This window comes from Mytilus galloprovincialis, chromosome 9 (genome assembly GCF_965363235.1).
Source record: "Mytilus galloprovincialis chromosome 9, xbMytGall1.hap1.1, whole genome shotgun sequence".
In the NCBI taxonomy this organism is placed as follows: Eukaryota; Metazoa; Mollusca; class Bivalvia; order Mytilida; family Mytilidae; genus Mytilus; species Mytilus galloprovincialis.
In genome coordinates this window covers 10405623-10527518 of record NC_134846.1, presented here as the reverse complement: position 1 = coordinate 10527518, position 121896 = coordinate 10405623, and the positions used below count along the sequence as shown (strand labels likewise).

The window sequence follows — 121896 nt, the reverse complement described above, 5'->3', positions numbered from 1 at the left end:
ATTCTTTTGTTCTATTTCAACTGGGTTTCCGCCTGCATGGACTCGATTATGTTAGAAATTTAAACCTTATGTACCGGTCAGTCAGTTAATTCCACAGCATGCTTTTTTTTTTATCCTCACAGAATTATCGACTGTAGCTTCATTTTGTAAAAGAGGGGCGAAAGATATCAGAGGGACATTCAAAAAAAATAAATCGAAAATAAACTGACAACGCCATGGATAAAAAATGAAAAGACAAACAGAAAAATAATAGTACACAAGACACAACATACATGATATAGAAAACTGAAGACTAAGCAACACGAGCCCCACCAAAAACTAGGGGTGATCTCAAGTGTTCCGGAAGGGTAAGCAGATCCTGCTCCACATGTGGCACCCGTCGCGTAAATCTCAACATTCGGTTTAAAAATTAAGAATATTCATATTTGTACGACACAGTAGATAAAGTCGGACAGAGTTCTGATAACTTTCTATAAGTACAAGTAAGTCATAGACAAAATGATCTACAACTGTACCAACAATACAAGTTATGGTAATACACAAATTAGGCGGACCAGAAAAATAAACAATATTATTCTAATTCCAATCTAATTTCATGAAAACAAATACAATACAAATTATGTCTGTATTTAGGTTAATCATTCACAATAAATGTTAATTTCCAAGTATCTTTATTTGAACTAAAAAATGTGACTGTATATTTGTAATATAAACTTGATCACTATTGAGATAATAAAAAATATTAATCGTCAATCAAGTTATAATGCAATTGTTTTGATAAAAGGAAAACATAAAGACAACTGAACAGGATTGTTTCACATTAAAAACAACGAATCAGGAGCAGTAACAGTTATTAAGTGTCAAAATGATAATCGACACTTGTGTTACTATTGTCAGTTCATTTTAATTTTCCAATGAAGGCTGAATACAACTATGAATTAAACACAACTGCTATTAGGGTGTGGGGTTGACGCCCACAAACATGTTTCACTCTCAGACTGTCATTTCACGTAGGTGCATGTCTCTAAGTCAGAAGCCTGTAATTCATGCAGTGATTGTCGTTTGTTGTTGTGTATTATATTTGTTTTTAATTTATTTCTTAAAGCATAAATCATGCAGGCTGTTAATTTTCTCGTTTGAATGTTTATCATTTCGGAGCCTTTAATATATTTTGTTGTGCGATTTGGGTTTTGCTCATTATTGAAAGCCGTTGGAACATATAGTTGCTTACTTCGACGTAATTTGTTATCTGGTTAAGAATTGTCTCATTGCCAATCGTAACACATGTTCTTAATTTTATCATATGAAAAAAAGTTCCAGAAAGTTTGAAATGGATTATCGTACAGACGACTTGACAAATGTGTACGTCAAGTAAAATTGATTCCGATGGCCATAAAATCTCTCTTCAAGAAGACAGTTAACGCGCCAGCTTTATAAAGTCTTCATTTTTCAATTTTAAGACAATTTCACACATCATTTCCGTTTAAGTCTCTTATCAGTGAATCAAATACAAAACAGTGATGCAACTTTCTATTATAGAAATGCCATTGGAAAATTTTATATGTTTAAGAAATTAAATTGGATTTTCTAAAGTTAACCCTCACCTGAACTTTTATAACGTATAAGATGATGATCTGTCATAGCAGGATCGATTTACATTAAAATAAAACTGTTACAAAGAAAAGGGAATAATGATAAGTCGGAGTGATTTCAAAGCATACGAATGAATAATATCATCTAATCCTGCAAGAAGAAATAAAGAATCACATTTATAGTAAGGTATTAAAATTATTAATTGATTTTCGAAGTAATTAGGAAATATATATTTTGTTTCCATGGTTACAGGTTTATCACTGTTACGTATCACCATTGAAATCATGGACAAACATATAAAAAATGGTAGTCAAATATGTTTGAAAATAAAAAGTAAAATAATATGTTTTTTTTTTGTTTTTTTTTCGTACTAGTGTTATATATCCTATTTTGCAAATTCGGAATTTCAAAATATATCTATAACACTAGTGTATTTGTTGCTGTTAACTATACGACGCTGGCAAGTGACAACAACACTTTTACACCACCTTAATTGGTAAACAAAAATAAATTGAAAATTATTTTCCTCTGACGGTTCTTATAAAATTCTCTTGAATAATACCGGACTTGTCTTGTAACTGACATTTACAAGTAAGTTCAAACTTACATTTGTTTTGCTTTAAAGTGATATGATTAAAAGGTAACAGTTTGGACAGTAAAGCGAATTTGACGCGCATTGTAATTCGAATTAGAAAGACGTTAGGACGTAAAACGTTTTGAATGCGAATTAAACTAATTCGAATTAGTTAATGCGAATCGAATTCGAGTTAAGTGTGAACTCAGCATTACTTGAATGACTACATACTTCCTTTCTTTCATTTTTATCAAAATCTCCAGAAATGCAGTATAAAATAGATAACAATTGTCTTGCACTCTAATTGGCCGACACCTTTAACATATTCAGCATGTTAACCGGTCGATGTTAAAAGAAAACAATCAATATACATCGAATCATTTAACTACTTTTATGAAAAAGTTTAAATTTACAAATAGAAACGACTGTAAATATGTTGAAACAAACTATAAACTTCAATCTATAATCTAATTTTTTCACGTGCCCTATGATTCAATGTGTGTCTTTATCAAGGTTACTATCGTTTAACCTCTATACCAATACCCGAAAGACTAAGTAGCAAACAGAGAGTTAGACCAACAATCAGTAAATAAGTGTGTATGTCACAGAAGACTTTAGTTAATAAAATTGAGAATGGAAATGGGGAATGTGTCAAAGGGACAACAGAAATGGGGAATGTGTCAAAGAGACAACAGAAATGCGAAATGTGTCAAAGAGACAACAGAAATGGGGAATGTGTCAAAGGGACAACAACGCTACCAAAGAGCAGAATACAGTCTAAGGCCACCGATGGGTCTTCAACACTGCGAGAAAATACTGCATCCGGAGGCGTGCTTCAGGACAGCTGGCACCTAAACAAACATGTGAACTAGTCCAGTGATAATGGACGTCATCCTAAACTCTGAAATATATATTAAACGGGATAATTCGTGAATTTTTACTTATCGGCTAATTATGTTCATAATACCATAAAAAACATATTCACCAAGTTTTATCTGGATATGAACAGCAATAAAGAAGAAAACTGAGAATTATTAATTTTAACTAAAATTAAAACTCATACAATACTTACAAAGGCTAGAGGCCTATATGCAAGCAATAGCAATATACATGTATTGAACAGAAGATTTGGTATGATTGCCAATGAGACAACTCTCCACATGAGACCAAATGACACAGAAGATATGGAATGATTGTCATTGAGACAACTCTCCACATGAGACCAAATGACACAGAAGATGTGGTATGATTGCCAATGAGACAACTCTTCACATGCGACCAAATGACACAGAAGATGTGGTATGATTGCCAAAGAGACAACTCTCCACATGAGACCAAATGACACAGAAGATGTGGTATGATTGCCAATGAGACAACTCTTCACATGAGACCAAATGACACAGAAGATGTGGTATGATTGCCAGTGAGACAACTCTCCACATGAGACCAAATGACACAGAAGATATGATATGATTGCCAATGAGACAACTCTCCACATGAGACCAAATGACACAGAAGATATGATATGATTGCCAATGAGACAACTCTCCACATAGGCCAAATGCCACAGAAATTAATTACTATATAGGTCATTGTATGACTGTCAACCCTGTTTTATAAAAATATCAAAAAGGTAATATTTACTCAATATTCATTTTGTATTGTCTCATTAGGTATGCATTGCATTTACTCTCCCTGCAGAAGTAATTCGTGTATATTTTTTTTCGATTTGTCAAACAAAAAAAATAATGCAATTTTCATGTAAACTTCATAGCAGTAGATGCTTTTCCGTTGATGGACCTGGGATCCTGAAGATTACTTCTATAATAAAGACTGCTAGGTTGAAAATGTTTTATTATTTTTCCCTCTCAATCAAATGACTTTCTTTTACATTACACTCTGGTCTATATAATATTCGGTGGCTCTAATCAAATATTACATGGCCAAGAAATAATTCAATTTTGGAAATTCATGATAAAGTAGTTCCCTGGCCTAAAGTGTTGCGAACTTTACCACAAATTCAGTTAACCCCCAGATGAACTATGATAAATAAAATTAACTGAAAACGACTTAAGCGCTTGAAGTGTGTCACAGATTATGTAACAAAGAAGTGGCTGTTATAAGTCTATCTAATTTGTTTAGGTTAACTAGTAGTTCCGATCCCTTGAAATAAGAATATTTGTGGAGGTCTATACAGGCCTTCGTTGAAAGTATAATAAACGTCCCCCCCCCCCCAAAAAAAAAAAAAAAAAAAAAAATTCGATTAGAAAGCCGATAGCAAGCGTGATCTTTTTCGGTTCAAAAACTATCAAATCGTTGCATGGGTTGTTTACGCGCCAGCTGTCTCATTTTAATTGTTTAACAAATAAACCATAACTTTTTAAATGTGATTATTGACTTTTTTAACGTATATAATTAGACGGAGAGGAGATCAATGTTGATGTGTTATCTCTTTTTATATCGTGTTTGCTTAAATTTTTAAGACCAAATATGATTACTATTTTCAAAAATATCCTTTTTCATAACGTTGAAGACACGTGCTATTTTACGACATCCAGATGTACGATATTGATTTCCATGGCATCATATTTCAGTGCTTTGTTAAAAAAGCAACATTATATCGTTAAGAGGGTTAGAGGCCTTTTTTAATTTTTGTAGCGGATTCAGTGTAACTTTTATCATTGGATAAAATATAAATTGATGGCTTAATTTCTGCTATTTAATAATCATGATCTGATTACGGGCTTAAAGCAGAATTTATTACAGCAACTCATCATTCGATAGTTGGAAATTAACATACCGTAAGATTACTTTGTTTGCATTGATAAAAATCAGCTGCTGTGAAATGTACAATTTGAAATAAAGCCAAACAATGTTTGTTTTCAATCAAACCTCTCGATACTAATGTAGTATTGTAACCACTATCCAAAAACATGCGATGATAATAGCTTATCGAATCGAGGACAACAGTGCTGCAAAAACTTTCGATGATTTAGAAAACAATAGGCAGACTTGGTAGTAGGAGAAATCTTAGTGAACCGTATGATAATTCTGAGATAAACTATTCCACTATCAGTGTATCATTTAACACGTGTAACTATTCAATCAGAATGTATTATAGTGCTTATTTTCTACTAATACAATGTTAAAAAAAATTCCCAGAGGATTAAGTGTGCTTATTAATCGTCATACCAGTCGCTGAATAATTAAAGAAAATAGACAGTGCGTGTGTTAATTATGGTTGATTTGTGTGAATAATTGTATTGTGTGTAGACATAGCTAGCTATGTAGTGTTACTCGCTGTAGACAAACACACACGTGCATTCAATTTACATTTCGCGTGCATTATCATTTCTGCAACACAGTCACAAATCAGTTCGCGACGTCAAGGATTCCTCACCAAAAAAAATCATGGCCGTTCAATTAGAATGGGAAAAGAAACTTTTACTTGGGACTACCGCAGGGACAGTATTTGCTTTTTTGATTCAAGTTGTGGCTTTAGGAACAAATCATTGGCTTACATTCGAGATTCCAAATGGACTATATGTGAATAAAACTGGAAAATACTTATATGAATCATACAGTGGACTTTGGAGAATATGCATTACAGAATTCACGAAAAATAACAAAGGGGAAAGAATTTATCGTAAGTATTATCGCATGGGTTACTTCACGTGTAATCATTAAAAGATGAAAGATTGCGTGGGAGTTTGAAAGATATAGATATTCTGCACTCTTAATCATGTTAAATGATCTTATTTTTTGGCTCAGCAAAGGTGAGAATAAACAAAGAACTATGAATAATGATCACTAGGCGATATGAAGTATAAAAGTACAAGTTAAAAGATTCACTAGATCAAGAATGCAAACAATCAATTACTTCGTTATAAATTAATAATTAGCTTGCCATTGTTTTGGAACGAAAAGCATCTATGACCTATCTCGTAGTCATGGAAAAATCAGTCTATCTTAATCTTACCGCGCCACAATATGACCTTTACTCAAGACTGACTTTGCGTAACAATACGTTTACTGCACAACATCAATCGTTTTCTAAGACATCTTTAAGGGTTCTTTTTTCTCTCACATACATAACATATGATTATACGATAACTGTTTAAAGAATTAAAAAGATAGAAGAATGTTTTATTCCAGTCAAAGGCACCGAAGGGCCTTGACATTTGAGGTGACAATAACAGTCAGTATAAATAGAAATTAAATAATAATAATCGTAATTGTCGTAAATAAACTCATCATAGAGAGGTACCAGAATTAAAATTTTATATTTACGCCAGACGCCCATTTCGTCTACAAAAGACTCATTAGTGTCGGTCGAATCAGTAACAAATGGTATTTAAAGCATATAAAATAAAGCTTGTGACAAATAAAATACAGATTACAACATATAATTTACAACAAATCTTATAACAATTAGATAATCAAGAGTACGTTGTCACCAGTTTCATTGACCGTCTTAGAAAAGAACATAGAACAAACAAATAACATTTAATAAAAAATCAAGTGATATGCAACTTTCTAAACAAAACATTTAAGCAGCTTAAGGCGGTACATTACACTACAGGGAGATAACTCTGTAAAAATTACATGAACGTTTATAATTACGTTCAGTTGTGTTGGAAATATTAAGCTTCTCAATGAGCAAAATTAGTGTTTGTCAAACTGCTATATATCGAATTATTATTTTTCGATAAAGTGTGTTGTCTGTTTTTATTTTGAAAGTTTTGCATTTTTGTCACAGAAAATATTTGTCAAAATCTTGTGAGAATTAAGCGAGCCAATAAATTTTTGTCAATGTGTTTGGTACCACCTTAAGTTTTTCTAATACACAGTTCAAATGTGGCTGACATAACTACATATTGAAAATAAGAAGTAATACAAAGTTGTATAAAGGATATATATCAGAGTTGTCTAGCCCAAAAGGTTCGGTTCCATGGGGACAGAAAAATCAATTATTGTCATGGAGTGCATACCATTAGTTGTTATAGTTTAAGTCTCATTAGCAATTAATCGACAATTTATTCAAAATATTTCTATATGGTATCATGAATTTTGACACAATTTAACTTTTAATCATGCATTTGTTTCATGTCATTGGATGCAAGCCATTTGCACTTGGACCAACTGTTTGTAACTTTATAAATCAATCACTAGTAGGGTCCGGACCCAACGAAGCCAATCCCAGTGGGAATCCCAGTGGGAGTACAAATGTCCCGTTTTTGTTCTTAACGACCATATTGCCGTACTGCCTGCATATTTTCTGTTTTGTTTACACTTGTTCTTATCTTCTCAACATGCTCAATGAATGAAATATTTGCCAATATAAGTTACTCAAAATACACTAACAATGTTCATTATATGAGGATTTAGTATTTGACGTTTATGTTATGAGTTCGTTGTATAATGCGCTCACTTGTATTTTACCTTGACCCACAAGAGTGTAATTTTGAATATAATCTCGAAACCAGAAGAAAGAACAATGAACAAAAACAATCAGATAAATAAATGAATTAATAACAACATCTATAAAGTATGACCCGACAATTGTTCGTTCAAAGTTCACATTTAGAATTTTGTATTTTTTTTAATATTAAATAGCTTTTTATTATTATTCCGAGTCCTTATTGCGTTTTAATAATTTATTAGTTTATTGTATTTTACGCTATTCAAAAGTTACTTGTATTTTACACTTAAGGTGGCTCGTGGGTAAAAAAATTTCAGCAAAAAATTGTTCATTACACATTTTATTCATTACACTATTAGTTATTACTTTATGATATGGTTAAAAAATCAACCCAAAAAATCGATTGAATTTGGCCCCAGATGACTTTTTAAATGTTTATATCATTGAAAAAGCTCCAAATTATCTCCCTTTGGTGCAAAAAATGCTATTTTTTGGCATTAAATTTGAAATATCTTTTTTAACTCATCGGTGACCTATATTTTTTATTATTGTTTTCAAATAGGCTGTATATAAACTAAATAATTGTAAAATTTAAGCGATTTCTGTAATTAGGTTATTTTTTTTATTTTGATATTACCTCTATTTCTCCTATTAGTTCAACAGAAAAAAAGGACATTAACAAAAATGTATGCTTCTTCCGGAGGCAGATTGTGAGCTTAAATGAACGGTGACCCCATTTTTTTTAATTTCATTTTTCTTTTAAGTATATAATAAAGTTCGTTTATAAAAAAAATATAGCGAAATATTAGAAAAAAAATTTGATTTATACCCAGGAGCCCCCTTAACTATAAACTTTTCATTTAGATTAATTATCAAAGATTTATATCCGTCTTTAAGAAAAAAGGTTCTGTAACAAAGAACATAGATAAATTGACACTAAGGAATAACTTTCGAAAGCCATACTTGACAAACTTATACGAAGCATGTTTTGAATCCGTAACCCCCGCTTTCGGCAAAACACACCTTAATATTATTTAATAAAAAGATATTGGTTCATTTTCCGCATGTCAATCAGTCTTTTGAATTTGAATTTTATATTTGTTTCAGTTATTTTTTAATGTTTGAATTATATGGATGCGAAATAAATATGAAAACTTTCCAGCGACTTGGACTTTATCTGAGCTACCGCTTGTTCCCCCCGAAACTAATTATTATGACAGAGGTGACCAATAACCCGGTCATATAAGTATAAGAAAATTATGGAAGTTCACTATGATTGCTTGATATACAAGTGATAATTCAATGTTATCGTCTTTCTTTCTTAAGTAAATTATGCTGATTCGAGCAAAGGTTAATCTTTCATCAATTACAGTTCAAAGCTCGTTCTGTCCATCCTCTTGATTAATCTCATAAAGCCAATATTTATTTAGAATTTGCTTCACACGAAGATTGTATCTGCGATGCTCTAATTCTTTCTTCAGGTGACCATGTGTCGATATCCTGGAACGTATCGCGTATCGGCAATCATATCCGGTTAGGATCAGGTTAGGTAATTAGGTGATTATCTACGGGAAACGCAATTGGGAAACGCAATTGATATATAACAGTAGTCTTGGCTATAAGCGGGACGTTCTCAGAAATTAACTTGTGAGAATTTATTTTATGTTGAACATTGTTGTCGTTTCCGTCATCGTTTATGTATTTTTCGTTATGGAAATATTCAAACATGGTACTAAAAAGAACGGAGCGCAGTAAACTTCGTATGTCTATTATATTCTTGCAAATTATTGTACACTTTGCATAACACGAGAAATAGCTATAATTGTTTAACTCTTTTCTCAGGTTTATTCTTTACCTTAAATGTTACTTTGGTCTATAATTGATTTTCTTTTATAAATTGTGATTTGATAGAGAGTTGTGTCATTGGCATTTATACCACATCTTTTTATATCTATTTATATAAGAAAGAAAAAAACATTATTATGAAAACCACTGGATGTTATATCTAGTTCATTAAGTGCCTATTGGTAACCTGTTTAAACAAGTATTCAAAAGTGTCAGTTTGAATATCAAGCCTTTAAAAATATCTCCGTTTCACGTTCTGTCAATGTCAGCATTGACAAGTTGTCGAGACAAACAAAAGTCTCCTCCATATCCGAATAAAAAAAAAAAAAAAAAAAAGTTGCGTAAAACACGTGGGTGAAACATAGTCATTTAAACGATACCATATGACAAGAGAAACCCATATTTTCAATGTTTATATATTAAATCAATTCTTTATTTAACGCAGGAAATTGAATATAGTAGTTAATTTCCAATATTTACCATTTAAATTCATTTTGATTATATTTATAGAGAAGGTTGTAGTAAAATGACATCGCCATTAATATTACATTATCATATATTGTTTTTAAGAGCTTTTCATCGGATTTCACTTGGTTGTTTCTAACGTGTAACTGTTACCGAATTATCTTGTTCATACACAAGTCATCGATATATTTGTAATTGTTGAACCAGTTGTTAAATTAAGGATCATTAAGTACACAAATAATTTAGGTCAATACTAGAAAACAACAAACTTTCAACGAATTACACAGATATCTAGTAAGTGTTTCCCGCGTAACCATCCTCAAGTCAGACTGAGTACCAAACATTTAATTTTTTTAAGGAAAACTACACTTACACTCGAAACATCATGTCGCATAAACAATTGCAATTTTTTTAAACAACGACTGACATTAATTGAAATCATAGAAAAAGTGGGTCTGAATATTTTGGACGTGATTGAAATGCAGGTTGAACTATCTACCATCAGAAATAAATAACATATCCCTTGATTTGTTGATGAGTTGCACTCTCTTCACGTTAAAAACCCTTGTAACAACTCTTTGATTAAGGGAGTTTATAGGTGGCCTGTTGCGGGACAACATTAATGTCCCTATCCAGTATACCATCATTTTACATTGGCAGTCTAAATTTCCACGTTAAGCAACCAACAATATATCAATCAATCAATTAATTGAAATATGTGGAGTTACAAAGTGTCACTCAGTCAGCAATCCTAAAACCATAACAATTGAGCAGTGGCGGATCCAAAAGGGGGGGGGGGGCGGGGGTTCCGGGAGTTGGAACCCCCCTTTTTTTTGGCCGAACAATGCATTTGAATGGGAGCATATAGTTCGAACCCCCCCTTTACTCTGTGTTGGGACCCCCCTTTTTTAAAATGGCTGGATCCGCCACTGTTGAGTCTCTTTTCAACTGAACAAATACTTGTTTTTGCCTGATACCATTGTTTTATAAAAATCTAATAATAGGAACATTTCATCGCAAAACATACTATTTTTTCACTATTCAAAAATTGAGTTTGGGCTTATTAGGGTCTGTGTCATTAATATGAATAAAAACCAATGACATCTATCATGTCTATTTTCTATATTTGCCTACATTCACTTCGAATCTGTTTTCCATTAAGATCATTTACTCCGGGACTGTAAAACAAATTAAGTGGTTATATGAAATCGGAAATGAAATTGTAGCAACGTACAGCAACCACATTAGGGGTAGGATATTCAATCTCATAAATTATCTTGACACAAGTGGAATTTTTAGCCGATATCCTTTCTTTTATACTAACATTCATTTGTTATATTTCGATTCTTTTCAGATGGGAAAAATGAAATCAGTTGTATTTTCACCCTGTGACTATAGTAAACATTTTTTTCTTGGTCCCATTTGTACCAAAGATATATTTGTGTTCATTGTTCTGTCAAAAGTGATTAAAATAAAAAGAAATAAATTAGAACAGGAACAAGCGTTTATGTTGATGGAAAGTTAAGCAATGATTTTTCATATAGCGATATTTTTTACCTAACACTTTCATTATAGCATATATTTTAAAACAAATAAAAATGTAATTCAGTATAGATATTCGACCTTATTCGTGTTCTCATGGGGAAAACCGGTACATCCATATCAAAATACTAATATATTGACAATATTTATTAGATTCGAATTAAAGGAATGCACGCTTTTTGAAAAATGTACGCATATTTAGTTAAGGGCTACTTTCTGCAAAACAAACAGATGACGTCATTACATTTAATCCGTTCGATGTGTACTGATACATGTCGATACTTTAGTCTGGTAGAACATGATCTATTTTTTTAACTGGCTTTGAACTAGCTTTCATTATTGCTGTAAGAGCGAGTACTCTTATTTTGGTGTTGTGTGTCTATTATGTTCATGTTAGTGGTTATTGTGCCTCGTACCAATCTTTTGAGTTTAATTACTTGTAACTGATTTTTAGTTAGTTCTGCTGTTGTGCTGTTACACCACTGACCAAGTTCAAGGGGAGTGTTAATAATTTTTGCATGGCAAATATAAAAAAAAAAGATGTGGTATGATTGCCAATGAGACAACTGTCCATAAGAGATCAAAATGACACAAAAATTAACAACTATAGGTCACCGTACGGCCTTCAACAATGAGAAAAAGCCCATACTGCATAGTCAAAGCTTTTTCTAGCCGATATTGCGGTATTGTTTTTCACACTTACAACCCATTCCAATGTAATTTAGCTCTGTTTGGTGGTTTGTCTCATTAGCAATCATACTACATCTCCCTGATTTTTTCTGTTTTCTTGATAAAAGCCTACATATACTCATAATGAAACTCTATTTGTATTATCAGATGTATGTCATATGTTCATGCATAGGCTAACGAATTCGGAAGATGGGTCCTAACTCGGCTAAGTCAAACAAGTGACTAAACATCTTGGTCAAACACTAAGAATTTAAAAGTAGGTACATGCATAATCAACCCCACATCTCACAGTCAAATTAAAAATACAGTTTCCTTTATAAGACAGTCATTAGAACTGAGGACGGGAGACCCAAAACAATAATTTGAAGTGCTATTTTGTTTGTTTTTGTATATGTTATGTTTGTCACAGATCATGTTTTTGATTTATACGGAAATAAAAGTATTTGACTTGATTTGATTTTATAACAAAGATTGGTAGATTAGCGGTCAGAATAATGGTCCGGGCATCGGGTGTAGTGACATGTCTTTTTGACTTTAATGACTTCAGTTGGCGTTAGCATATATATATACAAACTAACTTTTAGCGGTTTATTTTGATATGACATTGAGCAGCGGTTTCCCTTCTTGAATATATAAATATGAAATGATTAAATATTTTACGGTTCATAAACGTTAAGTAACCGTCTATTCATCCAAAAAAAAAAAAAAAAAAAACCATGATGTACATACAATGATCAAATTAATACGTCTACATTGTATATTACAGACTTACATATGTTTGTTCACATAATATTGCATACAATAAGTGATTTAACCTGAACAGACTTTATCATGTTGGACTGATAATACACCGTACACCCCATGGTAAATAAAGACAGTACATACTGTTTGCTTAATGATAAGTTGTATGCTAGTGAACCGAGGTTTCGGAGTACGACAAACAATAGATATAGAACACAACGACAGTTTAATCATTGGCCACTTGATGGAGAATATGTCAATATTTCCTTTTTACTTCAAATATAACATGTTATTTAATGAATCAGAACGTTTAATGTTTCCCTTTTATGTCAATAAATGGCAATTACATTTATTTTCCATCACTTTGTCTATGATTCAATTGCTTACCAATTAATAGTATTGACTGCAGGACTGTTTTGGGATTCTGTTTTCCCTATTGACATATCACCACAGTTCAAGTGAAGATCTAGTATTTTGACAAGGGATATATTGCCTTTCAGTATGAAAAGTATTCTTACTTATGCTTTATTTAAGAACTTTGACTGGCTACAAAGCCCTAGCACGGACTAATATTTTTCCAAAAGCTTATAAGAAAACGCTGTGATTGGTTAAAATGCGTCTTCAATGAAAAAGGTGTGGATTTATAGTTGAAGGTATTATGTTAAATTGCGTAACAAATTGTTCAGACACTTGGCGAAGGTGTTTCTTTCTAAAAGTCCTTATACTGACCATAATTATAATAAATCTATTTAATATTTTATTGTGCTGATTCATTGTTCTGCACATTTACATCTACATTTATCAATGTCAATATATTATGCGCTTGCCTACTCTTTATGCCTGTATGCTACTACTTTTACGAGCCAATTGTGTATGTGTAATCTATTGTATGTCCAATCTAATTAAAATATAGATCTCCGATTTCGTTATACTACGTTACTACATATGAGATCTAACAACTATGGCATTCTCTTTCACTTTTGTGACCTTATATTTTGTAATATTTGACCCCAGAAAGTATTTATATCGACCAATCAGAATCATTCTAAGGAACGCTATCTCGGGGGATAATTTGAAGATGGCGACGCAAAAATGGAAAGACGACTTAGAAAATGCTTTAACAGAAGTCTTGCCTCAATACAAAGTAAAAGAACTTAAAAGTGAACAGAAACTGATTTTACAAAATATTCTGGAACACAACGACTGCATGGTCACGCTTCCAACGGGGTATGGGAAGAGTTTACCCTACCAGATACTGCTACCTGTTGCAAGGAAGATGAAGGAACTAGGTTCAGACACTAGGACCGATGGTAAAATTGTAGTTTGCGGTCCATTAGTATCTTTGTTTGAAGACCAAGTTTCTAAACTCCAGTCTGTGCCCATGATCAAGTCAGCGTTTAAAGGTAAATTCTTTAAATATAGACTAAGGTTAACATTTTACAAATAATTTATATTTAGGAAAGAAAACATGTATTTCTGCCATGTAGCAGGTTCATCATTGGTCGTTTCGGCCAAGAACCACAGTAAGAACCACATCAGCCTTGTAAAAACAGTAGTATCAGTCAAACCTTTATTGATTATTAAAATATATTTTGTCATGCATGTATTTGTATATACTTTAATTAATTTACCTTTATCGGTTTGCTACATGTTTAACTTTAAAGTTGCAATTGATCCTTTATTTAAAAATATGAGTTCCAATGAAACAACTCTCAACAAAGTACCAAATGACATAAAGAAGTTAACATATATATATGTCTTCATGTATTGTAGACAAGAAAGTGATGTAAGACTTACGAGGTAGACAAAATATATATATGTAAAAAAAATATTACACATAAAATAGATTGATTGTTCGCTTTTAAGGTTTGTATACATGTACATGTAAGTGGGTAACATCAATTGATCTAAATTTATATACCTAGTCTTTCAATGTTTTTGAAAAAGTGCTGTGGAAAACTTTATTTCAGTATGTTCAGTCATGCCTAAGGCCCTTTGACTGCTTATTAAACATGTTGAATGGTAGATGATAAACATAAATATTTTTCAGGAGCAAGTAAAGAAGTAGATGAAATGATAGCAAAGGGAGATGTTGACATTGTATTTGCTTCTCCAGAAGCATTGGTAGGAGATAAAGACTGGAGGAGTATTATCCAAGAATTTGCTGTATCTCTCATTGTCATAGATGAGTTCCACACAGTTGCTACTTGGTATGTTGCTTCAATGTTATCAAAATTCTTATGTGACCATATAAGGAATAGAATTTTCTGTTTAGGAGTGAAATTACAGTTAAGACCAACATAACCAGAAAGAGATTGAAGTTAATTTGGCATTGAAGTCACCAGCTTAAGTTTTGGTATTACATGTTTTATAACAAACTTAAACAGTTCTATACAACAGTAACAGGTTTTTTTTTGGTAGCTCACACCAAATTTTATGGGCAGAAGTTTCCATCATTGCTTTATTGTCTCCCACATGTACACAATACCTTGCCATGAGCATAAAATAAAGACTGTCCGCAGCTGCTGTCCGCTTATCCTCTGTTAAGAGACCACATGAACAATTCTTGCAAGATTTTCATAAAACATATATGTTGATTTTAACGATTTATTTCAGCGTTGTTTGGATGTCAGAGTTTGAAAATAAGAGCTGATCATGCAGTTACAATGTATATTAATGTATATTAAAAAAAAAAGTTATGCCCTAGAAGACATTTACATATTACATACTATAGAAAACTGCCCCATCAGCTTTCTCATTTGTTCAATTTTTATACCACCGCCAAAATGCGGTCGTATATTGGTATCACATAGTCAGCGTCGTACAATAATTAAGGTTGGGATTCATTATGGACTCAACAGCAATGTTCAAATTAGAAGCCAAAAAGGGGCCCAAATAAGCATTTTTCTAGTTAAGATAATAACTTGTGTACATTAATTTTTAGAAGTTACTACATGTATTTTAAAATTGCTGATTAAGGTACTGTAAATTCAGAAATTATTGCGTGCATTTATTATTGCGATTTTGTCATTTTACACTTGAATGCGATTTTAATTTTTACGATTTTGAGAAAAGTCATGCTTAATTCAGTTAGAATATTACAAAATGCGAGTTTTAATTATTGCGTTTACAACTCAGTCGCATTATTCGCAATAATAAAAACCTCGCAATAATTTCTGAATTTACAGTAATTTAATTTTAGCCAGGATTACATGTACAAACTGAAAGTATTTTGAAGGTTTGGCTCTTTATATTTAATTGTACTACAAATTTCTCTATAAATACATAGTCATAGGAAAACTGGGATTGAGTTTGATGGAATTAAAAAAGTTGGGGGGTTTGAATTTTTTTTAAGGGGCTCATATTTATTTTTGATTTACAACACATGAGATTTGTGTCCGAAACTTAATATATTGTGTCCAAAATTTATCACAATTCAAACTCGGGTAAGACAAATCAAGCTTGGATATTGTGTCCAAATTTGTTGAACTGTAAATATTAAACTTCTGTATTTGTATCAGACTGTGCTCATTACAGCATTCTAACCTGATTGCTATGACACTGATATTTATATGAGCAATGTCTTGGGACGAGTTTGAAAATCAGTTCCTGGAACTTTCTATGAGTTTTTTTAAAGAGTTATGCCCCTTGAAAAAAAACCATAGTAATGTGGAAAATGGCACCCTTAGCAGTGTCAATTGTTCATTTCCTGCTAGTTAAGTTCTTTTACTTATGAATTAACTTTAGTTTAGAAAAATATCTGAATTTTGTTGAGTCTGCTATTTTTTTGGCATAAAAAGTGAGAAAGGGATAGTGATATATTTGATTGCACCCTGAGTATTGTGCAATTTCACGAATTTGTATTGCGCAATAGAAAGAAATCTTCAATTGCAAAATAACAAATATTCCATCCCATTTCAAGATCTTTAGCCACATTCATTTTGTGTCATTCATGTCAATAACCTAATTTATGTCAAAACTTGATTACAATTTAAATTAAGACTATATCAAGCTTACATATTGTGTCCAAACTTCCCCACCTGTTCAAGGTTTGACCTCTGCAGTTGTATCAGGCTGTGGTCTGCAAATCATTTTATTCCCAAATAATACATGTTTTACATATAGGATATCTATATTTGGCATGTGCGTACCTCCCAAGGTCGTCTTGCCTGTCAGGCATTTTCACCTGACCTCAACCACATTTCTGATTTCATTATTCAAAGATTGATTTTTTATGTCAAATCCTTATAGATCTCAGATAATATAAGCTATAGCTCTATATTTTTGGTTTATGGGAGGACTAAGGTGTACATGTTCAAACGGTTGGGAGCCCCACCCATAAACCATACATATACATGAACAATGTATGAGACAATAAAATAAAATCATTTGAAATATTCCCTATTTGGGTCACCCCTCCTGTTTGAGAACTAACTTGTAACCAGTTGGTCGTCCTGAATATGCATGAAATATTTGCCACTGGACGTTAAGCAACCATCAATCAATCAATGTAACCAGTTGAGATCCCCTACCCTTAACCATATATGTTCATATATTGGCCAGTAAAACAAATCCAATGAAATGTAAGGGGAGTCCCTGGGGGTCACCACAACCCCTCCTGTTTGAGAATTTGTAAACAGTAGATATCCCTACCTCAAAACCATATATATTCATGTATAACATGTGTAAGACTATAAAAAAAATCAATTGAAAAATATAGATGGGAGTCCTTGGAGATCACCCCCTCTTAATTGAGAACTTGTAATTAGTCAAAATCTAATACCCTAAACCATATATTCATTTATTGGTGAGTAAAACAAATCATATAATATACCCTATCTCCTCATGTTTTGCAAACTTTGAAATGGTCGATATCCCCACCACGAAACCATGTATATTCCTGTTTGTCATTTCTAAAAGATTTGAATTACAAACAGGGTCAATCCCAAGGCATAATTAATTTATAACACTTTACTCGACCAACCACTTTGTTCTTTACTTTTCTCAATATCAGGTGACATTTGGGAATGACAAATTATGGGAGCTTTGTTTTTGGGAAACTTCATAACAGCTTTCTGTTACAATTATTTCTTGTTCCTTATTGAAGTTTGTGTCATTTATTTTCTTTAAGGGGTGGACTGGAAGAACCAAATGAAGAAAAAGCCTTCAGAAAATGGTTTAAATACATAGGAGAGTTGAGGTCCTTATTTCCTGATGCCTCGCTATTGGCTCTAAGCGCAACCTGCACCAAAAAAATACGAAAACTTGTGATGGAGGCACTTTGCTTACAAACAGAAAACTTGTACGTGGTTACAAGATCACCTAATAAAACAAACATTAAAATAGTTGTGAACAAAGTTGAAAGCCAGATTGAGTCATCCATGTGCTGGTTGATTGATACCATCAAGGTGAAGAAAATGGACATTGAACCAATGCTTTTATATGCTAATTCCATTAAAGATGTTTCAAACTTATACAAATTTATCACAACTGAAATACAAGATTTCAAACCATATGTTCAGATGTACCATTCTGAAACTACTGACCAGATCAAAAGCCTCGTACTATCAGATCTGCAGAAATGTAACCATGACCTCAAAATTGTTATTGCAACCAGTGCATTGGGAATGGGAGTGGATATTGTTAACATTAACACAGTTTTATTCTACGGTCCACCAAGAAGCATTGTTGACCTAGTTCAAGAAGTTGGAAGAGTTGGGAGAGATGGGAGTGTTTCTGTCGCTTTTATCCTTTACAACCACAATCATATGAAATTCTTAGATGTAGAAGTGAAAGATCTCGTGAAATTAAATGACGGATGCAGACGACAGAACTTGCTCAGGAATTTTATATCGGAGAAAGAAGTTTCAGAAGTTGCTAAGAAGGAATCGGATAAACATTCATGTTGTGACCTTTGTGAAAAGGTGTGCAAGTGTGGTAACTGTATGAAATTAAACGTAGAATTGTATTTTGGACCATCAGGAGCATTTGCAAGTGACTTACAACTTTCAAGTGACAGTGAAACAATAAGTTATGACAAATCATTGTACCTGCACATGTATGAATCAGATACAGACATTGAAGATCTGACAGACCATGATTAAAAATTCAATACCAGTTACAATGTTTAATTATGTGTACCTCACATTCTTTAAGACTGATCAAATTTGTTTCTTTTAATTTATATTTCTACGTCTGTCAAAATTATGGTATACAAATGTCCATCTGTCTGTTCTGCGTCCACATGTTGCACAGAAACTTGAGAACCACTTATCCAAATTTCATGTAACTTAATATTGTTGATAAAAATACATTGTACATGTAGAATTTAAAATTATGAGTTAAGGGACTTTTTAACTAAAACAGCGTGTGTATTTTTCAAATCGTATTGTATCTCAAAAAAGATTATTGATCATGTTGATTATTGATTTAAACTTCACACCCTTTATAATTGCATAAATCCAAAGATCTGTATACTTTTTGGTGATGATTCAAAATTTTATTCTAGAGTAATCATGGTAATTTTAAGTTTTTTGTAAAAAAGGAGGGGGGTCACATGTTGTGCAATATCTCGTAAACAATTTATGATTATTGCAAAAAACTTTACACACTTCTTCGTAATATTAATCTAAAGATCTGTATACTTTTTGATGATCATTAAACATTTCATTTTAGAGTTATTGAGTTTTTTTTGTAAAAAAGGGGGGTGGGTTTTCACATGTCACTCAATATCTCATAAAAGATTTTTGATTATTGCTTAAAACTGTACACAAACTACTGGATTTATTTTTTTAATGCAAACAAAAGTCATATACTTTATCAATCATGATAGTTTTATTTCATATACATGTATGTACATGTACTATATAAAACTTTTATTAATTTATTATTATAAATTAAATTTGTAACTCCCTATATACATTTTACCATATATAGACATATTATTTTATTGTATAGTATTATTGTGTTTTTCCATTCAGTCATCCGAACAGTCAACACTTCGTAACATAACTGTTTTATTGAATACTTGTGTCCGTCCATCCAGTCATCCAATCAGTCAACACTTGTACTTTTTTGGTCTCTGGTGGAGAGTTTTCTCATTGGCAATCAAACCACATCTCAATATTATATTATTTCTGCATTTATTCATTTTATTTACTTTTTGGCTGGAACACCCTTTCTAGGAGAAAGGTGTTCCAGTCATATGTTCCCATTAAAATGCAATGATGTTCCAAAAAAAACAAAGGTGTTCAAAGCCCCACTGGATTGTAAATTAAAAACATGTCCAAATGTATACATGTATATTTCTAAAAAAGAATTGGGTAGAATACACCTGACCTGAACCTAAATTTTGGTTGGGTACGATGAAAATCGAAATTCATTTCATTGCTCCTTGGTAACAAATTAATAAGGTAGCGCCAGTTTTTGTCGAGCCTGCAACTTTTGTTGCAAAAAGCTCGACATAGGGATAGGGATCCCACGGCGGGGTTAGCTAACTTCTTAAAATCGTTATATTTTAGAAGGTGGAATACCTGGATTCTTCATACTTTGTATATAGATGCCTCATGTTACGAACTTTGTCAGTCACATGTCCAATGTCCTTGACCTCATTTTCTTGTTCAGATTTTTTGTAAAGTTAAATTCTCTCTGATTACAGGATAACTATATTTGGTATGTGCGTACCTTGTAAGGTCCTCATTCCCTTCAGACAGTTTTCACTTGACCTGGACCTCATTTCATGGATCAGTGAATAAGCTTAAGTGTTGTCGGTCAAGTCCATATCTCATATTCTATAAGCAATAGGTCTAGTATATTCAGTGTATGGAAGGACTGTAATGTGTACATGTCAAACTGACAGGTGTCATCCGACCTTGACCTCATTTTCATGGTTCAGTGGTTATAGTTAAGTTTTTGAGTTTTGATCTATATATCTAATACTATATACCATAGGTCAACTATATTTGGTGTATGGAAATATTTTATGATCTTTATGTCAGTGGCCTAGGTTTTATTTGACCTTGACCTCATTTTCAGGGTTCATTGCTCAGTGATAAGTTTTTGTGTTTTGTTCTGTTTTTTGTCCAGCCTGCAACTTTCGTTGCAGACAGCTTGACATAGGGATAGTAATCAGGCGGCGGTGTTAGCTAACTTTTTAAAAGCTTTATATTTTAGAAGGCGGAAGACCTGGATGCTTCATACTTTGTATATAGATGCCTTATGTTATGAAGTTCAGTCAGTCACATGTCAAATGTCCTTGACCTTATTTTTATGGTTCAGTGACCACTTGAAAAAAAGGTTAAGATTTTTTGTAATGTTGAATTCTCTCTTATTATAAGTAATAGGATAATTATATTTGGTATGCGAGTACCTTGCAAGGTCCTCATGTCCGTCAGACAGTTTTCACTTGACCTCGACCTCATTTCAGGGATCAGTGAGCAAGTTTTGGTGGTCAAGTCCATATCTCAGATACTATAAGCAATAGGGCTAGTATATTCGATGTATGGAAAGACTGTAAAGTGTACATGTCCAACTGGCAGGTGTCATCTGATCTTGACCTCATTTTCATGGTTCAGTGGTTATAGTTAGGTTTTGTGTTTTGGTCTGTTTTTCTCATACTTTATGCAATATATCTATATTTGTTCTATGGAATGATTGTAAGGTGTACATGTCTAGCGGGCAGATGTCATCTGACCTTGCCCTCATTTTCATGGGTGATTGGTCTGAGTTAAGTTTTTGAGTTTTGGTCTTTTTATCTAATACAAATGCCATAGCTCAACTCTATTTGGTGTATGGAAATATTTTATGAACTATATGTCAGTCGTGCAGGTTTAATTTGACCTCAACCTCAATTTCACGGTTCATTGCTCAGTGTTAAGTTTTTGTGTTTTGGTCTATTTTTCTTAAACTATAAGTAATAGGTCTACTGTATTTGTTATATGTAAGCATTGTTAGCTGTACATGTGTGCCTGGCATGGTTTATCTGACCTTGACCTCATTTTCATGGTTCATTGGTCTTTGTTCAGTTATCTTGGTTAATAAAGCTTTATACTTGGGACTATCGACATCATATCAAGGATTAGTAAAGAAGGCGAGACATTTCAGCATGTGCACTCTTGTCTTGAACTATAAGCAATAGGGCAACTATATTTGGTGTACATTTGTATGGAAGAATTGTTAAAATGTCTGCCTGGCATGGTTCATCTGACCTTGACCTCATTTTCATGGTTCATTGGTCTTTGTTCAGTTATATTGGTTAATAAAGCTTTATACTTGGGACTATCAACATTATATCAAGGATTAGTAAAGAAGGCGAGACATTTCAGCGTGTGCACTCTTGTCTTGAACTATAAGCAATAGGGCAACTATATTTGGTGTACATTTGTATGGAAGAATTGTTAAAATGTCTGCCTGGCATGGTTCATCTGACCTTGACCTCATTTTCATGGTTCATTGGTCTTTGTTCAGTTATCTTGGTTAATAAAGCTTTATACTTGGGACTATCAACATTATATCAAGGATTAGTAAAGAAGGCGAGACATTTCAGCGTGTGCACTCTTGTCTTGAACTATAAGCAATAGGGCAACTATATTTGGTGTACATTTGTATGGAAGAATTGTTAAAATGTCTGCCTGGCATGGTTCATCTGACCTTGACCTCATTTTCATGGTTTATTGGTCAATGTTTAGTTATCTTGGTTAATGAGTTTATGAGAAAGTTGTAATAAAGCTTTATATTTAGGACTATCAACATAATATCAATGATTAATTCAGCATGTGCACTCTTGTTCATAATACATATGCGTGTACTTAAGAAAACCCAATAGGTCAGCTGTGAGTGGATTTATTGTTTTGTGATCTGTTTGTGAGAATTCACAAAAACCACCTAAACATGAACCAATTCCATGGTCTGCTTTTCTGTGTCATTATCTAAGACTATTCCGACTACATATATATTAAGGTACAGGGGCTGATCCAACCCCCGGAACCCTCCCCTGGATCCGCCACTGAGGTGATTCAAAATGATTATATGTGTACATATTTCTGTTGTAAAGTTCATTTGTCAAGTTTTGGTTTATTGGTCAGTGACACCAAATGGTATTTTTTAGTTTAATGTGGTGTTAATGTATATGCAGGACCTACACAACTCTGGAGGTAAAAAGACTTTTTCATGTGGATTTTCCTCGTAAATGTGAACATGTTGAAATAAACTTAGACTTTTTTTTATTTTTGGCTTCATAGACTAGTTTATGCATCAATATATATATATAGTGACTACATATACAGATAAGAATTAGAAGTATTCATGTTTATTTGGTTATTTCAATGTACATTTTGATGCAATCATGGACAATAGAATATATATACATATATATAAAAATATTATAAGAGAAATATATACATGTATCAAGCTAAAAAATATTACAACCTTTGTGAACTGTCGTATCAAATAACTCTTGTTTTTCATACACATGATTTTTATACTTTTTTTAGTTCAACTGTTACAAGGTCTTATCAAATTGCATGCATGTATGGCAAGTTAAAATAATTTCAAAATGGGGAAACCATCAATAGAGATGCAAAATTAAAATTTGAATGTACTTTATACCCACAGAAAGGTATATGCCATCCTTACATGTACATTGTACTGTAGATCATCTGTCCCATGTATATTTTAATTGAACAGCCATATTTAAGTAAAATAAATTGAGTTAAGCTCACGGTTTTATGTAATGAATACATGTTCCTAAAGCAGTAAAAATATAATTTCAAATCATGAGGATGTAAAAATTAACTTAATGTAACTTAGTGACATTTATATTATGATGTAATAAACATGGTGAATTAATTGCATTCTCAATTCTTTTTTGTTTGTTTTTCCTTACTCGATTGCATTTGAATTTATCATAACTGAATGTGTCAGAACATTATGCGATTAGTCCCAATCCAAACAAAAAGAGACGAAAGATATTTGTGAAGCAGTCAAAGTATAAGTCAGTTAAAACTGACAACACCATGGGTGAAAAGTAATCCAATTAAAATATAGATCTCCGATTTCGGAAAAGATAAAGATAAGCACAGTCAAAAAAATACAATGTGGAACTTAAACTGAACATCAAAACACCACATGAAAAAAATATTGCCATTTCTAGTGTTCCAGAACAGTAATATTGGTCCATATGAAGCACCCCTTCTTACGTTGCACATCTAAGTTTGAACCTGCTTAATATTTGACATGTTTGATTAAGTAATTCACATTCCTGGTGGACAATTGGGTTAAAATTTACTACATTTACTAAAACAGACTAACAAAGTAAAACAAAATACAAACTTAATAGGCCGGGGTTTTAAAATCAATAAAAGCAAATTAGAAAATCAAATGTTGCCATATTTAAGTTATTTCAAAAATTTTCACAGGTGTTTTTAAAGACATCTCCCCCCTCCCAAATAAAAACAAACAAGATGAATGTTCCAGGTATGACAGATTTACAGTTCAAAAATGACGATCTCTCAGCCGTCTGAAAGGAACTCTAGGCCTATGGCGGAAAATAAGGGTTGACAAATCCTTTGCAGAGTTTTTGTATGGATTTCTGTCCATACATAGTTCTTCACATTTTATTGTCCTTCCAGGTGAATTGTTAAAGGCCTTTATGTCAATTAAATCTTTAGCTACCTTCTCTACATCTTTTTGGTAGGATGGAAGATGATGAAAACCCTTTCGTGTGCGCATTTCACTAATAACATCATAATGTTTAATCAAATTGATCAAATGAGGAAATTCTTTTGATTTGGAAAGAATGCTGTCTTTTGTTTGACACCCAGTTGCAGCAACTTTACTATCTCTATTCAGTAGTTCAACATACTCATCAAGAGCCATGTTGTTGTTCTTTCCTCCTTGTAGGTTAATGCACCTGTTTGCTACCAGTCTTTCTGTGATGTCAGCGGGCATTGTACCAGATGTCATTGTTATCAGATGTGTACAGCCTATGGTGTACTTGACTTTGCCAGTCTTATTAAAAATTGGAAGCTCATACTTTGCTGAACGAACAGATCTGAAACCATCACCCATATCTACTGCTGTATCTAAATTTTTATGTAGTGCTGTGAGTTTAAATATCAGCAAAAGATGATCAAGAAGGTTGTCTTGTTGTTCTTTTTTTTTCTTTTTGTCTTTTTTAACTGCTGGGGAATTATAGTTGTGTTCTTTTGCCTCATGTTTCTTTAATGTTCCTACAAAGGCATACGTGTTCAAACAAAAGTGGCAATGAAAACGCCCTTCGTACATATTCTGCACATAATAATTTTCGAGATGGTCACGGTCATTCAGGACATCCCTAACCTCTTGTACAATGTCCGTTGTTTTTTCAAAAAACCATTTGTCCACAACACTCTCAATAACGCTGTTGACCCATTCAATTTTTTCCACATTTTTTAATTCTGCAAACTTCGGGGGAAAAGGTATTGGATCCTCATAAGAAGTCAAATTAAATTGCTTCAGAAAGAATATACAACAGATAGCATCAAAGATTGTATAATATAGATGTTTATAAGCCCTGTATGAGTTTTTTACTTCATGTTTAACATTTCTTGCATTCAACAAATTCCTGTAGTAATAAGCTGTTCCTCGGTCTTGTGCTGATGAAGTACTGAATGTCAACTTACAAATAGCCTGAAAAATACAACATTTAGCATGCTTTAACTGAAAGCTGCAACATTTGCTTATTTGAAAAATGGTTGAGTTATTTCAATGATGCCAATTCCTACAGACTAACAATCAATTTGGCAAAACTGAACAAAGGCATTTTTCAATAAGGAAAATCTTAAGCACTAGTTCAAATATTGCTCAATGACCTAAATAATGAAAGTAACAGGTAACATACAATTATAGCTGTTGGATGAGGTGGATAACCAAAGAGAAGCATACTGAGTGAGGACTGTGCTCAAGGTTGATTTAACCTTTCAAAAAGGCTTAAATTGTGAATTTCTGGAAATTATTTTTAGTAACATGCTGTAAGCTTTGTGCAATATGCTGTTTTTGACCTTAGAAAAGCTGTTTGTATGTAAACGCAGAAAATACAAATGTACATGTGATAATGTTATTTATATCTGCTTATATATTATGTGTAGTGACAACTGCGAATTATGCAGGGGCAGATCCAGCCATTTGAAAAAAAAGGGGGGGGGGGGAGTTCCAACTGTATGCTCCCATTCAAATACATTGATCGGCCAAAAAAAAAGGGGGGTTCCAATCCCCTGAAATATGACATGTTGCATTCTGTCAGGTCTTTTCTTATGAGTGTCAATGTCATTGTGGAAGATTTAGTACTACATGTAGTAACCTTTATTCTGTACTATTTAGCTATTCTTACTCTTAAAATGCATTTTTTAATGGTAACTGTTTATACTTAATAAATATCATTAAATAGTGACCATTCCTTTAAAAAAAAATTGTATAACACATATATTTATCACAAACTACTCAATGGTATTGTACACAGGTTTTTTCAAAAGTCTAAAGCTATGAACATACCTCCAAAAAGTTCATTAAGCGATGCCAATCTTCAATCTTGGATATAAACCCTTCTAGTCTGTCAAAAGGATTATCAGCATTGGCCATTGCTTCTTGTGCACTCTGAACTCTTTCATCTGTTAGTCTGTCTCCTGAAATATGTAAGAGCTAAGAGATAACTTTTAAATGCTATTTTACAAAAAGGATCTGCCCCAGTGTCAACCTGATTGAAGTATAGATCTTTGATTTCATTATACTACAATGAAATCAGAGATCTAAATTTCCAATTGATGCTGTCAGTGATAAAGTGTTATGTTCTTTGAGAAATATGTTTATTCATCAGTTAAACACTGAAAAAAAGACTAAGTCCACATTTACAAACTGAAACATTACTCGAAGGTTTAAAAAAGTAGTATTAATGTATAAAACAAGAGTGCACACGCTGAAATGTCTCGCCTTCTATACTAATCATTGATATTATGTTGATAGTCTTAAGTATAAAGCTAAGCTTTATAACAATTGTCACATAAACTTAACATTAACCAAGATAACTAAACATAGACCAATGAACCTTGAAAATGAGGTCAAGGTCAGATGAACCATGCCAGGCAGACATGTACAGCTAACAATGCTTCTATACAACATATATAGTTGACCGATTACTTATAGTTTAAGAAAAATTAGACCAAAACACAAAACCTTAACACTGTGCAATGAACCGTGAAAATGAGGTCACGGTCAAATAAAACCTGTGCGACTAACATAAAGATCATAAAATATTTCCATACACCAAATACAGTTGACCTATGGCATATTGTATTAGATAATAAGACCAAAACTCAAAAACTTAACTTTGACCACTGAACCATGAAAATGAGGTCAAGGTCACATGACATCTGCCCGTTAGACATGTACACCTTACAATCGTTCAATACAACAAATATAGTAGACCTATTGCATATAGTATGAGAAAAACAGACCAAAACACAAAAATTTAACTTTGACCACTGAACCATGAAAATGAGGTCAAGGTCACATGACATCTGCCCGATAGACATGTACACCTTACAATCGTTCCATACAACAAATATAGTAGACCTATTGCATACAGTATGAGAAAAACAGACCAAAACGCAAAAATTTAACTATAACCACTGAACCATGAAAATGAGGTCAAGGTCAGATGACACCTGCCAGTTGGAGATGTACACCTTACAGTCCTTCCATACACTGAATATACTAGCCCTATTGCTTATAGTATCTGAGATATGGACTTGACCACCAAAACTTAACCTTGTTCACTGATCCATGAAATGAGGTCGAGGTCAAGTGAAAACTGTCTGACAGACATGAGGACCTTGCAAGGTACGCACATATCAAATATAGTTATCCTATTACTTATAATAAGAGAGAATTCAACATTACAAAAAAATTGAACTTTTTTTTCAAGTGGTCACTGAACCATGAAAATGAGGTCAAGGACATTGGACATGTGACTGACGGAAACTTCGTAACATGAGGCATCTATATACAAAGTATGAAGCATCCAGGTCTTCCACCTTCTAAAATATAAAGCTTTTAAGAAGTTAGCTAACACCGCCGCCGCCGCCGCCGCCGCCGCCGTAGCCGCCGCCGCCGGATCACTATCCCTATGTCGAGCTTTCTGCAACAAAAGTTGCAGGCTCGACAAAAATTAACCACAGGGTGAACCAAGATGTGTAAGCAGCTGATGCTGGAATCTATTATATTTGAGTTTTCAGACTGCATTCAGCATAGAAATATGATATATCAATTAAGTAACTCAAATTATTACACTAACCTCCAAGAAACACTTCTCCAGAAACTTCTCCATCACTGTATGGAACATACTTCTTAGATAGATCTTGTAACAACCTAATTACATCTTGTGTCTTTGTTTCGTTACAATCAAATAGTCCTAAGGGATACTGAAATTATGCATAAAACAATTTGATGTGAAATCGTAGACTAAACAGTCATTATTTTCTCATTCATTGTTGAAGGGCAATGCATACCTATAATGCTTCTGCGGACAGTTGTCTTACACCTTCCTTTTCTCATTGGCAATCAAACCACATCTTCTTACTTTTATAATTACTCATGATAAGAAACATGTCTACAAACTCCTGGAAACAATTTCATTTAGAACATTTTATTAATTGATTTACTTAGCAAGATAGAATTTATGTTGAAAGTCAGCAATGTCAAAGTTTGACAATAAGTATCACATTTGCTTAACATTATCAATGAAAATGAAGGCAAGTCTAGAGAACCCTTCCAGAAAGACATGTAGTCCTTACAACTTTCCATATACCATGTATACTGGTACCAAATATAGTGGTCCTATCACTTAATATTTAACTTAATAACTGAGAACTTACAACAAAACATTCCAGTAACTAATGAACCATAAAAATTGTGTCAAGTTGAGATAAAATTGAGAATAATGCCGGAACATTGCTGAAACTTTAATAAAGGAAGCAACAAAACTGAAGTTCAACGTACATGTATAACTAAAAAATGAATACCTGGTTAGTTCTTCTTCCCACTACATCTGAATATTTGTGTGGAAAATGCTTTGGATAAATCTTTGAAAACATATTCAACTGCGGTAGATTGGCTACAACTGCATTTCCAATAATGAATGTCAGTTCTTTACGAAGTAATAGTTGATCTTGTATAGAAGGGATAAAATCCTCTGTTGTCATATGATCTGGAGATTTAATTTCTGGTGGAATTTCAATTATGGGAGTTATCCGATCTTCAACTGCTATCACATTAAAAAGATGTATTGATACAGTTTTCTGCTGTGTTGTTCTATAAGAAGGTACAATATTTTTGTCCCAATTATCACCTACTAGTTGGTATTTAGGACCAGATTCGCCATTCTGCCATTTTTCTTTCAATTCTGTAATTGCACTGTCTAGATTTTCTTGCCAACTTGCTAATTTACTACGCAAAGTACTGGGATGAACACTTAAACCAATTTTTACCAGTCTTTCAATATCCTGAAAGATAAATCAGGATAGTTATCACTTACAAAATGTACCTAGTATTTATATTTGATATAAAGGTATATAGAATTTTTATCTGAGATGAGTGCCTGTGATGTGGTAGTATTATAGTCTATAGTACATGAGGTAGTGGGTTTGAAACCCAAGTGCAAGACAATATTTTTTTTACCAATTGCTTATAATACATATTGGCAGGTTGTCATGGTTGTAGTATTTCAGAAAAATATTATGTTGGGATCCTGCAGACATGTTTAACTCCATCACATTCTGCATACATGTACATGTATGTGTTTGTTCCAAGTCAGGCACCTGTATTATTCAGTGGTTGTAGTTTGTTGATATGTTACATACTTGTTTTTAATACTTTTTTGTACATAAAACATTGTAAAATAGGCTGTTTGTTTTCTCCTTTGAAATGTTTCATTTGTCATTTCGGTGCCTGTATAGATGATGTATGGTCTTTGCTCAGTGTTGAAGGCAGTATGGTGACATGTAGTTGTAAATTTCCATGTCATTTGGTTTCTGGTAGAGAGTTGTCGCATTGGCAATCATACCAAATCTTTTTTTTTTATAAAACCTGTTAAAACATAACATTGATCAACGAAACCAATGAAATGAGTTCAAGATCAGATGAACACAGTAAATTATGATTGTGGCCAAGTTTTATGAAATTTTATCAGGTAGTTTCAGTGGATATCCATGCAAATTTAACAGACAACACTGATGACTCTAAATGCTCTTCAACTATGAATTGTGGCTATAGCCTAGTTATGAAACTTTTTAATCCATTTTGATAAATTGAAAATACTTACCCTGTTAGTACATCCACCATGAGCCTGTATCATGCACACAATGTATTGAAGAGTTGACATTTCTCTACTCCTTCCATGAAAGGCAATAACAGCACTTTGAAGAACATGTCTTAATCTATTGTCAGTTAGTGATGATGGAATATCACTCACAATTGCTGAGATTATTTTCAGAATGCCAGGTGCTCTGATCACAAGTTCATTTTTGAGCTTATTCCAGGAAAATTCCATTATTTCATTGCACGAAGAGCCTTGGAGACATGATCCAGACTTCTTTTTACAAATCTGACTTGCTTCTTTTGATATAATTTTGGATGCACCTTTAATGACTGCATCACTATGGTCTGTTATCAAGGCATTTATGATGGTATCTGCATTTTCTGTATCAACAATTGCTCTACAGACTGTTCGAAAAGTTTCATTTTTTATGAATTTTGTTCTCTTTCCACTTGGGTAATAGATTGAAATCTAGAATGGTGGATGAAAATCATATTTAGTACATTGGTTTAAAATAAAGTGAAATATGTACAGACACCTACATGACCTATAAGTCAATGGTTGATCATTTTTTTGTTCATGAACATTAGTGAGGCTTTTTTTATAGTCAAATAAGGGTCTTTTAAAGTTTACTATACAATATTGGTTTTGCTGAGAGAAGAAAGTCATAGGGTAACCTGTATTTCTTTACTTTGACATCCTTTTGACGCAATAAGACTTGTCTCATTGGCTGTCATATCATTTATCTTTATACTTATATGTATAAAGGTTAATTGATATACAAATATCATGTAACATGAATAATATGTTACTTAAAAAAAAAATCTTTTGTACATTTTTTGGGCAGACATGGGGATGTTCTAATTATAAATCTTTCAATAAACCTATGACATGTAGGTGAATGTAATCTACTTCGGTCTTGAATATTCCTACTTCCAATTCACAAAACTTAACACTGTTCAATGAACCATGACAATGAGGTAAAGGTCAAATGAATCATGCAAGACTGACATGTTCATCATCACATATTTGCATGCACCAAACATAGTTGACCTATTGCATATACATGTATAGTATTAAAAAAAAAAACAACTTAAAGACTGATATCTTTTAAACTCTTAACCATGAAAATAAGGTCAAGGCCAGATGACAATGCCAGTTGGACATGTACACCTTACAATCCTTCTAAGCATCAAATATAGTAGACCTATTGCATACAATACAAGAAACAGACCAAAACACAAAAACTTAACTATAACTACTTAACCATGAAATTGAGGCCATGGTCAGATGTAATCTGCCAGTTAAACATGACATGTACACATTATAATCCTTCCATACACTAAATACAGTAGAACTACTGCTTATACATGTACATGTTAAAGTATCGGAGATGTGGACTTTCTCTGGCTGTTTATGACGTTCTATTAGTTGTTAGTGGCTTTGAACTAGCTGTCAGATAACCGTGAGTTCTCTCAAATCTGTTCATTGTGTCTTTTTGTGTCAGGATGTATAAGTACCTGGCCACAACCACTTGTATTTTTTGTCTATCTGATGAGTTAAGACTTTTTCAACGGATTTTTATAGTTCGTTCTTATGTTGTACTGTTATACCGCTGTCCCAGGTTAGGGGAGGGTTGGGATCCCCTTAACATGTTTAACCCCGCAACACTATTTATGTTTGTGCCTGTCCCAAGTCAGGAGCCTGTAATTCAGTGGTTGTCTTTGGTTTATGTGTTACATATTTGTTTTTCGTTCATTTTTTTACATAAATAAGTTAAGGCTGTTAGTTTTCTCGTTTGAATTGTTTTACATTGTCTTATCAGGGCCTTTTATAGGTGACTATGGGGCATAGGCTTTGCTCATTGATGAAGGCCATACGATGACCTATAGTTGTTAATGTTTGGTTCATTTGGTCTTTTGTGGACAGTTGTCTTATTGGCAATCATACCACATCTTCTTTTTTACATTGACCACAAAAATTAAACTTTGTTCAATGATCCATAAAATGAGGTTGAGGTCATTTGAAATAAGTGAATAAGGACCTTGCAAGGAATGCACATACCAAATAAAGTTATCCTATTACTCATAATAGGAGAGAAATTGACATTACAAAAAAAAATGTTACTTTTTTTTCAAGTAGAAACTGAACCATGAAAAGTGGGGTCAAAGACAATGGACAAATGATGGACATGTGACAAACGGAAATATTGTAACATAAGGCATCTTTATACAAGGTATATGAAGCATCTAGGTCTTCAACCTTTTAAAATATAAAGCTTAAATTGAGAAATTAAAGTTAACTCTGCCTCATAATTACTTTTCCTATGTAGAGCTTTCTGCGACAAAAGTCTATAGTTCAACAATAACAAAAACGTATCCAGAGTACACAGATGACCCACTGTCCCACTATCATTTTCTACGATTAGTGGACCTTGAAATTGGGGTCATCACTCTTAATATAGCATCAAAAGAAGAAAGATCATAACATAGGAAACATGTGTTCTAAGATTTAAGTTGATTGAACTTCATCAAACTCTAATTTATAATATGAAGTGGAACGGATGAATGATCAGACAATTGAACATACACACAAACTGAAAAAAATAATACCCCTAAGAGGGGCATAAAAATATTGGCAGTAACTGCATGGACCTATCAGTATTGTAGATGATAAAACATACCAAAGTTCTGATCAGTTAGCAAGCATGTGTGAAGTTTCAACTGGCTACAGATGATAAAGAATATTTAATCATTAGATTTCTGTCACTATAATAACATACCTTTTATCATGTTTATATTCAACTCATAACAGTCTTCACTTCTTTGGTAAAAGACAGAACAATCTATTGTGAACAAAATTCTATCTAATGTTAGAAACATCTGGAAAAAAACAAGAACAAACAGGCAAAAATAACTATTTGAATTTAATTGCCATGTGTCTTTTAAAAATATGTAAGGACAGTTGGTATTTTTTTATTTTTTTTTGTAAATCTTTGTATATGAACTGTATCATGAATGTTAATATATATTTATTTTATTGCAAATGAAATAAAATTTCTACATACATTGACAGAAGAAACTTTTTTCTGATCAGAGTCAAATGTTCAGTCAATTGTTCAAATTCTATTTAAAAAACATATGGCAATTTAAATTTGATAAACTTGATAGTCTATTTATAAGAGATTTAAAAACCAGTCACTTAAATAAGCAGGCATGTGATCATAAAACTGTATAGTACCATTATTAGATTCAGACACTGAATTCAAACAATCAATTGCATTGATCATTCAAAAATAGGGGCGTTAACTTTCTGTATCAAACAAAAAATTTCATTAGTTACTAGAATATTTCATTGTAGAGGGAGCCAGGAGAGGCAGTGTTTGAGACAATAAGTGATTTGACTGAAATAAATATTGAGGCCATGGTCATGATGGTTGGAGTGAAAATAAGAAATCCCCCTCCCTCCTTTAAGTTGCTGATAAACCTTTTGACCTCATCAAATTTGTGCCCCATTTCCTAACAATCAAATGTTTGTCCCCTAATTTAAGCAGAAATCAAGACCCATCCTTAGCAATCAATGTCTTCCTCACAATACACAATAGGATCAAGGTTCATAGGTTGGAAGGCCTGAAAATTACAATAATATGAGCTGGTTTATCAAACTCTGCTGTTCAAAATGTTAATATCAATAACTTTTATGCTGCAATCTTAGGTATATTGTAGACTATAAACCAGAGGTATATGAAGCTTTAAAAACAATTACCTATGCTGTTGAAATGCTGTTTAATACCAAAATATTCTGTCTTTCTTTCTTTCATAATTTTAGTCCTGCACTAGTTTATTATCCAGGCTATCAAAATTCAAGAATATTAGAATGAACAATTTACTTGCGAAATCAAAACGGTGGTTTTTAAAATACACCTTTTCAAATTGAAGAGTGCAGTTAAAGAGTTTGACTGAAAACCCTAAAATATTCAGTGGTACAATGTAGTGTAATGGCCTTCAAAGTCTGGTACATTTGGAATAATGATAGAAATTAAGTAAAAGATTCGAGATAAATATGGTTCATCTAGTGAATCCCTTTATTTTTTTTATTAGAATCAAAGTGATGTAGGGTAGGCATCAGTTTGACAGCAATCCAACAACAATTTGAACAAATATAGAAGATACCTCATATTGTGAATAAAAGTTATTGACATCAGAATAAAGAATAAAAACACTTATTAGAACATATTATGAACATATTATGAACTAATCAGGAAAATCATGCCCTTAAGCAGTAGCCATTCTATATTATTTATGTCTGGATTTAGTCATGTTAATTTTCGATAAAATGAATATTAAAAAAGCACTCAGTGCTTTCTTTATATGTGTACAAAAAACTACTTTTCTCTACCCTTTCAGTGGCAGATCAAGGGGAGGGTTCAGGGGGTTGGAACCCCCCTTTTTTTTTGCCGATCAATACATTTGAATGAGAGCCTAAGTTAGAACCTATCCACCCTTTTTACTCTGGATTAGGACCATCCCCTCATTTTTTTAAATGACTGGATCTGCCTCTTATTATCTTTCAGATCAAAAAAGTTTTTCAGGACCCCCCTCTTTTGTGGGAAAAATTTTACTGTTTTTATAGGGAACCAATGAAGCATGACTGGAAAGGGCCGCCTCATAGGCAGTCAGTGGGCCTCCTCTTATGAAAATTTCTGGATACACCACTTGAACAGGGCGGATCAAGCCATTTTAAAAAGGGGGGTTCCTAACCCAGGACAAAAGGGGGGTGTTCCAATTTCATGTCCCCATTCAAATGCATTGATTGTCCAAAAAAAAGGGGGGTTCCAACCCCGGAAACCCCCTCCCCCCCCCCCCCCCCCCACCTCTGTATTTGCGCCTGGGAAATGAATTACAAAATAAAATATGACAATCCAGATCTACTATGCTTACAAAAACATGGCTCCTGCTTATGGAAATAAGTCTGTTGATGGTGTTATTATGTACATCATGATGTGGAATCAGAAAGTTAAGAATATAATTAGTTTTATAACTAAAACATTACCATTTAATATTTTTTTACAAATCAATACTTGGCTTTTATTAAATTATTGAATACCATCATTGTTAATTTACTTAAATAAAGGATGCAAAATCATGTTGATATTTAACTCTGATATTGTGTCTTAATTTAAATGCAGTCCTTGTTACATATACTGTATTAATCACACCATTAAGTAACTATTTGCTTTGTCAATACATGGTTTCTCATGACAACTACAAAAGATATGAAAACTTTAATACTGAATTTAACCAACTATACTAAGGATAACTATCCAACATTTAGGGAGGAAAACAACAAAATTACAACCCTACAATTTTTATTTTTTATATTACTTGTAAATCATTCTGTTTAGCAATGTTTAGAAAATCAAGTAAGAATGGATTTGCAACTGTATTACTATTAAGGGATTATTTCGATCAATCATGAAAAACCATGTATGCATGTGTCAGGCAGCAACCATTTGATTTTCGAGGGGGGAGGGGTGCTATTGATTATTTTCCCAGACAATTTTTTCTTTTCGCCTTCAGTGAATAACAAACTATTCCTTTTGGCAACATGTTGAAAAACATTTTTTTCTTTCAATTTTTTTTCTCAGGTTCATAAACAAATTATATGTCTCAAAAACTGGAAACAAACTTTTAGTCCCACAAAAAATCCATGCCCCCCTCCTTCCCTACAAGATCAAATGGTTGCTGCCTAAATCTAAAGTTTGTAACAAATTTAAACAATGCAATTAAGAAACATGTAAAGTTTGAAACAAACAATGCAAGAAATATGCAAAATTCACCTTAATTTCTCCAGTTAAATCTGTATCTTTTAAATCGAGTCCTTCTTTGGTGAATTGCAGTGATCTCTTGGTTTTTGTCTGAGAAAGTCCCTCTGTTTGTTTTGGTTGTGGCATAAATTCAGGTGGTTTAGTTGCGTCTATTTCTGGCTGCTTTTGGTGAATGGGCTGTAGAATTTGCTGCTTTGCCAATTGGTTAAAGGGTTGCAGTTGTACCAATCGAATGGGTATCAAGGTTGAGAGTTGGGTTCTTTGTTGTTTTTCAGGGGGAATAAGTGGTGATCGCAACATTCTCTTTGTAACTGTAGCCCTTCGTGGCGATGGAATGTTTATTTGTGTATTCACAACATTCTGACGTTTTGTTACTAAGTCACCTCTTATATGTAATAGTTCTTCTTCAAGTTTTATAACCTTTTCAATAGTTCTGTTACATTTCAGGCAAATTCCATTTTTAGAAGAAGACGACGGAATAAAGTCTGGCAAAACTTTTACCACATTTTCTGTTTTTTGATCAGTCAATTTCAGTTTTTGAGTGTACTTTTTGTTAACAATTTTAAAACCATCAGGATCAACTATTGTTTGTACAAAAGAAAAGCCACATAGTTCACAGATATCTTCTGCAAAACTGTAAACTTTAACAGGTGTTGATTGTGCCATTTTATAGACTAACTATGAACTAAATGTTCCAAATTATGACGTAAATGGTCGTTCACATCCAAATTTGTGATTATGAGATACATATTAAAATTATTCATTGTTTCAATTCATTTCTTACCAATCGACAGTTTCTGAAGCGAGTGGAAAATTATCAAGATTTTAGCGCGGTTTCTTTCGATGTTCTCTGGACATATGCATGAGCCATTATTTAAATTTATGTATCGAATGAACTGCAAAGATTCGTTAAGATAAATTTTGATTGGTTTAAATAGTCACGTGTGAAATTTGTCAAAAGTGAAAGTAAAAGCTGTAGTTGTTAGATCTCATATGTAGTAACGTAGTATAACGAAATCGGAGATCTATATTTTATTATTATTCCGAGTCCTTATTGCGTTTTAATAATTTATTAGTTTATTGTATTTTACGCTATTCAAAAGTTACTTGTATTTTACACTTAAGGTGGCTCGTGGGTAAAAAAATTTCAGCAAAAAATTGTTCATTACACATTTTATTCATTACACTATTAGTTATTACTTTATGATATGGTTAAAAAATCAACCCAAAAAATCGATTGAATTTGGCCCCAGATGACTTTTTAAATGTTTATATCATTGAAAAAGCTCCAAATTATCTCCCTTTGGTGCAAAAAATGCTATTTTTTGGCATTAAATTTGAAATATCTTTTTTAACTCATCGGTGACCTATATTTTTTATTATTGTTTTCAAATAGGCTGTATATAAACTAAATAATTGTAAAATTTAAGCGATTTCTGTAATTAGGTTATTTTTTTTATTTTGATATTACCTCTATTTCTCCTATTAGTTCAACAGAAAAAAAGGACATTAACAAAAATGTATGCTTCTTCCGGAGGCAGATTGTGAGCTTAAATGAACGGTGACCCCATTTTTTTTAATTTCATTTTTCTTTTAAGTATATAATAAAGTTCGTTTATAAAAAAAATATAGCGAAATATTAGAAAAAAAATTTGATTTATACCCAGGAGCCCCCTTAACTATAAACTTTTCATTTAGATTAATTATCAAAGATTTATATCCGTCTTTAAGAAAAAAGGTTCTGTAACAAAGAACATAGATAAATTGACACTAAGGAATAACTTTCGAAAGCCATACTTGACAAACTTATACGAAGCATGTTTTGAATCCGTAACCCCCGCTTTCGGCAAAACGCACCTTAATATTATTTAATAAAAAGATATTGGTTCATTTTCCGCATGTCAATCAGTCTTTTGAATTTGAATTTTATATTTGTTTCAGTTATTTTTTAATGTTTGAATTATATGGATGCGAAATAAATATGAAAACTTTCCAGCGACTTGGACTTTATCTGAGCTACCGCTTGTTCCCCCCGAAACTAATTATTATGACAGAGGTGACCAATAACCCGGTCATATAAGTATAAGAAAATTATGGAAGTTCACTATGATTGCTTGATATACAAGTGATAATTCAATGTTATCGTCTTTCTTTCTTAAGTAAATTATGCTGATTCGAGCAAAGGTTAATCTTTCATCAATTACAGTTCAAAGCTCGTTCTGTCCATCCTCTTGATTAATCTCATAAAGCCAATATTTATTTAGAATTTGCTTCACACGAAGATTGTATCTGCGATGCTCTAATTCTTTCTTCAGGTGACCATGTGTCGATATCCTGGAACGTATCGCGTATCGGCAATCATATCCGGTTAGGATCAGGTTAGGTAATTAGGTGATTATCTACGGGAAACGCAATTGGGAAACGCAATTGATATATAACAGTAGTCTTGGCTATAAGCGGGACGTTCTCAGAAATTAACTTGTGAGAATTTATTTTATGTTGAACATTGTTGTCGTTTCCGTCATCGTTTATGTATTTTTCGTTATGGAAATATTCAAACATGGTACTAAAAAGAACGGAGCGCAGTAAACTTCGTATGTCTATTATATTCTTGCAAATTATTGTACACTTTGCATAACACGAGAAATAGCTATAATTGTTTAACTCTTTTCTCAGGTTTATTCTTTACCTTAAATGTTACTTTGGTCTATAATTGATTTTCTTTTATAAATTGTGATTTGATAGAGAGTTGTGTCATTGGCATTTATACCACATCTTTTTATATCTATTTATATAAGAAAGAAAAAAACATTATTATGAAAACCACTGGATGTTATATCTAGTTCATTAAGTGCCTATTGGTAACCTGTTTAAACAAGTATTCAAAAGTGTCAGTTTGAATATCAAGCCTTTAAAAATATCTCCGTTTCACGTTCTGTCAATGTCAGCATTGACAAGTTGTCGAGACAAACAAAAGTCTCCTCCATATCCGAATAAAAAAAAAAAAAAAAAAAAGTTGCGTAAAACACGTGGGTGAAACATAGTCATTTAAACGATACCATATGACAAGAGAAACCCATATTTTCAATGTTTATATATTAAATCAATTCTTTATTTAACGCAGGAAATTGAATATAGTAGTTAATTTCCAATATTTACCATTTAAATTCATTTTGATTATATTTATAGAGAAGGTTGTAGTAAAATGACATCGCCATTAATATTACATTATCATATATTGTTTTTAAGAGCTTTTCATCGGATTTCACTTGGTTGTTTCTAACGTGTAACTGTTACCGAATTATCTTGTTCATACACAAGTCATCGATATATTTGTAATTGTTGAACCAGTTGTTAAATTAAGGATCATTAAGTACACAAATAATTTAGGTCAATACTAGAAAACAACAAACTTTCAACGAATTACACAGATATCTAGTAAGTGTTTCCCGCGTAACCATCCTCAAGTCAGACTGAGTACCAAACATTTAATTTTTTTAAGGAAAACTACACTTACACTCGAAACATCATGTCGCATAAACAATTGCAATTTTTTTAAACAACGACTGACATTAATTGAAATCATAGAAAAAGTGGGTCTGAATATTTTGGACGTGATTGAAATGCAGGTTGAACTATCTACCATCAGAAATAAATAACATATCCCTTGATTTGTTGATGAGTTGCACTCTCTTCACGTTAAAAACCCTTGTAACAACTCTTTGATTAAGGGAGTTTATAGGTGGCCTGTTGCGGGACAACATTAATGTCCCTATCCAGTATACCATCATTTTACATTGGCAGTCTAAATTTCCACGTTAAGCAACCAACAATATATCAATCAATCAATTAATTGAAATATGTGGAGTTACAAAGTGTCACTCAGTCAGCAATCCTAAAACCATAACAATTGAGCAGTGGCGGATCCAAAAGGGGGGGGGGGCGGGGGTTCCGGGAGTTGGAACCCCCCTTTTTTTTGGCCGAACAATGCATTTGAATGGGAGCATATAGTTCGAACCCCCCCTTTACTCTGTGTTGGGACCCCCCTTTTTTAAAATGGCTGGATCCGCCACTGTTGAGTCTCTTTTCAACTGAACAAATACTTGTTTTTGCCTGATACCATTGTTTTATAAAAATCTAATAATAGGAACATTTCATCGCAAAACATACTATTTTTTCACTATTCAAAAATTGAGTTTGGGCTTATTAGGGTCTGTGTCATTAATATGAATAAAAACCAATGACATCTATCATGTCTATTTTCTATATTTGCCTACATTCACTTCGAATCTGTTTTCCATTAAGATCATTTACTCCGGGACTGTAAAACAAATTAAGTGGTTATATGAAATCGGAAATGAAATTGTAGCAACGTACAGCAACCACATTAGGGGTAGGATATTCAATCTCATAAATTATCTTGACACAAGTGGAATTTTTAGCCGATATCCTTTCTTTTATACTAACATTCATTTGTTATATTTCGATTCTTTTCAGATGGGAAAAATGAAATCAGTTGTATTTTCACCCTGTGACTATAGTAAACATTTTTTTCTTGGTCCCATTTGTACCAAAGATATATTTGTGTTCATTGTTCTGTCAAAAGTGATTAAAATAAAAAGAAATAAATTAGAACAGGAACAAGCGTTTATGTTGATGGAAAGTTAAGCAATGATTTTTCATATAGCGATATTTTTTACCTAACACTTTCATTATAGCATATATTTTAAAACAAATAAAAATGTAATTCAGTATAGATATTCGACCTTATTCGTGTTCTCATGGGGAAAACCGGTACATCCATATCAAAATACTAATATATTGACAATATTTATTAGATTCGAATTAAAGGAATGCACGCTTTTTGAAAAATGTACGCATATTTAGTTAAGGGCTACTTTCTGCAAAACAAACAGATGACGTCATTACATTTAATCCGTTCGATGTGTACTGATACATGTCGATACTTTAGTCTGGTAGAACATGATCTATTTTTTTAACTGGCTTTGAACTAGCTTTCATTATTGCTGTAAGAGCGAGTACTCTTATTTTGGTGTTGTGTGTCTATTATGTTCATGTTAGTGGTTATTGTGCCTCGTACCAATCTTTTGAGTTTAATTACTTGTAACTGATTTTTAGTTAGTTCTGCTGTTGTGCTGTTACACCACTGACCAAGTTCAAGGGGAGTGTTAATAATTTTTGCATGGCAAATATAAAAAAAAAAGATGTGGTATGATTGCCAATGAGACAACTGTCCATAAGAGATCAAAATGACACAAAAATTAACAACTATAGGTCACCGTACGGCCTTCAACAATGAGAAAAAGCCCATACTGCATAGTCAAAGCTTTTTCTAGCCGATATTGCGGTATTGTTTTTCACACTTACAACCCATTCCAATGTAATTTAGCTCTGTTTGGTGGTTTGTCTCATTAGCAATCATACTACATCTCCCTGATTTTTTCTGTTTTCTTGATAAAAGCCTACATATACTCATAATGAAACTCTATTTGTATTATCAGATGTATGTCATATGTTCATGCATAGGCTAACGAATTCGGAAGATGGGTCCTAACTCGGCTAAGTCAAACAAGTGACTAAACATCTTGGTCAAACACTAAGAATTTAAAAGTAGGTACATGCATAATCAACCCCACATCTCACAGTCAAATTAAAAATACAGTTTCCTTTATAAGACAGTCATTAGAACTGAGGACGGGAGACCCAAAACAATAATTTGAAGTGCTATTTTGTTTGTTTTTGTATATGTTATGTTTGTCACAGATCATGTTTTTGATTTATACGGAAATAAAAGTATTTGACTTGATTTGATTTTATAACAAAGATTGGTAGATTAGCGGTCAGAATAATGGTCCGGGCATCGGGTGTAGTGACATGTCTTTTTGACTTTAATGACTTCAGTTGGCGTTAGCATATATATATACAAACTAACTTTTAGCGGTTTATTTTGATATGACATTGAGCAGCGGTTTCCCTTCTTGAATATATAAATATGAAATGATTAAATATTTTACGGTTCATAAACGTTAAGTAACCGTCTATTCATCCAAAAAAAAAAAAAAAAAAAACCATGATGTACATACAATGATCAAATTAATACGTCTACATTGTATATTACAGACTTACATATGTTTGTTCACATAATATTGCATACAATAAGTGATTTAACCTGAACAGACTTTATCATGTTGGACTGATAATACACCGTACACCCCATGGTAAATAAAGACAGTACATACTGTTTGCTTAATGATAAGTTGTATGCTAGTGAACCGAGGTTTCGGAGTACGACAAACAATAGATATAGAACACAACGACAGTTTAATCATTGGCCACTTGATGGAGAATATGTCAATATTTCCTTTTTACTTCAAATATAACATGTTATTTAATGAATCAGAACGTTTAATGTTTCCCTTTTATGTCAATAAATGGCAATTACATTTATTTTCCATCACTTTGTCTATGATTCAATTGCTTACCAATTAATAGTATTGACTGCAGGACTGTTTTGGGATTCTGTTTTCCCTATTGACATATCACAACAGTTCAAGTGAAGATCTAGTATTTTGACAAGGGATATATTGCCTTTCAGTATGAAAAGTATTCTTACTTATGCTTTATTTAAGAACTTTGACTGGCTACAAAGCCCTAGCACGGACTAATATTTTTCCAAAAGCTTATAAGAAAACGCTGTGATTGGTTAAAATGCGTCTTCAATGAAAAAGGTGTGGATTTATAGTTGAAGGTATTATGTTAAATTGCGTAACAAATTGTTCAGACACTTGGCGAAGGTGTTTCTTTCTAAAAGTCCTTATACTGACCATAATTATAATAAATCTATTTAATATTTTATTGTGCTGATTCATTGTTCTGCACATTTACATCTACATTTATCAATGTCAATATATTATGCGCTTGCCTACTCTTTATGCCTGTATGCTACTACTTTTACGAGCCAATTGTGTATGTGTAATCTATTGTATGTCTTGCTTAAAGCTGAAAGTTTTGGGTACCTTCAGTGGCGGATCCAGGGGGGGGGGGTTCCGGGGGTGCACACCCCCCTTTATTTTTGCCGATCAATGCATTTGTATCGGGACATATGTTTTGCACCCCCCTGCACCCCCCTTTGCCCTGGGTTAGCACCCCCCTTTCGAAAATTCCTGCATCCGCCCCTGACCTTTACCATGTTTACATATTACAGTTTAGATGGGGTCCTTCTTTTCTGAATTCTTTAATTTTGTAGGTCAATTTTTTCTATTCTTTACATTTTTTATCCATTATTCTCTATTCCGTCATTGTTCGTAGAACCTCCCTCCACGCCCTCATATATACAATACTCATTATGTTTGATACAAAAGTTTGGACAGCCACAAGTATAAAAGTTCATTCTATACGCTTGTCTAAATTACCAGTTTATACCCCAAATCCCCATATGTTATGTTACTTATAAAACTTGAACATGTAGTATTGAACGTATTTCTCACTGCAAAAACTATTCACAGCAGATTTTTTCACTTAGCTTTTTTGCAGCGATAGTATGACTTTTTATACATAATTAACAGCTCTCACGCCGAGATATGATGTTTATCATTATCAGTATATTTCGTTTAACTACATAATCACAGTACTTGTTAAATAATGTTAAGCAATCGTAATTCGTTCAACTATATATCTGTAAATAATAGTGCATCGCTTAATCATATGCACTCAATTGTTTTCCCTTTACCAATTTTCGCTGAAGAGAAATATACCATTTTAACACTGTGATTTAGTAGATACGATCAAAAGATTGATGTTTTAGTTTAATGTTTTAATTTTGAGAGATACATTTGTAAAACAGTTTCAAGAAGAAATCCCCAAATGGACAGTATTGCGCAATAGATTTTTATGATCATTGACCACATTTATTTTGTGACAGAAACCTATATTATGTCAAAAATTTGACCACAATCCAAATTGAGATAGTATAAAACTTGAATATTGTGTGTCCAAATGTACCCCATCTGTTCTGTTTTCAACCTGCGGTCGTAATACGCTGCGCTCAGCGAAGCATTTTATTCTTGATTAGCTGAATAAAAAACGCTGGTGATACCCATCTGCAGAACTATTGGTAGTGATAACATAAACGGTACACATTTTACTGAACTAGAAAAATAAGTTTAAAATGAACATAAATTCCTTTTCTTCATTAAATTAAAAAAAAAAAAAAATGAAGAGATGTGGTCTGATTGGCAATGAGACAACTATCCACAAGAGTTTCAACTATAGTGGATGTAGGCAATTATAGACAACACTGCAGCCTTCAACAATGACAAAAACCCATACCGTATTATATAAACCCTTAGTATAGGAACAATTTACGTATTCTAAGAATTCATGGCTCCCTTGTAGTTTGAACTTGTTGCTAATCCGTTAAATGTTTACATTTTACTCGATCATAATTTTACATCTTAAAGTTCTTGCAGATTACAGGCCATCTCTTAAAATAAATTCATCTCAAAGCTTGTTTAAAGTGAAAAAAATAAAAATCCTTGACATAACTGATACCTCTATTAAGAATATGTTTATTACGAATATCCATTAAGTCGCCTAATTACAAATCAAACAGCCATGCTTCTTTAGAGGTTCCAATCAAGTTAAGTGTCTACACACTAATATAGCTATACTTATTCTTCAAACAAATCGAAGCTGTTGTAGATAGGATACAACGATAATGAGATAATTCAAAATGAAACACTCAAACGATTAAACGTTACTTCTATAGAAAAAATCACGCCATAGTTGAAACTTTTACCAAAAATTGCCATTTTACAGATATGTTTGTTGAATTGAATAAGAGCAACATCTAGCCTTATCCAAAAGATAGTCATCTTTGATAATACATTGCAATTTGCTGTTTCAGAATTTCATGCTTTCTGGTAACATTTTCAAAAGCGTTCACCAACACGTTGTGATTGCTTTAAAACGTTCTTAACAATGGAAATGCATCCAATGATGTGAAATTTTCCTTTTGGTGTACGAATAATGAGATTACCTTTAGTCCTTTAGATTCTGACGGCGAATTTAAGCTTTGCGACGAGTACATGACATGTTCTTCTTTAAAGGGCAATTAAGCAGTTTTTCATAGAAGGAAAGAAGTGTGAAAGACTAAGGCAAATATATAAAACATAATTGTTTATATCAAGATGTTTTTGGTCATACTTATGAGCAAAAAATTTAGTTTTGTTTTGGTCTTTGATCCGAAACTAAATTTCAATTGATTTTTTTCAAACGTGGGGTTCTCACTAGGTTAACGACACGACTTGGGTTGTATAGACGCCAAAGTGTTATTACTAGTGATCATAACATGATTTCATTGATCATAATACTATAAGTATGATCACTTTTGATGAGAAAGCATTATATGTATAATCAGGTACAGAAGTGATCAATCGAAACCTCTTATATATATGCAATTGCGTCCGCTTAAGAAATGTTCTTAGATGTCGACTTTACATTAACTCTACTTTCTTTAGAAGTGTCATTACTGAAATGATAAACATGTAATACCCATTACAATGAGTGACTATGCATGGCTTTGAACGAAATTATCAATATTTAAAATTCCAGTGGTTGCGAGTATATATGTTCGACTTTGGCATCAGCTATGTTTTTTTTTCTAAAGGAATCTTGGAAGTAAATAATTACAATATTGTAGTAATACTTAAATCGGTATGATACTTTTAAAAATGTTTTTTTAAATTCATGTTGAAAAATGAAATAAGCAACTTTAGAACAGGGCCTTTTAAAACAAAAATTCCTTATAGTTAGCTTTTAACTCTCCCCTCATTCAAAATGTGAAACAATTCAAACGAACAACAACGTCCGGCCAAATCAATAAATGATAAAAACAATTACAAGGTATGATGAACATTATGCAACGACAACCCCTGACTATATAATGTGGTGTAACAGACGAACAATTGTAAAAATCAGTTTGAAATGGCTTTAGTCAACAAGAACATACATACACGTAATTAGCATAAAGTAAAAAAAAAAAAAAAAAAAAAAAAAATGCCAATCTACGAGTTGTCGCAATTACTGGTGTATTTAACAGTAAATAATAAAAAAATTACATAAATTATAAAAATCTTTTACACTTATTTTTATAATGTACTGTTTGTTCAATAACCCAAAGGTCAAGGCCACTGAAGAAATCGATAAACTACATTTTGTACATATTTGACAAAAAATGTGGTTTCCAAATCTATTCTCTTAGACCATATTAATAGACTGAAGTTAGGACAGCAATTTGCCCGTATCCTACGGTTATGATTTAACTATTTTTCAAAGTTTTACAAAGCCTTGTTCGGTAATGCCAAACACGGTTAAGAAGAATGGCATTTATTTTGGACTATATATGTTAAAGGTCAAAGTCACATCAGATAAACTGAAATGTAGACACATATTTGTTTTGAACTTACATTTCGGTCCTTGGTGTTTTACTTATAATTTATCTTATTGGTAAGAAAACTGTTGATTTCGGATTCGGGTAGGGATTTGAATTTGTGCTTAAGAACTAGATAGTTATCAAAGATATCAGACTTATAATTAGATACGCCAGACGAGCGTCTCGTCTACATACAACTCATCAGTGACGCTCAGATCAAAATAGTCAGAAAGCCAAACAATATAAAGTTGAAGAGCATTGAGGATCCAAAATTCCAAAAAGTTGTGCCAATATTTCGAATAATTTATACTTTTACAAACAGTAAATTTATCAAAATGACAATATAATTGATATTAGTGCTGGCTACTTGACTGGTGAAACCTCCGGGAACGAAACGTCCACCAGCAGTGGCATCGACCCAGTGGTGTAAATAGTTATATCAAAGGTGCCATGGTTATAATAGAGCCATTGAATGTATTTTACTCCATGCAACGTTTGGACCTAATCCGGATTTTGCAACAATATTATTAGCTATAGAAACGTAGCTCATAAGGATCTTCTATTTGATATATGGACGCACAATTCACAACTAAGCACGTGACCATTGTTATCATGTGACAGTGATTTGTCCGTTACGTAAATGAATAAAGTACATACATGTATAATCATTAAATTTCTGACCTTTAAAAGTTAAATGAATATACGACAATGATATATACGTCAAAGACATTTATGGCACATTAGTGAAATTACTTCACACCCCCATTACATTATAATTGTACCTGTTAAAGACGTTACTGTTACAATTTGTGACGCTTGTAATTGTAGATATATGACGTTGTCGCATGTTTGGTTTGGTAACTTACTCTCAATTCCTTGAACATAAATTCCACTGGGTCGACTCCGGTATCAAAATTACGCACACCTGAACGAAATGTCATGATAATGGAGTGCGGCCGTTTGAATGAAAGGGATAAATAATTTCAATTCAACGGCCGGCCGAAATGAAAACTGTAAAACTGATGACCATTATGACGTGCGTATTGAAATGTTATGACCTCAGAATGTTAAATAGTAAGTCATAACAACACTTTGAGAGCAATCCGGCATTTTATTCCAGTCGGCCATTCGCTAAACAGAACTCTTTTAACGTTTTATTTTTTCACGTTTGATTTAGATGGCATATTTGTCATTGGACGTTAAGCAATTGAAATATATTACAACCAAGCAATCAATCAATCAATTACGACTTAATAATAAAATATTGAATATATGTATCCCATCAATTACATTGTATCCCACCAACCTAATCAAACATACCAATATTTCTTCAAAGGGCTACCGAATAAATACGTCTGTTTATCCATATCAAAGCAATTAAAGCGCTGTTCCTTTGCATTAGGTTTTTTTTGCATGTACTGATTTTGTGTCATGGATTAATAACCAATATCATTTGTCTTTGTAATGGCCTGACCACTAAGTATAACCGACGATTGGGCTCAAACAGAAAAGACTATCAGGTGCAGATACTTTAATCAAGATTCAATCTAACAAATGGTAAAAAGCTGAAAAACAAATAAAATACAATTTTACAATGTGTTGAATTAATGTTTCTAGTGTATGAAATGCCCAAATAATTGATGGCACAGTCCGTTGAATCCGAGAAAATGTTGTACTTTAAAGAACGGTTAAATTTCCAGTATTTCACGGAGAAAAGGTTCAATTATACGAAAGGCAATTTGAAGGCTGTAAATACAATGTTATATAATTCACCCACTCTCTGGTTAACCACAAATTGTGTCCAAGATGACGTCTCGACGAAATGTTCCTCGTGATGACAATGACCTTGCAGTTTTCCAGTAACGGATACGTGTGAAAGAGGGAAAGGTAGCAATGATACGATATTTTAACGTTCTTATAAGGTTAAAGATGAATAATCCTCCTAGACTGGAACAAACGCACAAACAGATTAAGAATATAATCAAACTATAATCAAACTAACTACATACATTGAGGAACGGCGTAACAGAATAGTCTTTCTATTATACTTCTAAAATTTAGATTACTTTAGCCGTATTTGGCACAACGTCTTTTGAATATTGGGTCCTCGCTCTTCAACTATGTACTAGTTTGGCTATATAACTATTTTGATCTGAGCGTCACTGATGAGTCTTTTGTAGACGAAACGCGCGTCTGGCGTATTAAATTGTAATCCTGGTACCTTTGATAACTATTTACGAACTATACTATCATTTTTGAAACTACATAGGTTATCCGATTGTTCTTTGGTGTTAACAATTAGGTAACATCTTTCTCAAAATAGCACTGTTTGGGACAGTGAACTAACTACCTTGCCTTACATTAAATTTTTTAAAATTTTAAGGTTTTTGTTATTTTGAATCCAGGCATATATTCATGTGCAAGGTTTTGTTAACTGTAAACAAATTAAACTGGTTGAAGAAATATATTTATTGATTCTAAATACTATGAAGATATAATGCAAAAAGCAAGATATACAACAAATAAGATTATTCATAGAAAGATGATGATTTTGTAGTCTCTATAGAACAGAAGTTTAGATTCCGATCATATTGCTTTTGAAAGGATAAAACCGTCTAAATGACGGCAGTATTCGATTAATTCAAAAGCTATTATTGGTTAAAATGCTGGATGGATCAACTATTCTGACGTTTCGATACATTCAGGAGTCAATTTACTAATTGTATATAAAGAATATAACGTTTTATGAAAAATCAATTGATAGGACAGTTTCTACATTTTCTTGACAGAAATGTATATGTTACATGCATAATTGATATAAATTAGATGAGTGGTATAACTGAAAAATCCGCTAGGCGATCAGAATAAATAAAGCCTTTAAGACATCTAAATAAACTCATCATAGATACCAGGATTACTATTTTATACGCTCTACATGATTTTTTCTATATAAGACGAACAAGGCATAGAGGCTCAAATAAAAAAGTTTAAAAAGACCAAATAAAGTATACGAAGTTGAAGAGTTGGGGATCGAAATGTGGAAAGGTTCTGTCCAGCACAGCTAAGGTAATCTATTCCGTAGGTAGAGAATCATTAGTAAAAGTAAAATTTGAGAAAAATTAAGGAGGTAGACCTAGGTTAAGGGAAATAACTCTTAAAATGATCAGTACGTTTGTGTCAGCCATTTTCATAAATATGTTCTAAGCTTCTTGAATACATAGATTATTTCCAATCTGTTTCAGGTAAATGCTTAAAATTCATTGACGAAACTTGACTTTTACAAACGCATAACTGATTTAAAGAGTTATCTCCCTGAACCAAGGTATACCCCCTTAATAGGACAAAAATTGCATATCAATTTTTTCTGCAAGCAAGTTTATTCTTTGATATTCCGGCGAAAATTATTTTTTTTTTCAATTTTTGTTTGGAGTTTTTGTCAAAGTTAAGGATTGAAAATTTTATCAATCATGAGTATATAGTTTCGATATAAACATACATAGTGTTTTTTTAGGATTCAGTGGAAACCGAACTCCCAGGAAAGTTCACAAACGTAAAGTCCGTAATCAAACGCCAAAATCAAAATCTCAAACACGTCAAACGAATGGATAACAACTGTCATATTTCTGACTTGGTAGAGACATTTTCTTATGTAGAAAATGGTGAATTTAATCTCGTTTAAAGGAAGTCTTTTGTGAAAAATCAAGTAAGAGTCTCATTGCTTACTCATCTTATTGATATAAAGATATTCCCTGTCCTTAATGTTTAAGTTCACTGTTCTATTTGATAAATGGACGTTCTACCAAGATGGTCTCTAAGGAAACCCTTCTATTCTGGAATACCACTTGTATCAAGGCTTAATTGTGATGGATGATTTAAAGTTATATTTGCATAATGTGTACCTGCAGACACTTTTATGATGTTTAATTTGCATAAACTGTACTAGCATGTAAATTTTGAAACTTTTAACTGTATTGATATTTTTTTGGAAAGATTTTTGTGTAACAAAAAGGCAAGTTTGTATACAAAGATCTTGCCACAGAAATGTGCAACTACCAACAGAAAAGTTCTTACAATGGGAGAAATTACTAGGTATTGAAATTGTAGATTGGCAGAATATTATATTATTTTAAGAAAATCATGTAAAGACACTTGTTTAAGAAACATTTCAATACAACTTTTACAAAGAATAATTGCAACTAATACTTTCTTGTATAAAGTTAAACTTTAAGATTCAAAGCTTTGTACTTTTTGTAAGGGTTCTGATGAAACCATGGAGAATTTATTCTATGAATGTCCAATAACATATTTTGTATGGCAATCTTTTTCACAAAAATTGAAACGATATTTTGTGAATCTTTACATTATTAAAGAAGCATATTTTTCATTGTCTTTACAATGCGAGTTTACTGTTGAATTTGATCATTATAATTGCAAGGAACTATATATACAAAAGTAAATTGTATGAAAAGAAACCAATTATTATAAGGCTATTAGCAAAAATAAGAAAAAATCAGGAAAATGAACATGATATAGCAAAAAAAAAAAAAAAATGGTACCACACCTTATTTTCAAAAATTCTGGGCCCACCATATTATATTTTTACTGATTAGTAACAATTCTTTTTGATTAAAATCATATTTAATAAAAAATGAAACTTACAGTTTATAAAGAGCAGATCTTTACAAAGATAACATTTTTCTTTGCAATGCACAAGTTGATATATGTTATGTTAATGCAAGTGCGAGAGAGTGTGTGTGTGTGTGTGTGTGTGTGTGTGTGTGTGTGTGATTGTTTCTTTTCACCTTTTTATTATAATGTTGATATTCAAATAATATATATTCACAGTAGAAGAAAAAACCTGACACATTGATATCTCTTACAAAATGTTCCCTGTTAATTGCAATTAATCTAAGAAATTTAACCAAGAAATTACTTTGGAATATATTGTACATCTTTTTATATCATCATGATCATAGATGATTCAAAACTTGAACTAATTGGTATACGTAATTGTGCTAAAGAGAATAACGTTTGATTTTTTTTTCGAAAAAGAATCAAGTTATCATCCATGATAAATATGTAACAATAGAGTTGGAAATATGTCATTTTGTGTAGCTGTATGCATGAAACATCAGTAGCAAAACTGTTGCCGCTAATTGTAAGGAACGTGAAGACGCACAAATCAGAACAGCACACGCACACCTGACGATCGACATGACAGTTCTGTAGCTGCGTCAACTGTTTTGCGACTTACATAGGGCATACGATACACGTGGGCACAAATTGTGATCTTTAAAAGCCAACTAAATAGTCAAATAAGCTAACTTACGTCAGAGACATATATGGCACATTTATTGAAGAAAAATCGTATAGTTTTCTTAGTTAAAAAATATCTAAATCTAATTTGAATAATTTGCACAAGCACAAAACTGTTAAATATGTTCCATTAACACCTTTGTGTAAGTAGAGTAATACAAAGTTTCCTCATATTTTCTTAACACGTGTCAGGAGTTTTGGTTTATTATAATGTGGACTAATTAAATTTACCAGTCTCAGGCGGAAACCCGGTTGAAATAGATTAAAAGAATCTAAGCTCTTTGTTAGAAAAGGCGATAAATGATTACTGTTATGTTTACTATAGTAACAGAAATTTTAAAAGTTAGTAGAAACAAATAAAACGACAATTTTACACCACTTGGTCGATGCCACTGCTGGTGGACGTTTCGTCCCGGAAGGGTATCACCAGCCCAGTAGTCAACACTTCGGTGTTGACAAGAATATCAATAATGTGGTCATTTTTATAAATTTACAAAACTTTGAATTTTTCGAAAAAATAAGGATTTTCTTATCCCAGGCATAGATTACCTTAGCCGTATTTGGCACATATCTTTTGGAATTTTGGATCCTCAATGCTCTTCAACTTTGTACTTGTTTGGCTTTATAAATATTTTGATATGAGCGTCACTGATGAGTCTTATGTAGACGAAACGCGCGTCTGGCGTACTAAATTATAATCCTGGTACCTTTGATAACTATTCTTCTCAATTATGAAGTGTTTTATTTTAAAAACACCATTTGCGCAAGTTTTCAATTTATCGTTAAGCAGAACAATTAGATATCAAGTCGACGACATAGGTATCTATCAAGTTGTATAAATAAAAAATAGAAAATGCATAAACTGCGATTTAAAGAAAAAAATTACCACGGGTTGAGAACATATCAATCTATTAGTTCAGTTATTTTCGTGTCTGTCCTTCCATTATGTGACTCAAGAAAAAAAATCCAAAAAATGTGTAACAATTATATCGAAAAGTGAAAATCGAGTGCACCTTTTTATGTTAGGGCGTGTTTGAGTTTAATGTTTTATCTTGAAATCGTACGAAGCAAGAATATTTGATACATCATCTCGCTTCAGATTCTATCATTTTTATTATCAAAGCTACAGGTTGACTTTATAACATAAAAAAAAAAATCACAGTACTAAAAGATGAAATACATGGGTCAAGTTAAATACCTATCTAATGAATCACAAAAACAGAGTAGGTGTGTTCGAATAGCTACTTTTTTACTAAAGGTATTTGACGACAGTCTTTCAAGTTGGATGATGAAAATGCATATCTTCGAAAAATAATGATTTTTTTAGGGTGCTAACTAGGGTTTATAGTCTTCAACCACTAAAAAAATATAGTCTGCCCTTCCACGTAATAACTATTTAGAATTGTTTTTAAATGTTTATGAATTTTCGAAAATTCCACCTGATAACCGATCAGACAATAGTTTTATGTTGACCTAATGCAGAAAATATCATTAACTGATGTTCATTTTCTAGTAGGTACATTTTGCAACTGACATTTAAGGATCGTAATGGTGCTATGTGGATAAATTTATTGATTTTTAAGAGCAAAATTGGCAGCGCATCATCCCTACAATGTCTTCTATTTTTACGATTGTGAAAATGAAGTGGCGTAATGGGGAGATAATTTTGACGAAGTAGAATCCTGACTGGTCTGTATAGAATATACGCATTAGCGATTAAGTCATTTATCAAATCAAACAGACCATGCTCCTTACATGCCTTAACATATATGAGTTTAACACTCTGTTAAAAATTATTATTATTTTATTAATGATAACATAGTATTACTAATTTGTACTATGCTTGTAAAGTAGAGTAGTAAAAATAGGAAACAATCGGTAGTATTATAGATCAGACGACTATTTTATAGATCGAAGACTTCGGAAAACTTGTTGCTAGTGCGTTGTGACACAGTGACATAATATCGGTCAACCAATTCGCGATGGTGGTATCGATTTCAGCCATTATTCCTTTAAATCTGTTGAAACAGTTTAAGTGAAAGAAGCAATGACGTAATAAGGAATAGTGTGAACATAAATGAGCTCAACGTATGACTTTAAAAATGTTAACGTCTTACAATAGGACATAAAGTTTGTTACCGATTAGAAATGGAAATTTGACATTCAGAAAGTTGAAATCATCACAGTTGTCATAGATTTTAGGATGAGGTCATCAATATCGCAAAAGATCAAAGAAATGAAGAAAAGGAAACGCGAATTATATTTTTTGTGAAGTGTGGTGTATATCGCGAACTGGAACTTTTCTGGTAACTACTATACTTGTAAATAAACCCTTGGCAACATAAACGTATTTATAGTTGTTCACACTGTTACGGGAAAACCTGAATTTAAAAACAAATTTTGTATAAGAATCGAAATAGGCGAAGAATTATATGAATAAGAGGTGACCTAAAATGATAGCCCATTTCGTCAGAGGTGAACCCTGTGTGAGCGAGTTGGAACCTTAGTTTCTAAATAACTTTTAAATTGTTTTGAAAGATATGTTGTAAATCGTGTCAGTATCGAAATACTTATCCCTGAGCTGTTTATACAACACAGATCTGCCGTCAAGACATAATTGTCAAAACAGAAATATATTTTATACTAAAATCCATACAACCGTCGATGAGTTTCATGACTTTAGACAAGTACGTGTGAAAATGAGGTAGTTTCATAAACATTCTGTTATCAAACATTTTTGTATATGGGCCAATCGGTCCGAAAAAAACCGTCATATAAATATTATCAATTGATAAAGGATTCAACACTTTAGCCTTTATCACTAAATATGAAATTTGAACTGAAAATGGTTGTTTTATCTGATATAATTAAATAACGCTTGTATAAAACTACAAAGAACATTTATTTCCATTAAACATATTTATCTGGAATAGTATTTATAGAGGGTTAAGGTCTAAATAACGTCGCCAGAGGTATTTGTGAATGTCATACGCTGTCAGCTGCCTGCTTTTTTCTATTAACATTCTAGACTTTCCTTTTAATTTCTGTCATTTTGATACTCTATCGAGATAACGTTTTGATTTCTGAAGGCGGAATGTCGTTTAAAATATTATGTAATGTTTATCAAAACATATGCTAGCCTACAGTAAAGAGAAAAAGCAATAATATTGCAGATTGTTGGTTTAGCAATAGTGACGCTTTCTTGGATAAGGATCTATTGATATTTGTTTGTAGTATGATGACGGCTTATCATAAGTTTGTTCGTTATACTATTGCTATACACTCTCTAAAATAAGCCAGTGAAACCTTGTCGTTTTGACTAGGCACCTTATCAGTATTTTTATCAGTTAACTGCATAATTTCAAATTAACATGTCATTTATATTAACCCATGCTGCTAGGTACACAGCTTCATTCGATGAAACATGATCAGAGATAAAAATAGATTTTAACTCTGAATCAGATATTTTCTTTACAATACAAAGGTTAACGTAGAAAAGAAAAGAAAAAAAAGGGGGGGGGGGGTAAAAGATCTCTAATTTTAAATACACTGTTGTAATCAGATTTAAAAAGTGAATGTGAAAAATAAACTTTATTAAATATGTATATTTCAGACAGTTTAACAGAAAACTATATATATGCATTTTTAAAAAGATTATATAGAAATATATCTTTCAAGAAAATATCATCAAGGCTTTACAAAAATATATTTACTGACAAACATACCATTTATTTGTGATAAAAAGTTGCTGAAAATCTTTACACTAAAGACATGAATCTTTAAGTGCAGGTATAAAAAACACAAACATACATAATAACTTCAGTGAAAACTGAAACACAGAAAACAAAAAGAGAAAAATGATAAAGAAAATGAAATAATTTATTTATTTTCTAATATCTGTTCGAATTTGCTGCTGATATTTTGTATAAAACTTGCACACGAATTAAACATTAACTTCGATAAAAAATGGTTTTGTCTAAAATATACACAAGAATGTTGCATTTACTTTTGTGAAATATGATTTTGTCCAAAATGTACACTAGATTTTTGCACGTCCTTCAAATTGGAAAAAAAATTCTTCATTACAAATAAGCATAGTATTTTAATAATGTCAGTTTCATAGAGTCAACAATTGTCATCATCATATGCATTTATTTAGATGAAGTATTAGCCTTAGATGGCGTTGATGTAAGCATTTTTTTCTTTCTCTTTCCTTTCTGTGGTGTTTCCTTCATTTGTCTTTTATGGTTTCCTAACAAATGTTCAATGTTTTCCCGGGCTAGAGGTCCAAAATGGTACTCAACTTCACCTGTTTCTGTCATTTTCAAACAGTCCTTTTCTAAAAAGTTTGGCAATTTTGCCATTGAATCTCCAGTAGTTTCCAAATATTCAATTTGCAAATTAACCAGCTCTGCCATTCTATCTAAACAAGATTCAGGGGGCAGCCACAGTTTTGCATTCCGAAGTAAGTTTGTGTCCATCTGGTTTTTGGTTTTCCGCTGTTTGCAAAACATTGAGTTGTGTCTTACTTCTTCAAAAGAATCTTGAATATTAGACATAGAAGAAAATAAGGTTTTGACAAAATCTTTGTACACTGTTTTATTAAGTTGGTGGATATTTTTCTCAGATTTCTCAAACAAGTTCAGGCGAAAATGTTCATTTGACATAAATAAACTTAGCATCTTCTTATGTGAAATATTATGGAATTTTGGGATAAAATCATTGCCTCCCATACAAAGGACGATGGATACTTTTTTCACAATATCATCCTCATTTTTAAAACTACTTTCTAAGATTTCCATCATGTCTGTAAGATTATATATGTCCATTTTTTTGTGTGGCTTTTGTAAAATCACAGAAACAGTGTGACTGTATCTTCCATTTACTTGTGGCCACTTCTTGGATAATGAATAAAGATGTATCGGAATTGCATCAATATCACCTGATGTTAGTATGCTACAAGCTGACATGGAGGGAGATAGTTTCGATTGTTCACCAAGAAGCCAATCTATCTGGGCCATTTCTGCCTCTCCCTTTCTTTGGGAGACAGTGATTAAATCCTGAACAGTTGGTTGTTGCTGTGATTTTTTTAAAGATACACCTTATTGGTGTTGTGTAATACTCACAGGTACAATGTTCCCCATGATGGCATTGTATTCTCTGTAGATTCAATTCGCTATCTATGTCGAGTATAACATTAGCATCTATTCGCAGGTCTACAGCATTTGCCGCCAAAAACTTACTTATCAGACTTTTCCCTTCTCTTGTGGTTATAATGTCATCTTTCCTGAAAGTTGCAGCATTTATGGCAGCATCTGGATCTCTAAGATGTGATATTGTTAGTTTCTCCTTAGCTTTTCTTTGTTGATGAGTAGCGGCTTTAAAATGGTCAGGTGTGAATGAATATTTTTCTTCGCATAAAACAACTCTTTCTAGATTTGGCAAGCTTTGTACTATATTCTTTAAAACAGCATTTTGGACATATCTGATGTACTGGATTCCTGTAGACACTTTAGCCTTAAACTTTACACCTGCAAATTCTACTGTTGCCATTTGAATTGAAGTTGATATGGTATTTGGTATTGTATTAGTACCAAGTGTTATCAAATCTTTCTTTTCGCTCTTTAGATCAGCAAGCATTGAAATTAATGCCTCTTGAATACCTTTAGACTTCATCACTTTTGGCTTTGAGCAGTCAGGTTTTACTAGTGACTGACACATATTCATCTCTGAACTCAGCAAGTCAGCCATTTGGTTTTCCTTCTTAAGAGTCTTACTTCTTTTCTTTTCTTTAAGTTCTCTTTCAGATTTTGTTATTGTTGTTGTTTTTTCTGATGTCCTTTTTAAGGTAATGCCTTTGCTCCTTTTGGCTTTTGATAAAAGAGTTGGTGGCCCCTTGAAATTTCTTATGTCAGGCATGTCATCTGTTTTCATCCCCAATAGCTGATTATTTACGAGAAATCTTTTTACAAGATACTTTCCAACATCAAATGTGATTTCATCTAAAATTGCAGGGGGCAGAAACAACTTTTTAGTATTGTAGACATTTTCAGGCATTGTGTTTTCTTCTAAGTTTAATCCTCCTCTACGTAATATCAATGAGGCTGTTGGTATGATGTAGTTTAGATCAACTTCTGTTAATTTCCATTCAACATCAGATTGATTGGTTTCATTGGGTCCATTATCAGAACTTTTCTCTCTGTCAATTGTTCTTCTTTGGTGTGTTTCATTTAATGAATCTATCAGAGACATTCTACTAGTTACAGCGGGAAGTGTAGAACCAGATCTAAATCCGCGTATAACATCTTGATGATCCATTTCCCTCTTTGAATCACTGGCAAAATTGGTTGAAGTATTTCCAATTGGTGTTGAATAAAGTGTTTTCTTCATACACTGGTGAAAATGACCTGCACTAAAATGCTCAAGTAGCAGTCGTACACAAAATGGACCATATGAAGATGCACCATTTAAAAACGAAAATAACAATGATGACTCTACGGCACCTAAAAGTAGATTGTATCCATCAAATCCTCCTAAACGTTCTGCCAAATAAACTGCAACCACTTCATCACAATGCTGCATCATTTCCATGTGCAATCTAAATATTGAATTTTTTGAACTCCCAGCGTCCATAAATTCACTAAGTTGTTTGAGCCAAGTCTCTGATGATATTTGACCACTTTCCAGCATATCTAAGACAGACTCAGCATCTTTATCATCAATGCATTGAAGGAAGCGACACAAAAATGCTACATGAAAGGAAAGTGACAAACGTCTAACAAATCTGGTAGCAACATCAATATGTTCCATTGATATAAGTTTTGTCCATTCCTTCTTTTCATCATCACACATGTACATGAGAAGCTGCAATAAACCAGCATCTTTATAGGCACTGAAAAGTGTATTTATTTTTGACTTGCGTAAATGAAGAAGGGGAAATTCAGGTAAAAAGTGACGATATTTGTTGTCTTGAGAGAGAAGCTGTAATAGGTTTGCCCCAATTTTGTTGTCTGGTCCAAACAAAATCTTATCCTTTCCTTCATATGACATGTTAATACGTCCAGTCTTTATTAACACATCATCCAAAATTTCTCTGAGCTTGAGAATGTCATCATCTCTTCCAGTTGCTGGTGGTGGATGTCTGCAAAGAAGAGGCGGGACATTGTACTTCTCAAATCCAAAGGTTTTTAAAACAGTTGAAGCTTGTGAATGACTTGGTGATGATATACAACTTGTACTGTCCAATGTAGGAATGGATGTTTCTGTGTCATCTGACTCAATATGCAGATGACTGAATGAGTCTTCCAAATCATTCTGTTGCAAATCCAATTCAAAAATTCCAGACATATTAATGTCATTAGACAGTAATTCTGAAGTTTGATACAAAAGATTTGCTGTTTGGACCAAAGAATCCAGGTTATCCTCATACTCTTCCTTTTCAAACTGATGTACTTCCTCTATTTCTGAAAGGTCATCATTAGTGTATTCTTGTTCAAATTCATCTACATTCAATAGAAGGTCAGACTGAAAAAGAAGAAATATGCTTAAAAAGGTGTAACTTACTTGATATATCATATATAATATAACTATTTTTTTTTAGGTTTAATCTGATATGTTTGAAACTTGTCCTGTTGAAAGGGGAAATAATGCACGATACCAATTTTAGTGCAAACTATATGTCTCATAGTAATTGCCATCATTACTATTAAACTTTATTTCATAATTGTCAATTAAAAATGTTCTTGTATATTGGTCTTTCTATCTTCAAATATATCTTAATAACTACCTACATTATCACCTTGTTAATATAATTATTAGAAGTGTTAAATAGAAACTTACCAAATCTGATAAACTGTCCTCTTCTGTCCAATTATGATTTGTACTTTGTTGAAGAGATACAAGATTTGCTGAAAAATGTAAAAAAAAAGTGCTATAATGATGATAAGAATTTAGTGAGAGAACAGTATTTGAGTGAACTTCACGGAATACCTATTTCAAAATAGTCAATTTTCCTAAATTAGAAAGCAAATAAGTGTTCATTTTTTTACATAAATAAGGCCGTTAGTTTTCTCGTTTGAATTGTTTTACATTGTCTTATCGGGTCCTTTTATAGCTGACTATGCGGTTTGGGCTTTGCTCATTGTTGAAGGCTGTACGGTGACCTGTAGTTGTTAATGTTTGTGTCATTTTGGTATTTTGTGGATAGTTGTCTCATTGGCAATCATACCACATCTTCTTTTTTGTATTAACTGCATCTCTAAAAAGTAATTGAAAATAACACCATTTATTCTTATTCTTTAATTTCTGTCCACTAGGATGTCTTGTGGCGGCTCTGTAATAGAGTAAGCACTTCAGTGTGTTTTTTGGTCAATTATTGGAAAACTAACTACAAAATATGTGTACTTTTATTTAACAAACTTACTTGTTCTTAGTTTTTTCCATAAGGGTACACTTCCCCATGTCAACAGCTTCTGAAATCTTTCCCAACAAACTGTCTCCTCATTGGTTAAGGATACTAGTGCATTATCAAAATCTTCCTTTCGCAGCTTGATGTCTTTCTTGCACTGACAATTCTGATCTTTTAAACAGTCTGCAGTATGCCATGAATCTGTAACTAAACTGTCTTTTGGTAAACCTTGCAATGTTAAAGGCAGTGTGCATAGTTGTCCTGATCTGTTTTCTCCAGGATTAGGATCAGAACGGAAAGTCATCCTAACTAGGTTATCCATCATCAGTATTAGGTGGCAGTCTCTTAGGTTTACTAATTGATCTGCTATACCTGTAGTTGTTTGATAATGAAAGGGAAATTTCTTTAAGTAAGTATTGTAGTAACACAGGTCGTCTGTTGCCTTTTCCTTTATCTTCTTTTCTGCTGTCACCAAACTCGTAGAGATACCTGTATTACTAGCGATAGAAAATACTGTTGTTATACTTTGAAAATGCATTGCTAATTCATCAGTGTTCGCCTGTTGGAGTATACCAATATAGTTCTTGTTAAAAGTGTTGAGAAGTATGTCGTAGGCTCCATACAATCTTTCCATTTTAGAAAGCAAGAATGTTTTTTTGTTGCCACTGCTGTAAAAGGAGTCTCTATTTATAAACTTGTCCAGGATAATCTGTATATCAAGTGGTATATCTAGAAACCATTCTTGCAACAATTCAAAGTTATGTAAAGATAGTGGTTTAACTAAATCACAATGATTAAAGCAGGCATCACATTCATTGGACTCATTTCCATTAAAGGATTGTCTGGCCGGCTGAATTACTTGAATGATGTCATTTTCAAGTTTCCCCTGTAGCAAATCGTCCCTTAAATGAAATCTTGCAATTCCGTTGTTTAGACGTCTGTAATTTTCAATTGTCTCTGGTGATACAAAGATGATTTGACTAGCATTAAGGTGATGCTTATTCTGTAGAAAATTTGTGGCAATCTTAGTGTATTCTTCATATTTTTCAGATTCTATACACGAAAAAATAAGCATAACTGAGTTTGTGTCAATAGATTGAGGTGTGTCAACACATACAGGTGGAAATGTTATGTCTGGATTAATGATATCAAACTTTTTCATCAGTTGAGATTCAATGACAGCAGGAAAATGTTTCTTTCTTGTCCATATCAAGATGTTTTGGGAATGTTCGTATACCTTTTGTCTTATAGCTCTTGCTTTAATGGTACTTTTATTTAGTTTTTCAAAGTTCCTTGACATTGAAGTAATTTTCTTTAAATATTCAAATGTCTCCCATTTCTGTTTTAATGCAGTTTCATAATGGTCTTCAGAAGATGTAACATATTTACTGTAGTAATTTTCGAAAATACATATTTTTTTCCATTCAAAATCTGAAAAATCGGTTCTGTAAGTATTTTCAATAGATGGTATACAGAAATTTGTATCATCTATTTCCAACCTCTCGTTCAGTTTTAAAGTTATTTGCTTCGTGTCAAATTCAGATATGGCTTTATACAAAGAAAACAGTGTTTTAGTTTGCTCCGTTGACTGGCTATTAAATGATGTACTTGATATTTGCAGTCCTATTTCTTGACAAATCCGGTAGTCATCGAATTGGTTGAAGATGTATCTGACCGCTGAAGAAATAGTAATAGCATTACCATGACTCAGGGATTTAATGCCTTCTTTGTGTCCCTTAAACTCCCTTACAAAATTTGGTCGATTTATTTTGTATTTATCATCTTCGGTTACTCTTTCTTTTATGAAGCTATATAACTGGTCAATATATAGTAGATTATCTGCAATTCCTTCTTCTTTAAAGGTATCCAAATCTTTAAATTTGGACATATTTCTACAAAACATAACCAAAAAGTATTCTTAAATAATTTGTTAGAGAAATTAAATGAATTTAAAATCACGTTTGTGAAGTTCCTAGTCTATTAAAAAGTGAAAGTATTGTTTAAGATGTAAAAATCTATCTTTTAGGGACAGTATTAATAAGTTAAGAAAGATATGAATTTATTCTAGTTGAAATTATACATGTATTCTAGTTTTTTTATAGATATGTATGTACATTGTATATGTATTTGCAGATATCTTTACATTATAAAGACCCATTAATATATATTTTTGTAAAAACTGAAGGTTTAAAGTACTTCTAATTGAATAAAATTATAAATTCTTACCTTAATTAAGTTCATTTTCAGGAAACCATTCTCTCTAAATCTTTTGTTTTGTGACTATAAATATATCATCTAACTACTGGAGATAAAAATACATAGAGGGGAAACCTAAATTTGGGTCATAATATGAAATATAATCCATGCAATGTGTGGCTACTTAGTTAGATGCTGACAGATATATCAATAATTTATGATCAATGTATAAGTGGTTTTAGATAAGAAATTTCTCCCTCATCTGGCTTATTTTGTATAGTGTATAACGGAAAAGAATGTGTACAAAAAAAAAAAACAAAAAAAAACAAAAAAAAAAAAAAAAAAAAAAAACACACAAAAAAAAATTAAATAACAAAATATTGAACTCCGAAAATTTTAAACGGAAAGTAAATGACAAAATCAAAAGGTAAAACACAATAAACGAATGGATAACAACTGCCATATCCCAAACTTGGTACAGACATTTTCTTTTGTAGAAAAAGGGTGAATTAAACCTGGTGTTATATCTAGCTAAACCCCCAACTTGTATGAATAACCTTAATCGTTACGACTTTCAGCTTAAAAAAAATCATCGTAAGGAAATCAGGCCATAAGTTTCAGAGTGTGCACTCATGTGTACTATATTTATTGGATTCTGTTATTACTAATATTGCAAACACTATACATACATAATGTGATACACATATTGTACCAATTTTAAAGATTAAAAAATATATTATTAAGCAGTCTGTTTGAATGCGTAATATCTTACCATTGCATTAAATTTATATCACACAATGTATAAAAAAGAAATAAGACATGTCTTTTTAGATACGTTTTGTAAGATTGAGTTAAATATGTCCTTTATACAGTGGCGGATCCAGCCATTTAAAAAAAAGGGGGGTTCCCAACCCAGAACAAAGGGGGTTCCAACTATATGTCCCCATTCAAATGCATTGATCGGCCAAAAAAAGGGGGTTCCGGGGAATCCGCCACTGTTATAGCAATGTTAATTATATGAATACAAAGTCAATTGTATACTAATCTCAAAAAATATGTAAAAAACAGTTGATAAAAGTAAGACACTCTCCGATATTTACGACGCTATTTTTATTTGACATAATGTGATCATGTGATTAAAAGGAACACACTAACCTATCGGATACACCCATGAGGGTGTAGTCCGATTATGTTCATCTAATTGACCCCATGATATTTTGTATTATGCAAAGGGTTGCCAATAATTTAATTGGTGTTTTTCAGATATTGGACATTATTTCATGATAAATGCGTTTTATATATAAATGCATGTTATCATACTACGTTTAAATGGAATCATGGTTTTAAGATAGACTGACACATGTTGTAATAAAATTATACCACCTACGTCAAATTATGTTTATACTGAATAGCATTTTATGTTTCAATAAATGAAAATTATTTTCAATGCACATTATAATTAACTTGATAATTTCCATAATGGCATAGTTTCATACGCCTGCATAAAGAGGATAACGCTTATTTTAATATATATTTTAAAGATATTCAGATGCAGTTTGAGTGCACGAGGAAAATGCACTTATCATGCTCATACTAACTGTAATAAGAATAAAAATAGAATTTGAATAAAGAGATAGTAAAAGGTTTACCAATTAACAGTATGTCAAGCTATTAATCGCCCGATATCCGGGACGGCAGTGCATGAATTGAACAAAGTTTAACTAAGATCTTTTAAAAAGGGTTAAACGTATTTAGATATGATGGCAACAGCCACTTGAAATGACATAGAAGAGGCAAATGCAAAATGCCGCATTTAATATAGTCTTTTGAGATCTACACCCGTTCTCTTAATCTCGATTACTGGGATAAAACATGCAGGGATAATTATAAAACAAAACTACATGAAATGATATATGCCCTGATTTCGAAACAAAATTGGTATCAGTGATTTCAATCTAGGCTGCATTTATCACCTTCATTCTCAATAACCGAGAATAGAGTAGAGAATTATCTATATAAGGACTCTTATTTTGTGTGTTTTAAGTAAATTTATGAAGATCTAGAATAATACTGATGTATAAGTTTATGGTATCAATATCAGTTTATAATGTAATGACATAAATAGAATTGTCTTATGACTTGTTGTTACATGCATCTTTATTTCATTTATATGTTGTTTTAATATTATAATTGTCTGTATTTGGATCACGCCTCTATTGTGCTCTTTCCAATAAAATATTGAATTGAATTGAACTGAATTGACATCGAGGTAATAGATAATTGTTTTACCGATGTCGACATTCATAAATCTTGTAAAATGGATATAAAACAGATGAATTTACACTTTCTCTTAATGAGTTGATGTCAATAATTTAAGAGAGAATCACAAATTTTATTATTAAAAATGCTTAAAGCATTTAAGGTCATTACAACAAAAAATTACGTAATCAAGATAAGATGTTTTCACAAAGGAGATGATTTATATATTTTAATCGTAAACTTCCCATTTATATGTTAATCAACATTCCAGCATTACCATGATTACCTACATTTGAAGTAAAATTCAAAATGTAAATGGGGAATATGTAAAAGAGACAAAAACCCGACCAAAGAGTAGACAACATAAGTTGATAAGTTATATCAGGGCTTTCGGTTCACATCATGAAATGAATTCCTTGAAAAAGTGTTATTGCTGACACCAACATTTGTTCCAATAGTAAAATTCGTAATGTTCATTAATGAATATTAGTGTGACAAATTGTCTATGATGAGTTTATTAACCTCTCATTTTTTTTTCATGACCACATTCCATCGATTGTTCTTCATATAGAACAGAAGCTTCATACATTCTGAAGCACATAAGTTCCAATCCAGTTTTTTGATCGAGTTCATTTTACTCAACTTTTAATTTTCTTTGAAAAGCTTTGTTACTGTTGTTGGTTTTTCGTTGTTTCTCTTTGGTCTAGACTTTGTCTGGTTTGATTGGTACCTTTGGACATTCCCTATACAATAAAACTACAACGGACGCATCAACTACCTTGTGGATGATATCATGGGAGCCTTATATAATATTAGAAGCTATAGCACCGATCTAGTAGTAGTGTTTAAACTCAGAATACCGAGTTAAACTAGCAGTACAAATGTGCATAAGTTGCATTATATATTTGTGTATTTTATGTTTGATTTATAATTCTACAACACTGTGTGAAATCTTGCAGGAGCTCTGATTATTGCAAGATTATTAAGTACAAAACATGTTAATATAATTATTGTGATTAAGCATACAATTACCAACCCTCTACAAGAAACTTAACAAGCATATATTATATGAGTGCACATCCAATTGCATGTAGATGTAATTGGTTGCATGTCAGCCTTTGATGAGTATTTATATATTTGGTGTATAAAACTTATCAGGAGAACTATAAACTATGCGCTTGTTACTGTTTCTTTGAAATTAGTTATCGGCAGGTTACGACCAACTGTATCTGGAGGATAATTCATAATGAGTGAGGTTATTGTCAAAAGGCGATTCCCATGGTTTATGGCCGGTATCGTCTTGATAAAATTGAGAATGGATATGGGGAATGTGCCAAAGAGACAACAACCCGACCATAGAGCAGACAACAGCAGAAGGTCACCAACAGGTCTTTAATGCAACGAGAAATTCTCGCACCCGGAGGCGTCCTTCAGCTGGCCCCTAAACAAATATATACTAGTTCAGTGATAATGAACACCATACTAAACTCCAAATTGTACACAAGAAACTAAAAGTTAAAATAATACAAGAATAACAAAGGCCAGAGGCTCCTGACTTGGGACAGGCGCAAAAATGCGGCGGGGTTAAACATGTTTGTGAGATCTCAACCCTCCCCTATACCTCTAGCCAATGCAGAAAAGTAAATGCATAACAATACGCACATTAAAATTCAGTTCAAGAGAAGTCCGAGTCTGAATTCAGAAGAAGTAACCAAAGAAGATAAACAAAATATGTGTTTCTATTGACATGCATGTATTAAATACACCTAAAGGGCATTGGAAAAATGATAATTTTCAATGATTAACGATGGGGGTCTTTCAGCGATTGACTAGCGTGATACATGCAGGGTATCTAATTTCATTTTACTGCATTTTGAAAACTAGTAGAGCGTCTATTAAAAAAAACGGTTATTTGGTCTGAACCTGTCTGTCAGCTGTAAGCAAAATCGAAAATTTCTTAACTAGAATTTGCGTTTTAGGTTCTGTTGATTTTTATCGCTTCCACACCGAAAAGACGCTTCACTGTAAAATTGCTTTATAATAGATTGTTTGATCTCTGCAAATCATATGCATCTTATATGGTTTGCAGTGAGGCTTATGTTTAAATCTTCTTCAATTATTTTTCTTATTCAAGTTATATCTTTAAAAACATTGATACTTAATGTGTATTATCACCACCGCATATATGTACTCTTAGCCTGGCTCTCTGTTCATTGTATAAGAAAAGTAACATTAAAGTACAAATACAAACGTATAGCTAGCTACCTGGGTACCTATATATTGGTATATGTGCAGTGATGTAGTTTGAAAAGTAATCTACAATAAGTACAATAGACTGATGTCAAAGAAATGGGTTAAGTACAGTGATGTTTGTTTTAATTTTCTCAATGAATAGAGAACAAGGCCATTGGATCTATATCGGGGGTGATGATACACAGTAATACTGAAATTAACGCATACCAAAACTTTGAAAATGTCTGTTTTATAGCATTGTTTACTCTCCCATAATGTTACAGTTGGTATATTACTTCCTTGTATTCTTTCGGAATGAGATATTTGCACTACCATATATGTTTGTACCAGTGTTTTTACAACGGACCAATGTAATTCGTTGACTTTAGTGATATCTTTTCTCTTTTTTACAATCGTATATAGTCTTACATTTACACTGTATTATGCAACGTTGAATTAATATGTCAAAATATATTGTGCAATGTTATGCAAAGCTGGTAAATTGATCTAAGAAAAATAGAAAAATCTGTCAAAACTCATATTGTAAATGTGTCTCTTGTTTTAAAACATTTGTATAGTAAATTTTGCACTCAATTGTAGGATGTTTGCTTTGAAACCCATAACTTTTTGACTACATAACGAATGGAAATATTCTAAAGAGGGTCGACGAATAAGACGTCATTTGGATAGTAAATTTTGCACTCAATTGTAGGACGTTTTCTTTGAAACCCATAATTTTTTGACTACATAACGAATGGAAATATTATAAAGAGGGTCGACGATTAAGACGTCATTGAATTAAAAAAAAAAATAGCTGACTACCGCGATATTCTGTCCCTTCACTTGTCAAAGGCATATATTAATGACTACTATGTATAAAGCATACACGTAAACTCATCAAGCATATCGCCATGATATAATACCATTAGTTTGTTACATGAATAGGGTTGGAAAACACATTAACGAACGTTAAGTTTATGTTTTTAAACTGTTTCATATACACTTTAAATAATCTATATAAACATTGGGTAATGTCTATTACACCTAATTACTATCTGGAGATGAAAGACCTTTGCAATAGCATGACGTTCTACAGGTACACGTAACTACAACAAGATCTTGCAGCAGCATTTCTTTGAAGATAACTCAACCTTTGTAATGTTATGATGTCCAATGTTTGTTTTCTTATCATTGAATTATATGTTCCATGGTTCAATTAGGATTCTGTAAGACGCATTGTTTTGTATTGCTGATAAAATTGCATTATGTTCATCACTGATAAAACTTCATTATATTCATATCTGATAAATAATTATGGTTTATTCACCGATTTATCTATAATGCAAAAGAACTTTACATTTATAGTTTATCTTTGGACACTCATACAATGATTATCATAAAAACTATTATATTAAGCACATATTAAAATTAATTCGGGCCTTTTATAGCCAAATATCTGATAAAATTTCTCGTAATGTCAAAGACCGTAAGGTGATCTATTTATATAATGAATATCTTTAATTATCTTTTGTAAAAAGTTGTCTTATAGTACGGTGACTGAAGCCAGATTTTTTTTGAATTTAATCTTCCCACCGAACACACACCTACATAATATATCATTGGAAAGAGGAAATCGTGTACTAAAATAATTTGCCTGTCGTCAGGACTTGATATTGTCACATTTTTTTTAAATTGAGGTCAAAGGTCATATGTAAAAATCTGTGAAATTTTGGGAGGGTTTCAATTTTGACATTTTTTTCTATTTCTAAACTCTACCTAAATACAAATGATACTGTTTTTGCTTTAGTAATGTTTGTTATTATACATAAACCTTAATCTTTGAGATTTTTTTATCAAAAAAATTCCTAAAACAACGTTTTATAAACAAAACTTCAAAAATCAAGTTTTCAACTTATAAAATGTTTAGAGCACCTTAACCTTATGAAAAATATCTATTTCAGGTAAAAATCAAGTGTCATGCAGGACAATACTTTAAAATTATTTTTTAAACTGTCATAGTGGGTGAGGTATAAAACCAAAGCCATAGAACACTACAGTCAAATATGACCTCAAATTGAATTTGGGGATACTTCAGGTTTTTTTTTATAGACTACTTGTTGCTTTTGGTTTTTTTTTCACAATTATTACTGCTACCATAATATTATCGTTTGTTTTGTATATAACTCTGGTTAATATCTATTACATTATAGGTTTTGTAACTATATCCCCCTTTTTCCCTTGCAACGTAATACAAACTTCAAAAGTATTCCATATAAAAAGAAAAAGATGTGATATGATTGAAAAATGAGACAACTCTTCAACAATGAGGAAAATTCATACTGCATAGTCTTCAATTCCCGAAATGAATAATGTAAATCAAACAAAAATCTAACGGCCTGATTAATGTACAAAATAAATAAGAAAGAAACAAATATAGTATATAGAAACAAACGACAAACACTCAGTCTGCATTACCGTCTCGTGACTTGAAACAGACACATACAGATAGTGGCGGGGTTTAACTTTTTTAAGGGCACGCCAACACTTCCCTAACCTCGGGGCTGGAACCATGTGTACCAGTGCAACAAGCTTTATACCAAATCAACCGTTATCTCCATCATCTTCATTTTCATCAACCGTCACAAGACATGATGTTTTAAAATTTCTACACATTTCACTCATGGCCACAGGTCTGCAAATGAAAGGTTCTGCCGAAAGCATACACGTTATTTTGAGTTTTTCTTTACAAACACAGACAAGATATTGTAGGAAGTCCGAAGACATTTGTTCCTTAAAAAATACCAGCTTCAAACCATCCCTAGGCTATCAATTCATCCAAGATTTAACAGAGATCTAAAAGAGGGTTTAGGAAGGTGTGATGACATCCATATGCTTGTCTGCAAAGATGCTGGGGAAACATTATACGAGACGTACACACTATCTTGAATTCGCTCAGTTTCATGGTTGGCAACACATTAGATAGCGTCGCACTTTACTTTAAGAAGCATAAAATCAATTGGCATTCAATGTTTCAACAAGGTGTTTTGAACCAAACTCATGGTACATTTGTAAAGCCAATCCTAAATGAAAAGGAGTAAAACAAAAACGATTGCCTCAACAATCGCATTTCCACAATTTCTCTGGTGCCATTTCCTGAGAATAATAGAATGAATTGCAATAAATACGAAGGCATTGACTGAATTAAGAAGGCAGAGACAATTCATCCGAAGTTGGGTAGTCTTCTTTAGAGTTTCGATGTCTTTTCTAAGTAAACTTGCAGCGGAATGAAATATCTGTCCGTTATTTGTGTCTACTACAGTTGACATTGAGATTTTGAGGTCAGTTTTCAATTCACTAGAAGCTTATGTGGCATCTTAAATAGTTATTTTGCTACTAAATATTATGTTATATTTGCCTTGAACTTGATGAAATTGTTTGACAACTGAATTTCTATAGAAATAAATGAGTTTAGACTGCATCTTTTATATAAGCTTTGGATTTCAAATATTTTGGTCACGAGCATCACTAAAGAGACATGTATTGTCGAAATGCGCATCTGGTGCAAGAAAATTGGTACCGTTAATTTTATTACTACCACTTGGTCGATGCCTCTGCTGGTGGACTATTAGTGCCCGAGGGTATCACCAGCCCAGTAGCCAGTACTTCGGATTTTTTATGTTATTAAAATTTGCTGTTACAAAATGACAGAAATTATTATAAATTAAGGAATGTATCTCCCTCATGCAAAGCTCTGATTCATTTCACGGATTTTGCTATACTTTTTTGACCTTTTGGATTATAGCTCTTCATCTTTTATATAAGCTTTGGATTTCAAATATTTTGGCCACGAGCATCACTGAAGAGACATGTATTGTCGAAATGCGCATCTGGTGCAAGAAAGTTGGTACCGTTAATTTTATTACATGTAGAATATTTTAAATTAGAATCAGCCGGAAGAAATGATCTATTTTTATCAAGTAAGGGTGTCATGAGGAATGACCAATAAATCGTTGTCAATAGCCAAAATAAAATTAGTAAAAGCAGTATCGTGTTCTGAGATATCTGCTTCCACAGGTTTGGATTTTTTTTATTTCGTTTTTAGCAAATAATTTGTAATGTAACCAAAATGACAGAGTGCTTAAAGGTTAAAAGATGGACGGGAAACTATTTAAAACATAACTTTATCTGACACGGATAAAACATTTTTAATACGCTCATCTGATTCAAACTTGAGTAATTTTTGATTTTTCTAAAATGTTTTGTTGCAACAAAATATACAAGCGCTCCAGTTGAACAACTGCATTCTAGAACGTGTACAAATACCCGAAACTGAGGGACAACAGTCAGATAATTGTATGTCGTCATTAAATATCAGACTAGAGGCTTCCTCGCTCTAAAAGGGGGAACACATATGTTTACTTGTGTAAGTTTTGTAGTATGAACGATGATACACTGCCTGCACGGAGTTCTTCAAAGTAACAGATATCGCATGAAACATCTTGATGTTCACCTCATCCAATCTTTTATGCAATGCAGATACACTCCGACTTCCCTAAACTGGTAAATTAACTCAAAATTTCAATCGAGGTTTTTTTGGCATATTATTCACTACATAAAATTTAACGACTTTTTTCTTTTCTTTGTACTAAATGGAGCAAGTTGCAAAGGACTTGGCATATCACGGAATATTTACTGAAACTGTCCGTTCATTATTTTGATTTTACAATAAGACTTTTCTGACAAAGTATATTTTGATGTTTTATAACGAAAAAACATAGAATATAAACATATACAAACAAAGAATGTGGCATATATCAGTGCATTTTAATTGAAAATATGTGTATATAATAGCGAAAAAGGTAGTAATTTCATATATCATTTGACAGCAAATTATTTACTAATACACAAAATGTGACGGAAGGCAAGTGATTGAGTTCCGTGTTGAAATTGAAGATTTTTACTTCATTCTTTTTCCATTGATTTCTTAGGTTTTTTTCATATTTTGGTTTCGCAATTTTTATCACTTATTAGTTTTATTAAATACTATATGTTTAAGATATTATGGGATAATTTTTATTAATAATATGAAGAAGAAACTAAAGTTTCAGTCTGAATTTGCAATTAAAATTACCTCAATTTTAAATAGTCTAAACTTCGCAAATTTTATAGATTAGAAGAAAATAAAATACCGAAAAGAATATTTTGACATATAAGAATAGCTTCAGGAAAAACTATTTCAATTAAATGTAAGCAAACATACACATTTTTTCATTTTGAAAAAGGGGGGTTGAAACTCAGAAAAAAAGTGACCGTACGAAATTCTGACGACAGGGCAAAAACTAAAGAAGACATATTTGTCTTTAAGTTAAGACCATTTTTAGCCGTGTGTTATTTGGGGAGATTAAACTCGCGATCTAGACGACTTTTTGCACTTCTGTCACCGCACTATTATTGGAAACAATACCACATCTCTTTATTTTAGAATTTCTACTTAACGTTTATAATTCGTAAAATTTTATCTAAAGACTCCATGACTTTCTTTTTAATCTGCCAAAGGACATTTTTAGCTGACTTTTTGCAGTTTGTTTTCTTATAACTTGTCAAGGACATGTCAGTATATATATATTGTGTCTCATAGCGTGCAATGCATACTGCCACGATATAATTCTATTGATTTACCACGATAATGAACGTATAGTTTATCTTTTGAATTTGATTCCTACACTTTTCATTATCTATATAAACATTATGTAATGTCTATTACACCTAATTACTATCTGTAGATGAAAGACCTTTGCAATAACATGAAGTTTTACAGGTACACTTGACTACAGTAAGATCTTTCGGCAACATTTCTTTGAAGATTGCGCAGCATTTGTAATGATCTTTTACCCATTGTTTTGAGTATGGTTAAATTATATGTACTGTGGTTCAATTGGGAATTATGCAAGTCGTATGGTTTTCATCATTAAAACAACTTTATTATGTTCATCTCGAGTTCAAAAACATGTCTTGTTCACTGATTTGTATATAATGCAAAAAACGTAATTTTTAAAAACTTGTCTTTGAACTCGCATTTATTGATTATAATAAAAACAGTAATGTTTTACACAGTTAAACAAGTGCTTTTATGATGGAATGACTTAAAAAACATGATAAAAAAATAAGTTATTTAATTTAAACTAACATTGGCATCCCATAGGGGATGTTAGCGGTTTTGGCTATCGTATAGGAGACCCATTTGAAGTGAAAATAGTATTTTTGGCAGAATAAGAGCTGGATTGGTCAAATGCGGAAACAAATAATTATTGTCATCTAGTTATATCGGAACTGTTTAACAATCCCATAGAACATTTGTTAGTCATGCACTCATGCACAGTACGCACAGCAATGAACAATTAAATGTCTTATCGATATATTAAGAATAATATGATATGAATCATGAATATAAGCTAAAAGAAAAGTGCAGAAACAACGGTTTAAAAGAAAGAAAATATTATCAAAAAGAGATCTTTTGTCTCTTTTTATTATGATGCTAAATGCCAGGAATGTGTCTTTGTTGGTTTTAAGCAATTGAAATGTAACGGCATAGGGAGGCAAGCTTATGTTCCCCATATGTACGTAATAGAAGTGAACAAACATAATGGAAACCATTTAGAAATGTTTGATGCTTCTATTTGAAACCTTTTTGTCGTCTGTAATGAAGAATTTAAACTTTGATGTTTGTGTTTTGATCGGATTATATTGTACGTATATTTCTCTGTTATTTTTGTTTGTTTTTTTCACTGGTCAATATTCAAATTGGGGAAGTTGAGACTTTCAAAATATTTGCGGTCTTCTTTGTAAATTATCAGTGCATACAATGTTGACTTTATTTCAAAATATTGAGGTTTTTTTTACCACGTTGCATAGATAGCCGTACAAAAAGTTTGAACAACCGTTTGAAAAAAACTTGTTACTGTTGGCAGACCATATGTAGCTAACTAGGCTGGAAACGACTGTATGTTTGAGGATTCGTTAGATGCAGTTTTGTCGCGGGGTAAATATGTAGCTATTTGTCTTTTTTCTTAGTTTATTGTTCATTATCCAGAGGAAATGAAATAATATATTACAATGGTAATTCTATGAAATATTCAAAGAATTGTATGGACTGTAATGTAATACCATCAAATTTTAGACTAAAATGGGCAAAATATCTAACTGTCGTCATTTAGCACACAATCAAGTGCAATTCAGATACTGATGTAAATTTGAGTGAATAATCAATTTAAGTTGTAATATAATGATCCTTCCCGTGTTGAATCCTCTGGTGTCCAAATTAAAATGTCCATTTTGCTGAAGAATAATGTAATTATTAGTATATGTCTGTGTACATATAGCATAAAATATAAATGTTTAAGTCACTTAAAGGTTATTTTGGGAAAATATTATTGCTTTTAGAAGTAGGTTATCATACAAATAATACTTCATCTCTGCACGTTCAGAAAGGTGAAGAGTTTATTCATTTCTTAATTCATTTCATAACGTGACGACTGATTGATTGGTCAATCTAGTGTTAATTAATATATGCTGTTACATTCTGCATATCTTAGAATCAATAATAACTATCACTACACGCAAGCTCAAGGACATACATATCTTAAGTATGCAAGAAACATCTCGGCCACACACTTGCAGTTTATGTATAGATATAATTATGTTGATTGCTTTTTTTTATTCTGTCGGTATTCATTATCATGAAGGAAAGTTTCACCTGTACCAATCAAACAAAGGCGCTTTGCTTTTGTTTTTCCGGGTGTATTGCATATCTTCAAACTGTAGATAGAATGAGCATAGATTAATCAGAGGGTTTCGGTTCGCCCACAAAAGCAAAGCTAAGGTTCTGACTTGGCGTTGATTGAATTGGTGGATTGTTATTTTTTTAAAGTTACTTTCAACACTTTGTACTTGTTCAAGTTGTCTTTTTATATTGATGGATAAAACCTAGAGAAAAAGACTACAAATATAGCCTCTCACATCATCAGGATAATCATACAATCAAAAGACTACAAATACAGCCTCTCACATCATCAGGATAATCATACAATCAAAAGACTACAAATACAGCCTCTCACATCATCAGGATAATCATACAATCAAAAGACTACAAATACAGCCTCTCACATCATCAGGATAATCATACAATCAAAAGACTACAAATACAGCCTCTCACATCATCAGGATAATCATACAATCAAAAGACTACAAATACAGCCTCTCACATCATCAGGATAATCATACAATCAAAAGACTACAAATACAGCCTCTCACATCATCAGGATAATCATACAATCAAAAGACTACAAATACAGCCTCTCACATCATCAGGATAATCATACAATCAAAAGACTACAAATACGGCCTCTCACATCATCAGGATAATCATACAATCAAAAGACTACAAATACAGCCTCTCACATCATCAGGATAATCATACAATCAAAAGACTACAAATACAGCCTCTCACATCATCAGGATAATCATACAATTACAAATATAGCCTCTCACATCATCAGGATAATCATAGCCTCTCACATCATCAGGATAATCATACAACCATCAGCTAATGCACCTGGATGCTTTTTATTTTAAATCAGTTTGTATTAATAACCAGAAATTCAAAAATGGTAAATTAAAGATTTTTTGCCATTCTAGAAAAGAACATGATTAATGTAAACGATTGTAAGTCAAAATCTTAGCGCAATTGATTGAAATAAATAATTAAAATAAGACTACACTATATAACAATTTGTACTATTAAAAATAATATTGCACCTTGACAAAATTCAGTAGCTAGCAAGTGTGAGTATGAAGTGTTATCACGTCGTAACAAGTAGTTAAACAACTAAGCTAACTTGATTAGTTATATACAATTTAGAAAGGTCTTGATAACGACTTTATAATACATTCTGTGTAATTGTAAATAATCTCATCATAGATACCAGGATTGAATTTTGTATTTACGCCAGACGCGCGTTTCGTCTACAAAAGACTCATCAGTGACGCTCGAATTCAAAAAAGTTAAAAAGGCACGGTACGAAGTTGAAGAACATTAAGAACCAACATTTCTAAAAGTTTTGCCAAAGACGTAATCTATTCCTGAGGTAGAAAAGCCTTAGTATTTCAAAAATTCAAAAGTTTTGTAAACAGTTAAGTTATAAATATGAACAAATAATTTATAAAGAAAGTACATTCATCTCTTCTGCATTGACATTAGTTATCATTAACAAAGATATAGGAAGATGTGGTATGAGTGCCAATCTATGACCATATTAATAAAGTAACTTTTGAAAAACTTTCAATTTTATTAAGGATTTCATATTCTAGGTACAAGTATAGCTTTCATTTCTGTATTTTTGAAAAGTTATTTGTGCTCATGAACTTCGTACTTTATTTTATTTTGCCTTTTAAAAAAATCTAAGGTCACGGGTGAGTCTTTTGTAGACGAAACTTATGTCTGGCGAAAAACGTTTTAATCCTGGTATATGCATGATTAGGTTATCATACTCAATAATAATGGACGTTGATAGTTTAGCTGTTTCATCAATTTGCATAGCATCGGGCAATGCACCAATGGGGATATACTTTAATACAGTGTTATGATGATCGTTTCAAAGTGAGCAATCCTTCATATTGTTTCGTCTCCTCAATCACGTTTGTATGTATTCAAAAACAAACTTCAAGTTCTGTTATGATATTGTTGTCCACATAAAAACAACAATTGTTAGGGGTAACCTACAGCTATATATTTGTTATAAGTGATTGAGAAAATATAAAAGGAACGTTTAAATAATATGTAATGTAATAAAGTAAAAGGATAAGTGTATACTAAGTACTAAAAATTGAAAAGAAATAGTTTCAAACTTAAGAAAATATGTAGACATGTTTGATTAGATATATGATTTTATAAAATGACATCATTTAATCATATATAGAATAAGGAACTGTGGTTTGATGAACAATTTGAAACTAAACTACAAAAACTACTGGTGTTCTCATGGTTTATGAAAGGGAAATTAGCTGGGAAATTATGATCCCCGATTTGATTTAAATTTCTAATATTTGATTTATAACATACTTAAACAAATATCCAAAAATTAAATAAAAAAGTCAAAAAGAAACAATAACCAATGTAGTGACTCGTTACAATGTATTTTCATTTCGCACGTTTTTTGTAACCATAACCACATCATCATAACCATCGACATGACCTTCAAAGATTGCCAATGCGATGGTAGAAGGACCCAAAATAAACATTATAAAGACCTTTCGGTGACCTTCTGTTGTTGTCTGTTCTATGGTCGGGTTGTTGTCTCTTTGACACATTCCCCATTTCCATTCTCAATTTTATTAAGATAAATATGATAAGACAAACACGTACAATCGCATACTGACGGTTTTAGATGTGTTAAATGGAAAAATATAAATCATGTTTTACTCGTTTGTGAATGAGTTTTGTGTAGTTCGAATAAACCAATGAAACGGTTAACCTTGGTGGCTCCCTTGTTGAACTCTCCATTTTGAAATTATTTTCTTTGTATTAAATTGAACATGCATAGGCTTTGTAGAGAGTTGTCTTGTAATCAATCATATCATTTTTTTTATTATATAAAGCACATGTATTAGCCATCTCCAACTTAGGGTCAAGTAAAAGGTGCATTAATACTGATTCAAATGAGATTTGATTAATAACTTGGAAGCCAAAAATTCTTTAGTGATGATTTAAGCCCATTTTGACATAATGCGTCAAACTGACAATATATAAATATTATTTCAATATTCCGCTTTTAAAAATATGTGAAGCAAAAACTATCAGATCTAATGGAACATAACGCCCCGTAATAAAAATCTCAGTCAATGAAATAGAATAAAATATTTTTTTTTTATTAGAGGAAAATCTTACTGAAGTATGTTCAATATCTAGTTAAATTGAAAACAAAATCATTGACAATTCGTACGGCTGATCTCAACTGGTCAATTAGTGCTGGAGTTGATGAAATCCGAATCCAAGGTCAAATAATTTGGTTTGTAATGTGATTTGTATCAAGCAGCCTCTAACAGAACATTTGTTTCAGCTTCACCGTTAACTTTCGTATTAATGACAAGTGAAGTTTATCAAACCATCGTTCAGTTCAACTTTAGGTTAGAAATACATCGTTTTTGTTCAATCGAATTGGTTAAGTGTAGTCTTTCGCTAATGTAAGTAAATCTTCAGTTTATTTAGTCTCTCGTAGCTGTTTTCACTCTTACCAAAATGGATTAGATGTCAGGTTTCAATACAAACTTTGTCTCTTTCACTGATTATTGTTGTGATAATGGTGGTGATCCATTACATTATAGAATTAAGGTCAATACAAAGAAAGCAATAAAGAGTTTCCGTGATACATAAAGAAGTAAACATAATAATGGAGATTATACGATATACTATTGTGCTATGCTTGTAAATTCATTTTTAACGTAAACAAACAGGATGTTGATTAGCATCGGCGTGATAAAAGATATTTGATAATAAATCCGATCGGATGTGTTCAATCTTATTTCACATAACTTTTGATATCATCCGTCCAGATTGATGGTTTGAAAAATATCAACACGCTCTATTCTGTTTGAATTGAATTACAGAGAATAACTTATATAAAAATCAAGAGGAAATAAAACATATTAACATTAGTAGCGTTACGAGTTTCTACTCGGATATAAAAATGTATGTTTTCTTTCTTTTTTCAGAAGAAACATGCAGAGATCATAATTTATTCCCAACAGAGATGGAGCTTTACCATGATCATACTTTAGATATGAAAATATTAGGTAATGTATGTTTAAACGTTGTAACTAATTGATAGCAACACAAGGATATCTGCGTGAATAAACGTAAAACAATATATCTTTTAACTTATATTCAGAATTTAGCAACTAACATGACTTTGAACCGGTACCAAAAAGAAATAGGTAACAGTTCTTTTACACAATGTCGATGTCTGAATAAGACCGAACAGTCTTGTTGTTTACACTTACAGAAGAAAATATTTCTAACTAATTAATACAAGATTCCGACTAACATAATGAATGCACATTGTATGACTTTAAGTACACAACATATATCTATAAATTCAATAAACATGCTAACAACTAACAGATCATCCAAATATTCTTAAATCAATATTATTGTATATGCAGTATATATATTCACATGCAAACGATATTTCGATATGAATATTAGTAATGGTTATTTATAATGTTTGTAATTGATTTGGTTTTGTACATATTTTGAGTAAAGTTTTTCTGGTATATGACTGTTATTTAAATACGATGGCCTTTACACACAGGCAGGATGAGTCGCATGTACACATAACACGTGATTATCACTCTAAGTCATCAGCAGGATATTAGCTATCGAAAAAAAAGGCATTTAAGAAACCAGAATTATTAGAATACTTTTTGCTTAATTTACACTTACTTTTGCCAAGCATCGAGTTGATGGAATAAATTTCACGCTGTGCCAGATGTTTTGTTCAGAATGATATTAAAATATTTTAAAAACAAAACAAAAGTAGCAATCTTTATTAATCTAAAAAAGGAAATAAGTACAAGTTGAACGACAAGGACTTCCAATGAGCAAATGAAAACCTGCAAGGGCGACAGTTTAAGACTGAATCAATTTTGGTAAAAATTCACTTAAAATAACAACATTGTCAGAAATAAATACGACATAAAACATCTATATAGCTCTGGAAAGAGAAAGATTGTAGCAAATACAGTAATATTGATACTTATCGTTAGCTGTGATGTACAAATGTAGAAATAGAACTGTGTCTGCATAATAAAATAGTTAAACAAATGATCAAGTTAACAAAAACACTACGGTTAGTTATGTGGTTTTGAGTAAGTACCTGAAATGTAATAGAACAGAAGTCACTTATCTAACGTGATGAAAAGTTTAAGCTTGCACACAGATCACTTTGATTAGAGACTTTGCTTTTTGAATTTTCTTCAGACTATTTTTGTGATTTTATTTTAAGCAACAAAAGGTTGTCTGCAAAACCATTCGTTTGAATACTATTCAGACTTAAATTTGAGTGACTGTGAACCAATACAAAATTGTATTTGGAAACAGTATAGATCATGTCAAAACCTCAATAAGAACACATTTCATTGTTTGTCTACACTTATAAAACAAAAGATATATAGGTAAATGATACAAGATTCGGACTGAAATAATGAATGTCAATTCTATATTTATTTTAAGTACGCAAAACATATTTATTAATTCAATGAACATTCTGACAACTAACAATGTAGCAATCGACCAAAATTTATGAATCATTTCAAGAATCTTCGATCCGTTTATATACTTCTAAAATATGAGACCAATATACTTATGTTGAAAGTATCTACAATGTTGGCCTATATGAAAACTATACTTTATGAATATTAGTAATAGTAAATGTCATTTTCGTAATTGATTTAACCTTGTAAATATTTTGATTAGAGTTTTGTTCTGATATACTCACTGTCGATAAAAATGTAAGAAGGTTAGAAATACGAAGATTTCTACACGTCTACATAATGAGTCAAATGTAGACGTAACACGCGTATGTCTTATCAAATAATTAAAACAATACTGTATAAAACTTATGTGTCAAAAGGTCTTTTCTTGATTTACCCACATTAGGTTCGCTCAATACTAAATGTTTGAATAGGAAGTATGTATAAGAACCAAAACAGTTGAGACAAATGTAAAAAAAGAGCATGGTATGGTTTATATTTCTAAATGGGAGACAAAAAATGCCATAAAACCAGTATTTGCGGTATAAAAGGACACTGTAGACCAACAAAAACTAGCCAATGATTTAAAAAAAAAAATCGCATATATTAATCTTTACAAAATATCAAAATCTGATAAGAGGTTTCCAGGCCTAAAAGGACATCGTTTTGCGCAATTAACACTTTCGCTCACCTAACACTGAGTTGATGGAAAAAACTTCCAGCTAAACCAGATGTTTTGTTGAAAGAGTGCTAATGGCACATTATTGTTAATATAAAACAAATTAACAAAAATCGCTCTTCTTGAATCCAAAAAAAGGTAATTATAAAAAGGAAAATGGAAACTTGCAATAGATATAGTCTTGGATAACTGACAAGTAAATATGAAAATGAAAATAAATTGTAAATCTTTAAAATAACAAAAGTGTCATTTGTAGAGGACGATGTTCTTATAACAGTAAACAAAATAATTAAGAAAAAGAATTGAAATAAAATTCAATTTACTAATACAATTTACATTCTTTTTACTTCTGTTTTATAGCTTCGTCATTTGCGCAGAAATCTGTTCCATTCTATTTTTTCTCTGGACTTTTCTTTAAAAAGAGGGACGAAAGATACCAAAGGGAGAGTCAAACTCATAAATTTAAAACAAACTGACAACGCCATGGCTAAAAATGAAATAGACATAAAACAACAGCACACATGACACAACATAGAAAACTAAAGAATAAGCAACACGAACCCCACTAAAAAAACTAGGGGTGATCTCAGGTGTTCCGGAAGGGTAAGCAGATCCTGCCCCACATATAGCACCCGTCGTGTTGCTTATGTGATAACAAATCCGGTAAATAGTCTAATTCGGTAGGTCACATTCATGAAAGGGAAGGGGATTGTCAAAAGTCAAATACCTGAAAGCATACCACCATATGGAACGATGATTTCCAGAGAAAAAAATGTATTGCACTATTTGCAATTACTAAAGAGTAGTTACCATTGAAAAAAAACCCAATATTTTCAAGGCTCTTGATGTGGCGTTGAGCAAATAACTGAACTACAAAAGAGAACAATTCTTAGAGTAGAATTGTCGAAGTTTTAATATTTCCCACATTCATTCTTTTGTGGACTCATACAGAAAAAGATGAAACTAATTAATGCAAGATTATAACATGAAAAGAATAGCCAGTTGTATGTTTTAAAGTTTACAAAACATATCAGAAAATTCTATAAACATGATGTTCATTAACAGAGTGTAGCAATCGTCCAATCACTCTTAAATCATTTCTAACAACCACCGAGCCGTCTTTATGTTTCTGAATTATGAAACCAATAGAATTTTATTAGAAATGCATAGGTCCACATGACATCGATACTTTATATATCAATAAAGAGAAGTGGTAGGAATGCAAATGATACCACTATCCACCAAAGTACAAATAAAGTTGATGTAGGAAGTAAAAAAAAATAAAAAATAAAAACGAACACCGAGGAAAATTCAAAACAGAAAGTCCGTCATCGAATGGCGAAAATCAAAAGCTCAAACACATCAAACGAATAGTTAACAAATGTCATATTCAAGACCTTGTAACGGTATAGTTTATTACAAAAAATTTACGAAGTCAATTATGAAAGGAATGAATCAACAGCAATCAAAGAATTACAGGCGCCTGAATTTGGACAGGCACAAATAGAATGTGACGAGTTGAGCATTTCACGAATGTTTTTAACTGTAACATGATATCTTTGTAAATGATCTGGCCTTCAATCTTATTTTTGGGTGTATTTACTGTTAACTAAATGAAAAAATACAAATACTAATTAATTTTCTACACAAACGCAGAATCCTTCCTCTGTAATTTTTAGTTTTCAATGCTTTTTGACCGAGTTTTAATTTGGTGGCTTCTTTTGTTTTAATCTTAGGACCAATAATTCTTATTTTAGACGAAACTATCGTTTATAGAACACGATTATGGTTCTGATATCGTTCTTGACTGTTTAATGACAGACATATTGTATTTTTTTCACAGAAAAAAACCCTTTAAAATAAGTTTTGGTTATACATTTTTTTCGGATTAAATTGTCCATACTCAAAATGTGCAAAAAAGCTATCAAACCATACACCACTAATCACGTGACAAAAGGAATGGTTGAAATTTTATTTATATAGACCATTACTGTGTCTGTATAAAGAAATTGCTATAATCATTTCTTTTTGTGGTATACAAAATTTTTCTCGAAACTAAGAGATACAAAAGTTCAAACAGAAAAATCGATGTTTAGAATTTTATTTACTAAATTATCCACGTTTTAAGTAGATGTTTTATGCTCTAAGATTTATTTAGATTGATTAAGAATTTAACATCAATCTTGTCTTCATTAGAAAAAAAACATAGCGCAAGCTATATCTTTATTTTCATTAAGACAGATAAGATGGATCTCATGACTGTACTTAGTAATCCACCATTAGACTGTAGAACTTCAGGCTTAAATACTGCCAAGTTCTTGTCAATATCTGACATATTTAATGTCTCATGTATAATCTTATTGGATGTGTACATTTATAAGATGCTTAATTGTTATGTCTGCTTAAATCTTATGCTAACAAGATTCTGTGAATTCAAATAAAAACTAAATGCATTAATCAATAAACATGTTTTGTTTCAATTACTTTTACTTGTGATGGATATTTAAGGGTGCAGGTACATAACATACGAAAGGTTCATGATTTGTATTCTTCAATTCGAAATTTTAAAAGATATGGTAAAGTATCATAAGGCAACGAAACAGCAACAGCAAGAAATTTTCAGACAATTATTTTTTCTCTCCGAAATTAATAGAAAACATTTGGGCATTTAGTAAATTGAATTGGATTTAAAAGATTTTCTTTTCAGGTTAATTATTGCTTGTACTTTAAATCAATGGCACACTTTTTGAACGAGGCTATGTTTTACTTGCTTGAATGTTTTATGCCTTTGGACAGGTACATACACACGTATCGAGGTGAAAGTTGTATCACAGATCACAACCCTACAAATGTACCTATTTTTACCTCGATCGCACGAAATTACAATTAAAAAGGGCATTTCACCTTGTTTCTAAGAATGGAAAGAGAGAGGTAATCAAAACTTTTATGTTACTTCTTTACGCCCACCACTCCTAAGCGGCCAATACAATATATCAACCTATAAATTGACCCGAGACTGAAAAAGTTGTAAATGAATTAAAATATCAAAGAACTGTCTTATATTATCATCCAACGGACAGCTGCTTTAGCATCAGATCTTTTTTTCTTTGTTGATAATTTTGTTTACTTATATATCCGTTCTGAATATTACGAAATCGCAAATCAAATTAACGACTAAACAGGTTTCTCGTGTTTGACCGACTTTTTTTACAAATACCATTCCTTGCGAAAAGTAAACTTTCACTTGTGTATACATGTCACATCTGCTCTTCAATCAGTCTATTTGACTGCTAATAAGCTAGTGGTGACAGAATGTTTTGCAGCTTATAAGCAAGTAGATAAAGCCGTCATCTAAAGTTTCCTCTAGTCTATTTGTCAAATATTAGAATTAGATGTTTTAGGATTGCCAATGACACAAATTTCCACATGATACCAAGACACAATACTTTAACAACCATACGTCTCCGTAAGGCCTCAAGTAATGAGAAAATCCCATACCGCACACTATTTCTATTAATTGAGAACTGATTACCCTTCCAGGACACCTTGGATGCAACACCCGGTAATGTGTTAGGTATTATTATACAAGTGACGATGAATTTATCGTAAACATCCCTTCATCATTAACGGTATTATTAATTTCACTGCAATATATTTTTTTTTGCGCTGATGAGCGTAAGGAAATCATCAATCCATCAATCACTATTATCAATCTTCAAACCTGATCTTTAAATTGATGGTTATTTGCTTAAACAACACAATGGCTGTCTATAGTGGAGCATCAGTTATCTAACCTTCTAGAAAATTTAACTGCATCCCTATTCTTGATTTAGTTCATGTTGCTCACAGTATAAAATATCATAAGAAATACAAGGCTTATAATTTACAAATGTTCGGTCTACTAAAGACTCATTAGGGACGCACGAATAGAAAAACTAAAAGGCCAAATAAAGTATAAAGTTGAGAAACATTCATGACCGAAAATTCCTAAAGATTTTGAAAAATATACAGCATTGGTAATCTATTTCGGTGATAGAAAAGACCTTAATATGTCTAATATTTAAAACTTTTATAAACAGTAAATTTATGAATGTGTTTGTATCAATGACACAGAAGTGCTGACTCCTTTAAGTGTTCTGCATCGTACAGTATATTTGTGGACTGTTGTTTATCTTTTCATTTTCTTTGTGGACATAGGGATATCTTTCTCTCTCCGAAATGTAGTTTTTAAGTGGCTTCTTGGAATATTGTAGCAGAAAACAAATATCAGACATACCAACGTACTTAAAATTGAGAATGGAAATGGGGAATGTGCCAAAGAGACAACAACCCGACAATAGAGCAGACAACAGCAGAAGGTCGCCAACAGGTCTTCAATGCAACGAGAAATTCTCGCACCCGGAGGCGTCCTTCAGCTGGCCCCTAAACAAATATATACTGGTTCAGTGATAATGAACACCATACTAAACTCCAAATTGTACACCAGAAACTAAAAGTTAAAATAATACAAGACTAACAAAGGCCAGAGGCTCCTGACTTGGGACAGGCGCAAAAATGCGGCGGGGTTACACATGTTTGTGAGATCTCAACCCTCCCCCTATACCTCTAGCCAATGCAGAAAAGTAAACGCATAACAATACGCACATTAGAATTCAGTTCAAGAGAAGTCCGAGTCTGATGTCAGAAGATGTAACCAAAGAAAATAAACAAAATGACAATAATACATAAATAACATCAGACTACTAGCAGTTAACTGACATGCCAGCTCCGGACTTCAATTAAACTGATTGAAAAATTATGTCTTCATCATATGAATATCAGGCACAATCCTCCCTGTGAGGGGTTTAGTATCATAACATCATAACATATATGAGAAGTACATAACCCATGTCATGCCAACAACTGGTTTTTATTAATAATAAATGTGTTTAGTTCCGATGCAAAGACCCTATAAGTGACTAAATATTAACGCCAAAATATGCAATCTTTAATGACCTGACAACAGTATCGTAGCTATATCCCTTCGTAATAAGTCCATTTAAACGTTTTGTTAGCTTCTGAGGTGAATACTGACATTTTTGTGCTTTATAAAGAATATTTCCATAAAATACTGGATGTGAAATACCTGAACGTATAAGAAGTCTGCATGTTGGGCTATATTTACGAATGATGTCCTTATACCGATGATAAAATTTAGTAAATGTTTTGACTAGTTTGTGATATCGAAAACCCTGGTGTAATAATTTTTTAGTAATACATAAATTTCTCTCGTTAAAATCTAAAACATTGTTACATACACGAGCGAATCGTACAAGTTGAGATATATAAACACCGTAAGATAGTGACAAGGGAACGTCACCATCTAAAAATGGATAATTAACGATAGGAAATGAGAAATCATCTCTTTTATTATAAATTTTAGTATTAAGATTTCCGTTAATGATATATATATCAAGATCGAGGAAAGGGCAGTGGTCATTGTTAGTATTAGCTTTATTTAAAGTAAGTTCAACAGGATAAATTTCTTTAGTATACATACTGAAGTCGTCATTATTGAGAGCTAAAATATCATCCAAATATCTGAAAGTATTATTAAATTTGTGTATCAGATGTTGTTTCGATGGGTCTTTGCTGATTTTTTGTCATAAATTGTAACTCATAGCAATACAAAAACAGGTCCGCAATAAGTGATGCACAGTTAGTCCCCATTGAAATTCCGATAACCTGACAATATATGGAATCTCCAAAGCGAGCAAAAATGTTATCTAGTAAAAATTCAAGGGCAGATATAGTATCAAAGCATGTCCAATTGACATAGTTTTTTTGTTTATTGCTACTAAAAAATTACCTAAAAGAGTTTGAACATATATATTCACATTCTGACTTTTTAAATGCCCATTTAATTAGGTGTGTGAATTTTTTCTTAATGAGAATGTGAGGCAATGTGGTATATAGGGTAGAAAAATCAAAACTTTGAAGAGATTCAAAATCACCAATATAAGCATACAATTTATCAAGTACTTCCAACGACTTTTTGACACTCCAAAAGTAATTAATTCCACTATTTTCGAAGGCCTTATTTGAACAATTTATTATCAAGTTTTTGATTGTACCAAGTGTACTGGTAAGAAGAATAGATAATTTAGTAGTGGAACAATGGCTTGAAGACGAAATAAATCTATATTTTTAAGGTGTTTTTTGTAGTTTCGTAAGCCAATATCTTTGTTTTTGGTTCTGCTTGTAAAGCGTTAGCTAAAAGTTTAAATGTTTGTTACAGATGTCGTTTTCTGAAAATGGAGTCAATTGGAATGTTGGTGAATTGGTGATTTCTTTTTGTAGAACCTCAATGTAAAATTTACGTCAAACAATAATAATATTATTAGCAGCTTTATCGGCCGGGACAAAAACAAATTCCTTGGCTAGTTCTTTTAGTTTATGTTTGATACGAGAAATAGGTTTATTGTGGTTATTGTTAAGAGTAAAATGTTCTTTAAAATGTTGAATACGTATATTAACAATGTTTATTACTGAATTAAAAAAAGAGTCCAAAGATTTTTTGTCAGCTTTTTCCCGCTTTATCCATTTCAAACAATAAGTACGGAGTGAGTCGTGGATGATATCACGACACTCATTCCAATTAATAGTTGAAGTGGGACGATATTTAGGTCCTTTACTGAGGAATGATTTCAACTCTCGGTCTTGAACGATGTTAAGATCTCCTGTCATAACATGGGAAATGGGTCCATAAATGTATTTGGAATTACTGCAATTACATGAAGTAGGTGTATTTTCACTGATATTAACATCTTTACACAATTGGCAATAATTAAACACAAATTTCTTGGTAGATTTCTTGTAAATATAACAAATAAGAGGGAGTTATATTCATTGAAGACTGTAAAATTTATATAACTACGAATAAAAGATAATATCATGAATATGACGTCTTATGACTATCAAAGCCAATGATAAATGGTTTACTTAATTATCCCGAGAACTTGAAATGAAACCCTAATTATTATTCCTTCTAAAAGAAATGTTTACTCAATTAAAAAGCACACCACTATTGTTTTTCAAGGCCACAGATGCAATACAGTTGGAGTCAGTATTAATATCTTGAAACCACAAGTTTGTATTCATAACGATACAAAAAAATAGAATACAAATCAGAATACTAACAGCCTAAAAAAAATGTACGAAAAACAAAAATGACAGACATGAGCCGACGGCAACCACCAAAATACAGGCTCTTGAGATAGAATGTGATGGTGTTAAATAAGTTCATGTTTGAAGGCCTCGACCCTTCCTCTAACCTGTGACTGTGGTGTAACAGTACAACATAAGAACAATCTATAAAAATCAATTAAAAAGGGCTAAACTCAAACATCAAATCGAAACAAAACAGAGATCATTAACATTATAAATGGTTAGTTTTTTCAATGAAGTTGTTTATGCTATCTAAAGTACGTGCTCACTTGATCACCCACAATGTTATCTTCATTGCAAAAATGTAAACATCATAAACTTTATTTTCTTCTCTATGTATTTACTCATTAACATCGGTATCTAGAAGACTTAATCAATTTTCTGTGGATTCGTAAGGTACTAATTGTTTATACAGCATTTATATGTCGCACATTGCATAGGTTGCATTGTAAATCCTTGGATTTGTTACTGAGCCAATTCATTAACCGTTATATTTGTATAGAATATATAACCTGAAGGTATACAAATATAATACCCTCAAAGTATATACAACGACAAAGAGGTGCCTGCTTACTTAAGATGGAATCAAACGTGACTGTAAATCCCCTATTGAACTTGTTTTTTTACTAGATATCTTGCCATCGATAGAAATTTATCAAAACTATTTGGTAGAATGTGTGGTTTTCGTAATCAGCTTTTTTACTCTGCCTGGTGATTAGTCATGCGAAAAACCTACTACCTTCAGGATGGAGTTTTGCTGTCTGGGTTTTTCTTCCCATGTGCTGTCGCTGGGAGGCATTGTAGAAGTCTTGAATAGTGTAGAGGCTACGTACTAGCAGGAAAGACTTACACACTCGGCTTTCTTTTCACCGACAGAGCAGGCTAGCCAGCGGTGATAAGGAGCCTATGGCTCTAACCACACTAGACGCTTACACAATCCTATGGCCTCACGTGCAAATGCGCACGAAGAGGATCAATAAAAATAAAAATAAATTTGGTAGAATATAGAGTTTTGAGTCTAGTTCACACCCATTGGTTCAATGAGTTTTGAGCCTAGTTCACACCCATTGGTTCAATGAGTTTTGAGCGTATTTCAACTCATTGGTTCAATGACAGTGCTGATAAAGGTTTCCTCTCCAATATTCTGCAAAATCTAAATATTCAGCACTTCTTTGTTGACATGAAGTATGATTGTTATATGGTCATCGAATTTTTCGAAAAACTGAGGATTTTTTTCCTTTGAATAGATTAACTTAGCTGTATTTGACAACAGCTGTCGGAATGTTTGGTCCACAATGGTCTTTAATGTCATACTTTATTGGCCCTTTTCACTTGTTTTGTTACGAGTGACACAGCGTCTTTTTTAAACTAAATGCGCGTTTCATGTACAAATTGTTTAGCTTACTATCTGTGATAAGTTTATTAACTAAATAAGATGTCACAGTCTGTATCCTTTTGAAAAGACAGTATTAAGGATCTACATTCCTAAAGGTTTTGCAAAAAACAGCTAATGTAATATATTCATGGGGTAGACAATCGTTATAATAGAATTGGCTAAAACGCCAAAATAAAGTACGGGGTTCAAGGGCATTCAGGATCCAAAATTTCGAAGCATTCCCTTATGAAATTGTCGTTGATGTACAAGACCATGCTTATAACATGCTTAGAAAACAAGAAGATGAAATGCACTAAACAGCAGGAAAACAGCATGTTGGTGGATGAAACTAAAAATATCTGCAATTTAATAACAAACCAAACCACATAAATAATGTTCCCTTAATTAATTTAATTACATCGGGAATACAGAAATTCGTGCTACAATTACACTAGATTCCATATTGATCATGTTGATATTAATTACGTTGACTTAATTAGACCAGAACCCCTCTGGTGAACTTCCGATATTTTAATAGAATATTCCATGATTCCTCTTGAGATCAAAGCAAAAAGGCTAATTACTGAACTTTGCACACTATTTTATAATAAAATCGCCTATATCTGATAAGATGTGATGACTTTTCAACTTTGAGACATGAAACTATTTTTTTTTATAAAAGTTGACCAGTTATTGACCAATAAATTTGAGGGATAAAACAGAATAAAAAATAGAAAAGGGCAGTATAAAGAAAGCAGTGGGTAAAACCCTCAACCTCTAAGGTGCCCGAGGCCTGCGCTTCCACGATACCCCTGAGGTAGTTAAATCAGTTCTGTGTCTAACTACGATCACTATTAATCCCACTACATGGTTAACTTTTTGTAAATGTTTGTCTTTTCTATTTGTAGATTATATGCGTACAGGGACAGCTTTTGGAATTATCGCCGTTACTGTTATGGTGATTGGACACATGTTTGCATTTTATGCCCTCAGAAGGCCTAGATACATAGTTAAGAGACTGACAGCTTTAATTCATTTTATGACAGGTAAAACTTAATATAACAATTAACAAATAAACATTTTGATAATCATATGAAGACGGTGTGAACAAGTTGGTAAACACGAAAATTGACCTCCGAATAGTTATCAAAGGTACCAGGATTATAATTTAGTACGCCAGACGCGCGTTTCGTCTACATAAGACTCACCAGTAACGCTCTTATCAAAATATTTATAAAGCCAAAAAAGTACAGAGTAGAAAAGAATTGAGGATCCGAAATTCAAAAAAGTTGTGCCAAATACGGCTAAGGTAATCTATGCCTGGTAAAAGAAAATCCTTAGTTTTTCGTAAAATTCAAAGTTTTGTAAACAGGAAATATATAAAAATGACCACATTATTGATATTCATGTCAACACCGAAATATAGACTACTGGGCTGGTGATACCCTCAGGGACGAAACGTCCACCAGCAGTGGCATCGACCCAGTGATGTAAATAGTTATCAAAGGCACGAACATTGGTAATAAATTCTAAAGACACACATGTACATAAAAGGTAAAAGTAACAGTTATTAGGTAAAGAACTATCCGCGTTAAGTAGAATAATTTGGAGGCACCAATAGTTAACCGATGTTCAAATTTTATAAATCTATGCATTACGTACACATAAGCAAATCGCATCAAATGTTAAAGGATTTAGACAGTGTTTGTTGACAGAAAAAAATGACCACTGTTATGCATGTAACAAATGTTAAGTGAATCAACACTGGAAAAATTCATGAAAAGAGAAAAAAAAGACAAACATAAAAAATAAGCGTTATACCGACAAACAACAAAAATCGTAAACGGACAAATTTGCCATAGAATTAAGATTAAAGGTAAATAAAGACAACAGTAGTACGAAGCTGTCAAAGTCATATATATATAAACTATTAATTAAATCTACCGCAAGTCAATTTAAGGAATGGACTTATCAAAAAGAGCTTTACAAATATGACTGTTATATAAGTCATGTTTAAACACGAATTGAAAGCATTACACATCAATCTTCAAAGAGATTACATGAAATAAGTACATCTGCGACATTATAAATCTATAGAAATTCCTGAATCTCGGACAGATTACTCGAATCTAATACAATATATCATGATAGCAGACTTATAAATCGCAAAGCAAATCAGCTTTTGGGAATAATAGATTTTATAATGACACGTAGAGGAAAAATCCCTTCTAAACTCGCATTATTTATCTGACAGAAAGACTATAAATGAACAAATATACTAGTTAAGATGTCTAGGAGAAAGTATTGATATTTAATACCATAGTTGTAACTAGCCTCAAACGGATGTTTTGTTAATATATGATAGAATCATACAATATGCAAGTCGTAGAATATAGTGTTTCTTGTAACGCATAACATAATCGGTTTTGCAACTAACTGCTTATTTTATATTGAGTAATAAAGCTTGAATTTTAAAATACCCTAAAATATGCATTACAAGGGAATTAATATTTTCAGGCATAAAGTTATATTTATGGACTTTTTGGTATTTCAATGCATTTATTTTCAAATAATAAAGGCAAAAGTAGTTAACAGTTGTTCAAGTGTCATAAATTGAATGCAAAGACTATTGACTTCTGTAACACACTGACCTTGGTATGTTCAACACAATCAAACATTTAATTATCTTGCAAATACTGATATAAGTTCAAAAGCGCGTATCATTTCAACATGAAATCAATATACTGTTTTATTACAGAATTATACGTTAACGATCTTTTTTACATTTAAGGGCCGATATCACTGACAAGAAGTTACATAATAAATTCTCAATTTTTTACGTCCAATTTCCTAAACAGAGCAACTCATTCAATCAGATGAACGCTCATCTTGGAAGCTAGTGTAACTAGAATTTAATCATTTACCCTAAATCTGCAGTGATATATACTCATAACAAGAATATAAACTGACAACGCCATGGCTAAAAAAAAGAGACACACAGACAAACAACAGTATACAACACTCAACTTAGAAAACTAAAGGTGTAGTACCACCATCGATTTTCCCCTATTAATATTTGTTAAATTTGCACTTATAAAAAAATTGCACAGAATTTATTTTTGTTTCAAATAAAAAAATACTTTGCAAGAGTAAAGTTTGATCCTGTCCAGTACTATAGACACAATTTCACATTACAATTAATTTCATAATAGAAAATAACCATCACTGGCATCCCCTTGTAACTTCAAAATTCCAAAATATTCTATATAAACCCCAAAGAAAATTAATGGTGCTTTGAAACAACCATAATATCTGTTTATGACCCTGATTTTTTTTTATTGCAATAAAAATATTGGATTAATTTCCTACAACTGTCTAATCCAAGGGAATATTTCGACCTTTTTTCGTATGCAACCGAATGTGACTATGATTTGATGGTATTACACATAAAGAGACTATATAACACTAACCCTATCAAAAACTTGGAATGGTTCCGGAAGGGTAATATTACTTTAGTTAAAACACTACCAATGTAGTAGGTGAATATATCACATCAATGTTTATTTCTCAACCTTCTATTTTCTTTAATTCGTGTATTAGTGTTATTGCTGATAATTGTATTCATCTAGTATATACTTCCTTATAAAGGATAATAAAAGGCGCAGACAAGCGGTACACAAATTCCCTCTTATGATATAGACCTCCGTATAGTGGTACATGTATAAAAATGCATGACATTACGTCGATTGTCCCATAAGTAAACCTTCATTTTACATAATTCGTTAACAACCGTACACTGACATCTATATTTGTAGATATTTTGTGTTTCTGATGATTATTGCGTGGAAATGTTTAAGCCTTCTTAACACATACCCAACGTCTCCTTCAATTTTATAACCAGTACGATTTCTGTTGTAAAACATTAACATTGATCACGTGAGAGATTAATTTTTCGTTAAATATAACCTGTTTTTTCTCATCATCATGGAAGATGCCTGTGCAAAAAACAATGGCACACTTAAGTCAGGTGTATATGAAAAATAATTTTTATCTGTTTTATTAGAAAACGTCACATGGTCTAACCTTTGTTTTTTTTCAAAATAAGTAGACTTGTTAGTTGTTTTTTTTCTCTCCTTTACGTAAGTCTTACAAATTCTTTTACCACTTGTTATAAGTTCATTGCCAAGTGACATTGAATTAAGATTAAGGTCAAATGTCATTTTTAAATCCAATATTTCAATGTGTTTGTTTGATATCGTTTATGAAAATAAAATATAGTTTGATTGTCATTGAAAAATCAATCCACCAGTAGCCGAATAACTAGGATTTAAACAAACGCATACTATTGCAACGATTCTCCAAATCTACCAGCTCAAACGAACTTGAAACAAAACTTTTATTTCATAAACAACTAAGGAAAGTGAAAGTTAAGCATGTGTATTTATAAAATGAATATAGATTCCAACATACATTGATGTTGAAGTAGAAGAGCAATAACTCTTCATTTTTCTTCCTTTTCTTATCTGCCTGTGTTTTGATTGAAAACAAAGCAATAACTCTACCTTTTTCTTTCTTTTAGCTGCCTGTGTTTTGGTTGAAAACGAAGTGTTTATCAGAAGAACAGAGTATGCAAAGACAAAGCTTCCCCTGCGACTCCCCAAGGAAGCAGATCACTCATACGGCTACTCCTTCGTTTTATCTTGGATATGTTTTGTCATTTTCCTGGGAGCAGGATGTGTGTTTCTATTTTCATCTCATAAAAGGAAAGCCGACAATTTGAACGACGAATTCGATGATTTAGAAATAGATGAACCAGTCGCAATCAGACGATGATTAAAATCCCGGTACAACTCAGTTCCGGGAAGATTTTTTTTTCTGTTTTTATCATGGCAAACAAGGATGAATTCCGAAAAAAGGATAACTGATTCAATTTAAATTTTGAATACAGTTTTGATAATATGCATGCAAGTCCGAAACCTGGAGTGTAAAGAAAGAACCAGAACGAAATACAAATCGATGTATTTACACAGTACTGTTTCTTATTCGTTATTCCAAAAAGAGAACCCTTTATTTTATCAGAGACGAGATATTGCTGACATCACTAGCTTACTAATGAGATACTTGTTGGAAGTACGGTTTCTTTGTATTTGATTTTTCTCTGTTTCATTTTAAAACGTCGACTACCTTTTTGTAAATATTTTATGTTGTCAGAGTGTCTTGCTCAAATTTTGTTTATATTTCGAATGCAAGTTAAATGCTCAATTAAGTTCACAAGTTTCCAAATATAAAAACTCCCCGTTACGTATCAGGAGATATTTATCATTTTGCTAATTGATATAAACGGTTAATGATTTGTGTAGGTTTTTATATGATTATGTGCTAACCAAATCTCAAAACCAAATGACGCAAACGAATGTACACATGTATCAATGCCTTTTGAAATGTTAGCAATTTGATATACTAATATGCACACAGTAATGTAAAAGTATGGATTGCTCAACATAATATTAGCCATGTGTAATTACGGATTATAAAAAAAATGGGAAAGTTTTGCTAATTGAAAATTGAATTTTACAAAATATAAGAAAACATTGTTAGAATGACAGTTTTTCATATCAAATAAGTCGTATTGCAAATGTTGAGCAATTCGGGCGGGTTTCCGGTTAACGAAGAGGGTGCGGCTTCTCTTGTGACCTAATAGTTATGTTGCTAATACATTTAATTGATTGTAGATCGCCGTTCCCCTTTTCAATAAGTGTTTGCAAAAACGTTTTTTTTTTAAATCAAGAATTTACCACTCCCAGTGATGAAATAAGGGGCATGTCTAATGTAAGTTACAAATCATTACTTTACCATCCATCTGAGTATACTTTGCTCTTCTTAATTTCTTCAATGAAAGATCATCAAATTCATAGGCACTGATTATACAATATTTCGTAACTTGTTCAAAATTATACTTGAGTATAGATTTGTTTGAGATTTTTTTTCATATTTACTCTAATCCTATAACATTTTGTGTATTCCATTTGTCTTCTTGATAACAGTTTTAAATTTTTTCCCAATTGCTAGTATTATAAAATCGTTGTATATAACATGTACATATTTTAATTTAAATGCCTGTTACATATGTTATTTGCACTATTTTACATGTATCTATTTTTTTTCTATTTACCAAAGTTCACTACTTTTTACCATTTTTCAATAAATAAAAATAACTAAATACAATATTGGGGTTTTCAAGCATTGTTACCCTCCCATGTCAGCTACCATAAGAAGGAATGCCATGATTCAGACTGCTATTATTTTGCTCTGAAATATATTGGGAACTCTGACAATGTCTGAACATCGTAGTGAAAAACGACAAGTCAAATCAGAAACAACGGAAAATGTCGTTTAAACGATGTTTTATCCTTTCCGAATCGCATCCACAATGAAGAGATACGTAGAAACTTAGAAGAAATGAGAGTCAAAAGATACAAAAGAAAATAATCAAATTTCATTATTTTGCGAGGATATATCACAAACTACAGACTAACAAAAAACAAAACAACCGTCTAAACACATTAAGCAGAAACTAGCAACGCGAACCTCAAGTGAAACTGAGTGTCTAAAGACACCTAATGAATACCGGGATTCATTGTTTGGTACTTTTTTATCCAGCCAAAAATGCTTTGCTGAATGTTTATGAAGGTATTTTCCAAGAAAACGATAAATTGGCTTCAAATGTTTGGATTTAAGCATTCTTGATAAAGATATATTTAGAAAAAAGCACTGAACACCGAAAAAAATTCAAAACGGAAAGGCATTTTTCAAATGGCAAAATAAAACGCTCAAACACATCAAACGAATGGATAACAATTCCTGACTTAATAAAGGCATTTTCTTATGTACAAAATGGTGGATTGAACCTTGTTTTAAAGCTAGCGAAACCTCTGACTTGTATGACAGTCGCATCAAATGTGTCTTTGTACTCATATGAAGCAGATTTAAAAATCTTGTCAATGACAAAAAGAGAAAATATCTTGTTGAATTTTATACTTAAACATTTTATCTGTTGATTACGTCCTATAACTCGAGAACCAACATATTAATATGAAATATAAATAGACTAAATAATCTGCCAGCTGGTAACTGTGCTTTTTCTCAATTCAAAAAAATTATAAACAATTACAATGTCCATGTCATACAAATGGTAGCTTTTGGTGAATTGATATCATGGGTATATTGTATTAATACCACCTCAGTAGTCAACATTCTTGTGTTGATATGAATTATAATTGGTAGGGTCATAATTATAAATTGTTTATACAACTCCAATACCAATGACGTTATACTTTTGGTAATATCTTTTTGGCTTGACTTGGTATTTATGCATCGAGCTATATATTTTGTGTTATTGTGCTATGTTTTGTTTTTCTGTATTCTTGTCTTTCGATTTTACTTCTGTGCTTTGTTTCTAGAGTGTCTGTATGCCATGTGGTTTTTCTTTGTTTAGGTAGTTATAATGCTTTAGATCAAAACACAATGTTAACTGCTGTACCCCAATTTTTGACAATTTTACCTATTATGTCTCTTAGCTAGGTTCCCACATTGTTAATATTTAATTGGATTCAGTGCAAATGCCATACAATTGAGAGAATATGCTAGCTATACTATTTATTGGCCTTTCATGTCGGGGTCTTTTATGACCGACCAAACGGTATGGATTTTTTTATTGAAGACTATGCGGTTGCCTGTATTTGTTTACATCGACTTCATTTGACCTTTGTTGAATATGTGTCTCAATGGCATCACATCTCCTTATTTTAACATAATCCACCATTCATAACATAAGAAAATGCCAGTACCAAGTCAGAAATATGACAGTTGTTTTTCATTCGTTTGATGTGTTTGAGCTTTTAATTTTACCATTGAAAAAGGACTTTTCGTTTTTTAATTTTTTTAGAAGTGCATGCAGTATTTTTGTTTCACCAGGAATGGACAATCTTAGCTGTATTCGCCAAAAAAACTTTCGGAATTTTGACTACTTATTGATCTCCAAATGCAACTTATTTGGTCTTTTAGTTTCTCATTAAGATGTTTTAATGATTGATGTTCTTTTCATTTATCATTCAAACTTTTCTGCTATATCATCCAGAACTAGAATTAAAGAAAAAACAGAAACGGGTTTCTTTGCCTTATTCTAGACTTAAACCTAGTGTTCGACATAAAGGGTCGTATCAATACCAGAATCTTTAACAAGCAAGACGATTTTAAAATTGAAATATAAATTTCCCCGCCTAAGCAGCAATATAATATATCAACTTCACCTGCATATGGGATATACATTTCCCAACTCATTTGGTATTCACTAGCTTGTTACTGCTACTGAGACTTCTATATCGTCACCAACGTCTTAGAAGGATGTTAATGAGCCAAGTTGAAAAAAAAAAACGTCGCGTACTGTTTCTAAAAAGTTCATTGGAAGATACCAAGACCTTCTTGATTAACATTTTGTATCAACTTTACAAATAATACATGATGAATTACAGAATCTAGATTCTGATGTTGTTAATCTTCTTAATTGCACTTCAAAAGTTCCCTTTTTTATCCTTGTATATTTTTTAACCTTTAAAGTTTATTCATTTTTGATTGTATACTTATGACGTGGGTCGGTACGAACACATACCACCATTGTGTTGTTGCGTTGTGGTCAATTTTGAGTTCTTGACTTTCATTTTTGTTTATGTACTTTGTCTTTATGCCATTTTATGTTTCTTTGTTGAAAAACAATTATTTGATTTCATAGTGATTAAGATTGCATAACAATATTGACTGTTGTACCGAATTTTTTGTCAACCGTCTATGGAAAAAAAAAAACTCGTCGGAGTTCCTAATTTTTTACGTTTTTACTGATTAATGTCTGTTTGTTTGCTCACAATGATTTAATCTACCATTTTCTATAAACAAATGTTCGACCTAAGTCAGGGATGTGACAGTTGTTTTTCATTCGTATGAACTGTTTGAGCTTTTGACATATTTCTTTTAAGGACTTCCCGTTTTGAACTTTCTTTGAGTTTTTTTATTTTATTTTACTTTACCCATCAAAAAGGGTGGACTTATCTTTAAGATACACTGATGCACACAATATAAAACTATTCGTTGTTTTTTTCTTATAGTTGTGTTGACCTCAGTTTTAGTTTGTAACCCGGATTTGTTTTCTCTCGATCGATTTATGATTTTTATACTACTGTTGCCTTTATCCAGCCTATCCTGCAACGTGTAGTTACGGAATATGTTATGCCCTTCTATGTTGACATGAAATACAATTGACATGTTCATTTTTATTTTAGTCCATTTAATATATATAGAAATTTGAAGTACCCGAAATACTACGTCCTCCACACCTCAGACAAAGATTGACTACACAGCATTTGTTTGTTTCTTATATGTTCTCTTTCCCTTTATATGGCCTTTATTCAATTTTATTCGAGCGTCGCAGCTAAGTCTTTTACAGATAAAATACAAGTCTGACGTACATAGTTAATAGCCTTGTTTCTCCAATGAGTTTATATTTGCATCCATATACATGTATGTTACACAGTTTAATGTCATTTTGTGATAAGAAGAGCCTTTACATGTGTGCGTGCTTCTTACAACAAAGAACTCCTTTATTGTGTTTTGTTCCTGTTAAAGGAAGACATCTGGTGACTGTTGAAATGACATGAAACAAAATTATAACATACAGTTATCTTTGATGTAACATGCATTATAATAGAAAAATCAAGTTACAAACGGAATTGAGGGGAGATAACTCTTTAACTTGCTTTCATTCTCAACAAAATCGTGAAAGATATTTTTAGAATCATAAGACATGCTGTAACAAAATAAATCTACACATTTATATATTCTATAACTCAGGCCAAGGGTAACTTAAAAAAACAATGACGTTTTTTTTCGGTCATGTTTTTGATTTTTTCTGAATTTCCTGAGTTTTCCACATACTGACAATTGAGAGCAAATTGGTATTGGGTAAACATGAAAATAACTTTGAAATTGAAACGCAAATGAAAACCACAATCAATGCAATAACATTTTGAAACAATCTCTGAATACAACCTTACCACGTTCTCTTAAAACATGCGTTTTAAATTTACAAGTCTTTTGTTCACACATATTAATGTCAATTTTTTGTAAATTAACTTCGTGTGAGTCGTTGACATTTTAGCCAAAAAGGGTAAGTGGGCGTGTCGATGGAATTCTGTCATTGTGTTCCCGCTCTTTATCGATAAGGAATTATAAACAATTTAAACGTACAACAGGGAGTTGATAAACTGGTAATGATCTATATGTGTCAAAACTAAAATACGGAGTTCGGCTGAAAACAACATGAAAAACGAATACCGACGTTTAGGCGTGGTTGATAAGGTGAGTAAACTATATTTGCCTTTTGAGAAAGATTTTTTTATTTATCTTGAAAACGGTTAAATTGCAGAGAAAACATTATTTTTTTGATAATGATTCAATTTGATATTTAAGTTGAATATTGTCTTCACGAATTTATATTAGAGCTGTGTATTTAATATGTAAGTGATTTTTTTCCAAATTTATTACACTAGTACATTATGGTTATAAGAAAAAAAAAACACAAAACGGGCTAATTACGTTTTAAGTATTTGATTTCCTATCAGTTTCGTACGCTATTTTAGTTTTTGTGTACTAATGCTGAAAATATCTGTAGTCAACATGGGTTCTCTTACGAAGAATGAACTGTTTCAAACTTGTTGTCATATTTGCGTGTGTTGTTGTGTGATCTCTTTCAGTACATTTTTTAAATATTGTTTATTTTTCTAGTATTCCGGAGAAAGCAATTCACTTGAATGATAATAAATTATATATGTATGATTAGATATTACTTTGTATGACATCAAGTCTGTTTTTTGAAAAGTCTATTTGAAATCCATTGTTTAATTGTCAGGATGAAATTACTACCTCTCAAAATAACTTCTAAAAGTGAGGATTTTTCTTTATATTTATATATTTCACTAAAGAATATGTTACCGGCATTTCTAAATTGACTGACTTTTCAGGCATCTTATGAAATTCTAATCCTGACAGGCATTATATAAACTGATTGAGGATAGTTAGTAATTGTGCAAAACCAAATTCATGTTCAGTTTAAGTTGATTTGTTTAAAAAAAGAGTAATTATTCCACAAAATCATATAACCAAAGATACGATATCTTAAAAATTACAACAAATGGGTCGGGAAAATTTAAAATATAATGTTTTAAAAACCAGCTGGAAAAGTTTGCATTTCCTAAATCAATAGATATGTTAAGTGTGTAACAATTCTGTATTGCATACACTTTAAATGATCTTCTTGTCATGAAGAACAAATTGTTCTTAAAATAGAAGTTCAAGTCATCGTAAAAAGATTGACATGCTATGGAGATAACCTAGATAAGTATAGACGCATGCGTGGTTAAAGATAAGATGCCTATAAGCCAGATTCTTTGGTAAATTAACACAGCACTAGTTAACATATTTGCAGTTCGCACTAATCGAACAAAACTCAATGTGACAAACAAATATTAAACCTTCAAAATGAACAAGACAGGGTACGTCGACAGGTTCACAATAACATGGTATGCATATCACTGGTCGATGCCACTGCTGGTGGAAATATATTTCCCCGAGGGTTTCACAAGCCCAGTAGTCAGCACTTTTTGTACTGACATGAACTATCATTGATACGGTTATATTTATAAATTAACTGTTTACAAAATTTTGAATTGTTTGAAATACTAAGGCTTTTCTATCTCAGGCTTAGATTACCCTAGCTGTATTTGGCAAATGTTTTAACTTTGTACTTGTTTGGCTTTATAAATATTTTGATATGAGCGTCACTGATGAGTCTTATGTAGACGAAACGCGCGTCTGGCGTACTAAAATATAATCTTGGTACCTTTAATAACTATTTAGGAATTTTGGTCCTCAATGCTCTTCAACTTCGTACTTTATTTGGCCTTTTTAACATTTTTGGATTGGAGCGTCACTGGTGAGTCTTTTGTAGAAACAAAATTTAGTCCTGGTATCTATGATGAGTTTATATACAGTACCCGCCAAACGAATCCGTAATCGGTCAAAATGTCATAATGTTAAAAATCTGGTACCTAAAGATCCATAAATAAGTTTAAATACAGATAAATTGATCAACTATTTTGTGTTGGTGACCATATAACTTATGTAGAGTTGATTTCAGTCGGTATTTTTAATATCAGGAATCCGCTTACGAAGCCTGTATAGTGTGAATCTGCACTTGCATAACGTTTCAAAAGGTACATGTAAACGACAAATGATAAGATAGAAGGTATGCTGATGTAGATAATGGAAAGTTTACAATTGGAAAGTTGTCATTAACTTTGTCATTCATTCTAGTTTGAAGTCGCCAACATTTTACTTGGTAATCATCAATTTATGGAGTAGACATTATTTTTGTTTCGGTAAATCTTAGATACCAAGTTCATTAGAATATATGACAGGATGCAAGCACTACAGTATCTCTAGTTTGTTAACATAGAGGTTGTGAGTTCGAATTACATAAGTGGCAGATGCGTTCGGTATGAAGTGATTCATCAATCAAATTGTCTTTGAGAAGATTGTGTTTGATTTCTTTTTCACACAAGTACAAAAACATAGTATAAAGATTGTAAATTGAGAATGGAAATGGGGAATGTGTTGAAGTGACAACAACCCGACCAAAGAGCAAAAAACAACCATAGGCCTCCAATGAGTTTTCAACACAGCGAGAAATTCCCGCACCCGAAGGATTGCTTCCGCTGTCCCCTTAACACACATGGTTGTTGGTTCTGTGATAATGGAGGTCATACCTAACTCCAAAATATATAAATGAACTAAGATTAAAAATCAGACAAAGGCCAGAGGCTCCTGACTTGGGACAGGCGTAAAAATACGATGGGGTTAAACATGTTTTTTAAGATCTTATTTATTCACCTATACCTCTAGCCTATGTAGAAAAAACAAACACACATCAATACCTACATTTAACTAACTTTATAGAATCCATTTCTACCTAATTTTCCTTTGTTTTGTAGGGTACTTTTGATAAATGCAAGATAACGGTGTCGAGACAAAACTCCAGAAACTGCAATGAAGATTCGCCGAAAGAATGCAATATACATTCAGGTAAACTAATTTTAACTGTTTTGAATAATTAAAATAAAAAATAATTATCTTATATAAGTTTGTGAATAATAACTTTTTAAATAACATTGACAAAGGTGTATTATTATATTATGAATTAAGACAATCTTAGAATATTTTTTAAGGTTTGTGAGGCGGAGGATACCAAATGACTGGGTCAAACTAATAAGTCGAAAACGATCTGAATGATGCCATGACAACAAAAAGACCAAAAGATAAACAACAGTATATAAAACACGTCATAAAAAAGACCAATCAACACGATTCCCGCCAAATTTAGAAGGGATCTTATGTCCTATGCATGAAAGAATAAGCAGATCATATGCTTAACTTGTGATACCCATTTAAGTACAAACTCGGTGATTAGTCTAATTCAGTAAGTCATGTTTAAAACAAGGTTGACGAGATTGTGACTATAACAATTCGAACATATCCGTCATCATCTGTGAAATATATATCCCATAACTGTCATTGAACTCGTCATGCCTGTCATGGCGTCCGTAAAATTGACGACCGGATAAATTAAACTTCACTACAGAATATTTCTCAACTTGAAACTTATATTATTTCATGTCATTTTGATATCAAAGCAAAAGGATTGGTCAAGCGAAAATGATCTAAATATCAAAGTGAAAACAACAAATTCGTAAATGTTGCAGAAAAAAGGGCAGAAAATGAATGCCTAATATTTCACAGTTGAGACTATGAAGAAATGTTGAGTACACGTTGTTCCCACTGCATGATGCAGCAAACACATTTTCATGAATTCATTTTTGGAAAATAGTTATGACTTCATAAGCAAATAAGTTGTTTGTTTTATGGTCGGGTTGTTGTCTCTTTGACACATTCCCCATTTCCATTCTCAATTAATGGACAATTAATATAAAATAAATTTTCGTATGTACTAGTTTTCTAGTTCTACTTCCATTGCTATATAATGCACAAAATGTTATATTGATATGTGAATGCGTTAATTATAGCCTTGTTCAAATATCATGTAATAATGTAATAATTTGTTTTATGACTTATTTTAAAATGAAAGTGTAAAATTTCTATTAGCTGTCCGTGAGGGTAATGCTGACTAGTAAAGGTCATTACGTTTTATTTTATAACCATAGAAACGGTTTATTACCCTGTGATTATCGCGACATTTTCTGTCTTATCCTTATTTGGTTCGATTTCGAAAGTTAGTTTCCAGTGTCTAGTTATAAAGTATAATTTTACCATTAAACCTACATTTCCAAAGACACTCAAAACATAAGTCAACACAAGACATGCTTCCTTTTTTTGTATTATTTTGTATGTTGATGATTGTCTTATTAATGTGATTATTTTTAATTAATTTACGAGGATTTATCCTTTTACATCTTTTTACAGACCACAACGAGAAAGACCACCAACCTAACCAGCCGTGTAGGGTGGTTGAATGTAGCTGTCACGTGACATACCAGAGGAGTAAATCAAACAGTTTACCTACAATTATCAATCATAATATCAATGCATTGAAATCTGCAGTTAGTAAAAGATCAGTGCCCTTGCAAAGTAACAAATTAGAAAAGGTCCATGCATTGTTGCATTCTACTGAAGAAAGAAATCTTTCAGGCCCAGTTTTAGACTCTATTGACTTCTTCGTGGATATTGAAGCCAGGAGTAGATCTGGCACTTTTTCATCAATCCACTCAACGCGGTTTTTAAAAATATTTCCAAAATTTGGAATGTGTGGGAAAATTTCTGTGATTATCATGGTACTCTTTATTATCTGCTTCATGATCAAAACATTCTTAACTTTCCAAACTTAAATTTCAGTTAATATGAATTATCCTATATAAATGAACTTTGTTACATTTATTTTGTCAATGTTATTAGTATGTGTTGTACATGTTTTAACATAATAAAGCTAGAAAACTAAATTAATGGTTATTCACAAATTTAATGGAGAATCATATTAAGTACATTGAGATTACGACAAGCAGCTGACATATAGAAATAAAGGTAACTGATAGGATGACAGGCCAATGAGACAATTATCTACCAAAGTTCAAATGAAGTGAATGTAACTAAATATAGGCAACCGTACGACTTTCCACCATGAAAAAAAAAAAACAAATCCGTACTGTCGGTTGTTAAAAGGCTCTGGCTGTTAATAATTAAGAAAAAACATTTCAACTGTGAAATAAGCGGCATAACTCATAACAAAACAATTTACGAAAAAACAGACATGAAGCAACGCCACCAACTTAATTACACTCTCCTGACAACAGACACTGACAGAATTTGGAGGTGTAATCAATGTTTAAAGACACAAATCATCCCCCTAACCCTGGAGAGTGGTGTAACAGGACAACTTAAGAACAAACTATCAAATAAGTTGAAAAGAACTCTGCTTATCAGATAGATACAAAGCAGACAAACAAATAACAAAATCTATCAAAAGACAAATAATGACAGGATATACATATATCTTTTACAACAAAAAGACAGACGAGGGACGAAAGATACCAGAAGGACAGTCAAACTCATAAATCGAAAATAAACTGACAACTCCATGGCTAAAAATGAAAAAAAGACAAACGGACAAACAATAGTACTCATGACACAACATAGAAAACTAAAGAATAAACAACACGATTACTCGCAATTACTGACAATGACATCAAAGCGTTAAACAATAATAAAAAAAACTTGTATCTTAGACTGAAATATCAATCAGTACATAAAAAATCCAACGGATTTAAACATAAAAACATAATGAACAGTTAGAGAAAACATGACTTTTTGAAATGCCAAAATATTGACAGTTTATAGTATGTGCATATGCATAAGTGTTTAAAATAAGAATTTGTATATATAAAAAAGAAGATGTGGTATGATTGCCAATGAGACAACTATCCACAAAAAACCAAAATGACACAGACATTAACTATAGGTCACCGTACGGCCTTCAACAATGAGCAAAGCCCATACCGCATATTCAGTTATAAAAGGCTCCGATAAGTCAATGTAAAACAATTCAAACGAGAAAACTAACGGCCTTATTTATGTAAGAAAAAAAATGAACAAATAACAAATATGTAACACATAAACAAACGACAACCACTGAATTACAGGCTAATTCAGTGGTTGTCGTTTGTTTATGTGTTACAATAAATTGGTTTTCATTTACGGATAATAAATTAAAACCAATATTTATTCCAAAAATTAACCAAAAAACAAAACTTTCATCCATAGTTAAAGTGTTAAATTAGTAACCTTTCATCATGAGTTATTTAAAGGATTGATTAGATTCATGAATCAAATCAAAATTTCTTTCAATCATTCTTTAACATGAAAATAAGAAGATATTCCAGAATTGCAAATGACACAAATTGTTCCCCAGAGACCAAAATGACTAAGAAGCTATAATGTTTAAATCTTATACATTAATATCTACCTAAATCGTGTTTTTGAGAAAGAAATACTTGGTAGATTTTAATGATTTCTAAGTGGATGTTAGCATCATTAAATCACTTTATACTGCACTCGTTCTATTTGAGCAGTCAAAATGCGTTGACCGTATATTTCTATGTCATATACAGTCACTGACCTGATATCACTTTTCCTCATGAATATTTAAATAGAAATTGTCGAAATTATTTTAATTATTCATACGACCTCTTCAACCTGTTCTTGTTTTCAATGTAAACAACGATGCGTTTAACGACTCAAACTTGTTTCTTTTGCAATTTTCGGGAAAACATATTTCACTTTTTAATATTTTTTTGTTTGCAACCTATAAATCATTATGTTTTATGTTTATTGTTGATATTTTAGTCTGCAACGAATTCGTTCACCATTGATTGCGGTAATGATGTACATTTCATCGTGTTTTATATTTCTCCGTCTGTGTGATATGAGGCCTTTTTAAAGGGGGATTTTTCCCAATATTTAAATAAAAAAAATAACATTAACACAATAAACAACAATTGAAATTTTTTTTTTTAGATTGCAGTATAAAGACAATAATAGTGCATTGACTTGACATATCAACGATATAAGGATTCGGCCCGAAACGGGGAAAATACTCGGCAAAGCCTCGCATTTCCCCGTTTCTAAGCCTCATCCTTATATCGTTGATATGTCAAGTCAATGCACTATTATTGTCTATGTATGAGAATAATAATAAAAAGATATAGGAAGATATCACGATCTTTTTGAAAAATATTCCGAATCAACTTGACAAATTATTCACGATTTTATTGTGAAGTTAAGATTCTTTAGCTGAAAAGTTGACAGGATTATACAGTTTCATGTGTGTTTGCGTAAGTTAAATCGATTTTAGTTCTTAATACAAAGACCTTGTTTATAAATATTCCGTATCATCATAATAATAATATACGATGGTCTAGAAGTTTAGATTCTTGGTACTAAAAGCTGCTTATCAGCCTAACAACATGTTATTGTGTTTTTTTTTGGTAACATATTACTTTTACTGGTTAGCCTACTTTTTTGCAATATCCATATTACGTGGCTCGGTATCTATAAACCCCGTCATTGTGTTATGTGCTATGGTAAATTGTTGTATTCTTGTATTTCGTATTTGTTAAATAAATGTGCTTTGTCTATACGCATTTATGTTTTTCTTTAGAGACATGCTGTTTTTGTTTTATAGTGATAAAGATTATAACACAATGTTAACTGCTGTACTTTTATTAATGACATTTCTATCTTTTATGTCTGTTGGGTTTGTTCACACATCGTTGTCAAAATAATGGAATGTTATGCGACTGTCATACAAGTTAAAAATAAATCTTGCTTTGAAACCAAGTTAAAACCGACATTTTCTACATACGAAAATGTGTGTTCAAAATCAGGAATATGACATTTGTTAATGATTTTTTTGCTGCGTTTGAGCTTTTGATTATTGCCATTTGATTAAAAACATCTCAGAGTTTGGTATTTTTGTTACTTCGCCTTTTAATAAGTTATGAAAGGTGCTGCTAAACGATCTGTTTCAATCCAGGGGCCGCCATGTAATGCATCTAAACAATCGTTTTCAAACTATGGACCGTGGACTACGGATTAATAATCCGTTTAAAACTATGGGCCTTGTAGTGCAGCTAAATAATCTTTTTTTCAAACTATGGACTGTGTACTACGGATTAATAATCCGTTTAAAACTATGGGCCTTGTATTGCAGCTAAATAATCTTTTTTCAAACTATGGGCCGTGTACTACGGATTAATAATCCGTTTAAAACTATGGGCCTTGTAGTGCAGCTAAATAATCTTTTTTCAAACTATGGACCGTGTACTACGGATTAATAATCCGTTTAAAACTATGGGCCTTGTAGTGCAGCTAAATAATCTTTTTTTCAAACTATGGACTGTGTATTATTGATTAATAATCCGTTTAAAACTATGGGCCTTGTAGTGCAGCTAAATAATCTTTTCAAACTATGGGCCGTGTACTACGGATTAATAATCCGTTTAAAACTATGGGCCTTGTAGTGCAGCTAAATAATCTTTTTTTCAAACTATGGACTGTGTACTACGGATTAATAATCCGTTTAAAACTATGGGCCTTGTAGTGCAGCTAAATAATCTTTTCAAACTATGGGCCGTGTAGTGCAGCTGAACAATCTTTTTCGAATCATTGGCAGTTTTGGAAACTAACCGCTATAACTTTGTCTCATTGATCATCTATTCTTTACATATTTGTGACAACATCATGTTTAAAAAAGAAAAAGGCAAACAGACATATAGTAGTACACAAGACACAACATAGAAAACTAAAGACAAAGCAACATGAAACCCACCAAAAATATAGGGGATTTAAAAGTTCTCGTAGTTATCAAAAGCTAGTTCAAAGTTAATAGCTAGTTCTAGTTAATAAATAATGTTTCCGCAGGATAGTACCAATCAGTACATGTTGCGTTTGGGGGTGTTTTTAGTGTTGTGATATTTCATTCTATTTATAAATTTCTGTTCAAAGATGTTTTGAGTTTGAATAGTGAGTTTGTGAACAAATCTTCATATCTTTTAAAAGCAAACACAATATTTTTTTTTGTATAAACGTCTGAAATAATTGAGTACGATAATGAATGTAGTGTAGATATTTGATAAAAATTGTAAGAAAACGAACCCCTTCAAAACTGGGCACCTGTCCCGTTAGTAAAAAAAACAATGGAAAAATACTCAAAATAACGATAATTCAAATTTTACAGTAACCCACCATGTTTTTTGATTAGGTGGATTCCAGTTGGCATTTTATTTTGTAAATAGTAAAGACACGTCTTTAGCACAAAATGTTTTGATTTTTGATTGTTTTTTGCGAGAAACCATTGTTTAATGCCAACTATAAACATTTGTAACAAACTGGAACTGTAAAATAAAATTAAGATATGTTTTTTCGCAAAATGGCATTGAGATTGCTTCTTCTAGACAATTGACATTTCTTGTAAAAATCACAAGAAACGTTTAAAGAACTACTTAATTTTTAAAATTATATTACAGTATTTAAAAAATGTAAACCAATGTTGACTTCCTTCAATATTAAAGTCATATGAAACCTCAAAATAAAAAAAAAATGATGCATATGTTTTTTTTATATATAAATGGATAGCTTTCATTATAAAACTTCTGTACATATACTGTTTTATGAAGAAAATTCTTTAATTTGTCCAAATTTTGAAGAAGTTTACTTTTTTTAATTGCTTTCTTCAAGGAAACAATTCGCCGGCATATTTTCCGTATGCAAGTGACCTTAGTATGACCCTTCTCGTAAAAATGCAATACGCATTGATCTGTCATTGAAATAAAACTATTATCTGATTGTACATGTTAAACACGTGCTCAATATCCATGCTTCTTTGTTGATTGTTTACAATAAGGTGACAATTGGTAAACTACAGAAGGCTAAGTTAACCAATTGATATATACATGCATTGGTTCAAGAATTGGACAAACATTATTTTTCACCAGTCACTCGTTTCATATTACTTTAAAGATTTTATATCACATAGATATATATAATGTTCGCTCTCATTGTCTTCTGTCTTAAAACGTTATTTTGTATCTAAATATTGACATATTTGTATTTCGGTTAACTTTATTTAGGTTTTTTCAGTCTAAATGAGCTTTCTCTAATAAATGTGTACTTCGCAGAATATATTGCTATGTAAGTCACAAGCTTGTTTTTAAAATCATGTTTTGTAAATGTGTTTTGTCGTTGAAGGTTTGGTTAGAAATGTAAAATCGCAGGAAATAAAACCCCATGAAGAGTATGCTAAAATTCTTGCTGTTTACACAGGAGGGCTCTTCCATTGTGTTAATTTGTTCTTACATCAATAAGTTGTGCGTGGTTTAACGGTATTAAACGAGAATAAGTAACCCCATAATTATTTGTACATGTATATGAAGACAGAGACGCATTAAAAATATCATTGGAAAAATGAACAGTTATCATAAAATATTGAGCGGGGTTGATAGGGTGAGTTAACATATGTACTATATGAATAGTTTGTTTAGTTATTTTAGTAATTTATTCTGCTTTCTATTTCTCCTACCGATTATTTTTTGCAGTTTTCCTATTGAAAATTCATAGATTTGTTAGATACAAAGCATGAAAAGGGTGGTTACCAGATTGTACAACAGATACTACTGCATGTGTTTCATACTGATAGTATCGTAGCTATTTAACATATTCAAGAACAACGTGCCATTGAGCGTAGCTTTTTGTTAGCAGAACGTACCGAATGAGCGAAGCAATACTTCAATTAGAAAAAATACTACGGAGCATATCTTATTCATTTTTTTAAAGACAAACGTTCTTTCTTCAAATTTTCTGGAAGTGTGTTCTTACGCATCATACTTGATAGCTGCCTGGTAGAAATACGTATTATCAAGATCGTCACTTCCTGGTTAAGATTTATGTAAAAAAAGTGCTTCGGACGCCCACAATTCACATATTGAGATTTGTTTTATTATAAGAAATCCGCATCAGTAATACGCATGTATTTTAAAATCAAAATTCAAAGAGGTTGATATTTGTACCGGTCGGTAAAGCAGCCGTAAATGTCGTTGGGATGTGCTGTAATTGTTATACGTAGGTTCTGTAAAATAAACTTGTGAATTCTTTCACATTCAAGGCCGTGACTGCCAAAGAGAAACACTTAATAAATAACAATTTTTCTACCTCATCTTAACTAAATGTTGCCTCTCAATATTTGATGGTGTCCACTATATATTGCATACCTAAACTACAGATGTTTTCTTTTCATTTAATAAATTTTACCATTTGATAATTAATTTTCCTTGGATTTCAGTATTTTTGTTATTTACTCTCTACCAAAAAAAAAAAAATAAATAGAAAAATTGTCTCATTATAGCGTCTATTAAGTGTTCTGCGAACCCTCTTTGTGGTGATGACTAGTTTTTTCACTTCTATTTAAAAATTTTCAATTGCTTCTTTTAAAGTATTTGAAAATAATATAACTAACTTAAAGTGTCAAATATTCGTTGATGACCTGGATACTTGGGATTTATTATAATTCGTTGGATTCCAACTATTGGGAGATTCGTGGGTAACGGTGAACCACAAATTTATAAATGGAAAAAAATCTATGAAGTTTTACCCAGACTTTGGCAGATCCATAAAATCAAATATCTACGAAAATACAAGGTTTCTGCAATCCACGAAAATTGGAATCGCCGAAAATAAATAAATCCACAGAAGATAATATACTTTTGTGATATTTAGTTCCATTCGCTTGACCACAATCACATTTCCACTCAATACACTACATGTCCACGCAATCGCATCAAACATAAATTCTCGTATATGATTAAGGTGGTACCTAACACTACAGGGAGATAACTCTGTAAAGTCAGCTAAACGTTTTAATAACCTTGTGTTATAAAAGGAATATTAAGCTTTTCAATGAACAAAATTGGTGTTTGTCAAACTACTAAATAACCAGTGTATTTTTCTGATAAAACGGTTGGTTCAAAATTTTTGAAATTTTTATATTTTTGTAAAAGGGTCAAAGTAAATAATTTGACAAAATTTTATGAAAATTAAACGAGCCAAATTGATTTTGGTGAAAGTGTTGGGTACCACCTTAAATTGTTCTTTTAAAATAAAATCTGATTGAAAATGTATTTGCAGCAACCTACATAAACAGTTTTGTAACTAAAAAATACCTCCTTGAACTGTGATGAGATGATGAAGTATCGCCTTGACAACATTTGGCAATACAATTTATCGAAAAAATTTCACAAGGGAAACTTTATACTAGAATTTGCAATACAGGATATTTTCGTTCCCTTTGGTTAATATAACCCTTCTTGAACAATGAAGTTCCCGTGATCCTTTCTTATTTTGTGTATATTTCACAGCTATGGTAGTGTTTTTGTTAATATTACCATTCTTGAACAATGAAGTTCCTGTGATCCTTTCTTATTGTGTGTATATTTCACAGCTATGGTAGTGCTTTTGTTAATATAACCATTCTTTGACAGTGACGTTCCTGTGATCCTTTTATTGTGTGTATATTTCACAGCTATGGTAGTGCTTTTGTTAATATTACCCTTCTTGGACAGTGACGTTCCTGTGATCCTTCCTTATTTTGTGTATATTTCACAGCTATAGTAGTGTTTTTGTCAACATTACCCTTCTTGGACAGTGGCGTTCCTGTGATCCTTTCTTATTGTGTGTATATTTCACAGCTATGGTAGTGCTTTTGTTAATATTACCCCTCTTGGACAGTGACGTTCCTGTGATCCTTTCTTATTGTGTGTATATTGTACAGCTATGGTAGTGCTTTTGTTAATATTACCCTTCTTGGACAGTGACGTTCCTGTGATCCTGTCTTATTGTGTGTATATTTCACAGCTATGGTAGTGTTTTTGTTAACATTACCCTTCTTGGACAGTGGCGTTCCTGTGATCCTTTCTTATTTTGTGTATATTTCACAGCTATGGTAGTGTTTTTGTTAATATTACCCTTCTTGGACAGTGACGTACCTGTGATCCTTTAATTGTGTGTATATTTCATAACTATGGTAGTATCTGTAATTCCTTATTAGATTTTAATGAACGCAATGTTTGTAAAAAAAGATATAAAAAGAAGATTAAACTCGTTTGATGTAGAACTTTTGCAAAGAAAGAAAACAAAAACAACTTGCAAAGGTTTTTTAAAAATGTATGAAGCAAACACAGATCGACAAAACAACATCTTCACAAATATCAAGTGACGTAAATCATCAAAAGACATTAATTAGCATGTTTAGGAATAATCGTGCTAAAGTGAATTTAACATTTAATAAAAAAAAAATCCAGGTGAATCCGGAACAAACCTGATCACAATCATAGATCATAAATAGGTTATATAATTGGCTTCCATCATGGTTAAGTCTGTTTTAGTCTGTTAATCGAATCTAGGAATCTATTTAATTATCACTAACCATGACAAGTACCATATAGTTACAAGAAACTTTAACGGTAAGTTTTTAATTTGAATAATAGAGAATATCAGGAAAAGGGGAAGATATAAATCTTCCAATGTTATCAATGCAATAAAAATGCTGAAGCAAGGAAACTTTACTGCCTTTCACTCATTACTAAAAAAGTCAAGCTAGTTGAGCTTCAAAAGACTTAGTTTTAAAAAAGCTAAATAAAATATTAAATACGAACTTGAAGAGCATCGAGGACCCAAAATTCCGAAAGGGTTTGACAAATACAACTAAGGTATGATTTTATCATATTTATTGCTTAGAAAATTATAAGTACCTCGAATATTTCAAATACAACTTATTACCTGATTTGGTTTGTCATGAACAAATAGACAGGTCGACTGATGAGGCAGAAACTGCTTAGTCTTTCGATTCAGATCACAACTAATGGCGCGCAATAAAAACATTTGGAAAGTAAACATAATGTTGTATAGCTACTTCTATTTCATCATTATCCCTGCTCGACTACTGGACTCGTAAAATCGTGTCAACAACATCAGACAATATTATATCTTTCATTTTGATGATTATGAAAATTATTAAAAACAAATTAGGTTTCAACAAGGTGCATCCAGAAAAGCGCTTTATATGCATGAAATTGTTTTTCTTTGTAGTTTTTTTTTAATTTCCTTATCATTATCATATCTTGCTTATAAATTTAGATGTACCAATTAATATTTGTTTGCAATAACTCATACATATGAAATAATTATTTAAATTAAAAATTGTCACACGAGTTGTTTCTAGAAAATATATTCAGTTAGCTTCTGAAACATTTCAGAAATGATCTGAATAAAAGTACATTTTTTATGTCACGTATTGTTAAAATATTATATTTAACATTTTAGAGTTCTGTTGATGAGTGCGACATTCCTGTGCCGAGACGGAGATCCAAGAATATGCTAGATACACCGAAAGATACTAAAGTAAATTTAGGTAAAACTACGTTTTTATATTCTATACTTATAAAATGTTGTAGTTTTGACAATTATGATTTTCTATTACTGTCTATAAATGCCTTATTTTTTTTATTGAGTTAAGCCTGCCAATTGATATTTTATCGTGTGTTTTTCTATGTTGTGATGTTATGCTATTGTTTCAAAAAAAAAAGGGAGACGTTTGGTACCATTAAAATGTTTAATCCCGCTGCAAATGTTTGCACCTGTCCTAAGTCAGGAATCTTCTGTACAGTAGTTGTCGTTGGTTTATGTAATTAATACGTGTTTCTCGTTTCTCGTTTTTTTTATATAGATTAGACCGTTGGTTTTCCCGTTTGAATGGGTTTACACTAGTTATTTGGGGTCCTTTATAGCTTGTTGTTCTGTGTGAGCCCAGGATCCGTGTTGAAGGTCGCACATTGACCTATAATGGTTTACTTTTATAAATTGTTATTTGGACGGAGAGTTGTCTCATTGGCACTCACACCACATCTTCCTATATCTACTTATGACGTAATTCTTATCGTGATTACTTTTATGGATCGTTCTACATGTCATGTATATCCTTAGAGAAATGGATTTTAATCGTTTTAAAATAATAATTATGAAAGCTTTTTTTCACAAAGGGGGTAGTGCTATTAAAAAGACTGAAACACAGTTATTATCCCTCTTGTACAATTTGGGCTTGTTTGAACCATGTTTTTGGGACTATATAAAAAAGGATCAGACACAAATAAAACATAAAAGAAAACGGATTAAAGAAAGAACGACCGAGATAAGAGTGATGATGATAACGATGATGTGTGTTTTAGTTATTGTAGTAATATACCACCATAAATCTCTTTGATCTCTTAATAAAAAGAGAGACTTTGATAATTTGCAAAATTTGTTCATTGGAAAGAGTTCCTTTACCAAAAACAATAATTAATGTCCATATTGCAGCCTTTGTGATGCGAGTTTAAATCATTAAACAAATAGCCCCATCATCTAAATAGCAGGTTCAATAAAAATAAATGGCACATGACTTCAATATCAATTTCATATCTACATGTTTGATCAGATATAATTTTGCCTTTAAATTAGTCATAATTCAAGAAAGATGCCGAACATATAAACTGGGTTAACATTATCTTAAATTTTCTAGGACCATTTCAATATTGTTGAGATGGATTCTCATTTCGAATGACGTGTTTAATTATATTTCGTTAAAATGATTCGAATGACTGAATATTGTCATCTCGATAGAAGGGAAACACAATTTGTCGTTATTTTATTGATTTCAAAAATTCTGTTTTGACACAAAAATAGCAGAGGAGATTGCACTTCCTTTGCCTGGTTGTTCCATAAATTTCAAAGAATGAATCTTCTAAAAGAATATATTGCTAATAATATTACATTGAATATCATAAAGAAGCAGAATTTTTATTAGTATATCTTACCTCCAAAGTTAGGAATATGACAGTTGTTTTCCAATTGTTTGTAGTACATGTATTTAAGCTGTTGGTTTTTGGTAGAGGGCTTTCCGATTGGTATTTGAGATGGAGTTTTCATATTCAACTTTTTCCTTACTCTTGTACATTTAGAAATAAATGGTCTAATCAAAGGTTTATAATTGTTATTGGTGACTGTGTGGCATAATTGGTTTTTATTTAAGAATTTAATGCTTCTTTTTGTAACTTTATTGGGGTGTAAAAGTGTTCACCGAAGTACATTTTGTTTCCGCGCTTCATTTTAAAAATTAAAAATGTGCGCACGGTCAACGCTTTTACAACCCTGTGAAGTTACAAAAAGAAGCATTCAATACTTATAATTACATTTTTTAGCTAAGATCATACAAACACGATTTTTATCATTTTTTTTTATTTAATTCAACTGCTGCTCACAAGGAAGCTATTCAACCAAGAATTCAAAATGGTGAAGTTGAAATCATCCCTTCGTAAATTTTACGGACGCCATCACGAGTTGGTTGACCGTTATCGGATATGTTCCGTACATCGTAACTACAATCTCCTTCCCTTTCATGAATGTGACATACCGAATAAGACTATTTACCGGATTTTGTATCACATAAACAACACGACGGGTGCCACATGTGGAGCAGGATCGGCTTACCCTTCCGGAGCACATGAGATCACCCCTAGTTTTTTAGTGGGGTTCGTAATGTTTATTTTTTATTTTGTATGTTGTATCATGTGTGCTGTTGTTTGTTTGTCTTTTTCATTTTTAGCCATGGCGTTTTCAGTTTGTTTTCGATTTATGAGTTTGACTGTCCCTTTGGTATCTTTCGTCCCTCTTTAATTGTCGGACCTCGTGTTATCATGATAGATAAGTTTTATTGTGAAATGCAATTGCTAAAGGAATAACACGTGATGTGCAGTTAGCCAATCAGAATAACGTATTATAATGAAGTTTACATCTAATGTAATTATTTAAGCCTAAGCTTGACTGCTTGTTTAAGGTTTTGAACGAAATGTCATTATGTGAAAAACAGAACTTTGAAAGCTTTTGATTTTGATTTTACCATTTTATAGAAGAGGGACGAAAGATACCAAAGGGACAGTCAAACTCATAAATCTAAAACAAACTGACAACGCCATGGCTAAAAATGAAAAAGACAAACAAACAACAGCACAGACGACACAAAATAGAAAACTAAAGAATAAACAACACGAACTCCACCAAAACACTAGGGGTGATCTCAGGTGCTCCGGAAGGGTAAGCAGATCCTGCTCCACATGTGGCACCCGTCGTGTTGCTTATGTGATAACAAATCCGGTAAATAGTCTAATTAGACATTCCGTCTTGAATTTCCTTTGGGTTTTCCTTTTTTTTCCTTTTTAATTTTTACTAAAATAGTGTTGGTTTAATTATACTTCCAGTCTTTTTTTAATGAGTTTCCAAGGACCATGTGTCACTCACTTTGTATTTTAAATGTTATAACGTTGATGGTTTCGGATAAGCGCATCTCTGAAAATAAATTGCCAAACTGTAACAATTGTCTGTCAAAGCAGTAACGCCTTTAGACGGTCATATGAAGACACGTTGATTTAATAGTACGACTCTACATTTCTTATAGTTTAATCTAAAATATCTAAATAGAAATAAGTCTTCTTTGAATCACTCGTATAAAGAGACTGACTATTTTGACTTTGTTAAATTCATATATAAAAAAGATGTGGTATGATTACCAATGAGACAACTCTCAACAAGAGACTAAATAAAACAGAAATAAACAGCAATAGGTGACTGTACGGCCTTCAACAATGAGTAAAACCCATACCGCAAAGTCAACTATAAATGTAAAACAATTCAAAGGAGAAAACTAACGGTCTACTTTATGCACAAAAATGAACGAAAAACAAATATGAAAGACATCAAAAAACGACAATCACTGAATTGCAGGCTCCTGATTTGGAACAGGCACATACATACAGAATGTCATATGCTCATTTTAACCATTATGAAGTGTAAAAATAATGGCTATAATTGTAAACCTTTTTAAACATCGTCGTTCAAAACAATACATCCTCCACAGAGACTTTAGTTGTCCAACAATTTCGTCAAATTAGGCCTTAGACATATAACTTCATTCTGACCATTCTACGTCTGTCAAGTTCTCTCGATCTATAAGGGTTTTAAAGATAATCGACAATACTTTACGTTTTACCCGCATGTTAGTTTTATAGCATTGGCAAGCAAGATCATTAGACATACTTTAAAACTGAAATTCGTAAGGATCATTGAAGTTGGTTCAATTTTTACCAATTAGCTTTAGAGGAAAAGATGTTTGCAAAACTTACCAAACAACGACTCATGCAAACTGAACACATATTTTATTTCTTTTTTGTTGATTGCTAACCTTTTATTTCTGTTTCCAGAGCAGTGTGGAAAAGACTATTTATTGTCATCTGAGATATCTGAACATAGCAGTCATGTAAAATTTTATAGAGCAAAATCAAACAGTCTACCTGCTATTTTCAGTTCACGTTCTTTTAAGATTGCTATGAATACAGATGCAATGCCTTGGCAACTTAAAACAATTGAAGATAGATGCGCAGAATTTTCAAAATGTCTCAACGAAAAAAATGCAGCTAATTCGATGCAAGAAATTGACGTCTCTGTGGAGTTAAAAAGACGAAGCTCAGAACCAGGTGATTCAAGGCAGTTTTGCAGATGGTTACATAAGTTCGGAATTTGGGGGAAAATGGTTGCTGTTGTGATTTTAATTTTCGTCACCTTTCTTTTAGTCAGAATGCTTTTAATCCTTTATGCTTAGTCATGGTTGTAAAAAAATATGATTTGACGACATATCCGGAATACACAAGGGTATTGTTGGAGAAGGAGGTGTTGCAGTTTTTTTTTTATCATTTGATTTTTAAAAAAGTCTTTTTTTGGTCTTTATGATCAATTCTCCATATATTTGTTTGGACCAATTATTTTCATTTTCTTATTATTTCTACCTATTTGTCACTCTCTTTAATTTCTGCCCTTTATCTACACTATTTTCTTTTATTTGTGTTAGCCATTTTCTGACCGTCATTCATTTTGTTCTTTATGAATCTATCCTTTTACATTATAAAAAATGTGTAAAACAATAAAAAAAGGTAATTCACACCTGTCTTTTCGTAAGAATGATTAATTGGCACATTCTACTTTTTACATTAATGATTTTACCACAGTGGTTTTAACTGAAAAAAAACCCTTCCTCGAATAAACCCCATACAATAGCCAGAATAAAACACTGGTAAATAAGTCTCCATCAACAATATTTGAATAAATGTAAAAATGTTAATTCTCTAAAAGTAAATCTAAGCATTTCTTGTAATACTTAATAATATATAATGTTTCATTTTATTTGTTTTGTTTTTTCTTATCTTTGTTAAATATTTAGATAATTTCTAAGTCAACTCATACCCTTAAAGAAACAATATATAGAAGTTATTTGTAATTGCGATGAACCATACATACATAGTCATTGGACAAAAGTCAGTTCCCAGTACAAAAAATGTCCTATCATTTCAACTAAAATCATTATTTTTCAAAAAATATTACTAAGTAACTACATGACTGATTTATATCAAATAAATACCATAACATGAAGAAATGTTTCAAGTTTTATTGTGTTTGTTTTGCCTTTATATCATTCCTGTTCATTTTAATTTTTTGACGAGGTGAACACAAAGAAAAATATTTCTTGACAAGTTTGCTTTGTTAATTCCGTATTTTATATTCTATCAATAAATATCACAAGAAATATCAGTCTTTTAAAAAGGTTGTTATTTCAAAACGGTGTAGCAAACATCTGTAAGAGCATTGGAGAAAAGGAGCATCAATAATATTTCATAAATATAATAGACGTAACATAATATATAAAAACAAAGATTTGGTATGATTGCTAATGCGAAAACTCTCCACAAGAGACCAAATGACACAAAAATTAGAAACTTTGGGGCACCTTACGGCCTTCAACAATGAACAAAACCCAAAACCGCATAGTAAGCTATAACCCCCACCCCCCAAATGACAAATGTATAACAATTCAAACGAGAAAACTATATTTATGTACAAAAATGAACGAAAAAAAAGATGTAACACATCAACAAACGACAACCGCTGAATTACAGGCTCCTGACATGTAAGTGGGATTCCATCCCTCTAACCTGGGACAGTAGTGTACGGTTCAATATAAGAATGAACTATACAAATTGGTTGAAAAAGGCTTAACTAATCAGAATATGAATAGAAATACATCTAACTAAACCACAAAGTGAAGGTGGACGGGTAACCAGTTTTACCTTTCCTCCAATGATCATTTAATCAAAATCCTGTATCTGCAGTAAACAGGAAGAAGTGCAGTTAAAGATCTGAAAATGTGCTAACAATATAAAGCTTCTTATTGAAAAAGTAAGATAACAAAGATACCAAACTCTGATGAAAATTCTAAAGAGAAAGTCATTTAAAACTGATACATTCAAAATGTTTTGAATTGAGCTTCGTAAGAAAATACAACATTCTTCTATTGACATGAAGATAAATATCATTCATGCAAACTGCAAACATGAGGTACAGTTAAATTCCCATCTTGAAACGTTAATGTTGCGTTTATACAGAAGAAAATCTTGTATAATCATAGATATATTCTGTGTTCCTTTGGAATTAAAACCAAAGATAATGAAAAAAACCAGCAATCTTTGAACTTATTTGTGATGTTTGTGTTTTCTCCAATATTTCTTCGCGGTAACCAGGATGTTACACTTTTAAAAAATAATTTTAGAAATTTGGAATTCACTGTCATTCTAAATAAATGTTCTACAAATCTTAAACGGAAACATATTTACTATCGAAATCTAAATGTTATCATGTTTTCGTCATCCAGTTTTTATTTATTTTAGATTTTGTACAGGTTCAGGTAGCTATAAAACTGGGGGGAAGGGGAATCTAAATTAAAATTCATGGAATTTTAAATAATATGTAATAAAGATCGTCAATTTTTCAAAAACATACTAAACAGTATGGGTCACACGACATGTTTTGCAAAGCTGTCAGATTATGTATAGATTATGCATTAAAAACCCAATTTTACTACAAAATACATAGAACTTAAAATGGAATATGAGAAGATATCTCTTACAATGTCTTCCGATAAGATAAAAAAAAAAAAAATGGGTTGACAGGACCGGTTTTCTTGCTATATCATAAAATATGTAAATTCACAACACATGAAATTATAAAAAAAAAAAAAAAAATACTGTATCTGAATTATATCCCCTTTAATTTAAAAACACACATATTTGAAAAAGTTGAAAAAAAACCATTCTGATTTTACAGCGGTAAATATGATAAAACAAATAACATTCTATTTTATCATAAAAAGTCTACAACATAAATTACATACTACTCTCTAAATATGTACATAAACGTTGAAGACCCATTGGCTGCCTTCAGCTGTTGTTTCCATTCTCAATTTTATTTTACAAACCCATCATAGATACCAGGATTACAAAAAGACTCATGAATCATGGACGTTTGAATAAAAAATAAATAAATAGCCCTAATAAAGTACGAAGTTGAAGAGCATTTCCTGAAAGGTTTGCTAAATACAACTAAGGTAATCTATTCCTGAGGTAGAAAAGCCTAAGTATTTCAATTTTTTTTTGTTAACAGTTAATTTATAATTATTACCAAATCAATGATAATTCATGTCAACTTATCAGTGCTGGCTACTGGGCAGGTGAAACACTCGGGAAATAAAAACCAGAAATAAAAAACAGCAATGACATCGACCCTGTAGTTGTGAATTAACTCAGATATACCAGGATTAAAATTTTGTATTTGCGCCAGACGCGCGTCTCATTTACAAAAGACACATCAGTGACGATGAAGACCGATTGGTAGATGCGTTTTAAAATCCAAGAACGAGGAAAACACCTAAGCTACCTGATATTTTTTTACGGAGGATGCCTGTTTCAAGTCAGAATATGGCACTTAATTGTTTTACACCTGTTCCGTTGATTGATTTTTATCAGTTTGTATAGACTACCGCTTTGACGTTGAATTAGGGTTCAGTATTTGTGTTATACTCTTTTGTACAGCAAATAAATATTTAAAATAAGTTATTTCTTAATACAAATGCTGAGTAAAAGATTCCATGCTCAGTTAAAAAGATACTGTTTTCGGTCAGTACATAACAAATGGGTAAAATAAAAGGTATTGGCACTTGAACTATATAGATGTTAACTAAGAATTGTCTTATGTTTACTAAAAGTGTTCCCCTTTTATGAATCTGCTGAAA

The 121896-nt window shown here is 32.0% G+C and overlaps 2 protein-coding genes and 3 long non-coding RNA genes across 6 annotated transcripts; 4 read left to right on the top strand and 1 right to left on the bottom strand.

The window, feature by feature from the left end:
• Window positions 1-4805: 4805 nt before the first annotated feature.
• On the top strand, window positions 4806-90513 carry LOC143044376 (uncharacterized). The gene is made up of 3 exons (XR_012968665.1): window positions 4806-5813; window positions 78673-78753; window positions 90380-90513. It is a non-coding gene; the product is annotated as an uncharacterized LOC143044376 (long non-coding RNA).
• LOC143044375 (ATP-dependent DNA helicase RecQ-like) lies at window positions 13916-22634 on the top strand. The gene is made up of 3 exons (XM_076216353.1): window positions 13916-14275; window positions 14923-15082; window positions 18004-22634. Exons 1-3 carry the CDS (start codon window positions 13951-13953, stop codon window positions 18974-18976), a joined length of 1458 nt encoding a protein of 485 aa, XP_076072468.1. The 5' UTR covers window positions 13916-13950; the 3' UTR covers window positions 18977-22634.
• On the bottom strand, window positions 23163-37065 carry LOC143044374 (uncharacterized). Of its 2 annotated transcripts, none has more exons than XM_076216352.1 (7): window positions 36056-37065; window positions 32999-33098; window positions 30223-30687; window positions 28925-29404; window positions 28198-28324; window positions 26400-26530; window positions 23163-25538 (listed from the first exon to the last, which is right to left on the bottom strand). In XM_076216352.1, the coding sequence occupies exons 3-7, from the start codon at window positions 30448-30450 to the stop codon at window positions 24363-24365; spliced, it is 2142 nt and encodes a 713-aa protein (XP_076072467.1). In that variant the 5' UTR covers window positions 30451-30687; window positions 32999-33098; window positions 36056-37065; the 3' UTR covers window positions 23163-24362. The 2 variants fall into 2 exon arrangements, with proteins under 2 accessions (XP_076072467.1, XP_076072466.1); XM_076216351.1 differs by lacking the exon at window positions 36056-37065 and adding an exon at window positions 33982-35044.
• An 8936-nt stretch (window positions 90514-99449) lies between the features above and the next one.
• Window positions 99450-104573, top strand: LOC143046626 (uncharacterized). Its single transcript, XR_012969192.1, has 3 exons — window positions 99450-99878; window positions 102569-102659; window positions 104055-104573. It is a non-coding gene; the product is annotated as an uncharacterized LOC143046626 (long non-coding RNA).
• Window positions 104574-106836: 2263 nt separating this feature from the next.
• LOC143046625 (uncharacterized) lies at window positions 106837-119181 on the top strand. Its single transcript, XR_012969191.1, has 3 exons — window positions 106837-106975; window positions 114015-114102; window positions 117983-119181. It is a non-coding gene; the product is annotated as an uncharacterized LOC143046625 (long non-coding RNA).
• The last annotated feature ends 2715 nt before the right edge of the window (window positions 119182-121896 follow it).

Excerpts from the sequence above, each read along its gene's own strand:
- LOC143044375 (XM_076216353.1), top strand. The coding sequence starts at position 13,951 with ATGGCGACGCAAAAATGGAAAGACGACTTAGAAAATGCTTTAACAGAA. Across the intron at positions 14,276-14,922 it reads GATCAAGTCAGCGTTTAAAG|GAGCAAGTAAAGAAGTAGAT; the intron begins GTAAATTCTTTA and ends AATATTTTTCAG. Across the intron at positions 15,083-18,003 it reads TTCCACACAGTTGCTACTTG|GGGTGGACTGGAAGAACCAA; the intron begins GTATGTTGCTTC and ends ATTTTCTTTAAG.
- LOC143044374 (XM_076216352.1), bottom strand. The coding sequence starts at position 30,450 with ATGGAATTTTCCTGGAATAAGCTCAAAAATGAACTTGTGATCAGAGCA. Across the intron at positions 29,405-30,222 it reads ATGGTGGATGTACTAACAGG|GATATTGAAAGACTGGTAAA; the intron begins GTAAGTATTTTC and ends TTTATCTTTCAG. Across the intron at positions 26,531-28,197 it reads TGGAGAAGTGTTTCTTGGAG|GAGACAGACTAACAGATGAA; the intron begins GTTAGTGTAATA and ends TACATATTTCAG.